The 144179-nt window shown below is 43.7% G+C and overlaps 3 protein-coding genes across 4 annotated transcripts in view; 2 read left to right on the forward strand and 1 right to left on the reverse strand.

Annotated features, from left to right (window-relative positions):
- Nucleotides 1-10914: 10914 nt before the first annotated feature.
- Nucleotides 10915-70127, reverse strand: dclk2a (doublecortin-like kinase 2a). Of its 2 annotated transcripts, none has more exons than XM_056280065.1 (17): nt 69247-70127; nt 61634-61971; nt 34306-34408; nt 31579-31683; nt 29932-29982; nt 25598-25692; nt 22999-23071; nt 21599-21707; nt 21009-21066; nt 19999-20118; nt 19683-19829; nt 19381-19514; nt 18843-18920; nt 18371-18467; nt 17778-17858; nt 17470-17583; nt 10915-13502 (listed from the first exon to the last, which is right to left on the reverse strand). In XM_056280065.1, exons 1-17 carry the CDS (start codon nt 69647-69649, stop codon nt 12639-12641), a joined length of 2970 nt encoding a protein of 989 aa, XP_056136040.1. In that variant the 5' UTR covers nt 69650-70127; the 3' UTR covers nt 10915-12638. The 2 variants fall into 2 exon arrangements, with proteins under 2 accessions (XP_056136040.1, XP_056136039.1); XM_056280064.1 differs by having other exon boundaries at nt 34279-34408.
- Nucleotides 70128-135210: 65083 nt separating this feature from the next.
- On the forward strand, nt 135211-139472 carry nr3c2 (nuclear receptor subfamily 3, group C, member 2). The gene is made up of 2 exons (XM_056279767.1): nt 135211-135629; nt 137642-139472. Exon 2 carries the CDS (start codon nt 137661-137663, stop codon nt 139470-139472), a length of 1812 nt encoding a protein of 603 aa, XP_056135742.1. The 5' UTR covers nt 135211-135629; nt 137642-137660.
- Nucleotides 139473-140915: 1443 nt separating this feature from the next.
- LOC130112428 (mineralocorticoid receptor-like) overlaps nt 140916-144179 on the forward strand; it is a 42866-nt gene continuing 39602 nt past the window's right edge. Inside the window, exon 1 of the mRNA XM_056279768.1 lies at nt 140916-140949. Within this exon, the coding sequence (XP_056135743.1) occupies nt 140916-140949 (34 nt within the window). The remainder of the gene's footprint in view (nt 140950-144179) is intronic.

Genomic DNA, 144179 nt, shown 5'->3' on the forward strand with positions numbered 1-144179 from the left:
TTATTTATTAATTTAGCTAATGTTGAAATGGAGGAAACGATGCCCTTCAGTGAAACTTATGCTGTGGTACAAACTAGACTGTCACTTCTTCTATTTTGATCATTTTTAAGATTTTCACATCCCAAAAAAAGAAAAAGTGCAGTGCACTTGCAATATTTACAGTACATGTATGTATTTATGAGGATGACATCATGTTGTCATCATCCTGTACGTTCTGTAATGCACATGTTTACCATTACTGTGAGTTCTTGTTTATCTGGCACACACACACACACACACACACACACACATACACACACACACATATATATAAAGCCTGTACTGATTTAATGGGAGTCTATTAACCATTGTAAAGGACACTGTGGGGATGAGTTCTATGTCCATGTGTGTGCACATGTGTGTGTGTTTGTGTAAGTGAATGCACGCCTGTGTGTGTGTGTGTGTGTGTGTGTGTGTGTGTGTGTGTGTGTGTGTGTGTGTGTCCGTCTCGCCTGAGCCAGCTTGGTGCAGTTATCAAAGTCTAGCTGGAGGAGCAGACACAGCAGTCACCAGGCCAGCCACTCACCACCACAATGTGATGCTCCATTGCCCCAAACCGCAGGAAGCCCTGCCAGACATGAGGCTGTGCTACACACACACACGCATGTGCGCAAACAGAATCGCACACTCTTGCACCCACCCACAAAATGCATACACAGAGAGTTTCCTTTATTCCTCTTCCAGCACAGTACTTTCAAGTTGAACCTCGCTGTCACTCTCTCTCTCTCTCTCTCTCTCACTCTCTCTCTCTCTTGGACACACACACACACACACACACACACACACACACACAAGCAAGCACATACATTCCTTTTTATGCATAATGCCCTCAGACATCTCACACACTTCATAATCTTGACACAGCTGACTCAGAGTCCTTGATATGCACATGTACACATTTACTGATCCAGAGTCAGTGCCCACTGCGTACACACAAGGTTGTTGTTACAGACAGCCATACCCCGATGACGGAGCCACGCTCACACATGGCTCAGGCACCACTGCCATCTGCTGGCCAAAGAATAGACGGGCTGTAGAGGGGGGAAGTGGGTTCAGTTTGACACGATTTGGTTATCGTGTCGTGTGTTCCATTCAATTGCGTTGCTCGTGTCCGGAGTGACAACAACGCCTCAGAAAACGCAGTTTATATGAAGTCTGACAAAGCGATGGGAATGTCCTGAAGACTGAGAGAGGTTGCAGATAAGGTACCTTGTTAGGGTAAGAGTGAAGGGGCTCTCCGCTAAATGAGCACACGCGCACACACACACACACACACACACACACACCCACACCCACACCCACACTTCCCGCCCATGTCCAGCTAAGTTATACCCTCCTCGGTGTCCTAACCCTAGTTATACGGCGGTATTAGATTGTGATCAGATGTGGCGCTAATGCAAACCAAATGACAGCGAGGCTTAGAAGGTTAAACGATACACCAATATATCATCTTTATTGATCTTCTGGAAGCAACAGCCAGCATCGTGCTTTAATCCGCGGCCTTGTAGGACACAAGTTAGCTCTCACACAACATTCCCCACGCCGGCCAGTTAGCTTCATTAAATGTCCACATCGCGGTTGGTTCGGACACACGTACTGGTACAGGGTCACGGATGGGACGGGCTTCCCGGACTTGAAGTCGCTAAACCGTTCAGTCTGAACTGACATCAAAAGGCCGTTCAGCTATTTTGTCCAAAACCCAAAAAAAAAGAAAAAAGATGGCCACTCAAATGTGCACGATAACACATCCAGGAAATTGGGATTATTATGAAAAAGAAAGAAGAGAACAAACCGGCGTCTGTGGTTTTCCCACAAATATTTACTGAGGAAATGAAAATCTTTTCTGTTTCAACTAGGCTCTTTTATAGCATAAGTAGAAACTGTTTATTTGTTATTTTATAACTTGATTATTAAAAATATAAGTACCGCTCAAAGACTAAACTGACAATATAAAAGCTGCTTTCGACTGTCACGAGCCACTATTGACGTGTGTATTACTGGGTGACGGCTGGATGTGTAAGGTTTATTATATTTTACCACAATTCGGATGGTTTAACACACGGCACGGCTGCTGATACTGCAGTACTGACACTGTGTGTACTGGTTGGGGTTGGAGAGGGCACTCTGCTTTGCACTCCTTGGTGGGTGAAGTCTCCTAAACGTCCCCCCAAGCTGGCGTTAAAAATATTTGAAGAGTAGAGTTGAATTTTACCAGTAGCCGTGGCTTTTGAAGGAAAGCTCAAGTGTGGCTCTTGCGAGTGACCTGTATTGGGTTTCAGCTCTGTGGCATAATTGAATTAAAGGGGGGGGGGACTATTTAACAAGCTGTGCAAAGTTCAGCCACTTCGGTGAGACGCTACACCGGCGTGTGCCGTGGTTATTTCCTCTTCCTCACGCCAGTTAGTGAAGTACAGTACACCGCACCGCGGCACACCGCATTGTCCTGCAGTAGACCAACACTTATTACCAGAATTTACAGTTCCCCCAGCCCTGCGGGCATCTGCTGTGTTGCTAAATTTCGGCCTCAAGAGTTCATTCGTGAGATGAACTTTGGCTTGTGGCGCTACCCCCCCCCCCCTTCAGCTGAACCTGACTCTCCACTGTAAAAGAAGGCCTCGGGTCACTGGACACACAACGCAGAGGTCAGCCCCCTACCCTAGCGCTGAACTCTTAATGAACTCAACACTCTGGATGAGGGGTGCAGCTTCACCGCCAAGCCACACACACACACACACACACACACACACACACACACACAACTCTGAAGGTCACCGGAGACCCACTGCTGTACGAGACAGTTGCTTTTACAAGTAGAAGCATGCATGCACGAACACACACATGCACATGCACACACGTGCACATGCACACACACTCACACACAGCCAGGGAGAGAAGGAAGAGCAAGTGCATGGAATAGGACTTATAAGGAGATGCAGATTTAAGAATACATTTTTAAAAAAAAGTGGGGGGGGGGTCCTCTTTCTACTATTAATAAACAAGCAGTTGTTTAAAATATGGGATTTGTGATGTTGGGCTATATGAATAAAATGAGTTGGCTTGGCGTCATGACAAAGGGGAGAGGAATAAAAGTGCAGGGAAGAAAGCTCGTGTGCGTGCGTGCGTGCACGTGTATGCGTGTATGTGACAGAAAGGGAGAAAAAAAAGAAGCGATGTTTGGTTTGGTCTTTCACCATGACAGCTCAGACCAAAACAACAGAATTGTAGACTGCGAATCTTGGACCGTATCTCTCTGCCTGCCCCCCCCCCTCTCTCTCTCGCCCCCCTCCCTCATGCTGTCGCTCTTTCTTTGGCCCGAAGACATCTGGATCCAGTGAAAGTGGTCAGGGAGAGAAGGGTTTAAAGAGAGGGAGCGGTTGCGAGTGACAAGTGCTAGAAGGAGAGAGTGAACGAGTGGGAGTGGGCCAAGTCTCCGTGCTGCACGTCTACGGGGGCAGGGGGCTGATAACAGTTAACCTATCACTGCCTTAGCAACCGGCTGGAGGAGATATGCATCCACGGAGTGGGGAAATAAAAAACAAATGAAGCCCCCTGAAGCCGATCAAATGCGCAGCCCCCCCCCCCCGACACGTGAGCTCTGCCGGTCCTCACTGTCATCGCTCTAATTTTGTATAAAGTCGGTTGTCAGACTACGTAAAAAACCTTGACGTTTGCTGTGCAACTTTCTGTCACCGTACGGAATCGTGTCCTGATTGAACTGCTTTAATCTCTTGGTTGCCAAAATTATTTCCCGTGAAGGAAATTAGCATTGATATCGCTAAACCCTGTACAGATTGGCTTAAATGAGAATATTTGTATTGGCTGCCCTCTTGTGGCCAAACAGTGGAACTACGTCTGTGATGCTGCTTAATGTAAAATGAGTTTGACTTTTTTTTTTTTTTTCCCACAGCCGAGTTTGTTACACCCCGGGCCATCCTGACTGGCCATGACTGTGAGGTGACATGTGCCAGTGTGTGCGCTGAGTTGGGACTGGTCATCAGCGGCTGCAAGGGTGAGTTGCGTATCTGTCAGGATGGATATACACGCCGCCGCATTTGTTCATACTAGCAAAGCACGAGAATTCGTCAACGACAGGATCCTTTTAAAAGTTGCCATAATGAGGTACTAAAAACCTTGTGCTCCCTGCCCTTTTCCCAGAGGGTCCTTGTTTGATCCATTCCATGAATGGGGACCTGCTGCGGACCCTGGAGGGTCCCGAGGGCTGCGTGCGTCCCCGTCTCATCCAGTCTTCCACTGAGGGTCACTGCATGATCTACTACGACAAGGGACAGTTCTGTCTCTTCAGTGTCAACGGCAAGCTGCTGGGACACATGGAGATGGACGACAATATCAAGGTAACAAAGCGTTTGCCCTGTGACCCGCGCTGTCGGGGCGGCGCAGGTAGCATGAAATCAACGCCGTCGGTACTGGCGCCCAACGTCCTGATCGCTCATAGATAACCGTGTCAAGAAATTTGTGGTCGCTGTCCACCCATGTGATGTTGCTCACTTGTATCCTAGTAACAACATTACTTCAGGTCAAGTGCGGTCTCATGCGAGCAGGGCGGTTTCTAAAGTTGGGAGAGACGTTATGAAAGGTGACAGGGTAAAAAGTGAGCAGGGCCAACAAAACCTCCCAGTGCCAAAAGGCCTGAAACACGGCACCGAAATAAAATAATGGCGGTGTAAAAGCGGTAAGACCTCAAAAAAAAAACGCCATGTGTGAAACTGTGTGTGCATGTGTGTGTGTGTGTGTGTGTGTCTGTGCAGCGTCATCTTAGCGGCCTTGCTGATTAAAGACTCGCTCATGGTTAGAGGGCTGACAAAGGTAGAGGTCAACGTGCCTGGGGGCACACCACGGCCTCCGATCCCTCCTTCTCTTTCACACACATCCACCAGAGGAAATGGACGCTTTGATCCAGGACCCTCATTGTCATAAGCCATTGATTTTTGCCGCGGTGCTGGAGAACATTCCAGAGACGCGGTCATTCTCGGACACCAGGCCCATTAAACACCTCCTAGTGCCTGAGCACACATTCCCACATTTCCTCCTTCGCGGCTTGGGTGACACAAGATGGTGGCTGCGGCCTCCGGTTTTCCTGTCCTCTGTTTCCGGCTGGGTCTGGGAAATGTAATCGAGCTCGAACAGACGTTCCCACACCTGCTTCCCATTTAGGAAGCTCTTCTGCCAGCCGGCACTCCCCTTTCAAAGCACAAAGCTAGCTATTAGAGGAGTGAGTTGGTACAGACGTCCACACCGCGGCATGATGGATACGGGTTGTGTGGACTAACATCAAAAACTCCCACACAAATCTCAAACTTGGAGTTTCATCCAAGGCATACCGAGATAAAAACAAGCTATTATGAGTCTGGCTTGCGGTTTATTTCCTAACTTAATATTTGCCACAAAATAATTTCATATTCGGCCTCCGCGTGTTTAGGCGACCACGTGTTTGATGACTTCCTGTGTTGACTGAGCAGTACGTACTATGGGTTCATGTCACATATCTCAGGGGGGTCGGCCACCCAAATCCGACAGTGAAATTACATTTGCAGACTGTTTTGTGTGTCTTCAAATTCATCCTGTTTCTGTCCACCTCAGTAAGTCCATCGATAAGCTATGGATGGTTCTGCGGAGGTAGTCCTGCACGCCATGACGCTCCCTCCATCACGCTTTATTCATGGAGATGTGTGTGTGTGTGTGTGTATGGTCCATGGATGTCCTTGTTTTTCTCTACACTTTAGCCCTTCTATCACTAGGAGGATTATATATTTTGATGTCATCTGCCCGTAAAACCTTCTCCCAGGGGTCCTGCAGTTTATCTTCTTTTTTTTCTCCAAATTCAAGTCTGGCTTTTCCACGTCTCGCAGTACAGCCCCTTTGTTTCTCTTTGGGAAGTTGTGAATCATAATACAACGTTGTTTTACTTGACATGTGCACCCCTCATCCTTTATAGATTTTTAATTTCCCCCAATTTTTTTCCCTTTTTCTTCCCCATTTTTATCTCATTCGCTATATAGTGTTGGACAACTTATTCACCACCTGTTTTTCTTTACCCCCCTTTTTTTTTTTGGCTTCCAGACTGTTGATTGGGCAACACCGATAGTCTCACCAAGACCTCCGGTGGTTATTTTCCTTCTCTTCATGGTAACACGTGTCTCTGTCATGGACGGTCTAAAGTAGGGTTACCTCTGGAGCCTCTGGTCTGTCGGTGGAAACGTGGAGACCACCGGACCTGCCGCGTCCCCGCCATTAAAGCTCTCACGTACACCAGAAGGGGCAAATAGAAACCCCCGAACAAGTAAAGCCCCATCCGAAGCCATTTGCCCCGCATGCCTACCAACGTCTATGAGGCAGGGCTCGAACCACCACGGTCTCATGACCCTAGTGTGGAAAAACACATATGCATGCACATACCTGCGCGTGATAGTAAATACTCTAGACTTCTCTCAAATTACTTTTTTTATTTTATCTGATATCCATGTTTCTTGAACGTGTGGGTTAAATTCGGCTAATCCTGATAATCTCGACGCTTTAAAGGGCTTTGTAGTTTTCTCAGGGTCCTTTCCAAACGACGTCAAAGCTCTCCCAATTGTGGGAACGATCCGGGCCATTCCGAGCCTTGTCATCTCCCCTCCGCCGCCGTAAATTCCTGTTGTGTCAGATGGCATTAGGAAAGTCCTAACATTCTGGAGCGAGGCTGAGGGAGACTTGGGCCCCCCCGCCGCCCCCCTACAGTCAGATGGTCTGACGTTTTACAGTATTTAGTGCACTTTTGTAGGCACCAGAATCAATCTTCGAAGCCCCGGGAGCCTCTGCACAGTATGACTCCAGGATAACTAAGTGTTTGTCCTGGCCCGTGGTATGCACTTAGAGAAAGACAGAGAGAGAGAGAGAGAGAGAGAGAGAGAGAGAGAGAGAGGGCAGGATGGGGGTTTGTGTGATGTATGTATGTGTGTGTGTGTGTGTATTTATATATTTTGGAGGTTAAATGACAGACTAACAGTCATCATCACAGTCTAATGACATAAGCCATGCTGAACAGATTGTAGTCCTTTAAACTCTAATATAACTTGGGTTGTGTAACCACTCGGGGATCTTTTTTTTTATTTTTTTACTACGTTGGCTGCATCGCTGTAAGAGGGGGGAATTAACGGCACCGTAAATTATATTTTTTTTACATTTACCAGGCACAGCACCCCCCCCCCAAAGAAGTAGGAATTATCAGCATTAAAGAGCATGTGGTTCTGCTGGAGTCATTTTTCAGCTATCCGAGCCTCTGCGGCCATCTTAGCTCCCACCGAGCCACCGGCCATCTTGTTTGACCGCCCGGTGACAGAGGGCTGATTTATAACGGCTGTCGGCAGCCTCCTACCTGGCTTGGCTGCCTCGTCTGCCAGCTCCGCAGGCCCGGGCCGGGTTTCAGCAAGGGTCACGGGGTCCTGTAGGACCTAGTTAGTGGGCCGGCGGTGCAACGCGCGATTCTGTAAGCCCGGGTAACGCCGAAACCGGCAAGTTTGTGAGTTCTGAGCAGTTTTAATTTTTACACCTGTTGAGAGAGCCGAGCCCCCCTCCCCCCCCCGTAGGCTTGTTCCCACGGTTTACGTCAGGCGGATTGATCGTGATTGGCGTAATTGCAGATTGTATCTATCATTACTGTCAGATTAAGTCTCGAGCGTTGAAACACAAGACCCAATTACCGAACACAGAACCTGGGCCCAGACCAGACATATCAAAACACGATGCCGCGCGCAGTCACGCTCCACTTCCCAGCCGTGCTGGACGGCGATCTAACACACGGCGTCGGAGCCGGATTGATTGTTTAGCCCCGGTGCCAGTGCGCGTGCATGCACGCACACGTTTATGCGCGCGTACTCGCGTGTGCCTGCACCCATGCACGCGTTTGCGTAGCGTTTCTAAACGACGGGAACGAGAAACAGAGCTCGCAGTTAAACGTGTAGCGCCTGTGTGATACACAACACAACCCTCACGTCTCCTCTTACTGTCAGATCCACTGCTCTCTCTCTCTTTTTAGGGCACTATTTATATTATAATGTTGCTCACAACGTCAAATAGTTCCTGAGAATTACTCTTTTTGTTGTTTTTTTTTCCAGCCTCGGCGATTAAACTGAAGTCCTTCCCATCTTCCAACCGAACCGAAAATAAACCTGATCCAACACATATGGCGTGGGATGATTGAAACGTCTCCGGATGAGCCGTTTCAAAGCGGCTGCAGCTAAAAAGATGGCCCGACTTCGGTGTCATAAAAACCGCCAAGTAGGGAGAGGAAAAAAAGCTCTAAATTAGGATCATTGGCCGCCCTTAAAACTCGCATTCTGCCTCGTCACTGCAGCAGCAGCCATGGTTACCCCTCTGATTGATGCCCCAGCATGTTTCAGTTTCGGCTTCCACTGTGTTACCGTGCGCATAACACACTGCAGCACATGGTTTGATTTGTGTCGGCCAGATGCCCGGGGGGACCCATTAAACTGTAACACTTCACAGGAAACGCAGATGAGACGAGTAAATCTCAGATCCTCGCGGTGGGGAGCCGTCGTTGTTGCTAGTCGGGGCCGGTGCACCGAAAGCCCCGTAAGGGGAGCGGCGCTGGACTGCGATCTGCGCTTGCGTCACCGCGGCCCGCGGTGAGTTTGAATTTACGACGCGAAGCGGCCTCGTTTACGCGCCGCCGCTGCGTGTGGGACCGCGTTGTGTAGCTTTGCTGTTGTTTTTTCCCGCCGACACGTCAGAAGGACAAACAGCAAGTCCAGACGGACGCCCTCCGGAGGCCGCGTAGCGAATCTGCTACACCTGCATAGTGGCACATGTGACTCGTCATGTGACCGGAAGCCGTTCGGATGAAAGCCGTCAGGAGGATTAGGAGTAATTCTTGTGTCCCCGTCTCCGCAGGCCATGCTTCTAAGTCGCGATGGCCAGTATCTACTGACAGGGGGCGACGGAGGCGTGGTGTCCGTCTGGCAGGTCCACGACCTCAAAAAGCTGTTCACCTACCCTGGCTGCGACGCGGGAATTCGCTCCATGGCCATGTCACATGACCAAAGGTAAACACACACACACACACAAAACAAATCTGGGTCCGCTTTAACCCATCGCAGGGGCGTGCAAAACCTCACCGTCCCCCCGTCCCCCCCCATCTCTCTCTCTCGCCCGGCCCCTTTAAAGGTGCGTTATAACCGGTATGGCCTCTGGGAGCATCGTGCTGTTCTACAACGACTTCAACAGATGGCATCACGAGTACCAGACGAGATACTGACGGCTTGAGCAGCCGCAGCCGAACCTGAGGAGGGAGATGCTCACGGTCAACAGACGCAAGCCGAGGCACCCGCACCACGCCGATCCTGTCGATGGCGCTATATCTGTTCATATCCTGATGTCATGAATGTATCTTAATGAAAGAAGGAAGAAGAAGAAGAAAAACAAATCCTGTTATATCGAAAGAATCGAACTATTTTTAAAAAAAAAAGGGCATTGATATATTTTGTAGATCCTAGAGAACTTTTTCTTATAATTTAAATCATAGGGTGGGGGGTTAAAAGCAAATCTATTTTTAGCTCTGAGAGTCTATTTTCATCTCCTCAGAAGGAAAATACGGATTTGTGTGGAGCTAGCTAGAAACTTATATATTGAAGTAAAAAAAAAAATCTAAATATTTGTGTACTTTAGGATGATTTTTGTTTTCCTTTCTATAGGTAAGAATACAAAGGGGGATTGATAAAAATGTTGGCATCAATTGTTAATGTGCATTTTTTTGTGGTTTTTTTTCTCTCCCTACTGCGGCCGCGTAGCAGATTAGATACGAGATGTTTTCGGCAAGTGATGCTGGAGTCCTTGTTAACCTCGCTAAAGGTTTCAGCCAAGAGGGAATATCTATGTGCTGTTTAACCGTAGCCTTCCACCGGTTGGAGAATCCATATCTGACATGTCCGTACCTCCGCGCTTGCTGAGATTGCCTTCACTTGCATGGCTCACAGCTCCAGAGTGACGTGTTAAGCTCTCACCGCACCCCCCACCCCCCCCGCATCCTAACAAATGGGTTTAAAGATGCGCTTGATGTGGAAAGCTCCGGTCATTAAGGAGGAGCTTTTCTTTTCCTGGAGAATGAGCCATTTCAAGATTATTTTTTTTTTGGGAAGTTTCCTTATTTCATTGTTCCATAATGACTGAATAAGCAAAACGTCTAAATGTGTTTCTTCTACTCACCTAGACAGGGATTTCTAGTCCGCGTCCCATGTTTGGGAAGGCGATGGAGGTGTGAGAGCTTAGCAAGATGGGGCACATCCGCACTTGTTTTGATTTCATGCAGAGCACATGACAGCCAGTGACTGCCCCGGCCGGCCTTGTAGGTTAGAGTCCTCTTTGAGCCTCCTGTGTCCAAAGCAGACTTACAGCAAAGCGAGACGTGGCATGAACAGAAGGGCTTGCTCCACGTCAGTCTGATTGTGGTAATTTGCTACTTAGGACAATAGAGTCGGTTCAGCTATGGTATTTAAAGAGGAAAAAAAAAGTACTGAAATACATTTCCCATGAGCCCCGAGTAAAATCCCCATCCTGATGTGGTTTTGAGGCAACATTCCATTAGTTTGATCTGAGCTTGATGTGGTTTTAGTCTCCGGTTAAATGACAACTACTGTACGTGTATGTATCTGACTCAATATTTTTGGCAATCAATTTGGAGTGTTTCTGATGTGTGCCGAGTTCTGACAATAAAAATGGAGTTTTATAACTTGACCCGGCCTCAGCGTAATGTCAACACACCATCCAGACTCAAGTCTTAAATGGTGCGGCACCCTCCGGTGGCCGCCCGCATGATCCGGCGTTACACACACACATCCAACACAAATATACATTTTTGCGTCTTTTATTTTCATATCTTTGGGGTACTTCTAACTCAAGATGTCGGGATGTTAAAAGCGATCTGTCTACCCAAAACCGGTTTCTCTAACTTGACATGGCTGATCCATTTAAAACCGTCTTTACATACAAATTCCCCAGTACAAACTGCGTTGACAAAGCTTTATGAAAGTCCACTTTGCCCATACATACATACATATATACAGAGGCTTCAGAACACACCAACCTTACTTTTTCTTCTTGCGTGTGCTTATGTGGGGAGAATGGGATTACTCCTGCAGCATCATGTCCTTAACAAGAGTAAAACGTGAACTAGAGCCATGTTGAATCTGCTGACCCACCAACAGTGGTGAGGATAAAACGGCGGGCTTTAAAACAAGTACATATGGACAGAAAAATCCCTTTATGCTTGTGATTATAAATTTGAAGAACTCAGCATTTTTACCCTACCCCCCCCCCACTAAGCTGGTTTTGATAAAGGCATCGCCAAGCTTTTGAGCAGCCCCTGCACCTTGAAATCACATTCGTCTGTATAAATCCCACAGATTATCGACCGTTTGTGGAGTATAACCGAGAAACGGCATTTTAGCTAATTTCATGCATCCTCTGTCATTGTCGACATGAACCGTACATATTTTTTTTTATATATCGGCACATTACAGATGTCAGTAGACGAGACCAGTTCGCATGAGCTGTTCCTGAAGCTCCGGTAAGCGTCAACAGTTTAAAATCATTCATGATTAACAGATTTATGAACAAACCGGCTCCCTTTCCTTTGGTTGTATCTTATTTGCAGCAATTACAACTACGGGGGGCGATGACGGGTCAACCAGAAGCGGGTTCAGGCAAGCGAAAACCCCGTCAAGTTTTAGTCGGATCAAGTTTTTTTTTTTATCCAACTTAATATCTACAGAGTGCACATCAAATGATAGGTGTGTGTGTGTGTACTTTAACTGCTCACAATACAGAGGGGGCCTAGGCTAAACTGCACAGTGGGGATATCTATCGCGTGGCCTCCTCTAAGGCGTATGTTGGTACTGGTTGTAAGGAGCTGCACTCGTCTCTAGGATTCAGCTTTCTACAGGCAAGCTAGGTTGGCAAATTCAGATTACTCCGTGTACTGGAATACTTAAACCACAAACGTACGATGGGTTTCTGTTTAAGCCAAAAAACAAAAACAAAAAAAACCCATCATTTACTGTAGGAAGAGGTGTTTTGTCTGTGGGTGTGGGCATGCAAATGAACACTTCTACAAAACAGAACCACAGGCAAACCTTACTGAGATAATAAATTAAGGAGAAAGCATTCACATCAAAATGAGTACAGTGTTGCATGGCCCTCTAGAGACAACCTCTCAAAAACACAGAAATATTGAGTTCATTCCCTTTGTCCAGACCTCGCATTAATAAATAAACATACCGTAAATACAACTGATCAAAAAAAAAAAAAAAAAGTCTTTTGTCCTCTGTCTCAGAAAATGAAATGTGATGAGTGAATGGAAGATGTGATACAGTAGCATTCACTGGGGCTCAGATTCAGCTGGTGGGGATGATGGAGGCTGAGCTGTGGTGTCTAAGCTGTTGGGCCCCTCTACACGTCACATGAGAAAAGTGGTTATCATAATGAGGGGACTATGGGATGTGGCTACAGCAGTAGATCAAAATAGCCTTGCGGCTAAGTAAGTGCCCCCACCCCCACTAATACCCTTGTAGCTGAAGTAACATCAGTGGTTAAAAGGAAGGTGAAAGTGGGGCTGATGGGCTGGTGGGCCTGGGAGGTGGTGAGGGAGGAGCAGCAAACACAGCTGGCTGGATGGGAGAGGAGAGAGTGGGGAAGGAGGGCACTGCTCTGATGGGAGAAGAGGGAGCAGAAGTGGCTTGTTTGGTTTGGGAGAGGGAGGTAAGGAGGATGCCAGATTTGTTCGGGGAGGAGGAGGCCGATTTTGGGAAGGAGGTCGAAGAACGGGGAGAGGGAATGGGTAAAGCCGGTTCGGAGGGAGAGGAAAGAAATGGAGAGACAGGTTCGGTGGGAGAAGAGGGGGATGGACAAGGGATGGGCGTGGTGGGAGCTGTGCGAGGTGTACAGGTGAAGAGAGCAGGAGGTACGGAGGGAGAGGGGGTTTCGGGCTGGGAGGCGTTGTGAGGAGGTGTTGGGCAGATGGATGGGCAGGCGGGGGATCTTATGGTATCTGATGGGGAGGGGGTGGATATAGATAGGACAGGAAACACTTGAGCGGAGGCCAAGGGAGATGGACTGAAATCCAGTTTAGTGGAGGAAACATCATTTACATTCAGGGACTGAGGACAAGGAGGATTAGAGGTGGGCTCGGCGTCAGGAGCAACAGTTTCCGGGCTCTCGGGGGCCTCGAGGCAAGCAGTCTCAGTGAGCGACTCCACCTTGGTAGGTTCCAGTAGATTGGTGGGTGATGGCTGGTCGGTTGGAGAAGCTGGCCCGGTCGTGGTTGGAGGGGCTGGTTCAGCCAGAAGGGCAGAAGGGATTTTATCGCCAGCCAGAACAGGTGGAGGCGGCACAGATTGAGGCCCCGCACAGCGACGGGTGGTGAGCTGGATGTCTTCCTTATCTAAAGCCGTGTTCTGGCAAGCGAAACGGACAGAACAGTTGGTGACACTCATTCTGCACAGCCAATAAATAAATAATCAATGAGGTTAGAACAACAAATATTGTGGGTCAATCTACAATGAGAGAAACGCTGGAGTTATCAGGACTACGAGTTGCTATTCTACGTTTACTTCAAACCCTCTTAACCAAATAAACTGGGTGGACATTGTTTTTGCACACCGTTAACTGATCTTCTCTTTTCGTCCTATTTTAGCTCATACTGAGTGCTGTGAATGAGGGACAAAGATGATGAGACAAGCCAATGGACGCTGACATAAATAACTGCATGATAAGCCACATAGCATACGCTTCACACAGTAGACTGACCCAACTGGGGGGGGGGGGGTTAAACGAGGTTGTGGGTGCTATACTACCAATGTGCAGGGGAAGGGAAAATGAGAACGACCCAACATTTGCTTTACAAGATGGTAAGCAGGGAGATTTTTTTTGTTGTTGATAAAGTCACATGATGGGGGTAGTTGAGGTGGAAGTCAGTGTCATTTCTCATTTGCCCTTGTGTCTGTGGAAGTGGCAGACGGAGGCGTAGCGTTGAGTGTTAGTACATACCATTGCCTTGGAGCTAATTCAGAGGGTGGTAATGCACGCGTGTTGGAGGGGAGGGGAGAAAATGCAAAAAAGGGACAGAGACTAGTCTTACTTACAGCTTCACACACACACACACACTCGAAATAAAGTTAACACAAAAAAAGCATGATGAACAGCGGACAGATATTGTTCCAGCCCAGCCGTTCCAATGAGGCACCAGTGTTCAAGAGCATAACATCCCTCGGTATTTGAAAAGGACTGAGCTGGGACAAATCCACTGTGTACTGTGACCATCCGGGGACTATTTTAGCAGCGACACCCGTCTGTGGATCCTACATCCACATACTGGTCATTCAGTTACAGTGGGAGGGGTGTAGTGAGCTGCGCTCATCATGACCAAGGCAACAGAGCATCTTCAGTTTGCATCCATCTACGTCAATTGTCACCAAACCCGACATAATTTAGCACAACGGCATTTCTCTCTTTGATCCACTAGGTGGTGGTAGAATATAACACATGGGAAAAACCACCCAGGGGTAATGTAACTCTAAGCACTACTGTTATGGATACGCTGGATAAAGTACCGCTGCATTAATGAGGTATCAATAGTTTAAAGGCTAGTCTGGAAGAGGCCGCTAATAACGGCGGTTTGGTGACTTGACCAAGAGGGAACCAAATGAAACTGATCCAAGCGTGAGCATCGGCCCTACACAGTAGACAAGCCCAATAGCACCCCCAAAAAAACCCTGCAAGGTTGTAAACACGGCTGATTTTCTTACATCCCAACGTTGATCAGTGAAGTGGAGTGAAATGCGAGTGAGAGATGGGCAGAATACGGAGCAGGAAAGACGGCGAGGAGGGAGCGAGAGGAGCCGTTATAAAATGGGTTAAAGCCCAAAAGGTTGCTTGGCAGATTATTGCTGTAGAGAGTTAGGTAGCTCCACATCGGCCTGATATTATGAGCAGATATTGCAGCTGCTAACTTGGGGAAGAGATGCTGAGAAATTGTAAGAAACAGGAGCGAAGGAAGTTGGAGTAGCTGGAGAGGAAGTGTGAGCAACAGTTAGAATAAAGGAGGACAATAAACAAGGCACAGGGTACGAAAGAGAGAGGGGGGGTGGGATATGAAGCGTGTACCCGGCACAGCTCCGGGCGTCCCCTGGGGTCCTGGGTCGAGTGTGAGGGTGGGGTGAGGAGGAGGGAGAAGGAAGAGGAGGAGGAGGGGCCAAAGCCAGGGCCTGCTTTTACACCTCAAACTGTCAAATAAGATTTACAACAAAATGAGGCTCCTCGTGGCGAGGGTAATCTAATAACATTTCAAATACCACATCAGTATCGACGATCAGAGGAACCCCAGCCGACCCCCTCGCCTAAGGGGCCGTCTGGTTTTTTTTGCCTCTGTGGAGTGAGTCTACCGAGATTTGCTCGTCTCGAGGCTCTTTTTTGTGATGTTGCCCCGTAGGCTGATAATGTGCACTCGCCTTACCGCCTGACAACATGTCATGTTTTGGTTACAGCTAAGGCGTCGGTGTTTTTCTTTAAAGTTAGACTGAAATCAGTAAAGCGATTTAAGTTTTCATATCTAAAAACCTTGAAGGTGGCAAATTAACACATTCAGCAATCAGCAACAATTCTTTATTTGTAGATGATTAATATTATGGGGGGGGTTATAACTTTATCCATAACTGTTATCATCTCATGAACTGAGGGGGAGTGGTTTGATCCTCATTAATATTCACGACCTGGCCTTTGAGTGACAAGCCAGGGTTGGCAGTGAGTGTGAGCAGGGTTTTGTATTTTGATGATTTCATCTGATAGGAGGTACGTAAAGGAGCTCTTCATCCCACCATCCAGTATCCAAGCCGCTTATCCCGATTGGGGTCGCAGGATGCTTGGAGCCTATCCCAGCAGTCATTGGGCAGCAGGCGGGGAGACACCCTGGACAGGCCGCCAGTCCATCACAGGGCCGACACACACATTCACACCTAGGGACATTTTAGTACAGCCGATTCACCTGACCTACATGTCTTTGGACTGTGGGAGGAAACCGGAGCGCCCGGAGGAAACCCACACAGACACGGGGAGAACATGCAAACTCCACACAGAGGACGACCTGGGATGACCCACCAAAGTTTGGACAACCCCAAAGTTCAAACCCAGGACCTTCTTGCTGTGAGGCGACCATGCTAACCACTGCACCACCGTGCCGCCTAAAGGAGTTGTTAATAAGAAAAATGGAGAAACTGAATTCTGCCTTTTATACTGATATATTTATTTCTCAGTAGAAAGAGATGGTGCAAAATGCATGACGATTAAACGATTATGTAACGTTGGAAAATATCAGTCTTTCAATTTTGGTCCTACTTAAATAGTTCTACCTTGACCAACCGGTACCTATTGCACACCTATCCATCCTGGGAGAGGGATCCCTACTCTGATGCTCTTCCTGAGGTTTCTTCTTCCATTTCCTGAAAATTTTCTGCAGAGTTTTTCCTCATCCCAATCAAGGGTCTACAGATAGAGGGTGTTGTCCACTGTTGTTTATTGTATCTACCCTTGTTTTGTAAGTACAAATCCCTCAGAGACCGCTATACAAATAAACGTAACTTGACAACACCACTGACAGACAAGAGAGACAGACACACAGGAAGGCACTGAACAGGGTGGGCTAGGTTTTGGGGGAGGGTGACTGGATATGACAAAGAGATAGAGCAGGAAGGGAGTCCCACCCCACCAACAGGAAGTGATGTGAGAAAGGCTTGAGAAGTAGACAGGATGGGAGGATGGGGCCGTGTGTGCATGTAGTCCTCAGACCAGCAGGAGATGGAGCAAACAATGAATACACGAGAATGAATTCCAACAGATGGGAGAGCCTTCCAGCCCATTTGCCAAGGCCAGCCGTTTCTTTAATTTCAGCTGTATAATCCTGACTGACGTGATTACAGCAGATAAGTAGTTTATAACTTGTCTGTCTTGTTTGATCGTCTCTAATGTCCTCTTGGATGAACATTTCATGAACTTGTGTAGGCCAGGAGGCCAGATTTTGGCCTGCTGAGCAAGTGGGAGTGGGATTTATCCAAGTGAATCCAACGAATTTCAATCTTCCATATTTGGGTCAAATATCATTTTACTTCCAAGCAGTGGAAAAACACTTGATATCTGGAGAACGTCCTTACATATTCAACCCACTGCAGACATCCGTCCAATCTTTTTTACTACTAATACCATGTCAGCCAACCAGTACTTGAGATCTGAGAAGTTATTGCTGGTCAACAATCTTATGAAAACCATAAGATTACACATCCAAATATACTGCAGACACTAACAAAGCTGTCTAAAACTACTACATTAAAGGATATGATACACAACTCTTTTTTTTAATTTATTTGTCCTTACCATAATGACTGACACCCCAGCTGTGGTGTTGTTATCCTTTGGCGTTGTGTTAAAGTGCGTCTTCAGTTTACCTGTAACCTCCGTCTTCATGTTGTTCTCCATAGCTGCACCCTCCTATACACACACAAAACAGTCATGTGCATAATGGCTTATCACCTACAGATACACAATGTGCACGGCACGTCACTGAAAACAAAATCAAACACTGATTGCTGGCAAACACTCAACACACAATCTCACTAACATTTTGCACTTGCACACACACACGCACGCTCAGAGACACATGTGAGTCAGGTGCTGTAAGTTACCGTGACCCAAGGGTGGGAGAGGACATCCTGTGCCGTGGAACGAGCCTCAACGTTGACCTGCAACATCTTGCCAATCAGCTCCTGGAACAATATGCACAGCCAATAAGGATGACATCATAGATGATCACGTGTCGGAGTCCTGACAAAGTTACTTACCACTCACCCCCCCCCCCCATTTCACATCTATCGAGGGGAATGTGGCTAATACTTGGCATCCTTATTGTGGGTAATGTTAACATCAAAGAGGCACTGTAATTTATCCGCGCGCGCGTGCACACACACACACACACACACCCTGCCCTAATTCTACACCTATACACCAAAGCAGCTGGAGATGCTGCTTTCAGAGCAAGTAGTTTCAAACCCTGATAGACGAATGCCCTTATTTAAAGCCACAGTAATTAAGCACGAGCGATTTAAACGGGGTTTGGTCTGGCATGGTAATTGGGGGCTGTCTTTGAAATACATGACACTAATATAGAGGGTTGGGGTGGTTCTGCACCCATCACTACAGGATAGTTTTAGCAGTGTGAGGTCACATGGTCATGTGACTGTGCATATGTGTGTTGAAGGAGGGTGCTTGTGGTCACAACCTTGACTGAATCAGTGATGTTGTCCCAGTAAGGGCTGGGGAAGTCCAGCCTCCCCAGTAAGATCTGGTCAAACAGGTCCTCCTGAAGGTTGCTCTCACTGCAGAGACAGAAAACTTCCATTACAGCTCCCTTAGAGCAATCTGCATTGCAGTAGGTGAGTACGACCAGACCTGAATATATTAAATTATACAACCTTGCATGGCAAAAACTGCCCTACACTTTCATTTTGACAGTACGATTTAAGACCACATAGCACATTCAGTGTCACAGGCATCCACATGCTTGGGCTGTTACAGCACAAGATTCAGGCCTACTCATCAGGCCTTATAACTGCACTTATAACTTGTGATTGATTGCAAATTGTCATCTTTGTATTGGAAATGGTTGCAGCATAACAGTACTGCACATCACGCAGAACGGATAGATAATGTGGCTGGAATCGGTTCAATTCTACGCTGTGACCTGGCTGTACCTTCTAAAGGGAGGGAAACCACACAGAAGAATGTAAGTAATAACACCAGCTGCCCAGATATCCACCTTCAGACCATACCTGCGAAAACACGGAAGGATAGAGGAAGATATAGTAAGATAAAAAGTTTATCGTAGCTAAATTAACAAGTTAAATTTCCACCAGTGTAACATCTCAAACTCTTTTACGCATGTGAAATACGTTAACTGTCAAAAAATAACTCCTATCGATCTCGTTTTACATTTCATTGCTACGCAGCACACGTCACTCTGTACTACATGTATGCAACTCAACCTCTGCTGGGGCATAAAGAAACCTGCTAAACTAGCATACTGAACTCCCCGATTTTTGGATGATAAAGATAAAATGCATGGTTTAAATCCATTCCAAATTACTAAAATGTTTTGACAACAGTGATTTAATTTTAAAGCAACTTGAGGATCAGTGCCAATGCAAATTTTCTGCAGAACCACTTCTGCCTTCAGTCGCACACCATGGTGTAGAAAGAACAGCAGAAAAAAAAGAAAGAAAAAAAACTCACCCAGACTCGGCAATGATTTCAGGAGCTACATATGTGGGGGTCCCACAAACGGTGTACAAGGGCCCCTCCACCACAGTGGCCAGGCCGAAGTCTCCTAACTTGAGTGACTTGGTGCCATCAGGGTACTCAAACACCTAAAGGGCCAATAGACACACACATACATAATTCTGTGCCAGTTTAATGTTCGTCAAACTTTCGGGCTTCTGTCCCAAGTCTCTGTCAGTCAGTCTGTGTGTGTGTGTGTGTGTGTGTGTGTGTGTGTGTGTGTGTGTGTGTGTGTGTGTGTGTGTGTGTGTGTTTACCAGCAGATTCTCTGGTTTGATGTCTCTGTGGACAATGTTCATACTGTGCAGGTACTTGAGGGCCCCAGCCAGGTTATACACCATGGCGCTGGCATCTCTCTCTGTGTATTTGGCGGAGGAGGTGATGGCATCAAATAAATCCCCTCCCTGTGACAAAATCAACACCTTTATCAATTAGCTGGTTAATTGCTGTATCACGTCTTGCAGAAAGAAAAAAAAAACATCTGATAGAAGGACAGATGGAGGACGAGCTGCCGAAGCCAGTTCCCTGCTTTGGGTGTGTATCGGGTCGGGTATGACTAAAACTGGTTTGTACCTTGACCAGCTCCATGACCAGGTAGAGTTCAGAGGAAGTGTCCACCTCCTCAATCAACATGATGATGTTGGGGTGCTTGACTTTCCGCAGCACTGCCACCTCATTCTCTATCAGGTGCTCCTAGACAGACAGACAGAGATACACATATGTGCGCACGCACACACAAACAGACCAAAGTTATTCACAAGCAGGAGTGATAGTAGCATGCTTACATTATAGTGAACATACACATACAGGGAAGTTGCACATGTTAATAAAAGAGATGGGCGTCCAGGTAGCGTAGCGGTCTATTCCGTTGCCTACCAACACGGGGATCGCCGGTTGGAATCCCCGTGTTACCTCCAGCTTGGTTGGGCATCCCTACAGACACAATTGGCCGTGTCTGCGGGTGGGAAGCCGGATGTGGGTATGTGTCCTGGTCACTGCACTAGTGCCTCCTCTGGTCGGTCGAGGCACCTGTTCGGGGAAGGGGGTGGGGAAATAGCGTGATCCTCCCGCGTGCTACGTCCCCCCTGGTGAAACTCCTCCCTGTCAGGTGAAAAGAAGCAGCCGGTGGCTCCACATGTATCAGAAGAGTCATGTATCGGAGGAGGTAGTCTGTAGCCCTTCCCGGATCAGCAGGGACCGGGACGATTCGGAAGAATGGGGTAATTGGCCAAGTACAATTGGGGAGAAAAAGGAGGAAATAAAATCCCAAAAAATAAAAGACAACACCTGCTGATTGCATTTGAACTGGTATAAGGTGCCTTTGTCTTGGTGTTTGTCATCGTCTTAGAAAATGTGTGCTGGTACAAATAATTTGAGGGGGCCAATGAATAAAACATCACAAGTCTAATCTAATTCCCCAGGATAAGAGGCTCAGATAAAACACACACTGTGTTGTGCTTGGGTGTTAATAATGCACAGTGGAAAACTAGGACTCACGGGAACCGAGGACCCAGTGAGTTTGCCTTGAGAGAGGGAGGAAGAGAGGGGAACAGAGACAAAGACAGACATATGCATACACACACCTTTCCACTGCACTTGGCCTTGTCAATGATCTTCAGTGCATACTCTTTCCCAGTGGACCTGAACAGAATTGATGCAAGTTGTAAAAATTTATATGCATACACAATGCAATACATACACAAACACTTTAAATGTACCTTGAGCATTACGCTAAGGTTCTTTTATATTTTCTACCATAGCACCCCCCCCCCCATCTTCTTCACACAGTAAGTTTGTAGACTCACAACTGCAGAAGGAGAGACCATTAAAATGCACAGGGCCTTATCATCAGAGCACTTCCTCATCTCTTCACAGACGGAGTGCTGACTCAAGAGAGTAAAAGGCTAATTAAGTGAACACACAGGACCTAATCCACCAGAAACTCCTCTGTGTGTTTGTCTAGATGTCTGACGCATTCTAAACATATGTCATTATGCCTTAAAAACCTTCAATAAGCAATTAACATGTCACATATGACTTAAAGCTGTGCTCAAATAGCAGTAATGAAGATGACTTTTTACTGACGGGGAAAACGCTAACACTGTAGATACCCAACACTGACAAAATACCAGTTGTCTAACAATCACCAACTACTTTGAGGTATTCCACCTACCTCTCCACGCATTCTTTAACCACAGCAAAGTTGCCATCTCCGATGACCTTGCCAACCTTGTACTTGTCCAGGATGGTGGAGGCAGGCAGACAGCGGTTGCCGTTGACTACTAAGAAAAAGCATGGATTACAACAGGAAATGTAGCTTTGCTGGGTTTTAAACACAATTTGGAGAAACGTTAGATCTACATTGGCTTTCACCTTTACCCTCCACCATTGTCTACAAAACAGGCTTGCTTACCAAACTAGTGTACTTCGTAATACACGAGTGCACACTTATGTACACTTATATGTCTACATCTCTACACTAACATCTTGTGGTGAATTAACAATTTGGAGCTGCAGCAAATTTTATCTATTTATTTTGGACCCCCTCCCCCTTTTCTCCCCAATTGTATCTGGCCAATTACCCCACTCTTCTGAGCTGTCCCAATCGCCGCTCCGCCCCCTCTGCCAATCCGGGGAGGGCTGCAGACTACCACATGCCTCCTCCGATACATGTGGAGTTGTCAGCCGCTTCTTTTCCCCTGACAGTGAGGAGTTTCGCCAGGGGGACGTAGCGCGTGGGAGGATCACGCTATTCCCCCCAGTTACCCCTCCCCCCGAACAGGCGCCCCGACCGACCAGAGGAGGTGCTAGTGCAGCGACCAGGACACATACCCACATCCGGCTTCCCATCTGCAGACACGGCCAATTGTGTCTGTAGGGACGCCCGACCAAGCCAGAGGTAACAGGGGGATTCGAATCGGGATCCTCATATTGGTAGACAACGGAATAGACCGCTACGCTACCCGGACGCCCCAGCAAAAAAAATTTTAAATCATTTTTAACTTTTGATCATTGTTTTGGCAGCAAGTATCTTGCCATCCTAAGACCTATCTTTCCATTCGTTCAAACCGTGTGTGTGTGTGGGGGGGGCTGGGGGGGGGGGGCTGGGACAGAAGCTGACATAATGGTTGTCAAACGCACACAGTAGTCCAACAGAGTCCACGTTTCACTGCCTGTGATGTGTCGATATAGCATGACTGGAGGCACGCTATCCAGCACTAGTTAGTATGCTCTCAGTTGTCAAAGTAGTGAGACACATTATTATGCCTTCACACACAGCTTAAGGGAATTTAGTTCAAATCTCTGTTCATGCAGCACTGGGGTATTTGACACTTATCCTTCACATGGTGCCCCGACCATTTCCCCCCACATGGAGGGATTCTGCTTCTGATGCTGCTACAGCAATTACTGTTATGTGCCCCTCTGTGTCTGGAGATGGGACGCAGGGAAAAAATGTTAGAAGTGGCAGTCAGCATCATGGCCAGGGGTGTTTGAATCCATCCCATGCTGTGCTGTGTGCTGGCAGACAGGGTGAGTGAGGAGAAAAGAGAAGAGAAGAGAAGAACAGCGTACCCTCTGTCTGCTCCTGGTGGTTACTGGATGAGCCATTGACATTGGGGGCAGAAATGTGATGGGAAGGAAGGATCTGGAGAAGTAAAAAAAAAAAAAAAAAAGATAAACACAGAGTCCAAAACAAAAACTGCAGAAAAGTTACCATGGTAACCCATGGCAAGAGGAAGTAAAGAATGCTTGACCATAAACAAATGCTGAGGGAGATAAATGGTAAGGCATTGTTTGACTATCACTGTCTCCTATTTAACAGATAAACACATGATAGATCACCTAATTAAAGTTAAAACAATTTAAAGGAAATGACTCTAAAATAAAATAAATAATCCTTTTGTAACAAAAATGTGGGAGAAAAGCTGCAGATTTTTTAGACTGTGGAGCATACTATATATATATATATACATATACATATGTGTGTGTGTATATATATATATGTATATATACACACACACACACACACACACACTAACAGTATAATAATTATTCTAATAAAGACAAAGTTCCTTGTGGACACAGCTCTAACTGAATGAAATGGGAATTTATAGTGCTGTACAACTCGTGACCTGGACTTTAAGGTGTCGCTTCAAAAAGTCCGAGGTGTTAAGAGCTTTTGCAGTAGATCTCCTCCTCCAAAGTCACTTATCAGCCGTCCACATAAAAGCATTACACCTACAGGTGAATGAATCATTTGTGAAGAGAGTCTTTCCTGCAGACACAGCATCGGCCATTTCAAAGTGTTTCGGCTATATTTGGAAATGTGGCAGATTTACTTTAAGATCCTGATTTACCACAGTATAGACCATAAGGTACTTTCCATGTACCTCTAACTCAGGGGGATCTATTATTTAGTCTGAAGGAGGGGCCGCCTCAAGTAGACCATGTGAATGGGTTTTGTTCATTTTCATCTGAACTTTTTTTCCCTCAATAAATCAGTATTTTTTATGGTTTCACTTGACCTGACCACTTGCTTCACTATGCTAGCTAGAAATCTTTTTCTAGATGACTACAAAGAATAACATTAGCTTCACCTATTTTCTACCAGATTGAGGACGATCCCCATTACATGAAATAGGAAAAACTATTTAGTCTTGGATATTTTAGATTCTAAGATTTAGATTCAATGATTTATTTTAGTGCCATTTATATATATATATATATATATTCTGATGAAGTAAGGTAGGAGGATAAACCTCTAGCCAGAGACTTAGTGTGAGGAACAGTATCTCTCTGAAGGAGGTTTGTCAGCTTGCCAGAACAGTTAAAAACTATGTACTTTGGGGACCAACAAGCAGCTTACAGAAGGCTCCAGTCAATAAATCCGATCACCATCTAAAACTCTACCTAAAATACATCACTGACCTTAAACATGAACTACGTCATACATGCCTGTCAGTGATTTGTCCAAATTTTTCTTGTACAATATTAACACAGTAGAGGTGATTCATCATTTAAAGCTACACTATGCCAGTTTGGTGCAGTAGTGGTGCTCGTTTTCTGTGAGAGTTACTTCTTCGGTGTTTTCAATATATATTGTGAGGATGCAGTGGCATACAGTAACAAAGGCTTGACGCTGTACTTCTTGTGTCTACTACCATGTATAAATCTATTCAAAACTACGGGAAGACTGGGTGTCTGGGTGGCGTGATGGTCTATTCCGTTGCGTACCAATACAGGCATCGCCGGTTTGAATCCCCGTGTTACCTCCAGCTTGGTCGGGCGTCCCTACAGACACACTTGGCCGTGTCTGCAGGTGGGAAGCTGGATGTTGGTATGTGTCTTGGTTGCTGCACTAACACCTCCTCTGGTCAGTCAGTGCGCCTGTTAAGGGAGGAGGGGGAACTGGGGGGAACAGCATCATCCTCCCACGCGCCATGTCCCCCTGGTGAAACTCCTCACTGTCAGGTGAAAAGAAGCGGCTGGCGACTCCACATGTATCGGAGGAGGCATGTGGTAGTCTGCAGCCCTCTCTGGATCGGCAGAGGGAGTGGAGCAGCAACCGGGACGGCTCGGAACAGTGGGGTAATTGGCCGGACACAATTCGGGAGAAAAGGGGGGGAAAAATCCTAAAAAAAAGAAACTACTGAAGACACATGGGTGCCTGTTCCTCCTTTGTGTGCAAGAGCCCTCTTTGTTACTGACAATATTGCAAGATCAGATATGTGATATGCAAGGAGACAGCAAGAAGGCTGGTCACACTAGACCACCTGATGCACCTGCAGCAAGACTACTCGGTATACTGAATGCCCAGTGGGTACATTTTTGTTGTGTATAAACTCATGCATAAACTCAACTTAATACATGGCAGTAGACAAAAAATAAGACTTTTTAGCATACAGCAAATTTGCATTTGTTGTACGCTACCAAAGATGTACTGCTCACAGCCAACAAGTACCCCTGCCTTGCAGAACTTGCACAGTGTAGCTTTAATGGTAACAAGGTCGATGTCATCCATTTTTACTAAATGGCTAACCCTAACCATTCACCTCGTGAATAACAACACTTATATTTAAGTAAATACATACATGTATAAAACAGCAGTTATCTTACTGGTGTGTGTGTGTGTGGTCATTTTGTGTTTATGTACATGTATTGTCTGACTCACCTTGAAACTGCGTGTAGTGTGGGGGCTGGTAGGAGAGGGGGTGGATGACTTGGTGGACTTGGGGGTTGAGATCTGGCTACTGGGGCCGCCGTTTACTACAGAGTGGAAACATCAACAGAGGACGATCAGAAAGGAAGACAGGAAGGAAAGAATCTTTCATACTTATCAGGTCTGATAAGCACGAACTACAACGCATGGCCAAAAGTATACAGACACCACTTCTAATTAGTGGGTTTGGCTAATTTCAGCCACATCCACTGCTAACAGGCAAATAAAATCCAGCATTCAGCCATGCAACCTCAATAGATAAACATCGACAGTAGAATGGATTGTACTGAAGAGCTAAGTGACTTTCAATGTGGCACTGTTGTAGGACGCCCATAGTTTTGTGAAGTGGAAACATCTAGGAGCAACAATGGCTCAGCTGTGAAGCAATAGGCCATACAAGCTCACGGAACAGGCCCGCCAAGTGCTGAAGCGTGCAGAGTGTAAATATCATCTGCACTCAGTTGCAACACTCACTACCGAGCTCCAAACTGCCCCTGGAAGCAAAGTCAGCACAAGAACTGTTTGTCTGGAGCTTCATGAAATGGGTTTCCATGGCCAAGCAGCCACTCACAAGCCTAAGGTCACCATGCACAATGCCAAGCGTCAGATGGAGTGGTGTAAAGTACACCGCCATTGGACTCTGGAGCAGTGGAAACACTTTTCTGCAGTGATGAATCACTCTCAACTATCTGGCAGTCTCATGGACCAATCTGGGTTTAGCAGATGCCAGGAGAACGCTACCTGCCTGAATGCATAGTGCCAACTATCAAGTTTATTGGAGGAGGAATAATGGTCTGGGGCTGTTTTTCAAGGTTTGGGCTAGGCGCTTTAGTTCCAGTGAAGGGAAACCTTAATGCTACAGCATACAATGACATTCTAAAGGATTGAGTGCTTCCAACTTTGTGACAACAGTTTAAAGAAGGCCCTTCCCAGTTTCAGCATGACAATGCCCCCGTGCACAAAGTGAAGTCCATAAATACATGGTTTGCCAAGTTTGATATGGATGAACTTGACTGGCCTGCACAGAACCCTGACCTCAACCCCATTCAACACCTTTGGGATGAACTGGAATTCCGCCAGGCCTTCTCCCCAACATCAGAGCCCGACTTCACTAATGCTCCTGTGGCTAAATGGGAGCGAATCCCCGTAGTCATGTTCCAAAATCTAGTGGAAAGCCTCCCCAGAAGAGTAGAGGCTGTTACAACAGGAAAGGAGGGGGATCAACTCCATATTAATGCCCATGGCTTTGAAATGAGATGTTCAACAAGCACATATGGATGTGATGTTTGGGTGGCCACATACTTTTGGCCATATACGTAGTGTAGGTGCTGAGTGGGTGAGGTAGACAATGATAGATTTAGTAATAAAACATTAAAAATGCTCTTAATGACTACATTCAATCCTAACAAAATATTGCAATTATACAGTTCAGCTTTCCGGACAGATTGAGAACACAATTCACCACACTGACTTAATAATCAATATTCCTCTTATGTATTGTTAATATAGTTAAACATTTACAAAACTACATCACAATTGACATCTATGTAACTACCACAATGAATACACAATCAGTTACAAAATACTTCAGGATGTGCATGAATGGAAAGAATTTCAGCTTTTTTTGGGGGGATTTTCCCCCTTTTTCTCCCCAGTTGTATCTGGCCAATTACCCCACTCTTCCGAGCCATCCCGGTCGTTGCTTCACCCCCTCTGCCAATCCAGGGAGGGCTGCAGACTACCACATGCCTCCTCCAATACATGTGGAGTCGCCAGCTACTTCTTCTCACCTAACAGTGAGGAGTTTCACCAGGGGGACGTAGTGCGTGGGAGGATCACGCAATTCCCCCCAGTTCCCCCTCCCTCCTGAACAGGCGCCCTGACCAACCAGAGGAGATGCCATTGCAGTGACCAGGACACATACCCACAGCCGGCTTCCGACCCGCAGACACGGCCAATCGTGTCAGTAGGGACACCCGACCAAGCTGGAGGTAACACGGGGATTCGAACCGGTGATCCCTGTGTGCGTTGGTAGACAACGGAATAGACCACTACGCTACCCAGACGCCCAGAATTTCAGCTTTTTAAGATATAATTTTCAGACTGTCAGCTACATTCTTCTCTGGTTCAACAAACAAAGTTAAAATAGAGCCTATAGTAGGTACATTTTACATGTGAGTAAATTGGTGATAATACGTGCCGTTGGTGTGGATTGGCATGTATGTAATTGGTGAATTGGCACATGCCAATAGCTTCTCTTCAAACACAACAGAAAGACTAGATAGGATTACTGTGAAAGGCCTTTGAAAATACCAGTGGAATCACATGTATGACATATACAGAGTACAAATATAGTGCAACCCACGACAGCCCACTGAGCTCTGCAGGCGGAGGACAGGGAGTAGAGCCTCCATAGCGCGAATGATTCATCCTCTCACCAAAAGACCATTTCTGATCCTCTCTCTTGGTTTCTGTGGTGAGTACTAGGTAACAACATCTCACATACTAACAGTTGGTCTACCTATCTGCATACACCAATCTGAGCTTATGAAAAACATTTTACACCTCCTACAGGCCGCGTTGTCACCCAATCTTCATGACTTGATGATTGTTTTGAGTACTCCACATCTACTTAGTGTGTGTGTATACCTATGAGAGCAGAATTTAGCTAAAGTGAGCTGGAACAAATGAGTGTAACTAATTCAGTTACTGGCTTTGAGTCTGAAGGCTTTGTGGCAGTCTGAATTTCTGTTAGATGGACCCATGCAGGACAAGTCAGCACCCGCGATTGGGTCTTGGCCAAGCAGAGACTGAGAGGTAGGGACGAGGGAGAGAGAAAAGAGGGCAGAGTGAGATTTTAAATGAGTGAATGTGCACACATGCTGAATTGATGACTGTTTTTAGAAAAAGAGGGAGAGACAGACAGACAGTAACCGATGGAGACATGAGAAAGAGGCAACAAAGAACGTATGAAAGAAAATTCAGCTGTGTGGCTAGGATGCTCAGTGTGAGATCACAAAGTATTTTTAAGACTAAATGAGGCCAGTGCCCTTCCCAGCTGCAACCCAGAATGAAAGGGTGAAATTTTCTCTGGTTTTAGCCCAAGAACAAGACCAAACACGATCCAGTTCAGCCACAGGATCCTTCTTCAAACAGGCTAACACCTTTAAGGCTGTGAGCACATTGGAAATGTTTTTGGCAGAAGGGTGCCTTTTCTAATTGTTTCCCACGGATTTGAATCATTTTGCTCACTGTTTACTTGCCCTGGGCGCCTCGCATTTAATGCTCTCAACACGACTTGCGTTTTTTCGAGAAACACCCTGAGCACAAAGTTGAAAAAAGCTCAGCTGTGAACAGAAAACACCTTGCTTCACGGCGGCTTTTTCTCTGCTTTCCAATCTAGAGAGTAAAAGGGTTCGACTGAACTTTTCACAACTAGGGCGGCACGGTGGTGCAGTGGTTAGCGCGGTTGCCTCACAGCAATAAGGTCCTGGGTTCAAGCCCCAGGGTAGTCCAACCTAGGGGGTCATCCCAGGGCATCCTCTATATGGAGTTTGCATGTTCTCCCTGTGTCTGTGTGGGCTTCCTCCGGGTGCCCTAGTTTCCTCCCACAGTCCAAAGCCATGTAGGTCAGGTGAATCGGTACTAAACTGTCCCTAGGTGTGTGTGTGTGTGTGTGTGTGTGTGTGTGTGTGTGTGTGTGTGTGTGTGTTGGCCCTGTGATGGCCTGGCGGCCTGTCCAGGGTGTCTCCCCATCTGCCACCCAATGACTGCTGGGATAGGCTCTAACATCCCCTTGACCTTAAGAGCAGGATAAGTGCTTTGGATAATGAATGGCTGGATGGATGGATGTTCACAACTAAGAAGACCTCAGACCGACTGCTGTGTCTGTCAATCGCTTGACTGACCAAAGAGCTAAAGCAAGTGCTCTCCACCTCTCCGTGTTTTAGAGAAATAAATATGTTGTTTAACAATAGTGATGCAATAATGATAAGTTGGATGGATAAGAGTTATGTAAGCTAATTTGCTCATCTCTAACTACTGGCACACCAGTGATTGACAGGCAACCCTGTGGCTGCCTGGCGACATCAAATGCCTCTCACTGCCGAAAACGTGTCCAATGTTATTTGGAATGGTACAAGCGTGCATCGCGTTAATACGCGCCCCATGTGATCACATCAAGTCCCTTGGGTCAATTTTCCTCATCTGATCATCATAACGACTGGTGAGACTGCTGCTATGATTGGGTGATGTCAGATGAGGTGGGTGGCGTTGGAAAGGCTCACCTGGGGATTTGACTGGAGATTGGCTGGTAGAGTAGTGGAGGGGTCGTCTGCCTGTTGAGAAAGGGAAGCAGAGAACGACGAGAAAAAGCATTATGAGGGCAGAGCAAGTTCACCTCGGAGAACAAATTACTGGCTTTAATCACATTCCCGCATTCTTGGAAAACCTATTGAATTTCAGATTTAGTCCTGACACTTGAGAACTACTGTACTACTCCAAACATGCCAGAGACGATCTTCTCTGGTGGTTAAATCTGACATGATGACAGCGGAGGACTACAGTAGCTGCTAGAAATAATTTCAGTGTCTGAACCCTCAACACAAAATGCTTAGTTTTACAAGTCACTACTGTCAGACTGGTGATGAGACAGTTTTGGATGATGTCAGATTAATGAGCTGATGAACAAAAAATGCCATGACTCACCATGAAAACTAGAAATTTACAGCGTTACACTGGCATTGAATAAATAGAGGAGCTTTTGCACAGGATGTGATGTGCTAGCGGTATGTATTTGCTCTGGTGCCTCAGCTCATTTTTTGTAGCATTTCAATGACATTTGCCACCCATTTTGCACAATTCATAATGCATTTACTTGGCTTTCCAGTTCACTTTTTTCTTGGCAGGATACTTGGTCAGTGACTGTCCAGTTCTCCATAAATACAAGAGAATCTATTAAAACAACAATCCTAGAGAAGTTATATGACACTGATCAATGGCATATTTAATGCAATAGTTTACTCATGAATACAGTTACTACTGGGTAGGACTTTGCCAGGAGAGATGATATAGGACATAACGTTTTACATATCCAATACAGTAGCCAAATGCAGAAGAATAGTTTGACAAAGGAAGTTGCTGTGGTTAACAAGCAGATATAGCAGGACAAGCTCATAGAAAAAACTTTTACTATAGATAGAACAACATAAACCGCTAAAACCAATGTTCAATAATGTGGCTTTATTTGGGAAGGTGCTGATACAGTAGCACTGGCAACCTCTGGGGTATGGAGTCATCAAACACACCCGCAAAGACCAATAACACCATAGGTGTCAACAAGTTAAATAATAGCTTCAAAATCTCTGATGCTAAGAATTTTGTCATTTAGTTTTACAGGGCCTTTTTGAAAACAAGAATTTCCTGGTTCTTCCTATTATTCATCAAGATAAATTTCTAGGGTATGGGGCATCCAGGCAGTGTGGCGCTCTATTCCGTTGTCTACCAACACAGGGATTGCTGGTTTGAATCCCTGCGTTACCTCCAGCTTGGACAGGCGTCCCTACAGACATGATTAGCCGCGTCTGCGGGTCGGAAGCCGGATGTTGGTATGTATCCTGGTTGCTGCATTAGCGCCTCCTCTGGTCGGTCGGGGGCGCCTGTTCAGGGGGGGGAGGGGGAACCGGGGGGAATAGCGTGATCCTTCCATGTGCTATGTCCCCCTGGTGAAACTCCTCACCGTCAGGTGAAAAGAAGCAGCTGGCAACTCCACATGTATCGGAGGAGGCATGTGGTAGTCTGCAGCCCTCCCCGGCTCAGCGGGGGGGATGGAGCAGCGACCGGGATGGCTCGGAAGAGTGGGGTGATTGGCCGGATACAACTGGGGAGAAAAAGAGAGGGAGATAAATTTCTAGGGTGTAAGTTTTGTGTCATACCTGCACTGGGGGACTTGCAGCGTCGTTGAGGTCCAGGGCTCTTGTTACCTCCCACCCTGGTAGGAGTTGCAGATCGGCTGTACGATGTCTTCAGCACTCGGCATTCTGTGGAGGAAAAAAAAAGCAAACTATGGACCAACACCGCACACACCAACCTTCAATAAACTTTTTAACGCTGTAATCATGTTTGTAAGTAAAGTGGTTACAAAAGGCCAATTATCTAGCTTGTTTATATGCAGCTCTTGCACACTAAATATGGGTTATGCATTCATCATTTTAGTATGCATTATTCAGCCTTTGAAGAATTAAAACAAATTTTGCATTTGCCTTTTTCCTAATGAGCACACCATCTAAGTTGATATCATTTGTATACACCCAAAATCCATGAAAAATTCAAAAGCGTCAGTAGTTATGGTGTCGGTAGTTATGGTGTGCGCTGCTCATCTGACAGCAGAGCCGTTTTAGTGGAGGTACGCCGAGTTTGCTCAGCGAGAGCAGATGTTGCTGTAATGAGGTTTGCGGTAAAACTGTCAGGGTTCCTGGCATGCTTGTGTTAATGATGGTGTACTGTAATGACAACGGTATCATGAGAAATTAAAAAGGCATGTCTCAAATTAAATGTCTCTCATTTGCGACATATCACCAGATAGTTATTTTGTTGATTGATTATTAAGTAGCTCACTTCTGATGATCCATCTCCATGATGGCATACATATGATGTGAGAGCGAGCCAAATCCTTCCCTCTGAACATCCTCCGAAGTGTTCCTCAGAAGTTTTAAAGAAGACGGACACGGTTTACCACCAATCATGTGTCTGCAATCTGAGGACCCTTTTCTACAAAGGAGAAGCTCTTGAGCTCGAAAAAGAGCCAAAGTGGTTGCTTTCTAAAACTTGCCGTTTTGTTTACTACCATTTTGATAGCACGTTGTGACACTATTAAGTGTACGGACTGGGTGGGTTATTAGTATGACATTTCACCGACATATCTAAGAGTAATTTTTTTTCTTTATTGCAAAAATACGATCGTCAGGTGTGACCAGGTGGGCCACATAAAATCTCTGCTAGTCATTTCTGTATATTTAACTGTTATTTATTTGAATACTCTTTCATCCATCCATCCATTATCCAAACCACTTATCCTAATTAGGGTCGAGGGATGCTGGAGCCTATCCCAGTAGTCATTGTGCGGCAGGCGGGGAGACACCCTCGACAGGCCGCCAGTTCATCACAGGGCCGACACACATTCACGCCTAGGGACAATTTAGTATGGCTGATTCACCTGACCTACATGTCTTTGGACTGTGGGAGGAAACCGGAGCATCCGGAGGAAACCCACGTGGACATGGGGAGAACATGCAAACTCCACACAGGGGATGACCCCCCCAAGGTTGGACTACCCCGGGGTACGAACCCAGGACCTTCTTACTGTGAGGCGACCGTGCTAACCACAGCGCCACCGTGCTGCATGGGTATCTATACGACTGTTTCCCCATTGTCGGTTCCCTCTACCCGAATCACTCTTTCATGTACATGTCTATATGCTTTTGTGCAATGCTTATTAAGGAGTCCATGAGACTATGCATTCTAACTGGAATGGTTGTTCAATGAATGGCACGGACCCATACCATTAATACCGCGCATGGAGAAGTTTCTACACCTTTGAAAAAGAAACTACTCTGTTCTTGCCACTTTTCTCTCAGAGACCTAATTCCTAAAAGTGGAACGTAGGAGTAGAAGTGGGACAAAAGCTTCAAACAACCCCTGACTGCAGTCAGTACACACTCTCTCATTTGGATCGTTCAATGGTTAACACAAGTGAGCACTTGTTTAATATTCCCTGATCACTAGCCAAACTGACAAAATGAAAACACATCACACATTAGGAAAAGTTCAGAATGTTACTAAGATTAACCTCTTTTCCCCTCCCCATGAGGTTATCCAGCCTAGGCTAGAAATACCACACAGCTATGACAGCGGACCTGCTGGTTTAAGGAGGTCATATCCTGTCTGCATTTTTCTATCATCAGTCATCAATAGAGTTCCCGATTCATTTTCTACTGATTATGCACTTCTATTCATTCTATCTTTTTGTTTATCAATTTTTTTTTAAACAGAGATCAATGAGATACTTAACATTAGATATGGTGAGAGTTAGGGTTCGAACAACATAAACACACATGCTCACAAAAATGCACACCATCTGCATAACAACAAGGATGTTAATGGAAACTCCTTGAAAAGGAATGTCAATTACTGTACACAACACCGGAGCAACCACTTTCCTCACTTGAAGGCAGGATATGTGTGCTGAATGGAGTAGCACCAGGGATTTCCTGTATATGTTGGACCCCATGCAACCAAAAGACATCCAAGTGTTAAAGTTTAAGCACTGGATATGAAAATCATCCCTGTATGGGGACTGATCAATGAAAACGTAAACTGTAAGATTATGAAAATGTCAACTTTACATATAAAACACACACACAGACAACACACATACACACACTGCCATCCTGCCTTCAACTTCCGAAAGGAAAAAGGGTGTTCCGATCCCAACTGGGAGAGGAGAATAGAGAGGAAGGACACCCGGAGTAACAAACACACACACACACACACACACACACACACACACACACACACACACACACACACACACACACACAAGACAGATGTTAAGAGTTAGTCTTAGTCAAGCCTACCAGTCATAAAGGCTGTGGAAGCCTTACCACTGTGATCCAACACAAAGTCGTCCTGAGCGTAGCGGTACTTCTCAGGGCCGCACGCTATGAACACGTCATCCTCCCCAAAGAAATCCTGCAGACAGGTAACCTGTGAATGTACAGCAAGAGGGAGAGTTTAAGAAGAAGAGAAAGAAAAGAAGAGGAGCGCCAGTTACGATAAAATGTTTTCAACGTCAAAACTTAACATTTGACATCTTTCAACTTCAAACCACTTCTGATGTTTAAGATTAGAATGTTGTTTTATGTTAACCCATTGTAGAATATCAGGGGCCGTACCAGCCATAATTCATCCTGGCCCTCTCACATACATATATTTTCATTCTTACACCCACACATTTTTATTCTATTTATATATTTCAACTCTCACATTCAATATATTTTCACTCACACATTCATACATTTTCACTGTTATATATGTATGTGTTTGAGAGTGAAAATATGTGAAAGGAGAATGTATGTATATGAGAGGGCCAGAATGAATTATGGCTTGTACAGTCCCTCACAGTAGAAGGTGATAAATGACACAGTATCAGTACAGGTGATTTCCCTTTGGGTCACACTGGGTGGGAGCATCATTTGGATGGCTTAATTGTAGATATAATAACTCCATGCGCATCTGTCCAAACCACGATTTCTCAAATGACGCACTCGCAACTGACGGACAGTGGCGAGTGATCGAGTTTGTGTCACAATCAACTGCATTGCAGACTGGTTTTGCCCTGAAACACGGGAGTCTGTGTGCCTTTACAAATTTAATGTAATTGAAACAGAAAAAAATAATTATTCTGCTATACCCGCAAGCAAAAAAAAAAAAACCAGAGTCAGTCATTTTACTAAACATGTTTTAGCAGTGCACATGCGTCTGGTAATTCACGCTGGGAAATAATTGCCTCACCGCGTGCAAACGGCTCCCTGAAAGCAGGCCAATTAAAATCAGCCTGTGTGGCTGAGGTTAAGGCTGTGTCTGGGACAGGGTTGGCTATGTGAGGGTGAAGGAGAGAAGTGTGAGTATTTGTGCATGCATGTGTGTACGTGCATGCATGCGTGTGTGTGTGTGAGCGCACAACTCAGGAGTCAAAACATCCTGCTATTTATTCGTAATTACTGAAAAGTCAATGCGGAGTCATGTAAGAAAATAACTTTCCTTTCTTAAGCCAGCTTCAAATCTTTTTCTTAAATCAACCACCAGCTACCACTTGGGAGAGGGGGGGGGGCGCTCTCTTGAGCTACAGTGAAGTGCACACACCCACACTCTCTTTATCCCTTTGTTGTTGTTCTGGATCAGGAGGTGGACAACCGCTGAGGAAGGAGGGATATTAGAGCCCTTCATCATCCCAGCGCCATACAAACTTGTGTACGTGCATGCACGTGTGCGTGCACAACACCCACACACACCACAGAATGTGTAAGGGGAGTGAAAGAGAGGAGGGGGGGAGAGATGGCTGAAGACTGGTGGGCAGATGGAACCTCTAGGAGACAGGGAGCTGACACAAGGGGAGTGTGTGTGTGTGTTAGAGAGAGAGAGAGAGCGGGCGAGAGCGCGCGAGAGAGAGCGAGAGAGAGCGAGAGAGAGAGAGAGAGAGAGAGAGAGAGAGAGAGAGAGAGAGAGAGCAGAAGAACCAGGGATCCTAGGCATTAACACAGATGGAGAACGTGCAGCTACAGAGCCATCCCTAAGTGCTGTGTATCAGAGGATGGATGACGGGAAAGGAAATGAAAAAATAGAAGGGAGAAAGGAAAGAGTTGAAGGGTTGATGACCTAATGAGAGAAGAACTCAAATAGTGTGTTTACTAGCATGATGCTAAATACATAATAAACAAAGCCTAAGTGCATTTACCACAACTGATTCATTGGCGACAAGCTCAACAACAAGGGTAATTTAGGGCCTAAACATTTCTTCTCAACCTTTTAAAAGAGCTCTTCACCTAACTTGAGAACAAACACATGACAATATAATCCTCTGCACTCTTGCAGTGATATGAAATTCTCGCCCTTTATGTATATATGCAGAGGCGCATGCTTGCAAGCCGGGTCAGATTATGGAAGAAGATCTTACGGCATAGCTGGGATGGAGAGCATTCCTTAGCTAAGCTCAAGCTATGCAGCTTGAGCAGCCGATGGTCACACACTGTCCTGAGTTTAAGAAACCCTCCATCTTTTACAATAGGATATTCTGGATATTATGAAATATACTCCGTGGATTTCTGGTCTCGTGAAAGTGAGAATACCAAATTATATGAGTTGTACCACATCATCGATGTCCTTAACAAACTTAACAAGACATCTTGAGAAGCCCATCTGTAACCTTGCTCTGTATTAGCATCAGATTCAGTTTTACTTGGCCAAGTATGTGTAGTCCTACACATACAAGGAATTTGAATCCGGTTCCTCCATTGCTCTCCGTGTACTTACACAATAGACATACAGCTAAAACAAAGACAACAAGGTAAACATAAACATTTAACTATGTACAGACAGGGATGTATATAAAAAGTACATTATCCATCCATCCATCCATTATTCAAACCACTTATCCTGCTCTCAGGGTCGCGGGGATACTGGAGCCTATCCCAGCAGTCAATGGGCGGCAGGCGAGGAGACACCCTGGACAGGCCGCCAGACCATCACAGGGCCGACACATAAAAAGTATATTATGAAAAAGAAAAAGCAACAATGACTTTGCAAGAGGAAGACAATTGTGCAGAGTCATGATTCTTCTTTCACTTTCCATCATGATTCTAGTAAAGTTTGACTGACCAATGCTCTTTATGTCATTCTAAGAATGATGTAACTGGGTAAATAGATATCCTCTGCACAGCGCATACAGTACAGTTGCAATGGTAATACTATAAACTACAGTCCTAAAACGGTGCTGTAAAAAGCCCAGTATTTTTCCATCCATCACAATGGACCCTGTGTGTGTGCGTGTGTGTGTGTGTGTGTGTGTGTGTGTGTGTGTGTGTGTGTGTGTGTGTGTGTTAAGCTCTGCGGTCCTGAGTCTGAGGACGATGTGTGAAAGGAGTTCTGGGACTGCTGAGGTGAGCACTGTCCCCTGGCATCTGAAACACCGGCCAGCCATGATGACATCAGCAGACACAGGGCCGTGGTGACAGCTGCGGCAAGGGCCCTTCACCAAAAGCGATACAGCTTAACAGCCACAAAGCCGCGCCTCACATTTTCGGGGTCACACCTAACAAAAGGACTGCAAGTATTTTGACACGAATCACCTCAAAATGATTTGAATCCTTTTTGGAACTCGTGTCCACATAGAAGCAGAATCATTTGCGCTGTAGCCACGATAGCTATTGCCCCAGGATCCATTTGTCCCGTTGTCCCCTAGGAAATGCACACACTTTATGAGGTAAAAAGGACAGGAGTCCAGAGGATGTTACCGTTGACAGAAGGGCCCCTGACTTAAAGAGACTCGCATACAAAGAAATGTACACATGTACACACAGACACATACATATGCCAGCATACACACACACGGACACCTTTTCAGCTGGTCTGTTGGGGTACTAGGGAGAGGAAGAGATGGAACAAGGGAGGGAAAAGGAGGTATGGTGTTCAGATAATTCTATTTATTATTACATGGATATAATGAATACTCTATTCTGATTAGTCGATTAAAGCATTCTGTGGTCGATTTTTTCTGAACAGCGGACCATTGTCAAGTCTGTTGTTAAGCTGCAGTCTCGTTACCCTTCCTGTTCCATTCCAAATATAGGCACTTCATGAAGCCTCTGTAGACTAATGCTGGTGGGCTAAATGTACAGAGAGAAGTCCAGAATGTCCACCCAGCCATTATCCAAACCACTTATCCTGCTCTCAGGGTTGCGGGGATGCTGGAACCCATCCCAGCAGTCAATGGGCGGCAGTGGTGGATTGCTCCCTCCGGGTTGGGGATGAGTTGTTGCCTCAAGTGAGGGAATTCAAGTATCTCGAGGTCTTGTTCACGAGTGAGGGCAGGATGGAGCGGGAAACTGACAGGCGGATTGGTGCAGCATCAGCACTAATGCGGACGTTGTACCAGACCATTGTGGTGAAGAGGAAGCTGAGCCGGAAGGCAAAGCTCTCAATTTACCAGTCAATCTTCGTTCCAAACTTCACCTCTGGTGATGAGCTTTGGGTAGTGACCAAAAGGGTGAGATTGCGGATACAAGCGGCTGAAATTAGTTACCTCCGTAGGATGTCTGGGCTCAGCCTTAGAGATAGGGTGAGGAGCTCGGACATTCGGAGGGCGCTCGGAGTAGAGCTGCTGCTCCTTCACATCGAAAGGAGCCAGTTGAGGTGGTTCGGGCATCTGATTAGGATGCCTCCTGGGTGCCTTCCTTTGGAGGTTTACCGGGCACGGCCAACTGGGAGGAGACCCCGGGGTAAACCCAGAACTAGCTGGAGGGACTACATGTCCAATCTGGCCTGGGAATGTCTTGGGATCCCCCAGGAGGAGCTGGAGGGCGTTGCTTGGGAGAGGGATGTCCGGAGTGCCCTACTTAGCTTGCTGCCACCGAAACCCGACCCCGGAGAAGCGGCTCATGATGAATGAATTCTCCTGACCTGTATGTCTTTGGACTGTGGGAGGAAACGGGAGCACTCAGAGGAAACCCACGCAGAGACGAGAAGAACATGTAAACTCCACACATAGGACGACCCGGGATGACATGACCCCCCCCCCCCCCCCCCAAGGTTGGACTATCCCGGGGCTCGAACCCAGGACCTTCTTGCTGTGAGTCGACCGCGCTAACCACTGCATCACTGTGCCAGAGTCCAGAATATTGTGGGCAAAATCAAATGATTGTTTCCTGTCAATTTATTGACTTCCTTCATAAGGTAAAGCTGTGTGCTAAGCAGGATAAGAACAGAGGAAGTAGTGACCCTACTGACACTTCAAACATTTTAAAAATGCAGCCATTTAGAATATACAGGACAATGAGGATTTTTTTTAAAGCCCCTTCTTTATTCTTATGAAAGCTCGTGTAGTTTGTTGAGCAAGGGAATATCACTTGAACAATACAGTGAGAAAGAAACTAGATCAATTTATCAAATGAAGTTGATTTTAAAGCACCTAACATAAAAAAAGGATGAAGGCCACATGCAGACACTGAAATTAAGTTCTTCAAGAACATGAGCTGTGACAGGAAACACTTACAAAATGGGCTCTTTAAACATTGTTTGAGTATAAAAGAGAAAAAACTGATTATGTTCATACACTTTGCCCATGTGCTAACAAGTGGAAAACCTATGCAGCAGGTGGATGTAGACTTCAGACTCCTATCAGTACACAAAATTAAAGGAGGGATGTGCATGTCAGGCTGCATTGTCTCTCTCCCTCTTTTGCTCCCCGTCATCTACTGAGACAGCCAATGGCACGCTTATCTGCCGGGTGGTCATAACGGGGCTCGTCTCCACCAGTCGGTGCGGCGGCCTGTTTAGGAGGACTTGTAATTGTCCCGAGTGTTTGTCCTAAGGGTGCAAGGGAGCATAGTGGCTTCCTCCAACTAAAGTTTGCCCTTCAGGATGACAGTTTTCCCCCCTCTCAACTGAATGACATTCTCTTTCTCTCACTGGCTGTCTATGTCTGCCCGGTGGTGCTTGCTGTACTTTCTGCACCGTTAAGCCCGGCAACAGGGAAAATACGGGTCAAGGACTTTTTTTAAAAAGTGTCTGTGCATGCATCTGTGTGCATTCAAGTGTGTATACACTTCTCAAAAAATAAAATCACCATGGACCTTTCCTCATCAAGACAATGACCGCTCAGAAGAGCATTTTGGAATTTGAAATAAACTGCAGACAAAGTAAGAAAGGAGACACAACCAGGTCACTACGAAACATGAAAATATTCAGAACACTTTGACCAAGGTCCAATTACTCCTACACCATCCTTTCAACTATTTTTCACAGAACAATGAGTTTAAGCATAAAAATACGCTACTATTCTAATGACAGGATTAGACACCATAACCAAAAGGACAAGTTCTCTGGCCTCTGCTTGAGATTTTGATACGCAGGCATCAAAAAAGTTAATCAGCATCTCTCTCACCCAGAAATATATTGACTATATCAAGCAAGCAAGTGCACAGGAAGAACAGGAAGACATTTTTTAGGTCACAAACTACTTCTTATGTGATTCAGGGCTGTTCCCAAAATGGATGCTCCACACCAGCATGCCCTGATTAACGGCAGCACATTGACACGGTGTCAGAAAGTAAACTGCAGACAGACAAGAGAAGGCTCTTCGTCTGATGGCTGACAGGCCAATTTTTGTAATCATGGGGTAACCTCCATTCATCCTCCCCAAAACCCTTCACTGCCGTAACGTCACAACTCATTTAGCTCATAGTAATGAGATGGAAAGGGTTGGTTGGAGTCCTCTAGATGGGTGGAGACAGAAGGAGAGAGGAAAAGAGAGAGATCTTTACCTCTTGCCTGAGGCAAGGTCATACAAGTCCACAAGAGCTCTTGTACCTGCGCGAGAAAGAGTCCTTCGTAGTAAAACTGATTATGAATTCCTAACACGGAAGCTCATATTCAAATATTCAGTAAGTAATGGAGAAAAAAATGCTAATTTTTGAACAGTGAAAATGAATGATCAACATTTTTTCCCCCAGGAAATACAGATAACTACAACCGATCACGGAGCTGATTCTTGGGCTAACTAGAATGCCGATGGTAGAAAAGCCGGCTCACACAGATATACTAGACTTGACTACGGGTTAATTCCTTTGGATTAGAGCTGCAAATCTCGGCTTTATGTCTGCCCACTGAGACGAGGCATGGCACGAAAATAAGCTGAGGGAAATCTAAGCCCATTATTAGCTCACTACTTTGCATTAGTTGCATAGGTGATTAGCTACTAAATACCGAGTGCTTTTAAGACATTAAAGTACTCGATCTCCTGAACAGTCGCTTTTACATTTGCAGCACATGAAGAAGCTGGGCGAAAATAAACGTACTGACAGAGACACGCCAATAAATCTTCACATATTAATGTTCTAGCTGACATTACTTTTAAGTACGCATCTGCACATGACCAAAAACTGAAAAGGAAACGGTCTCTGGGGCATAAAAAAAAAATGCAGACCATGGCATCACACATAATTCACAAGGGACATTTCATAGACAGTAGGAAAAGTACATCTTTCACCTCAAGTCAAACAGGAATTCTGAATGTCAGTTGATGCTCTTGGTTTGCAAACCAATTTGAGTCTACTCCATGGCAGCCTTGTCTCACACCAGCCTGTGCCTGGTGGGCCTATCACTCTCTCTCACGCTCTCATTCTCTCTCTCTCTCGCTCTTTAGGAAAGAAGAGAAAAAAAGATGTCGTGTTCGTTGCATGCATGCAGTGTGAATGCAAAAATACACACACATACACTGCATGTACATGCTCTCAACATGAATGACACACACACACACACACACAAGTAGAAAAAAACTGGTTGGTAAACTTTGCTTCAAGTCTACTTAAACGTACTACCTCAGACTACTCATCCATCCATCCATCCATCCATTATCCAAGCCACTTATCCGAATTCGGGTCACGGGATGGCAGAGCCTATCCCAGCAATCATTGGGCAGCAGGTGGGTAGACACCCTGGACAGGCCGCCAGTCCATCACAGGGCCGGTCCATCACAGGGCCGGCACACACGCACGCACGCACGCACGCACGCACGCACGCACGCACACACACACACACACACACACACACACACACACACACACACACACACACACACACACACACACACGCACGCACACAAACACATTCACACCTCGGAACAATTTAGTACGGCCGATTCACCTGACCAACATGTCTTTAGACTGTGGGAGGAAACTGGAGCACCCGGAGGGAACCCACGCAGACACGGGGAGAACATGCAAACTCCACACAGAGGACAACCTGGGATGACCCCCAAGGTTGGACTACCCTGGGGTTCGAACCCAGGACCTTCTTACTGTGAGGGGACCGCGCTAACCACTGTGCCACCCCAAACTACTCATTTAGAAATTAATTAAAACTGCTCAGATCTCCCAACAGCACCCACCCCACAGGGTTTAAGCAGGATTTGCCCATTTCTCTCCCAAAGTTCCAAGGACAACAAATGAACCATTTTGCTTGATCCATTGGCTAAATTTATCAAATTAAACTGCACTTATTCAAGTAATGCTCTATTGTGAATTTCAACAAGCGCCCCCCCCCCCCAAAAAAATCTCAAGGCTTTGTCACTACAAAGACTGTTATCTATGTATGTGGCCTTTCATGTTGGTACTACGCTTAAAAAAAAAAAAGGTCCACTCAGATAAATATCAGCATGCTCTTCAGCCAAGAGTTGTGGTCCAGGGGGAGAGGAACACTTTCTAATGTGCAAATAAATCTCTTACGTCAGTAAACGATGATGTGTTACAAATGTCAGGGTTACTTAAATGTAAGGCCCATCTTTCCTCTTGCAGAATTAGACATCACATCAGACCCCCCATATTCGCTGAGGCAATCTCCGCTTGCTTGATTAAACTGAAGCAGACAATACTGCGTAGACAGGAATTTGAATGCCGTCTCACCGTATCACGACGTCAACTTTCCCGATGGGGCTGGAAAACGTCAACCCCTCAGCCCGAGTCCTGCTGAGACGAATGGATGAGGGCCAGGGCCAGACGAACAAAACAAAAACAAAGCGAGTAGCTGAGATCACACAATAGACCCCCCCCCTCCCCCGCCTATGGCCAGGCCTCCACACGTTTTGAACAGCTTCCAACCCCCGACACCCGCTCACTCTGCGCCCTGCTCGCTCTGTCCTCTTCCTACATTTTGTTTTACTGTTTTGATGTTGGTGCGTCATGTGAAAAAGCCTAACTAAAAACAACAAATAAGCAGGTTTCTTTTACAACTGAGGTTTTTGTATTGCACACGCAGTCTTGGGGAGAAGGCTGGCAGGGAGGTGGGCTTGTTTGCCATCTGCTGAGGGCAGTGAAAGGGGCTTTGGATTCACAGTTTCCATATGGGCACACAAAACGGGAAAACTAAACTCACAGCTTCAAGGAAATTGCTTGGTCTTTGTGTGTTGACTTGCATTGATTCACTGCTACATTTTCATTCTAGCCCCACTTGATTTCATTTACACAGCTTCTCTCTGGACAAAATACTAATCGTGCTATGGGATATAGCACATTGTACAGCACGTTGTGGATCACATGGTTGAGTAGTGAGTCCTAAGAAACGATGACAGCACTGAAACTAATCAGGAATATTACTGAACGGATGCCATGATCAACACACTGTTGTCAGATGGCGCTGTATGCTAATCATCATGACCATCTTGTGTTGCTAAGCACAGAACAATAGATTTTCATGCAATTTCCATGGCTGTTGACCTAAATGGGGGTGTTTAATCTAGACTTGGCCCTAAAACAAGCTCATGTTTGGCAGTTGGGGGGGGGGTTCGCTTTTGTGCCCTGGCCTTTAGCTTCAAGGGAGGATGAGTCTTATTAGTTGAACTCTAACTTTTGGTATTGTGCACTGTCCTGCCAGAAAAATATGCAACTATCAAATATCTCTAATCTGTTCTATAATTTTGATAAGAGATTTAAGGGAACAGAATTCAGGTTACTCACCAAATATAAACCTCTTACTGTTGGCACAACACTGCAGAACAGTCTGTCCTAGCTAATGCATTTAAGACCTGGGCCGAGTATTGAGGTCAGGGGGGTATCGTCATTAGAAGTGCATCATGTGAGACGATGCCACAATTTATCAAGTCTCACGCTACCCCCCGCCTTCTACACACACGCCCCCATCCAACTCCCTTACCACACCCCAAACCGCATCCCTTCACCTAAATCTCTCCTCCTCTTTCTGTCTGTCCTCTCTCTCATTATCTCTCTCTCCATTTCACCCCCTCTTGCACATGAACCTACACAGTCACTAAATTATTCCTTGCTCTCATTTTCTTTCTTTCTCTCTCTAATACACAGACTACACCCCTCTTACCACCCCCAAAAAAAATCAGTTCTCCTATTAGACACAAAAGCTCTGGGAGGGGAAGCATGTTAACAAAGAGCACTGTTTTAGGTCCTACTGATCCATGTCATCTCATTAAGACAGTTCAGGATAGAGGCCTGAAGGAGCCATATTTCATCAACATCCCATGCCTGCCTCCTCAGGTCAATTTTTCTGACACAACACCCACCCACCCCCAACACTAATCGCTATCCATATTATTTCATAACAAATTGCCTTGAATATAGTTGAGTGGACTACATCAATAATTAGAAAAGCAATTTACCTTGAATCCCCCTTAAATGTAATACAAATGACCCGAAAACAGATCATATGTAACCTTGAGATGGTCTAAAATAAGTAGCGACCTGACAAATGTCGGCAAAACTACATGGGTAATGTGAAAAGTACTTCCATGATACATTTCAATAATGTCTGTTAAGTCTGTTGTAATTCTGCTAAGCAACATAATGCAGAGATGGCTTCTGAGTCAAGACATTCTGCATGCATCATCTATGTCACAAAGCATTCTGCATGCATGATCTATATCACAAGACATTCTGCATGCATGATCTATATCACCACAATTGCTTATGAGAAAATTCATAAAATCCATCCATTATCCAAACCGCTTATCCAGCTGTCAGGGTCGGAGACACTCTGGACAGGCCGCCGCCGCCTCTCTCTCTCTCTCTCTCTCTCTCTCTCTCTCTCTCTCTCTCTCTCTCTCTCTCTCTCCTCTCTCTCTCTCTCTCTCTCTCTCTCTCTCTCTCTCTCTCTCTCTCTCTCTCTCTCTCTCTCTCTCTCTCTCTCTCTCTCTCTCTCTCTCTCTCTCTCTCTCTCTCTCTCTCTCTCTCTCTCTCTCTCTCTCTCTCTCTCTCTCTCTCTCTCTCTCTCTCTCACACACACACACACACACAAAATTTGGTACAGTCAATTCACCAGACCTACATGTCTTTGGACTGTGGGAGGAAACCAGAGCACCCAGAGGAAACCAACACAGACAAGGAGAGAACATATAAATAATAATAATAACGAAAATAACTGATCCATTCTAAGAAATTCATTGTTTGCAACAAAGCAATCAAACAATATTCCATTTATATGGAATATTGTGATGGCCTGACAGCCTGTCCAGGGTGTCTCAACGCCTGCCACCCTGTGACTGCTGGGACAGGCTCCAACATCCCTGCGACCCTGACAGCAGGATAAGCGGTTTGGATAATGGATGAATGGATAATAATAATAACAATAATAAATAATTCATAAAATTACTGAATTAAAAATTGCAGACTGTAAGGAACTGTCATTAGTCTTTGGAAAAGTATCACAGCACCCCCCTCCCCCTCCCCTGCCTGTTCCTACCCACACCATGGTGCAAGATTATTTGTGTCTAGACACATTCTGCCTCTATCTGCAGGAATCCTGTGGTCCATGGCTGTCCTTCATCAGCTTTTATTAGTTACACTTTGGCTATGCACAGGCATCAATGCATTGGCCACTAATCATTCTGACACAACTGAGAGGGATCAGAAACAAAGGTTGGCCAGCTAGTATTAAAAAAAGAAAAGAAAAAGGAATTGCATGATTAGTTGTTTTCTGACCCATTTGCCACCTATTTTAAAACTGCTTTGGTCTCGCCCCTCCTTAAAAACACCGACACTAGACCCTACAGCTCTTAACAACTACAAACTCATCTCCAAACTCCCATTTCTTTCCAAAGTAATTGAAAAAGTTGTATTACATCAGCTGATTGCTCATCTCAGTAGTAACAATCTCTGAAAATTTTCAATCAGGTTTCCACGCCCTTCCCAGCACAGAAACTGCCCTCTTGAAAGTCAGCAATGACCTCCTGTTGATGGCTGATTCAGGTAACTGCTCAATCGTGGTTCTCCTGAACTTGAGCTCTGCCTTTGACATCATTGATCATTCTGTCCTCTTAAACTGTCTGGAAGACCATGTAAGCATCTCCTGTGCTGCCATTAAGTTGTTCTTTTCCGGACAGCTTTAAGCATATCATTGTTCACTCATTGCTGAAGAAACCTGATTTAGATCCCCTGTCCCTAAGTAACTACAGGCCAATCTCCAAATTGTCATTTCTATCTGAGGTTCTGGAAAGAGTAATTTCCTCTAAGTTGATTTCTTTTATGAACACTAATACTGTTTTTAATAGTTTCCAGTCTGGTTTTAGAGCACTTCATAGTGCCGAGACAGCTCTAGTTAAGGTCACAAATGACCTACTGCTGACTGCAGACAGAAGCGACTGCTCGATTTTAGTTCTTTAAGACTTAAGTGCTGGCTTTGACACGGTCGATCACATCATCCTCTTGCATCGCTTAGAGACTTGGTTGGCATTATGGGCTCGGCTCTTAGCTTATTATGCTCTTATCTCACCAACAAAACTTTTTATGTTGTTCTGGGTAACTCGACTTCCTCAGCGGCTCAGTTGAGTTGTGGTGTCCCTCAAGGCTCAGTTCTTGACCCCCTTTCTCTTTCTATATACATGCTGCCCTTGGCCAGGTATTCAAAATCACAATGTTCTCTACCATTTTTATGCTGATGACACTCAGCATAACTCAATTCAATTTATTGTCATTAAAAAACAATGTGCAGGCACATGTTAAAAATCAAATAAGGGCTGCCACTAAAACCCACAGTTCCTAGCACCCTAGAAAATCTCACAACTTGCCTCTCTGACATTAAATCCTGGATGTCAAAAGTTTCTCAAATGTAATGATGATAAGTCTGAGGTCATTTCGTTCGGTCCCAAAAAATTCCATCAGCCCTTTTGTTACTAATCTTGGTGGTCTGTCAGGTAGTCTTAAACAGGCTGCTAGGAAACTTGGGGTAATATTCAATACTAACCTCAATTTGATAATCAAATAAAACATGTTGTTCAGTCATGCTTTTTCCAGCTCAAGCTAATCTCCAAAATTAGGTTATTTTTATCAACTGCCAATTTGCAAAAGTTGTACATGTTTTTATCTATTCTCGGCTTGACTATTGTGATGCACTTTATTCTGGTATCAACCAGGGCTCCCTCCACTGTCTGCAGTTGGTACAAATTGCTGCTGCTCGACTCATTATCGGAACAAGAGGCATGACCATATCACTCCTGTGCTTGCCTCCTACACTGGCTGACTGTTATATTTCGTATTGATTATAACATTTTACTGCTCATTTTTAAGGCTTTAAATGGTCTTGCTCCTTCATACAATTGTTATTTATTGAGTTGGTATATGCCCCTCGACCATTAGATCTGCAGATGGAGCCTGCTGTTATCCCCAGGTCTCGGTTTGTTACAAAGGGTCATCAGGCTTTTGCTGTTAGAGCCCCCACACTGTGGAACTCTCTTCCTGTTGAACTAAGACAAATCAAGTCTCTAGCTTCTTTTAAATCTGGTCTTAAAACTTTTTTAATGAAAACTTTTACAAATGTCTGATATTTGTTTTTATTTATACTGTTTTTATTTTTACTCTCACTTATTTAGTCTTACTCTTTTTTTGCCTTGTCTGGTTTTTTTTGTGAAGCACTTTATTACATTATTTTAGGAAAGTGCTATATAAATAAAATTATTATTATTATTTAACTGATAGACACTTCCGTTATCATAAGTGATTCTGTGTCATGCCCAGCTCCTACCCACTATGGCGTCACCCAGGGCTCAATTTTAGGTTCCATCCTTTTCTCCTTTTACATGTTCCGTCTGAGTCACATCATATGCAACCTTAACAGTCAGTTCTCTTTTCTATGCAGACGACATGCAACTTACCTGCAAATCAAACCTGATGATGAAACCAGCCTAAAACCCTTCATATTGCTTAGCAGACATTAACGTTGGATGTCAGACAACTTTCTCTAGCTCAATGACACAAATCTGAGGTCATCCTCTTTGCCTCCCCCCACGTTAAGGCTCAGATTGATAACGACTTCCTTGGTCACTGGCTTCCAATTTAAAGCCCTCTGCCAGAAATCTTGGCATAATATTTGAACCTGACCTTAAACTAGACCTCCATGTAAAAAAAAGTGTCCATCCTGTTTTTATAAATTTCAGGAATATCGCCAAAATAATATCGTTGGTCATTTACTGATCTGGAGAAGTCTGTTCACACCTTATGTCATCATGCCTCAACTACTGCAACTCCCTGTATACATGTCTCTCCAGAAGTCTCCGATTGCCTTCAACTCATACAAAATGTTGCAGCTTGGCTCTTAACTGGTTCCAAAAATGTGACCACATTACACCCATTTTAGCTTCTTTACATTGGCTACCCTGTCTTTTAGGATTGATTTTAAAATACTTTTCATCACTTTTAAGGCCCTGACTGGCTTGACACCTCCTTACATCTCTGAGCTGCTCTCCTTATCTCCTAACTAACACTTTGTCCTTTTTTCCTCCATGTCTTATTATTTTACTATATTTTATGTATGTACAGCATTTTGTAACTCTGCTTTGAAAAGTGCTATAGAAATAAAGTTATTAATATTTGTTCAGGGCAAATGAAATTGCACAAATGTGTCATATTGTAGGTATATACATCTGATATGTAGGCTATTCCAAATATCACTTGAAATCTATAATTTATTATGAAAGTCAAATCCATCTCACCATTTGAAAAATGTAATTCAAGTAAACAAAAAAGGACAGTATATCTGAGCTTTTTGAATTCAACCTCATGAACTGAATAATTACGTCTAATTATGGATTCCTCTCCCATTCCAGCACTTCCTGTATTTACTGAAAAGGCCTGTTTAGAGAGCTTTGAGGAAGAGCCATTTAAACCTTTCAGTGCAGCATCCTAAATAGACCTCGTCTGTGTCCAACTCTTCTCTACATAATGAACTGTCAATCTGATAACGTCACTTCATGAAATAAATGGGCTGTGAATGCGCAAAGCATTTAGGGTCTGCCATCGATGGTCTATGTTCACTATGAGAGGTAGACCCTCAAGAGTGGCAAAAATGACAATACGGGCAATTTCACAATATATTTGAACATTTTTGATGTTATATAACATTATTTATTTTTGTGTTAATATGGGGATGTTAACAGTGGAGAAAAATAATTCAGCACAAAACCGATCAAGCTGAAGATCAATCGTAAAGAATACATGAAATTGCTTATTAAATGTGCCATGGCCAGTTCAGAGTCAACCATATGATGAACTCATGCCAAGCAATGTCATTAGTTACCTCTCCAAGGACTGCTTATTCCAGATAAAGACAAAAAACAAAAAAATACAATACATTTACGCAGACATGATTAGCAGGGTTCAGTTAGACGGATCAGAAAACAAGGATGAGTAACTGTTTACATTTGGATAGACAGACACTGTCAGAGTATGTTATAGTCCATAGTCTGATGTAGTCCATGAGGTCTGATGTATTTTGTTCAATTAAACTACACTATGTGAAAGGATCTGCTCCCAGTGCAACGGTATGAAGAGTAAACTCTACAGTTCTGAAAGCCTGATGATAGTCACTAACAATCTGGTCTAATAGGTTAAAACATAACAGCTGCTATAGCAAGAAAACGTTTGTGAAAGATTTATATTTGAATGTTTCATATCAACAGTTCGACATTTTTCACTTTCCCTGCATGCCTACCGAGTCTTGTGTTGCCCCTTAAATTGTGTTCTGTGTGATCAACTTACAAAGTCAACTTCCACGTACTTGCAAACTTTCAAAAGAAACAAAACTGGATTCTGAATGACAGCAGTGTTAGACATTAGTGTTCCCCACATCATTTCTGATTTTGTAATGGTGTAGTGAGAAAGGCTTTTTGACTGGCTTTGCATTTGTCCAGTATTAGATTTCAGTGGAGTTTTCTTGAGTGAGAAAATGTTTTGACTTTCATGTGGCATCCTAAGCTAGGCAAGCTAGTCATTTGTGCACATTTATATTCTGTCCAAAATGTAAGCAAACAGGCCTAAAGGGCAAATAGTGGCTATTTCATCCAGACACAGGCGTCTACTCAATAGAACAGTAGGTCTCTGAAATTTGATTACTCTAAAAGTCCTTTATGTGGACTCCATTTTATATCCTATACATGGTACATATCATGTACACTATAAGGAATAATTTGATCCTGACCAGAATCGGTTGTCAGCTGTTCTGCACAGTAGGAATAATGAGAAGGGAAAGGGAGGGGGAAGGGCAGAGGTATGAGGAGAATGACTGGATGGCAAAGAACAGGCATTAGCTGACTAAGCTGAAGCTGGGGCTCCACGCCTGGGGAAGATGTTTTGTGTTGTATATTATGCCTTTCTTTTATCGCTCAATCCCCTTTTCTAGCACTTGCTCTGTGCTATCATTTCCTCAACTGCACTCAAAAAGCAGTTATGATGTGGTTAGGAGTCATCATGCCCATCATGCCATCTGGCAGTCTGCAATATCATACTGTGACCATCTGATGGATGTTAGATTTAATGTATACAGAATATTTTATTAGCCTAGATTTAAACCTGCTGACATGTGTATATATGTATGAATGACTGAATGTACATTTGTATGTGTATCTGTGTGGTTGAGTATGTGTATATTTCTCGCTTACATTTCTTATTCCACAGGGGTATAACATTACAGTTTCCGCAAATGAACCGCCAAAGTCAACAAAAGATGCAAATTAACAATGTTGACTGCGTTTCATTTTTAGTATGAATATTTAAATATTCATTTACCATATGCATAATATCTAAAAAGAAATCGGCGAAAATCAGTACGACTCCAAATCAGAACTCTTGTTGAGTACTCCAGTACGGTGATTGGAGAATCTGTTCCCACCATCGTATTCCCTTATTCCTCATCCCCTTAGCACCTTCGCTTCAGTGTCAGTCCCACTTTAGCATCCCTGTCACTTTGTTAATCTAACAAAAAGGGGGGTTAGGAGGCTAACTGTACTCTGAACTTATGAATAAATGAGGCATTATGGAGATTTTGTCTCAAACGATGCAGCCGATCCCACTGGCCCTGATAACCACGTTCTTCAATTAACATTCAGTCGGAAAAGCAGCTATGCAATTGAGGATGGAGAGCAGACAGAGCTGTATTGTGAAAGGACACTCACTCACGCAATCAAATCTATGGACAGGCAAAGACACACACACACACGCGCACACACACACACACACACACACACACACACACACACACACACACACACACACACACACACACACACATGCACCTGACAGCTGCAGTTAAAACCCTCCCTTCCAGCTCATAGGTCTAATTATCCGGTGGTGGCCAGGGCCCCAGTGGGGGACTCTGAATGCATGTTTGTGTGTGTGTGACTGTGTGTGCGCATCAGTCAGAGGGGGTGGCAGCGCCTCCACACAGGGTGGCTGTGACTTGTGATTTGATTGTGAGGGAGCAGATGGCAGGCTGCTGCTGGAAGGCGTTTTTTTTTTTTAAAGTGTTTGTATGCGTCTGTGTGTGCACGTGTGTGTTATCAGCACCGTTAAGCCTCGAAAGTGAGGCTTTTTATAGTGTGTCACCAGAGCTCTGGTGTTGAATTTTACCTGAAGTGCTTAGTGTTAAATGTTCTGCAGCATTTTATTGTATATAGTTAACACGAGGCACAAGCATTAAACTCAAGATGTCCACAGTTTTGGAAAATTTAACACACAGTACCACGTGAAGTGACTCTTAAGAGTATATACATGACACACAAGCGACGGAGTTGCACTCACTGGGATAACTAATGAGTCAAGCAAGAACTTTTAACTTTCCCTCCTGCCTCAATACAACACTTGACTTTTGAAAAAGTACATTTCAAATTTGATTGCGATGATGATGATGATGATGATGATGATGATGATGATGATGATGGATTACATTTATATAGCGCTTTACCTTGATACCCACAGATGCCCATTTAAAAGATTTTTCTTCATGGATATTTGCTCAAATAAGCAAAGAAATGTCAGTAATTGTTCAACTACTTGAAATTCATCATTTAATTCACTGATATCTGTAGAGAAAAAGATGTGAATTGCAGCTGCATAATAGTAGTCTGTCTATTTAACATCTGGCCCACTGGTGATGAACCATTTCCCTGTTTAACATAAATGAAGCAGTTAACCCCAACTGCTGGCCAGTTTAAGTTTTAATAGAAAGATGTGGGTCCAAATGAAATTACAGGCCTCTGCTCGGCCTGCATAAAGTCACTTGGACCAAGAAGCAAAAATACTGAATTCAGTCTGTATACCGTTAGCATTGGCCTATGGCTAAGACCGTTTCGGCATCGATAACATCCATCCATCCATTATCCAAACCACTTATCCTGCTCTCAGGGTCATGGGGCATTGCTAACAATAAAATTAAATTTGGTAAGCTTAAGTAACATGGTTATGATCACGCAATGACAACAACACTGGTGGGTAGGCTATTTGTATGCATCTCTAGAAGTGACACACTGTTTATTGACACGTTTCCCCTTACTTCCTCATGTACTGACACTGCACAATTCCAAGCACGACACGGGGAGTCAGATGTTGCTCATCTAGCCACGAGTATGGCACCGGCCACGCTGTGAAAAGAGGCTTACCCTGCAAGAGAGGCTACATCACAGAGGTAGACACACAGGTCAGATTGGCTAAACTTGTCTGGTCTGGGAATGTGATGCTCCTCTTTCCCCATCAGGCAGATTAGGACAGGGGGAAAGTGAAATGGTCCAACTACTATATACTTCCCCAATCATTCTAACAATAAAATTAAGTTGGTATTCTGAAAGAAAGAAAAGATTCTAGGAATACTGGATATGACAGATGCAGGTATGTGAAGCATCATACTGTAAGTCATCTCAGTATATCTAGGGTATTATTATGAAAAAGGGGAAAATACTGCTGTAAAATTGAGAAAGTACACGATCAATGATATTATATGTAACTGCAGTGACATTGTTTAGGAAAGTATATGGACAGTGGTCTAGTCTAAAAGGGTCAAGTCACAACCTTAATGACTTAAACCTTTAAATTTGATTCCAATTAATTTCAGAGACTGTCCTTTTGAAGCCACGAGTCCAGAGAAAACACGTTATGTTCTCCATGTTTATACTGACGGATACAACAAAATGAATTAATACAGCCACTCTTATTTATGAGTTTGTTTCAGTTGTGACAGGGCAGTTGCATTGGTAGATGAAGGTAACTGGAATAGCCAATTTTCTGAAAATGAAATTCTCGAGCGTCCAGGTAGTGTGGCGGTCTATTCCGTTGCCTACAAACACGAGGCTCGCCGCTTCAAATCCCCGTGTTACCTCCGACTTGGTTGGGCGTCCCTACAGACACAACTGGCCATATCGGAGGAGGCATGTGGTAGTCTGCAGCCCTCCCCGGACCGGCAGAGGGGGCGGAGCAGTGACCGGGACGGCTTGGAAGAGTGGGACAATTGGCCAGGTACAATTGGGGAGAAAAGGGGGGGGGGGATTTCTCTATTGTTTTCCCGATACTCAAGTCTACTATGTAGATGATAGCATTTGACTGGCATACCGTTTTGCTGGTTCCTGTCTTGGCAGAAATTTGGCCCAGACCTTTTTGCTGACACCAAGGACACATTATTGGATTATAGCCTCATAAACAGGTCAACATCAACTTCCAAGATTGAGCAGCTTTTAAATGGGAACTATTGATTTCATCTAAAAGGCATTGATGTACTGTAGTGGTGGAAAACATCTGATGAAACCCTGCAGGATACCAGATAAAGCTATAGCTGTTCTACGTGACACGAAGATCTCCATTTCTGTCAGTTATGTATGTTAAATTTTAATACTGGCGAAATCGCTAAATAGAGGAGGACTTCTGTTGCTCTCCCTGAGGTTTCTTCCTATTTTTTTGTCCCTGTTAAAGGTTTTTTTTGTTTGTTTTTTTAGGGCAATGTTCCTTATCCAATGCGAGGGTCTAAGGACAGGATGTCGTGTTGCTGTAAAGCCTTTTGAGGCAAATTTGTAATTTGTGATATTGGGCTATACAAATAAACTGGAAACTTGACTTGACTTCAAAAACTGTAGATGTTTTTGTGGAGCAGATCCATGTATGTAAGAATGTGGCATGCTGTAGTAGACAACAGAAGCCATTCATTAAAAAAAAGTAAAAAAGTATGCTGTGTTGATAATTGTAGAGGAGTTCAACATGAACAACTCTGTGGTGAACAGTACCATAAACACCAATCAGCCAAAACATTAAAACCACTGACAGGTAAGTGAATAACATTGATTATCTCATTACAACGGCACCTGTCAAGGGTTGGGATATATTAGGCAGCAAGTGAACAGTCAGTTCTTGAAGTTGATGTGTCGGGATGTCTGGGTGGTGTAGCGGACTATTCCGTTGCCTACCAACGAATCCCCGTGTTACCTCCGGCTCAGTCAAGCGTCCCTACAGACACAATTGGCCGTGTCTGGGGGTGGGAAGTCGGATGTGGGTGTGTGTGTGTGTGTGTGTGTGTGTGTCCTGGTCGCTGCACTAGCACCTCCTCTGGTCGGTCAGGGTGCCTTTTCGGGGTGGAGGGGGAACTGGGGGGAATAGTGTGATCCTCCCATGCGCTACGTCCCCCTGGTGAAACTCCTCACTGTCAGGTGAAAAGAAGCGGCTGGTGACTCCATATGTATCGGAGGAGACGTGGTAGTCTGCAGCACTCCCTGGATCAGCATTTCCTATGAACAGTTTCTATGATCTTTCCGCTGTCTTCACTATCCGCTGTAGGAATTTGCAGTTGGAGGCCTTGCATTTCCCATGCCAGACAGTGATAAAGCTAGTCAGGATGCTCTCTATGGTGCCTCTGTAGAATTTGAGGAGGATGGGTGGGGTGAGACTCACCTTCTTCAGATGCCACAGGACGTGAAGATGCTGCCGAGTCTTCTTGGAGAGCGCAGTGAAATGTGAGGGCCAGGAGAGGTCCTCTGTGATGTGAACTCCAAGGAACTTAACACTGCTGACTCTCTCCATGTCCATACCATTGACGGTTAGAGGGGTATGGTGGGCGCTGGTCTTTCTAAAGTCAATAATAACCTCCTTAGTTTTTTCTATATTTAGGGGGGGGGTTGTTGTTTTTGCACCTTGTCGCCAGTTGATCCACCTCCGCTCTCTGTATGATGATTCATCGTTGCTGCTGATAAGACCTACCACTGTAGTATCCTCAGCAAACTTTATAATAAGGTTGGAGGTGGATGAAGCTGTGCAGTCGTGAGTCAGCAGGGTGAACAAGAGCGGACTGAGCACACAGCCCTGTGGAGCGCTGGTGCTCAGTGTGATGGTCCTGGAGGTGATCTTGCCAATTTGCACTGACTGTGGCCTCTCCATCACATCCCACAGATGCTGATCGAGCATCTGTGGGATGTGATGGAAGAACAAGTCCCATCATGGAGGCCCCACCCCACAATTTACAGGACTTAAAGGATCTGCCATTAATGTCTTGGTAACAGATACCAGAGGACACCTTCAGAGGTCTTGTGCAGTCCATGCCTCGATGGGTCAGAGCTGTTTTGGCAGCACGAAGAGGACCTACACATTAGGCAGGTGGTTTATATTTTGGCTGATCAGTGTATATGAACATTTTTCCAAATGTGTGGTGGCAATATATTAAAAAAAAACTACACAACACATCAACTGAAAATATAGATGAGGAAATTATGATCTGGCAGTGAAACTGCTGTGAAAAATTCTGAACGATTCTGCATCTTATCTTTGAATGACCAGGGGATTTATCATGCAATCAACAAAGGTGTTATGTTGGTGGTTGGATTGGATGTCATGCATTTTTAAAGACTAAAAGAACATTAGGAATCCCTGAAAGCTCAAGATCTGATGTTATGCAGTTTGGGTTTTCTTTCCACCAAGTTACCCCTACTAGAATATTCAGGAGTTTTTATAGGAAAGACCAAATCAGGAAGGCAGAGAGTAAATTACAAACAGTGAGAAAACATGAGCTCTACAACGATCTCTACAGAATTTCTAAACACAAACTTAATTTTATAGCTAATATTTTTGGGAAAGAGAAAAATGTAGGCACACATATTGCATTTAATGGCAGGCACACCTTAACTGTTAAACTTCTTTAGGAAGACAACTTGAACTTGTGGCAGCTTGCATAAGTGCAAAGCATGTATAAATGTGAACAAAAAGACTAACCACACATGTAAAAATCCAGATGACTTAACATTCTTAAAATTTTGTATGGGACAACCATTCTACGGGCATTACTTAAAGCCTCAATCTGTAATGTATTTGACCATATGAAATTGGGGTGTATTACATAGAAAATACATGAGTTTGAGCTATAGATTGAAAATATCAAAAATAAGCATTTTGTCTTTCTCAGCTGATTATAATTGATAACATGGGCCTGTTTTACTCCATAGTTTACAAACAGTAGTGATGTAAGCAACCCTTTTACAGCATCACAAAACATTAAAAATTTGGATAGTTGTTTAGTGTTAATCCTTCTATTAAAAGACAAATAATTTGGGACTGATGGTAGGTTCCAATCCTGTGTTTCGGTAGGGAGGATACCCTTTTGTTTATTAATGAATTCAGGATTGTACCTTTAATGATTTGGTATTAGCATATGCATGCTAGCTTGCAGGTGCTTTTTACATTGCACTGAGAAATTAAAGGCAACGCAGGGCAACTGGGAAAGGGGCTCTGGTTTGTGATGGGTCCCTGCAAAATTACAGAGATAGATGTGACATTCAGGCATATCTGGTGAACTGATTTTGATTGTCTGATATTTTCTCAACTTTCTTTTTTCTCTCTACTACCATTTCACTATGAAACAGGATTCACTATAGTCTTTGTGGCCATTGTACATCAGGAAGAGTGTGTTTGCTACAGTGCGAATGCTTTATTTTGCAGCAAGCTACATGTCAGAGCTTAACAGTAGTTTAATGGGATGACAAGCTGTTCTATAGAACTGTTAAAATAATATATTAGAAAAATGGAAATAGAGGTACACCATGGCTTTTTGTCTGCCAGATATGGGTCTGAGTTCGTACTCACCATCTAATGAGAACCTTAAAGGTGTGCAACTATGAGCACTACACATTCAACATTGATGTTTTGACCAATAATGACATTTTCTATTTTACATGGCTTGTCTAGCAATCATGCCTTCAAAGTAATTTGCCATCTTTAGCGTGCAACACATGCATCCAAGCCATTTCCTTTTAATTGATAATTATTTAAAACTAAGCAAAACTATGTGTTAAAAATGCAAAGATCATTTCAAAGTGCATATTTTGAGGGGTTTTTTGTTCTCTCCCCTTTTTTCCCTCCCCAATTGTTCTTGGCCAATTACCCCACTCTTCAGAGCCATCCCAGTCGCTGCTCCACCCCCTCTACTGACCCGGGGAGGGTTGCAGACTACCACATGCCTCCTCCGCTTCTTTTCACCTGACAGTGAGGAGTTTCGCCAGGGGGACGTAGCGCATGGGAGGATCACGTTATTCCCCCCAGTTCCTCCTCCCCCCGGAACAGGCGCCCCAACCGACCAGAGGAGGTGCTAGTGCAGCGACCAGGACACTTATCCACATCCGGCTTCCCACCTGCAGACACGGCCAATTGTGTCTGTAGGGACGCCCGACCAAGCCGGAGGTAACGCGGGGATTCAAACCGGTGGGCCCTGTGTTGGTAAGCAACGGAACAGACCACCACGCCACCCGGATGCCCAGGGTTAATTAGTTTCTATGTTTACTTTGTTACAACTGGAACTAAAAATGTAAATTAGCAAGTAAAACGTCACAGCAGAGCAGTGGTTGAGGGTTTAGGGAACCTGTATAAGACCATAACTGTAAACAGTGACAGCTCTAGGATTTTTTTGACTGTAGTAGTTATGGGGTGGCTTGATAATTTGGAGGGGTGGCTAAGGGAGAAGCTAATACAAAACTAACATATTTTACACTGCTGCAAAAACAACCAAGGGGCTCTTTCTTTTTCTTCATAGCATAGCGACAAGTTATACGTGCATTTATTTACAAGCCGTGGCTCAAAAGACTATCCAGGGCTCGAGAGTGCGACCAAAATTTTTAAGAGTGCGACTGAAAAAAATTATAGGTCGCACTGGTGCACCCGATGCTGCTCGGGTGAATACTGAAATCTCTTTCGCAAGCGCAGCATCTCTCTGTGTTCTCCTGATGGTATCGTGGTCTAAACCAATAAGCGACAGAGCTCGGGCGGGTCCTTGCCTCTGATTGGCTGTGGTCCTTTTCACTGCTCTAAGTAGTGTCAGTTCAAAAACTGCAAGCGACCTGAACAGGCTGAGCGCCAGAGAACTTGAACGGGAAAATAATAGCCTATAGGTCTACGCGACAAAACGAGTGAAAATGAAGAGGGGTAGAGCCATTGAAAGTTTTTTCATTAAAAAAACAAAACCTACTCCTTCAACCAGCCCTACTGTCACTTTTATTTGGAAATGTTTAAATGTTTTAAATGTTCAATTTAAGCTCAGCGTAGCACTTTAAACACTTTATTTTTCTTTATATATTCTTCATATATATATATATACATATATATATACATATATTGTGTTTAAAATAAAGACAAGCTTTTTCTACACCTTATCGTTTTAAAAAATCATTCACATTATATGACAGAAGAGCGATAAAAAGGAGACCTTTTGGTGTTAAAGGCAACGCAATGAAAAATGTGGGTGCACCTAAATTTTGTGCTGGTGCACCTAAAAAAAAAAGTTAGGCGCACCAATGCAACCAATGCAAAAAGTTAGTGTAGAGCCCTGCTATCGTAGGTGAAAGCAGTGGTTCTCACGAGAATGTCTGTTTGAATGTCTCTAAACCACTGAACTTGAAGACTAGGTTTGTTTTGAAAGCCAGGGGGGAAAGGAAGATCTGCAGTAAGTAATCCTTTAAATTTCAATCTTTTCCTCACACAGATCTGTTGTATGGCTTCAGAAGACTTGGATTGTGCAACACAAACCATATGGAGTACTTTTATGGTACTTTTTTGCCGTTTTTGGAACTCTACTGAAATGACCACTGCCCCTGCAATTGTTTGGAAGAAAGCCGCTCCAACATTTCGGTTGATAATTCCTTCAGTGTTGTATGGAATCAAAACACTAATCTGTGTTTCTACTGGCACGAGGATAAATTGATAATGATGGAATTTTCATTTTGGGGGTGAGCCATCCCTTTAAGTCGTTTTCCACACCATTGCCACTGTTCAATATGTCACAAATCACGAGACCAAATGGAAGGTACCCTGTCTCACAACGGACTGTTGTACACGATGCCATACTTCACTCATTACTCTGTGCATACAGTAATGACTGCCTTGTGGCGGAGAAAGTAAAAGCATGGGAATGTGGCACTTGGAATAAAGTATACATACACCAAAAGGAGAACTTAACTCGCATTAGCCCACTTTTTGTCTTTCTAGTTTAAAATTGAATGTTGGCTTTAAGTTAACTTCAGTTTCTTCTAATTCAGCCTAATTACTTACACCCAGTACCAGTTTCATTATGATGTACATTCTGGAGATAGCTAAGAGATTTCTAGGAGTGGCTCTCGTTACCGCAAACCATCCCCCCTTACCGCCTATATGACTGTAAATGGAAATTTATGTTACACCAAAGATAAATTGAAGGGGTAAATAGACCATAGATTTCAGGGGTGAATTCAGCATGACTTATGTGTGTGTGTGTGTATATATATATATATATATATACTCTGACCAATGTAAACATTTTCCTGGCAAATACATGTTATACAATATAGCCATCAAGGCTGTGTGTGATAATGGCTATAGTTTAAGTGCAACTTGTCATCCAGTTACTAAGGCAAAGCATTTTCTGTCTTTGGGTGGGGAAACAAAAGAGATTAAGGGTCATTATTTTGAGTCATTTTTTCTGGCTTGTGCTGACCATGAAGATTCCAGTCAGTTCACTGGAAAAACACATCATCTGTCTTGTATGTCACACTGGGTTTTAGTGCTCAGTCGTCAACTCCTAGGCATTTGAAAAGAAAGGATTCCTCTTTTCTCACTTTCCCTATTTACAGTGCTCATGCTGAGCATTAACATCTATTGGCAGACACTGCAAAAAAACAAAATCAAACAAAAAAAAACAAAAAAAAACAACACACAGCTTAACTTACTCGTAGTAGTAAACAAATGGTCCAAACCAGGTTGAAGGTCAGTGACTGGAACATTTTGGTAATATTATTACTGATCAGTTAACTGTGACAAAAACTAAACTCTTGAGAGACTTGATATACAAGTATCTGCTCCACCCAGATAAGTAACCATTAGCATTAATATAGTCAATTAGAGATGCAAAAGGCACCATGTGTTCATAATCACCTCATCTCATGACACCAGGGGTCTGAGATGAGAATTCCAGACAGGAACATTACATCACTCAATATGTGTCCCAAATGTCCCAGATTGATAGGGTTGTGGCACTGAGGGTCAGGCATGAATGACTTTATGAGGATGGGTCAGGTAGGGGAGAAAATATAGTCATGGATATGGCCTCAGGACCTACTTCTAAAATGTATTCATTAGTGTCTAGTTGAAATAAGTGGGGTGTGTAATTGTGTTGGGGTGATTAAGCAGGATGTAATTACCTATAATGCTGACACAGCTGAAGCTTTTAGATCATAGTGGTTCTTAGAGACAAGACATTTGGGCTGGGAAGCTCAGCTTAGCAGTTCCATCTGGCTCTCATGTGCATATTTTACCTTCCCTGCTTCCTAACGTACGACCGGGACGTATCAAGGTCATCAGTTTTGGTTGCTTTGAAAGGCCTGCCTAACCCAACCTTTAATGGGGTTGCAGATCTCATGCAGTGAGTCTCATGTAATGGGGTTCTCACAGGCCTCATGCCACACTACTCTGTTTATAATGCTGACCTGAATGAGGAAAAAACATAAAATGTAAATAGTGCTAAGTCTTAAAGAGCGGTGGGCAATCTCATCCAGAAAGGGCCACTGTGGGTACAAGCCTTTGGTCTAACCAAGCAGTTACACATCTGATTCTGCTTATAACCAGTATAGTCTTTGCTGAGGACCTTGATTAGTAGACTCAGGTGTGTAACTACTAACGAAAACCTGCACCCACACAGGCCGTCTCTGGATAAGATTGGCAAGAAATCCCCCATAAAGCTTTCATCAGTTTTGCAAGTGATTTCGAAGCTGGGGCTTGAATCAAATATCCATACAACAACCATTTTGGAACTACAGCTAGTCAGCCTTTGCTCATGCACTCCTACAATCTCTAGTTGCACTGTGGGGATACAAAACATTGCATGGGGCATCCATGTATCAAATACATTTTGTGCAACTGAAAAAACATGCAGTAGTCCCACACTTACTTGCTTCCCCTCCAGGGTGTACAGCCTCTTCACAGCCCCGGAGTCCAACTTGATGGCATCAGTAATATCAGTGAGAACCTGCTCAAAGGAGTGAGCCGTTTTCTTGTTGAGCAGTATACGCACAGCCTTGCGTGGCTTTACGCCACTGCGGATGACCGTGACCAGCTTGGGTTTGATAAAGTCCTTAGACTCGCGCAGTAGCTCGCTCTTCAGCGTGCTGAGCGACGAGAGCGAACGTGAGGTTGTCGTCTTGCTGCCAACTGACCAGTTTGGGTTCATGTTCCTGGTGTAGTCCACACGGCGGAAGGGTTCATTAGAGGCACACACATAGCTCTCACCTGGGGGGGGAGAGAGAAAGAGGGAAAAAGCAAAAAATTATGGTTACAACTGGATCTATATCAACTTGAAAAAAAAATCTTAAACACCAACATTTATAGAGCGATATGCTGATATAATGCATTAAAAAGGAGACAGGTAGTGTGTTAGGTCTGCAAAATAATGCATTTACATGGCAGTAAGCCCATCAGATGTACACTTAAAAACAATGAGTTAACATTTTTCGGTGGAACGAGAAGGGGCATCGAGAGGCCAGGCCAGAGTATCCCTGCCCCTCTCTTTCTGTAGGCCATTCAACGGCTGCATTGGCCACAATCCAGAGCAAAATATTTTGTTTTGGCCTTTTTTTTTTTGCTGGCATTCCACTCTAGCAGTTAACAAGCAAGCGTTTTCCGCACAAAGTCAAACTATGGCGGCTTTGCATGTAAATGGGTAACAAACATTTGGTTTTGATAGCAGTGTTTTGGATTACAGTGTTGTACGATTAACTCAAGAATGAGAAAAACGTTCTCTCCACCTTGTACTCATTTAAAAAAAAAAAAGAAAATGGAAAAATCCAGCGTCTTTCTCTCCAAGTCATCGTATAAAGCACTTCACATTAACACTACCATGCTATATGACTGCTTCATTGTGCCCCAGTGAGAATGATAAAGAGAATTTAACAAGGCCACACTACAAAGAAGAGTTTTTCATCCAAGGATTTACAAAATGATTTATAGCCTGGCGAAAATCATATGCTAACACTGAGACAAAGTTTTATGCAAAAATGTCTTGGCAAAAAGGATACTACGGTGCATTACTTCAATACCTGCACAGTATAATCTGCAAAATTGAAGATATTAATTAATTAGGCCTACATATCGTCAGTGTTTTGTCTTGCTTAAATGCGTTTCTACCAGTAAGGACTACATTATAGCTACAGCTTAAGATTGCTTTGCAAATGTTACATTGACTGGTTCTGCTTCTATGCAAAGCAGAGTTGCTCAGTCCTGAGACTGGTCAGTGAGCCAAAACCCATGCTTATTCATGGCCATCACACAATCCCACAATCAACAAAAAATTACCAGTCTACTTCCAGAGTTTTCCATGCGGACTGGTGATAGATAACGTGGTTTATATATGTAGAGGATTAAAGTTGACTCTACAGTGGCAACCTTTGGTTATCAGATGTGTGCCAATACAAAAGATTGAAGCGACAATGAACGACAGCCTTATGAGACGACGGGTCCCACGATGCCGAGCTTTATTAAGCTAGCAATTAACCAAAGGCTAATTAACAAGCTAGGACACAGCTGGAGGGACCTTATGGCAGAAAACTGTGACAAAATATAACTGGGGCTGTCATCAATTCAGGAACATTAACAAAATAGTGAGGCGTTCTCAGATGAGGACTGATGACAAGTCTATTCCCTTGATGCTTAGGGACCTCATGTGTTAAATCCCTGAGCGTGGTTTTGAGAGCCTCTGACCCCCTTCATGGTTCTCAGGTGGAAGACAGCTGAGATCACCTCCAACAAGCTCTTCTGTAACCAGTCCAGTCGTTTGCTACAATGCTTTCACAGTGGCCACTGAGCTTCCACTAAGTTAAAACACACACCGCCAATCACAAGTTAAATCACACAGCAAAAGTGGTGATATTTTGTCAGCATTTAAAAATCGATCACTTCATTGCCACCAAAGAGATGACTTGACCCCATGGGACTCATACTACACAGCACACAGTTTGCCTTCTAATCTGAATTAATATTCTACATTTAATGAAAGCTAGGAAGGCTAGCATGTGATCAGCTGTTTATTAAATAGTTTTTAGCGCTTAAGCGAGACACTAAATGATTTGAATTATTACATTGAATTATTATTAAACTGATAGTTAATAAAATTCATTGAATTAATAGCACTAGTATATATTTTGGAACACAGACTTCACAAGGAATCATTGGTCCAAATAGCAATGACAAACCGTTCACCTTACAGATTAGTTTGTTATTGTCCGAGTTAAGCCCCGTTTAGAATTAAGCATTTGGTGCATCCCAACGGGCCGACACGATCAACTAAAACACTTTTTCTGAACTCCATTTTAGGCAGAGCACAGCAGTTCCAGTTGTCCGGTCAACCAGTAATCCCATCAGCCATAGGAGGCTCAAATGTGAATGGTGTTCTATTGGGTTTCCATGCAAAAGGGCCCCAGTAGCGCTCAAATCAATGGAAGCAGACTGCTGAGTGGTGCAGTAATGTTCCCTCTCCCTGCCCATTAGATGGCTGAGTAAACAAAGACAAGAAAATGGTCCTTGGACTACTTGAATCTCAAGCCAGAGGTGCTTTAGTTGAGACGGCATAGCCTGCATGACTCAATTTATGCATGTCTTGGAAGAGGAGGATAAGAGTTCAAACTGAGTTATTGTTTCAGTGAAACAAAAACTCAATTTATGTATTATGTAGCTATGGTGAACACATAGCTATGTTATACACAAACCAAGTTATTGTTTCAGTGAAACAAAGCTTCTGTAGTAACTCTGGTTTTAGACCTCGCTTTATAGTGTGACAATGATAGAGCTTGTTCTTTACTCATAACAAGGAATGTAAAACATTTTTTAAGTCTGTTGAAGTAAAACATGGACTCATTCTGAAGAAAATAGGGCTAGTAAGAATGTAAAAGAGATCTCCTTTTTAAGTTTAATAAGTTGCATTAACTATGTTTGATGGTGATTATACTAAAAGGACTGCAGCAGGGAATGTTCTGTGCAGTAGCAAATGCCACCCCCCGAACAACTTTTGCTCACTTTGACAAACTACTGATGTTATGTGGCTCATCAGGCTCTGGCCTAAATCTTCCTCAGCATCTCTGGGGATTGGGCAGAGAAAATGAGTGTGGTGCAGAGTCTCAAGTTTTGGGGGATTGTGAGATGAAAATAGCTGAGTATGAGAGACAGGGTTTACTGCGGTCAGAACAGAGTGGATCTTGAGCTAAGTGGTCACACCATAACCTTACATGTTAAAAAGCGGATTGCTTGAAGGTCACAGAGTAGACAGTTCACTCCGGGGCTAACAAAACAGATTAATTTATTACCGAGATGCTACTGTCACTGTATGTCACGTAACACAGCGGGGAAAATTAAACATAGGATTTTGAATTCTGCTGATTTTTAGAGCAAACAAACCCACCGATTACCCCTCAAAAACACCAGCTATGAGAGTCATGATTGTCAGTGGTGACAATCATTTCCAACATTACTTGTACTGTGTAATTAGATAAATTTAGACAAAGAATTTTTGATATTTATTCTACACTAAATAGAAACACTGCCAAGGGTGTAGGTTTGATTTGGAAAGTGGTGGCGACATAGATTTGGTAGGGGGTCCTCCCACAGAAAATTTAGGAATTTTTCATTGCATTTCCTGCAATTCCACACAATATATTATGTCTACATAGTACTTATTTGAACACAAAAAGTGAAAAATTATCAGTACAATCGCATTTTATCTTTTATACAGTTAAATTCACAATATAACTTGTGTTGATACAAACATGCACATCACTTGCTCTTTGAGGTAAAATTACAGCTCATTGTGCAAATTCTTACCTGTTCACTCCTCTTTTCTTTCCCTGCCTGGCCTGGGCTTTCTCTCTTTCTTTTTCTGTCTCTCTCTGATATCTGTATTAACAACAAAACTAAATGAAAAATGAATGGAACTCCTAATTTGCTATAAAGGTTATGAAAATGAAGGGAACATCTGATTCGCAGTACAACACTAAATAAATCAACTCACCAAGCATGTGCTTGCTGGCAAATGTTATTTGCTGATAGATGTAAAGCATGTGAGCTAAATCAGCCTTTTACTACACACATAGACTTTATGTCTCTCTTGACCTCCTTGATGCGAATCCAGACTGCTGAATTAAGTGGAAATATTGCAGGAGGTTCAATCACAAAATAATTTTAATGTTAAACTACAGTAACCCTGTAGCCACAACTAGCAATCCTGCAAGAATTAACTAATCCTCAGGAATCAGGGACACTTCGTCATTTCACTTCATGCATTTGTGCACATGAAATGAAACAAAATGCCATTTCCCCCCAGCAGTACAACACAAACAAAAACACATCCAAAACTACTAGAACACATATACCCAAACTAACACAAAAAATATACCCAAACTAAACAAAAATATACTCAAACTAAGCATAACAACAACAACAACAAAAATCACTGTCCAAGGGAACCACCGGTCAGCATGGGCTGGCGGCTAGCAGTTAGCTTAGCCCGCCCCGCTTTCGCGTCCTGTCAGAACGCCCTCGGCGTTTTCCCCTCGGGCGCAGCTCCAGGCAGGGGCCGTGGTCCCCGGGTCCACCGCACCAAGCTCTCCCAGCCGATCCAGCGCTCCCAGTCAGACACCCTCGACACACCTCCCCGCACTCCTCACTACGACATCAAAAACACCACAGTCAACGCCAGGTGAGGCCGCAAGACCTCCCTCGGTGTTATCGGAACTGCCGGTCTGCATGGGCTCGCAGTTAGCTTAGCCTGCCCCGCTCTCCCAGCCATCAAACGAAGACAAAACTTAAGACACAGACATTGACAAAGACTCCTGTTGTTTGCCCAACAAGTATAATGCCAACATGAGAAAAACAATAACAGTTAGTGTAACCTATTTTTCTGGACTTGCCTGTTAGTGATTTTAAGTTCCTGTTATAAGCTGTTGCCAGAGTATATGCCTTGAGCTCTTATTTTGAAGGCTGAAGAGAGAGCGGAAGTGCTGTACGCAGCGTCGTGGCTGTGGAGTGTGTGTGTGTGTGTGTGTATACATACACACAGGGTGTTGTGATGCGTCTAGTGCAGCAGTGTGTAGTTGGAGGGAAGGTGCATGTGTTCTTCCAACCCGCTTGTGTCCTTCCTGCCCTTAGCTTGCTGCCGCTGGCTAGCCTTTGTGGCGAATAGGGAAGCATCCTAGCGTGTAAGCCTTCCCTTGCCAGTACATAGCCTCTCTTTCACCAAGACTCCTGCCAGGCCTCCCCGTGGCCACACGTGGTAACTGGGGTCTTGCGGCCCCAGGCTAACTTGGCAGGGGATCTCGGAGCAGCAGTGGGCCCCAGAGATATGGTGTGCAGGCCCACCCTGGTGGACACGCCCTGGCACCTATCAACCACTGCCCCGCTGCCTTGTGGGTGAGTCTGGAAGACATAAGGCTAAGGGAGCTTACCCCAACAGAAAAGCAAGCTGTGGCGGCACGCTTCGAGGCGGTTTCCGAAAAACTGGATTTCCGGCAGCCCCCTGCAGTTGTGTGGAGGTGCCGGTCGTCTAGGGATCCCCCTTGCCATCGGAACCATCTCCTCTACAATCAAGTCATGTGGCGTTGGGAGAAGCGCACCCCCCATGCCACTTTAAAAACCATCTCTGCGCAGGTATCTTCTGCTATCTGAGTCCTCAAAGGACCCACAAATAGAAGAAGATGGTCATCATCGGGCACGATGGACAACCAGCAAGCAAGCAAGGCTGTGGAGTTCTGTTGGGGGGAGAATCCAAATAAAGTGGTCCTCGTGTGAAAGTGGAACCTCCGTATTTGTTATTTTATAGTTTCATACAGTATAGGCGACATCTACAAACCCTCGGTTACGTTGGTGGCAGCGGTGGGATCCGGAAGTGTGCAGATCCTCAGAAGTCTCTTCGGAGCGCGGAATTACAAAGCGCGAGGGCGCGCTTCCGGGGAGGGTGACGACTGTAAACTACTAATAAGACCCGTTAGCCGAGCGGTTAGCGATGTCGCCTTGTGGTGCAGTACACCCAGTATCGAATCCCGCACCAGGCAAGAAAATAAACGGTTAAATTAGTTAGCCAAGTCAAAAGTAATAGCGCAACATCACCCTACAGCACACCCTGTCGCCACATTTAGTGTGCTAGCTAACTACGTTATCTGTACATGTTAGCTAACTATACTAGCTGCTAGTGTAACGTAACTATTTTTGTTTATACAGCGCTAACCTTAGCAAGGCTATAACAATTCCTGGTCTGTAGTGAGTTAGCCAGCCCAGGACAGCTGTGTATTTCACATCACCGAACAATCGACGTGTTTAATTTGATACCAGTACCACGACGTTATAATCACAGAGGGCGAACGACAGCCCGGGTTGTGCTGCGCCGTAACCTCGGGCTCTCTCCTGCGCGCACTTCGCTGTTCCGGATGCAAACACGCTCCAGCCAGCAAACACATGCTGCGTGCAAAGGAGGCGGGAACAAAGCGAACAGACGCCAGTAGAAACTCTACTTCTCATCCAGTGGGGACATGAAGGAGTTAACCTCTGTAGAGCTGATGCACATTAGATTTGATTTAAACGCATACGCAATTAATATCAAATTAGTGGTGGGGACAGGTTTAGGCGATCAGAAAAGGGGTAGGGACATAGCCCCACCGCCCCTAGCATAAATTACGCCCATGATACACTGCGCAGATGGATAGGGGGAGGGAAAACTTTCATCTTCAGTGCCCCGTGGTAAGATCACCCTAAAAGGGCCATTTTAAGGGCAAATGAACCCTGCAACAACAGACGTGCCCTCACAGGCATGCATGCAATCACACGTGCCCACACAAACTCAGTGCACATAAACTCACCGCGCGCGCACACACATACACACGCACACAAACTGTGGTGACTGACGCTCATTAGGTTAGTCCAGCGTTTGACTCAAGTCCCATACACCTACTTGCCTGCTTGGAACACTTCTGCTCAGGCATGGCAGAGTGTCAAACCGTGATGTCAAAGCTGAAGTCCAAACTGCGCATGAGATATTGTGTTTGGACCTTAATATTCAATTATGTGATCAAGACCCTAATGATAAGACATTTTATTGTAGGACTTCCAGTACTCACTTTGATACCAAGGTAAATTAATTCTCAAATAGTCCTCAGTAGGTATCCCAATATGTATGCAAGCTATTCTGTGCTTCTGAATATTTGAATTGGTTATCATGGAGCTTCTGAACATTTCAGTTGGTTATTGTGGTAGCCTTAATAAGCCATCTGCATAAAGGGAAACCCCATGAGTCTACAGTAGCTCTGTACATCACAATATTCACGAACCTCGACTTTGTTGGATGAAACGTGTTCTCTTACAGAAGACTTGACTGTGTGTATTTGTCCATTTCAGCAGACTTTCCCCAAGCTGTTGTCACCTCTATTCCACCCGGTGATAATAATCTAATGGGATGTTTACAATCGACCCACCGGGAAGCTCGCCGCGACCCGAATTCACACGGCGACGAGTTTTAAATAAATTAGTTACCTTCGACCAGCTCTTCCAGACTGCCGATCTTTTTGCCTCCGTCCGACGTGTACAGCGTCCGCACCCCTTGGGGGAGGTTGACGTTGTCCGAAAGGGATCGGGTGAGCTCCATGAGCAAAGCATCCAGGGACCTGAAACGGTCGGGGGACACGGCATACACCAAGCCCTTGAAGTATTTGTCTCCATTGCGATAGAAGCGCACTTTTTTGGCTTTCTTCTCGGAGGTGAGGGACTGGAGTGTGCGCGCGCGGTAGAAGCTGCAGTGCGCGCTGTGGGCCGGGCTGGGCGTCAGTCCGTTACCCCTGGAGCCGGAGCAGGACCCGGCGCCGTTGGCCCGAGACGACCGGTGCGTCTTTTCGCGTTCCTCGAAATGTTCAAATTCAATACTTCTGCTCAGCGACATGTTTTAACTTTTCAAAAGTGCAAAACAAAACAAAAAAACACAAATCACTCAACTTAAACAGGCTTACTAAGACCGCGGTGTGACAACGCGTTGGTGATCAGAATTGAGAGGATACACGTGTGCCTTCCTCCTCCTCCTCCCTCTTCTCGCTGACAGAGGTAAAACGAAGACTCTTCTCACTCAAACTGCCGAAAAAAAACCCAAAATAAATATACAAATAAACCTTAACGCGATGGACGCAGTGCTCCAAGCGGTGGGAAACTCGAGTTTTCATCCGGTTACTAATGTCGCGAATGACAGACAGCTTTGCTTGAGAGGCAGTGCAGTCAAACCGTAGCGGAGCAACACAAGCAAAAAAAGTGGAAAAAAAACAAACAAACAAAAAAGAAAAGCAAAACTTCCAATCCGCCGCACAAGCCGCAAGTCCCCTTTCTTTTTCACATCCTCTCTCTCTCCCTCTCCCTCTCTCTCTCTCTCGCTCTCCGCGTCCCGTCTGTCTTCTGTGAGACTGCATGAGGAGCTGTCAAATCAATGGCATAGGAAGAGGGAATGCCTCACTCGCCTCAGGGTCCTAACGCGTCCGCGTTTCCAGGACCGGAACGAAACAAGAGACGTGCGTTACGTTCAGGACCATTCTGCCTCCATTACAACCAGGGGCGTTTCTAGGAGTTGTCAAGGTCTGGGGCTGAAGGGCGTAGGAGAGAGTTATATATTGGGGGGGGGGCAAAACCCTGTGGGGGGGGTCCGGGGGCATGCTCCCCTGGAATTATAAAAAAGAAAAAGAAAAAATGTTTTAAACTGCCCTTTTATAAGTTTTCAGCAAAGAAAAGCATGTTTCATGGCCATATGATAAGGCCTCCCCCGGAAGAGAGTATAGAACGGTGGCGACATGGCTCAGGAGGTAGAGCGGGTTGTCTAGTAATTGGAATGTCGCTGGTTCGATCCCCGGCTCCTGCGGAGAGCATGTCGAAGTGTCCTTGAGCAAGACGCTGAACCCTTAACTACTTCTGATGAGCAGGTTGGCACCTTGCATGGCAGCCATCACCATCAGTGTGTGAATGGGTGAATGTGAGACAGCCACTGTAAAGCGCTTTGAGTGGTCGGTAGACTAGAAAAGCTCTACATAAATGCAGTCAGTTTACCATTTAACAGTGCAAGAAAGCAATATGCAACAAAATACGCATTTAACCTGCCTGTAATGCATACTGTAAATGCTGTACAGCCTTGTAAGGTCAGGTTGCTGTACTGTATGCAATGTTTTCATTTCTCATATTAAGCTTAACTAGCTAGCAAAGTTACCCAACAGCTTAGTGGCACATTATGAAGTTACCAAACTACCAAAACACAGTACTCTGAAATGAACGCAAATGCTATATTACATTACATTACATTGCAGTCATTTAGCCGAGGCTTTCATCCAAAGCAACTTCCAATAAGTGCATCATTTAATGTAGGAAATCAGGAGAACTACTAGTCATCAGAGGTCATAAGTGCATCTTCTCTCTTAACAAGCATCTAAGAGCAAAACCAGTGCTAAAGTAAAAGCGCGAGAAAGATTTTTTTTAAAATGAGTGAATACAATAAGTGCTATGAGCAAGTAACAGGGTAGTATATATCAATGTTTTATATATATCTATATAAAACATTGTATTCACAATAAGGTTAATGTAACCCATTCCGTATTAACGTTATAGCATCCCCGCAACCCTGACAGCAGGATAAGTGGTTTGGATAATCGATGGATGGATGGATGGACCTTTAGAATGTATTTGTGTGTGACTATCACAATGTCTCTGCTAGCTAAAGTTAGCCTTCCCGCTCATTGTCTAGCATTGACAGGAGTTAGCAAAAATACATTTACTTAATTAAATACGTATGTTTCAACCTCAGGTTTCATCATAATGACACGTTTATCTTTTAAAAATGGTTAAGTACACTTTGTTTGTGAGGTCATTTACAAACCTGTGAGTGATGATGGCACCCCGACGTCGGCCATCACACCTCTGGAGCTTGTTCAGAAAGCTGCAGCTCGTCTGGTGTTCAACCACCCTAAGTTCTCCCACACAACTCCCCTTCTCATGTCCCTACACTGGCTCCCAGTAGCTGCTCGCATCCAGTTTAAGACTCTGGTGCTAGCCTACAGGGCAGTGAAAGGAACAGCTCCTTCCTATCTCTAGGCCATGGTCAAGCCCTACACCCCCGCCCGACCACTTCGCTCTGCTGCCTCAGGACGCCTGGTTGCCCCATCGCTCAGAGGCCCCTGCTGCCGATCGACCCGGTCGCGGCTCTGTTCTGTCCTGGCCCCACAGTGGTGGAATGAACTCCCCACTGATGTCAGGACAGTGGAGTCACTGCCCATCTTTCGGCGCAGGTTGAAAACTCACCTCTTCAAGAACTACTACCCTGTTACTTGCTCTTAGCACTTATTGTATTCACTCATGTAAAAAAAAAATCTCTTTCTTGCGCTTTTACTTTAGCACTGGTTTTGCTCTTAGATGCTTGTTTATAGCGAAGATGCACTTATGATCTCTGATGACTAGTAGTTGTTCTCCTGATTTCCTATGTTAAATGATGCACTTATTGTAAGTTGCTTTGGATAAAAGCATCTACTAAATGACTGTAATGTGATGTAATGTAATGATGATGAATACAGGAGGATCCATCGTTGCTGCCTTGAAAAGTTGTGAGTGCCACTGCCACGTCACTGCAGTCACGTCTCAGAGGCCGCCGCCTGTACCAAAGACATGGGGAGGAGAGGGGGGGTTGTTGTCGTTAATAACTAATACTTTTACATCTTGTGGGATGGGAATGACATGAATGCTGGCACAACAGGGAGTATATGTCCAATATTATGTATATATTTGTTGAGCACTTTCCCTACCGTTGAGTGTTTCTTTTAACAAAGTTATATATATATATATCTAGTAGTGTAGTAGTGGATGTTCTTGTTTACTGGGGGGGGACTTTTTCGGCCCCCCCCCCACACTGAGGGGGACTTGTCCCCTCTGCCCCCCCAGGATCCGACGCCCGTGGGGCAGGGTGTGATTTTTTTGGGGTGGTCCCTGTTGTTCTGCCTGGAACACTACGGCCTAAATTTCATTGCATTGTATGAATACTGCAAACATTACATCTTATTTGAAATTAAAATTTCAATAGTAATATTAAAACCATTGCTCTGGACAAAATGGAGATCTGCAGGGCAGCTGAGAATTCTCAAACCTATGGCATCAGTGTTTAATTGCTACCTCACTTTTTTATTCTGTTTTTACATTTTTATTTGACTGCCTTAATGTTTGGTACTTTGTGTTGTGCAAATAAAATAAACCAGAAGCCTGATGGCAGCAGATTGAATATACAACCATTTAGGGAATATCCGGTGTTTTGACCATCTTGCTTTTCTAGATAGCGAGATATAGTCAAATTATTCAACCCCTTAGCTTTTTCTCATTTTGTTCTTGTAACAACGAAAATGTTATAATCTATTTACATTTTTCCTCTCTGTCCACTAACACAAATTCAACATATTAATGAAGCAAAATATATATTTTTAATTTAATTTTGGAGTTTTTACTCCTTCCCCCATCCATAGTTGGTTTCCAACTCTGCCAATTTAAATTCAGTGTTTCAATGGACAACATTTTTCAGGTCATACCACAGATTTTCAATGGCATTTAAGTCTTAAGGGCTTTGGCTAGGCCATCACATAACGCTAACCTTCTTTTAATGAACAATTTCTTTATGGTTTCCGCTGTGTGCTTTGGATCATTGTCCAGCTGACAAGTTTACTTTTTTTTCCCGAAACACAGATTTCTTGCTGACTGAAACAGATTCTCCTCAAGGGATTGCCTGTATTCAGTTCCATCCATCATACCCTTGATGGCCACAAGCTTTCCTGTTCCTCCAGTTGAAAAGCACCCACAACACGATGCTGCCACCACCATTGCTGAAGGTAAGGACAGTGTTGGGCTGTGTTTGGTTTGTGTCAACCTAAGTGTTGTGGTTTTAGGCAACAGAGCTCAAATTTTTATCACATCATAAGGTCCAGATTTTGTTGCTTCTAGCAAACTCCAGAAATGACTTATTTTTGGCCCATCTCAGAAATGGCTTCCATGAGCATCGGCTCATGGGTACTGAAGTTTTTGACAAACCAAACATCCTAAAAAACGTTTCTCAGAAACAAAGATGAAACATTTATAATCAACGGCAGTGAAATAACCCCATAGTATTGCTTAATCATCCAGCAGATTCCCGTGTTGAGTATTATTTCGTAAGTTAAATTTCTAAAGGGGGAATGAATAGGGTATGTGATATTGTCGCCCCCTGGTGGTCATATTTCTTCTTCAACTAGAAATGGCTTGAAAGGAACAAACACACACACACACACACACACACACACACACACACACACATATATATAGTATATATATGGGCTACATTGCAATGTTAAAACAGCGACGGAACTAATATGTTCTTTAAACCTAACTTTACTGATTAACCTTTTTACAATAAGTTATGTGAGGGTGGTAGTAAAAAAAAACTATAACATGTCGCTTAGCTGTAATTAACAACAGCAATTAGCCTGCTAGCTCATCGCTGGAGCTGCATATCAAGAATTCGTGGTGGTTTCCAAACCCACCTTATTCATATAGTCCAATACTGTCACTCATTTTCTACTTTGGGAGAGCCGTAAAAGGTGCATCCATCTTAACGGCGCAGGCAGCCTGGTATGAAGCAGAGTGGCTGTATCTATAGCCCATTTGAAAAATTAAATATTAAGTTTTAATGTGGCGGCCTGTCCAGGGTGTCTTCCCGCCTGCCGCTCAATGACTGCTGGGATAGGCTCCAGCGTCTTGTGACCCAAATTCGGAAAAGCGGCTTGGATGGTGGATGGATGAATGGAAGTTTTAATGTTTTGCAAAAACTGAAAATTATTGATCAGTTGTTGTTTTTTTTTCTAAAATTTTATATTTTATTGTTGCGTTCGTCCAAAATAAATAAATAAACAAACTACGATCTTAATAACTTAGCTGTTATGAATTTGTCATAAGTTTTTGAAATGGTGGTCAATGGAGAAATGAATGAAGATTTCTTCTCCGGTACAAACACAACCACTATAGGGCGTAGGTTTTCACTTTCACTATGGGAACTAGCATCTCCATACACTTCTTCACCAGTAAAAATGAAAAGCGTAAATAATGCAAACAAAACATGGAAGGGGCCGACAAAAAGAAGTTTAAACGTAAACATCCCAAAATACATATTCTGTATCTCCGATGATGTCATGAAGATCATTTCCAAATATGTTTTCATTTTTCATTTGTTTTGAGCCTACGACTTTACTATAGCTTAGCTATTATTCATGTGGCGCGTACAAACTCTACAATTAATCAAATGGAAAAATTAGATAGTCAGTCCCTTATGTGCCTCGCCCGAGATAAATGCAAAATAAAATGTAAACACTCCTTAAAAAACTCCTTCATTGTTAAAAACATTGTGAATACTTGTGAATTAAGTAATTTCATGTTTTTATTTCTAATAAGATTATGTACACATCTACGTACTTTATTTCATTTTGACATAATAGAGAACTACTTGTATAGCAGTAGAAAAAAAACCTCATTTTGATCCAATTTGATTTTGCAACACAGCAAAACACGAAATGATACACTGAAAAATAATGCTTTCTAAAGATCGCCGTCGCAGCTAGGATGCGAATCCGGATCTCCCACACCACGGGCGACAATGTTAACCAGTTGACTACAGGGTCCGACCCATTAGCCAAGGGCTAGCGAGTCTATTTATCTGTGCACGTTACATTTGCAAAGGTGATGCACAGGTTGACGGACGAGATCAGGCAGGAGTCTCCGTGGACTATAATGTTCGCGGATGACATTGTGATCTGTAGTGAGAGTAGTGCGCAGGTTGAGGAGAGCCTGGAGAGGTGGAGGTATGCACTGGAGAGAAGAGGAATGAAAGTCAATAGGAGCAAGACAGAATATGCGTGAATGAGAGGGAGGACAGTGGAATGGTGAGGATGCAAGGAGTAGAGGGGATGAAGTTGTATGAGTTTAAATACTTGGGGTCAACTGTTCAAAGAAACGGGGAGTGCAGAAGAGAGGTAAAGAAGATAGTGCAGGCAGGGTGGAGTGGGTGGAGAGGAGTGTCTGTTGGATGAGAGGCGAAACGTCTTCACGGATATATACCAAGTCCAGTTGCACTTGATTCAACTCCTTTGGATAACCATGACCTGGATGAATGAGAACATTCACAGACATGCAGAGGAGTGTCAGGAGTGATTTGCGATAAAAGGGTACCAGCAAGACTTAAAGGGAGGATTTACAAGATGGTAGTGAGACCAGCTATGTTGTATGGTTTGGAGACAGTGGCACTGACGAAAAGACAGGAGGTGGAGCTGGAGGTGGCAGAGTTGAAGATGCTCAAGTTTCCATTGGGAGTGACGAAGGACAGGATTAGGAACGAGTACATTTGAGGAACAGCTCAGGTTGGACAATTTGGAAACAAAGCAAGAGAGGCAAGATTGAGATGGCCTGGACATGTGTGGAGGAGAGATGCTGGGTAAATTGGGAGAAGGATGCAGAATATGGAGCTGCCAGACAAGAGGAAAAGAGGAAGGCCAATGAGGAGGTTTATCGATGTGGTGAGGGAGGACATGCAGGTGGCTGGCTTGACAGAGGACAATGCAGAGGACAGGAAGAGATGGAAACAGATGATCCACTGTGGCGACCCCTAATGGGAGCAGCCAAAAGTAGTAGTAGACTTTCTAAAGACAGATAGACAGAGAGACAGACAGATAGATGGATGGATGGATGGATTCCTGGGAAACAAAAGCAGTATGTCTGTGTAGCAGAGAGTGCGAAGCTAGAGGTCTGCCAAGGTTAATGCTTTACAGTGAGTGTGGATTAATGTGCCTGAAACCAGTATCACCCTCCTACCATCCCCATCAAGTATTCACCTGCATCATGACTTGGCACAGCACCAAAGGACATCATCAGATGTAAAAGCCTCACTGTCCCTGTAATCTGTCAAAAACAGGGCAAACACAGGAGTACTGAGCAAATTGGGATTAATTAAACCAATTTTAAACTATACTAACATAATTCCTGAAGACATGAATGGAAAGAAACATAATTATAAGGAACCATTCTTTGGCCTGACATTTCCAGGAGCCATTCTCTAAGAAGTCAGCTGCCTTATGCAAATATTTGGGAAATCTAGTAGTGACTTCCTGTTAAAATGTCCTTAGTTATAAGATCACTTAACATAATCCTGTGCTTTCAATTCCACTGAAAACCAATATCAATGTTGACATCACCCTAGAAGCATGCCGTCGAACAAGAGTAAAAAAGATTACTTTTAATAATTTTATTGACTCATTTATTCATTTATTTTGAGTCAGTTACTCATTCAGTTTTTAGATGTGAAGTAACTAATGAAATTGGAAAGGGACTTAGGGGGTGCACAAAATTGAATCAAGTCAATTTTATTTGTATAGTCCAATATCACAAATTACAAATTTGTCTCAAGGGGCTTTACAGCAACACAACATCCTGTCCTTAGACCCTCGCATTGGATAAGGAACTCCCTAAAAGAACCCTTTAACAGGGAATACAAATAGGAAGAAACCTTAGGGAGAGCAACAGCGGAGGGAGCTCTCTCCCAAGACAATTATTAGTAATAAAAGTGTTTATATATAATCAAGGTTCAGGTCACATGACTAAATTGCCATCACCATAACTTTACTAGTAGACTGATCAGCACTCTTGCCCTAAGGATCACAGATATGGTCCTATATTGCTCCAGTTATAAAAATCCCCCATTATGAGTCTGCTGCAGCCCTTTAGGGACCATAGCAAAGGCAAATTATTATGTAAGAGGCAGTGAAGGAGAGGGCAGTTTTGGTCCTAGATAAAGTGTGTTGTGGAAGGGTTGGATGGGGGTGGAGTGTTTGGTGGGAGATTTGTGTGTGTGTGTGTGTGTGTGTGGTGGGGTGGGGGTTGCCAATAGCCCATGCCCCTCAGCAGGCCTGTGCACACCCCTGGTGCAGTGTGGTTGGATGTAATGTTTTGGCTTATCTTAGTATCCTGTGATAAGAACTGTGACTGAGCAAGCCATTTACTGTAGAAACCACACAAGACAAATAGGAAGTAGGAATACGATTAATAAATAGCAATACTATTCCACAGGCAGGAGAAATCCTGTAGAGATTGACAAAGCAGGATATCCAAAATCCCTCTCTTAAGAACGAGAGAGACAAGAAAATAAATTACAATCAGGTTGAAGATGAGGCCTATGCCTCCCCTAAATGCTGCTTTCGGTACTTTTGGTAAGCTTTTAATATATTGTACAATTATAGATTTTAGACATGTTCAAAAGAATACCCTCTTGAGACATTTATCTGAAAATTGCAAAACATCTGATCAAGGAAACAACCGATAGTATGCCACTACATGTGTTAAGCTTCATTGGCTATGGTGCAAATCTCTGGCTCTATGAATTCATTAGCCAAACTGACAGCAGCATTGACTAGCTTAGGAATGTCAATATACATATATTCTACTATATACTCCACAATACCTCCAGGCCAAATTCAACATTTGATGTATTTGACATGCTTTTGTGTTTGCATAAATGTTAAATGCATGCTGTAGATACTTATAACAAAAGCAAATAGATTGTTCTGTGTGTGACAATAAACAGATGAGTAGCATCAAGAGATTATTATATCAATTTCTCTCTTATCTGGTAGCATTTAAGTCTGTGTTTGTGTGTTTTGTTTGTATATGTTTGTGTGGTCTGTTGTGTGTCATTTTCAGTGAAGTCATTTAGCATGATGTTCCTGAAATTGGGTAAATGAGCTAATTTGGGGTTTCAGTGAGGTATATCACCGCGGATGATCCGCTGTGGCGACCCCTAACGGGAGCAGCCGAAAGTAGTAGTAGTAGTGAGGTATATCACCACAGTTGGTCATGTTGCACAGGTATGACATGGAAAAAAGGTGGATGTCGATTTTCTTCTAAACAGGAAACCCCTCCAAATAATAATAATAATCATCATCATCATTACATTTATATAGCGCTTTTCTAGACACCCATAGCACTTCAGATTGAAGGGGGCAACTCACTTCAACCACCACCAGTGTGTAGCACCCACCTGGATGATGCACGGCAGCGATTTTGCACCAGAACGCTCATCAGTTTGAGGTGGAGAGGGAGGAATCATTGAGCCAGTTACATAGAGGAACAATTGGGTAGCCAGATGGAGAGAGCCAGGTTGGAAATTTTGCCGGGACACCGGGGGACCCCCTACTCTTTGCGATAAGCGCCATGGGATTTTTAATGGCCATATGAGTTAGGACCTCAGTTTAACGTCTCATCTGAAAGACGGCATCTCCTACAGCACAGTGTCCCCGTCACTGCACTGGGGTTATTGGGATTTGATATTTGTTGGTTTTATAAGGATCAGAGAGAAGACTGCCCCCTAGTGGCCCACCAACACCACTTCCAGCAGCAACTCATTTTACCTGGTGGTCTCCCATCCAAGTACTAGCCAAGCCCACACCTGCTTAGCTCCCGTCATTAGGCAGAGCCAAGGTACATGTTGGTTTGGCTGCCGGCAAATAGCAGTTTTACTATCTTCTGATATGTTTGGGTTTTGTTTTTGTTTCGTTGCTGGTGAAAAAGGAAATCTGTTCACGACAGCAAGTTTCTAAAAAGTAGCCATTCCCAAATTTAAGAATGCCACAGCCCAATTTGAAATCTAAAAATCCCTTTAATCCCAACTCTGGTGATCAACACACGAGACTAAGATGAAGTATTTCCCTTTATATTTTTATTTCCTAAACAGAACAATTATGTGCGTACAATTCTATGTTTAAATACATATTGTTACTCATAAATATTTTATGGAAATTTCAAACTTAATTAAAAAGTTGAAAATTAAATATTTGTTTTAAATGACCTCTGGCAGCCCACCTGCAGTACCGCCATGGCCCACCAGGGGACCGCGGCCCACACTTTGGGAATCATTGATTAATGTCGCTACCAGGTTGTCAATAGAGATCTTTTTAGGGGCTCCACTGCCCTCTTGTGTTTCTCATCAAACAATCCTTTTTTTTTCAGTACAATTTTGCAACTGCTCAAAATGAAAACCGTGTCTGAAATCCAAAATTGCGATTCGAATCACCAGCCAATAGAGATAACCAGACTGCAAATTACTTTCAGAAGAAATATTATTTATCCATCCATCCATCCATTATCTGAACTGCTTATCCTGCTCTCAGGGTTGCTGGAGCCTATTCCAGCAGTCATTGGGCAGCAGGTGGGGAGACACCCTGGACAGGCCGCCAGGCCATCACAGGGCCAATACACACACACACACACACACACACACACACACACACCCATTCATACCTAGGGACAATTTAGTACGGCCGATTCACCTGACCTACATGTCTTTGGACTGTGGGAGGAAACCGGAGCCCCCGGAGGAAACCCATGCAGACAGGGGGAGAACATGCAAACTCCACACAGAGGACGACCCGGGACGACCCCCAAGGTTGGACTACCCTGGGGCTCGAACCCAAGACCTTCTTGCTGTGAGGCGACCGTGCTAACCACTGCTTCACCGTGCCGCCTGGAAAAATTATTATAAAGAGTAAAATTTAATGAGATAAATGTGGGGAGTGAAAAATGGAGCAAAGAAATGGATCTTAATATGCAAATGACTGTTGATCAACTATGAGAAAAAGCCTTTTATAAGAGCCACACATATTAAATTGAGCAATGCAATTAAAAAGAATGAGACACTCCCAGGTGCAGTCTATAACAAAGAATCACAAAGAAAATAGAAACTGATTTAAAGTTAAATATCTAACAGAAACACATGTTAACGTGCCCTTAATGCTTTAGCACCGAGTTCATCAAAGCACAAAGGCCCTCTTTTTGTTAGAATCCATTAAGCACTAGGATTGCTTATTTCTCATGATCTGATCGGCAAAGACTAATACTTTGTGTGCTGATTTTTATCAGGCTCTTAAAAGGTTTCATGGCGGTCAAAACAGTGAAACTATTTAGTTTCCTTAATACTGGATTTAGTGAAAAGGGAATTCCTGCAAACCATGGTTGGGCGGGGTTGTCGAGGTAATAAGGTATCTCAAGAGATCAAAATAAGATTATGACAATAATCTGTTAAAATGTGCAAACAACAAAAGTCTTCTAAACCAGTAAATGTGAAAATAGCACATGCTCTTTCACCACATTGGCCATAATCTGATCCCATCAGTATGAAATTGCCTGTTTCTATGTGTGTCAGACCGATAGAGGGCTTTTAAAGACCCAAGACTGAGGTCTGGCCCGTCTCTCACTCATACAGCACACTTGCTGAAGGACCTTGAATTAGTACTTTTAAAGTACCACAGTTGAATATCAATGAAATCGACTTTGATTATGAATTACAAGTCATAGTTGGGGCAGCATGGTGGCCCAGTGGTTAGCACTGTTGCCTCACAGCAAGAAGGTCCTGGGTTCGAACCCCAGGCCGTCCCAAGTGCTTTCTGTGTGGAGTTGGCTTGTTCTCCCTGTGTCTGCTTGGGTTCCCTCCGGGCGCTCCGGTTTCCTCCCACCATCAAAAAGACATGCATGTTAGGGTTAATACTCCTGTCTGTGCCCCTGAGCAAGGCAATGGAAAGAAGAGCTGGAGTTGGTCCCTGGGTGCTGCACAGCGGTTGCCCATTGCTTCCGGTATGTTTGTGTGTTGAAACAGGTTAAACGCAGAGGATGAATTTCCCCACAGGGATTAATAAAGTACATCTATAGAGGACTCCATCTCAAACATACTTTCTTAATTTCATGCATATCCAATACGTTCACCTACAGCTTTATAAGAACAAGGATGGACCACTGGAGAACATTCATATGATGTCCTCAAAATTACATTTAATAAACTGTAAGCTCTATTGTTCCAGATCTCTGGTTCAAAGGGTAGCTATGGAGGAATTATTGACATCAGTCATCAGTCACTTTTAGATTTTGTCTGATACAGACACTTCTATGCAAACTATATGCATGTAACAATCAAGATAGGCCTGAAGGTAAGTAAGCAAGGAGGCAATGATGAGGAAAGAAAAAAAAAAGATAAATGGATTGACGGAAAGAAAGATAAGCAGATAAAAGACACAGGTAACATAACACAGGTGAAACTGCTCTTCTCCCTTTTTACCTTCTTTTCATGGTGCCGAACTAAATAGAATAGAATAGAATATTTGTCATTGTACATACATACAATTAATTCTCTGCATTTAACTCATCCTAGCTGTGTAGATAGGAGCAGTGGGCTGCCACACGTGCAGCGCCCGGGGACCAACTCCGGTTCTTCTTTCCATTGCCTTGGTCAGGGGATCAGACAGGAGTATTAACCCTAACATGCATGTCTTTTTGATGGTGGGAGGAAACCGGAGCGCCCGGAGGAAACCCACACAGACACGGGGAGAACATGCAAATTCCACACAGAAAGGACCCGGGACGGCCTGGGGTTCGAACCCAGGACCTTCTTGCTGTGAGGCAACAGTGCTAACCACTGGGCCACCGTGCCGCCCGCAGTGCAGTGTCTGGCAGCCGCTGATTTCCTCTTTTATCCTCACAAATCCAGTACCTGCTGTGTCATTCAGTACCTGCTATGTTATTCAGTACCTGCTAAGTTATTCAGTACCTGCTATGTCATTTCTTTTTAACCTGCAAGCGCCTGTCAGATGAGTTTTGCCCCATGCATATGATCAGTTATATAAGGCTGTTGATCATGTTTTTGTAAATAAAAAAAGGGTGAGAAGTCTCGAAGTTAGTAAAGTTGAGTGAATTGTGGGTTGACTTACAATGTGTCACGGCTGACAAGATGATAAGTCACCCTGTGTTTACAATCAATGGCATTTTTAAGACGACAATAAAAAATGAATGAGTGTAATCGAAAACAAACCCATTCCTTGTCCTGTTGAAATAAATGCCAAGTGTTGTGCAGTGATGAAAAGAAATGTCAAGGAATAATTCATGTCGCATCACTGTCTGCCACATGACTGGAATACCTTCACTACTCCCACTGCCCATACAACCAAAAACGGATCCTAGCTGCAGTGGCGCATACTCCTAGCCACAATCCAAACCTGACGCGGCGCCACATGCGCCACAACATGTAGGCCAGAAACGGCCCGGTTGGGAAATGTCTGCCACGAATCTAACGCTCCTTCGCCAATCAAGACATAGCAGGTCATCTCAGGTTATGTACCAGTTTGGCACCTGTGACTCTGAGTGACAGTGCTTCGCAACAATGACCCAGTTCTCTCACTTTCCATCAGAGCCCCGTGTTCTGGCGTTCCTGCCAGCTCATCTGACATGATGTCACTCGTGTTGAGTGGCCTGCTAGCCTTGTCTTTTCTCATGAATATTTTGTTTAAAGGATAGCTTGGAAAACATTGTATCATTCCTTCTTGTGAAGCTCGTGTGTAAAACCTGATACAACAGAATATATAATATAATATATTGCAATAGTATGTTAAAACAATGTATGATAGTATATAGAAAAGACTATTGAGGTATGAAAAACCCTTAGTCATAGTCATGCATTGAGATTCAGGATATTTCCCCCCAGTATTGTCTCCATCAATACCAAAATTAGGAAAGGCAGGTAAATGAACGTTTCCAAATGCACATTTTTGTTAGCTTGTATATTCTGTGTTTCAGAACCCTTCATGGTGCAAAAAAAACAAAAACAAAAAACCCCTCTAAATCTAGTATCAACAATAGAGCAAAAATGGACAAATATGTTTGAATCCTTCTTTTAAAGACCACTTTGTGAGTCTTTCCACAAGATGGAGATCTTGCACAAGCGAGTTACACGTACATCACAAGTCAAGCAGCTTTTGTCGTGGCTCGAGTGTGACTGTAACATTTGGTTCACATTGCAGCCTTGAAACATTTCTATTTACATTTTAGATATTTAGTTGACAATGTTATTTTGAGGCACTGGAATCAAGCCGTCGGACAGAGAGATTGAATCGGAGCCCTGACCCTCTCATTCCTTTGGAAGTGAGGATAATCATGAGGGGAAAGGTGCTGGGAAAAGACCTAGGGGAAGAGGTCCAAATGGAAATAAGAGCCGAGAAAGGATGTCAGGCAAATAAGAGTGACAAGAACAGGGCAGACACAGGAAAGGTGAGGAGAGGTATTTCTTCAGGCGATGAGTTTCGAGTCCACAATGGAGCACAGTCCGCTGTGCCTGAGAAAAGGAGAGGTCACTCCACCACTAGGGAGCAACAAAGGAAAGCAAGTCGAGTATGGACAGAATGATGATTGGCTTATCACAAGAAAAGGGGAGCTAAGTGGGTTGGCTGAAGCGATTGCAAATGACAAAAACAAAAACATTTGTTTGATTTGCAAAAACGACTCACAAGCATGCATAAGCACACAGACACAGATGCGCGCGCACACACACACACACACACACACACTCGTACAATCTCATCCAGCCCCTTTTATTTCAGCCCACTCACAGTTCCTCTGTCACGACACGCTTCCTTCGGCCTTGGCCTGACATGAATCACACCTCTCTCCTCTCGTTCCGTAGTACTTCCCACAGCAGAAAGATATGCCTGCGATCAGTGATATACTCTATATGAGCCCTGCACAGGAGGGAAGATATCCAGACATAAAGAGCAACCTCTATCTGTCAGTTCTGGCACTGGTTCATTACTAGTAGAGATGCCATCACACTGACTGGCCAGAACTAATTAAGGTTGACACCTGTCGGACCAAAGCACTGCTTGGGCCTGGACTCATCCGAGTTTCCTGCACCATAGATCTCCCTAGAGAAATCACTGGCTGTGCTCCACCACCATGGTGAGAAGATACATGTAGCCATCCATCAGTAGCATGACCACAAGCTAGCACTGGTCTGATAATTTTGTGCTCCTTCACGACATTACTGTATGGTTGCAACGTGAGTGGATAACAACGTTGCATTGGGAACAACAATGTGAGTTGATAACTGTACACACTGTACAGTTTAACAGTGTGAACTACTGTCATTTTGTACAACGTCCGTACAGCACACAAGCACAAGAGTGGATACTCCTGCCTCTGTCTTTCGGTGGCTGGAGTAATATAGACTCAAAACCTGCAGTTGCATGCCTGATATTTTTTCTTGTTGACTTTTTTAAAAAGACGGCAAAACTATTGAGACAGTTTATTTGTGTCCTCAGCCGTGCTTTAACAACCATCTATGCCAAAGTCAGATGTGGCACAGTTTTGCTGGCAACTGCAATATCAACAGATTTGGGGTGACATTCACAAGGATGTGTCAGAAATTAACATTGTGAGCAGTTGGCCCCATTGACGGTTGTCATTCACTGTGAATATCAAGCAGGATGTTGCTGAATAAATCTTTGCCATCTTATCGTGTGACAAACTGCTACAGACTCGAATGATGTCAGAGTCCATGTGTGCCTTCATGCTCCCGTGCATCTGATATTGAATCAAGCTATTAAACGGCTCCCTGTACATTATGTGGCACAGTGAACGATGCTTGATCGATGGATGAATCATTAAGTATGTCATCAGCTTTAACTAAACACCCCTTTTTTTTCCCAAAATTTCAAAATCCTAAACATGGTGAAAATGTATATGAACCTTATACCCAATTGACTAATGGCATCAATAGTGACACAGCTTTATCTGTGAACTGTGCAAAGCTAACATATCAATTCATTATTAAGACCCTTTTTAAAAAAATCGTCACTCTTTTCAAGCAGTTTGAACGAGGGCTTTTAAGTTTAAGATTATATTTTTTCTAAGATTTTAATTCATCGTTAAAGCCTTGATCTGATTTGAGGTCAGCGGTTTCAAGGCTTACTTGTTCACAACTCAGGTTTTGGAGATGGTGAACTGTATCTATGGTCAATTTCTAGGTCTGTATAGACCAATCAAGATTGATTGGTTTACTGCCCAAATACACACTGTGACCTTAATTGACCCGCCCTGTAAAATGTAAATACCCAGCGAACGATGATGTAGATTGTGATGTTGTATAAAAAAAGTATCTCATCGTTTAGGATACGGTAGCTCACTTTTCCCTTGCTGTAATTCACATAAATGGTCTCGCATCTGAACGAACCAACTCCTATTTTGATTTACTTACATACCAAGCAATCCCCTGGAGAATCACAGGCAAACCTTTTTTTTTCCTTCTGGGGAAGAACTGCTTCCATCTTATACTGGCCTTCAATCCTCTTGTGAACACGGTAAAGCACAGGAGAGGCAACCTCCTGTGGAGTTACTGTATTTAGCCATTCCAGGAAGTGCTCAGTAGATGGCACTGTTACCCAGGACCTGGCTTTGGGCCTCAGTACATTTAACAGACAATATCAATCTTCCTCCTCCTTCTCCAGAAAACTTAAAAAGCATTTTCCCCCCACAAAACTTCTCCCCCATGGAGCCGATTCTTAACCTAAGATGACCTTAAGCAATTTTCAAGTTCACTCAGACAGACTCAACTAGGCAAAGAAAAAGTTGTACCTCTCGAATCAGGTGATATATTTTCATCATTTTAAGTGTACTGAAATATGGGTTGGGATTGATATTTGGAAGGTGTGGTACCCTGGTGGAAGAACAGAGACCCCCGCCCACGCCAAGGCAGGGGAGATTTTGTTTGCTTTACTCTGGCAGACCTCAAGGTGACTCACCTGCACCTGATTCACTAAACAAGCCAGCTGGCTTTAAAAAAGAGGGGGAAAAAATCTCCAGCATTTTCTAACCTAAAACCTCCGATTGTTTGCAGTTAAACCGAGTAATAGATAGCAGAATCTTAAATTGATTGAGTATCGCACAACCTACCATCGGCCGACTGCTGCACACCAAGCTGCAACGTAGCCCTTTGGGGCAAATGCACTCGCCAAATGTTCATTAAATGTGCTCTTTTTTTGGCATATATCTCAGGAGATTGTGAGAGGAGTTCATCAACTTCGCCAGGTCATTTTTTCCAGGCTTAAGCCCCAAACGTTTTAAGTATAGCCCCGAATATAATTTTTAAATGTACGCCTATGTGAAGTTCGACCAAAAAAAAACGTAACGGTCGGCGCAGAGTGACGTCATACGCGTCATCTGTCGGCGACTCAAGCTTTCAGCCGGAAGAGGCAAGTGGAGGAGAAATGGCAAAGCGTAGAGGAAAAATAAAAGCAAATTAATCTTTTTTGGATTTTTCCCAAAGAGAAGGAAGGGTAAGAATTTAGTCTATGTAGTAACTTTTCAGTAATGTTTGAAATGTCCTGTCGATTTATGATATGAATCGGATTCGGCACCTACAATCATGATGAAGAAACAAATCATGATGAAGAGAAGTTCTCTTCATCACAATCGTAGGTAAGTGCCGTTGATTAGCTAGCGGGCCATACTCTGATCCCCACAGCGTACTTTTATTGTCCTTCTCGTAAATAAATCACCATAAAACGAACTAAAACAGCCATAACTCATTCATTTTACTATAGGCAAAAACAAAAGTTAACAATCGTATTGATTTAAAGCTAAAAAACAAAACAGTAAAAAAAAAAAAAACGACCCCCCCCCCCGTAAATTAAGCCATTGTTTGGGAGTATTGCGTTGATACTTCTACAGGTAGATTGTGTAATATAATTACGTGTTTTAAATTGACAAACATTAAAAGTATGTTGTGCTTTTAACAGTAAATTAAAAAAAAAGGTTAATAATGGGTTGGCTGTATTGTAGTCAAATGAAACCCATCACATTTCAGTAAAATACAGTACTTGGTACTATGATAAAGGCAACCATTGTGTTCAAAATATGGGGTAGGCCTATATGTTGCATTAGGTAGGCTATCTTATGAGTTTCATTTAAGCTGATGTCATGGTTTTGCAGAGGGTAGCAAAGAGAGACAGACACAGACAGCAGCAGATGATGGAGAGAGAGCAGCAGATGATGGCGAGAGAGGAGAGAGAGACAGCAGCAGATGATAGAGAAGAGAGCAGCAGATGATGGAGAGAGAGAAGACAGACAGCCTGCAGCAGATGATGGAGCGAGAGAAGAAAGAGAGACAGCAGCAGATGATGGAGAGAGAGAAGCGAGAGACAGCAGCAGATGATGGAGAGAGGGAAGCGAGAGACAGCAGCAGATGATGGAGAGGTGAACAGTGCAGCACTACACTGTGTGAACTGTATCCCGAAAATTGTGTGTGTGAAAATGTTTTATATTCCAATAAACTAATGTTAACATAAATATATTTAACGGTTTTTTTCTAGTCGGATACTGTAGCATATCAATAAATGTTTAATGATATCAATTGTAAAGCATTCTGCTTATAGTCAATACTAATACTAATTACTAACAGCTGCTAATATTTTTAACATAATTCGTAATTAATCTGGAACATAAACAACAGTTTTTTGAGGTACACATTTAAAATTTTCACTGATTAAGACATGTACATTGAATATAAATAAGGTGCCAGAGTGCATAAAAAGCATTAAAATAGAGCTTGTATATCAAAGGAATTTTTTTTTACAGGGGACAATCCCCCAGACCCCACTACAGAGGTCCAGACTAAGCCCAAAATGTCCTCAAATCCTAGAAACACCAATGGAGGAGTCTAAAGAGCCTGAGCCACGATATCAATCACAGAATTATATAGATATCAATCCATTTTTATCCTGGAATGGAAGTCTCGCTCTTTAATCCCTTAAGGAGTGAGATTTTGCAGAAAAACAGCAGAAGTGTGAGAGAGCTAGAGAGAAGTGCAAAAGAGTGATTGCAAAATAGGTCTGACACTGCACTGACTGACTGTACTGGGGTTGTCATTTCCTAATGGAAGGTGTTTTGGCACACTTCTTAAAACAGTATTAGCCTGTTGAAGCACACCTACACCCAACACTCTTATTTCACATGCACTCTTGGCTATGATATGATTACTGCTACTAGTTAATATAGTACAACTATGATATGATTACTGGGGGGGTGGCATGGCTCAGGAGCTAGAGCGGGTTGTGTAGTAATTGGAGGGTCGCTAGTTCGATCCCCAGCTCCTCCAGGGAGCTTGTCAAAGTGTCCTTGAGCAAGTCACTGAACCCCTAACTGCTCTTGATGAACAGGTTGGCGCTTTGCATGGCAGCCTCCATGATCAGTGTATGATGATGATGTGAATGTGAGGCATACGTTGTAAAGCGCGTTGAGTGGTCAGTAGACTATAAAAGCACTATATAAATGCAGTTACTGCCACTAGTTAATATATTGCAACTGTGATGTCATTACTATTTGCGCTACATGATGCCAGTTGGTAACACTCGAATTTTTCTACTAATTGCTAAATCTCTTGGTAAGTCGCTTTGGATAAATGCATCTGCCAAATGACTAAATGTTAATGTAAAAAGAGCTCTTTTGGTAGATGTTATTTACCAAGTGCTATTGCACCGAAGGATTACACTGCAGCTTGATGCACAGCAGTCAGCTGACGTGGGCTCAAACGATACTGAATCAGTTTGAGAGATTCTGCTTCCCATTGCTTGGTTTGATTCCTAAGATGGTAATATAAGGTTTAGGGCTAAAAAGCTTGGGGTCTGAAACACTAAAGGATGTTCTTGAGGTGTTAACTAATATCTTGGTGATGTTTGGGGTGGCAAACAGTAGTGGCAGGCATAAACTCTACACATAAAGTGCATCTGTTGAAACGCCCTACTGAGAACTACAGCAGCGATAAAGAATAGAATGTATGCTGGCAAATAACGATCAACAAGGGACGAGGAAACAGCCCCAGAGAAGTCCCGACCAAGCCAATGGGAAAAGGTGACTTGGAGTTGTTCCAGGTAGCATTTGAAGGAACCTTGCCCGGGAGATATGGCCACCTTCTGAGTGGGGAAGCATCTTTACCTACCTGGAGAAACTCAAGGAACCTGCATGAACCTAAGGCAATTAAGGCTGACAGCTTTCCAGCATTAAAAAGGCCACAGGGCAAATCCTCAGGTGAGAACTTCATCATGGCGACCACCAGCAAGAGAAACCACTTCTCCAAAATGGTGATGGCACCCAATTGTTCAACAGAGACCGTAGAGAGTCCCTGAAGCTTAATGAGACACAGTCTGAGAAGAGGTAAGGAAAATAGTAGAGATGTGAGTTATTGAAGAGTCACAAAGTGCCAGCTGAGACTGAAGGAGGCAAAACACCTGTGACGTGTCAGGCAAGGAAGTGTAAGGGGCCACAGCGAAAGAAAGTGGAGAGTATTTCCTGCTGCCCGAGACCTGTCGCCAAGAGAAAGGCAAAAATATTCTTGGGGTTAATGCGGTAAGTTTATCCTACGTTATGCTGCCCCATTGCATGATCTTACCCAAAACAGAAAACCACACAAGGTAAAATGGACCAAAGAAGTGAAAACAGCCTTCAAGACACTAAGAGACACACTCCGCGAAGCATCAGTTTTGTCTGCACCCGTCTTCCAGCAGCTCTTCACCTTGCAGAGGGTGCATCAGAGTCAGATCTAGAGGCAATACTGTTGCAGGTGAAAGACAGGGAGAAAAAGCCATAGACCGACTTCTTCTTTCAGCTTGTTTCCCATTTCTCAGGGGTTACCACAGTGGATTTTATAGTTTCCATCAGTACCTGTGAGGGCACAGCACCAGTGGCAGTCATTGTTAACCCGCGCCTTGACCGATCCGGTAGTGAGCCTTGACCGGTATGGTCAATCCATGATTTGGCAAAGTGTTACGTCGGCTGCCCTTCCTGACACAACCACTAACCCTATGGATGGGGGCACAGGTAAAGCACTGGATGCCATCCCAGTATTCACGAACTTGTGCCCATGCCTGTCGCCAATAGACCATAGGCCGATATCCACCCTAAATTGTTGAAACACAAAAACTGTGCCATTGTAGGAAGATGTTTAGCAGTTAAATGAGCAGTGTACAAACAAATATTATTTACTGGCCTGTGAAATTACATAGGTGACTGATCATGCATCTTTAAAATTGATGTACCTGAAGAAAGGGAGAGTAACCCGATGGTTCCTTGGACTACAAACCTTTTCTTTTAAAATGGAATACATAGCTGGGTGATACCACAGTGATGTGGATGCCCTATCCTGCAAAGACAAGGGTCTCTGGACAGTCACGCCCTGCACAAGCATGAAACTTGGGAGGGGATATGTGGTACCCTGCATAGCAGAACAGCAAATCTGCCCACAACAACGAGTGAGGGGCAGAGAATGGGAGGATAGATTTCTCCTTGCTTTCCTTTGGCAAACCTGGAGGTGACAAGCCTGCATCAGATTCGCTAAACAAGCCTGCTGGCTTTAAAAAGCATTGGCAGTCACTGTTGACCGAGGGAGAAGCGGTTGCAGTGAAAGTGGGCAAAAGAGATCTCCATGAGCTTGTTTAGTGTAATAAGAAAGTGATCATCATAAGACGTGTTGGAAAACGAACTCTTCACTGTGTAAGGACTGGATAGTTGGATTTGGGACGATACTGTATCTCCTGGTAACAGAATGAGAGGAAACAACTACACAACAGAATAAATGGCTACGGACTGGGATGACGGACAAATGAACGGATCGATGAAAAACACCCTCAATCCGTCACCTTCATCCCTCACTCCCTCCCCGCATTACACTTTGAGTTTCATGTTAACCTTGCTGTCGATCACTTATATTACAGAAAACCTGGCAATTCACAAGGCAAGGTCCACAGCAGAGACAGATGGCAGTGTTAAAAACATTATAAGGGGAAATGGACAAATTTAAGGAAGAATTCTACCTGATACAATATGCACATTTTTGCATATTGTAATTCTAAGCGTGTTAAAGTGACATGGATTTATGCCCATGAATATTATATTTGCACCATCTGTGACGAAGTATTTTAATTTTTACCATCCTAATATATAGGGATCTACTCAGACATAACGTTTCCACTTTTCAGCACGCTCGGCCACGGACGTTTAGGAAGAGACAACCAGTACCTTTTAGAAATCCACTGACACCACTGGTATTCAGGATTTCTTTTTCATCCGTCAAATTTGATAATTACAAACGGGCAAAACTTCTTGAAGGGTTTGACTGAAATAACATCACCTGGGTTGTATTCTGTTATTATTTGGAAATGTTTGAGTTATTGTATTTCACTAGTCTCGAGAAAAGCACGTGAGGAGTGCTGATAACAGATTCCAAGGACAGCCAGTTTTGATGGTCAGCCGTGCATCTGTACAGCTCTATTATAGGCATCCTCCAACTAGGTAATGGAAATGTTCTACCACAGCGAAACGAAACCAGGAGTGAAAAAGCCAAGGGGGGAAAACAACTAGTCTGTTAATATCACCACCAAATAATAGCGCCAATGTCTGTCAGACTTTCTCTGCAGCTACCATTACAATTTCAGCCACTAACTACATGCAGAGCAGCCTGCTGTTTGGATTTTGTCCTTCCCTTTCTTTGTACTGCTATAGGAAGACCCGACAGCAAGTCATTGGATGTTTGCTGCTTTGCCTGTACAGCGCCATCTTGCTCGTATCTTACAGTGGGAAATAACACAAAACGAGCAGTGCTGTCGTTCCTTGATTCGGCGTTTCACAGACGGAGGGAAGAAGTACCACAATGTTTCTTCAATGATGACAGCACAGTGTATGTAGTATGAGAGTAAATCCCAATTAACCCATGATGCTCGCCAGCATGCCTGCTGCTTTTGCCTTGACAAAAGGGCGAGTGAAATGTGGTTATTTACCTTCTGCACCTCAATGTTTTCTCGAATTACAGGGTGAAAGCATAACCATAGGTTCCAGCCGGTGGGTGCACATGGGACTAACTCCCTTGGATGTTACTGTACATCTGAAGCGAGAGGCAAGCTCAGCGGTTGCTAGGAAACGGATCCTCTGCCGGTATCCTCCATGAGCTCTGTAGCTAACTAAGATTTGTTATGTGACTCATTCCCTCCACTTAAGAGAGAAGAAAAGACCAAAGTGGATTAATATGAGAGTGATTTAATCAAGAAATAATTAACAGACCCTATAGGAGATGGTTGTGGTGGAGAATCACTCCCTGCGGGTGAACGTGAGTGTGAGCATCAATGCGTGGGTGTGAGTGTGCACTTGCGTTTGTGCATGTGTGCGTGCGTGCATTTGTGAGAACACACGTTTGTGTGTGTGCGTTCATGTGCATGTCCATGTCATACATACTTTTTTTTTCTAAGAAGCATTTACAAACACCGAATGCAGCAGAAAATCCCCCAATGTCGGGGTTTGCTTCTACGTAGGCTCATTATAGGACAGGGCCACAGCAAGAAAAATGTACACGTCATAATTGGGGTAATAGTTAATGTTTGGCACTACTGCAACTTTGATGGAATGAATTTAATCTGAAATTTGTGGTGTGTGTATGCGCATAAATGTACGTGTGTATGTGTATGGAACAGAGAGGCAAATCCAATTTCATTGGTATATTATTTTGCGTTCTCTCCGCTGACTTGTCAAATCAGTGGTTTATTTTGAGATGTTGGGACCTGAAGCTGCTGCCCTAATGATACAACACAATCATGTCATTCACTTTCTCTCATCAGCGCCATCCATCCGTTGTTCAGTCCATCCCATTTTTGCCTGGAGACCTTGAATGATTTAAAGATCCAGGGTCCGGTTAAAAATAGTCATTTACGGGCATCCAGGTAACGTAGTGGTCTATTCCGTTGCCTACAAAGACGGAGATCGCAGGTTCGAATCCCCGTTACCTATGGCTTGGTCGGGCGTCCCTACAGACACAATTGGCCGTGTCTTTGGGTGGGAAACCGGATGTGGGTATGTGGCTTGGTCAGGGCGCCTGTTCACGAGGGAGGGGGAACTGGGGGGGGGGCGCGATCCTCCCATGTCCTATGTCCCTCTGCTGGTGGAACTCCTCACTGTCAGGTGAAAAGCGGCTGGCGACTCCACATGTATCGGAGAAGGCATGTGGTAGTCTGCAGCCCTCCCTGGATAGGCAGAGGGGGTGGAGCAGCGACCGGGACGGCTCGGAAGAGTGGGGTAATTGGCCAGGTACAATTGGGGAGAAAACAAAATATTCACTTACCCAGTTTAAATGTGGTTTGACATAATCACAGAAGACGAAACGTCTTCACAGATATATACCAAGTCCAGTTGCACTTGATTCAACTCCTTTGGATAACCATGACCTGGATGAATGAGAACATTCACAGACAATCACAGAAGAAGTTTGCCATTACAGCAACGCAACCATTTGAAAATCCATCCATCCAGCCATCCATTATCTGAACCGCTTATCCTGCTCTCAGGGTCGCGGGGATGCTGGAGCCTATTCCAGCAGTCATTGGGCAGCAGGCGGGGAGACACCCTGGATAGGCCGCCAGGCCATCACACAGCCCCCCCCCCCCCCACACACACACACACACACATTCATACATAGGGAAAATTTAGTACGGCCAATTCACCTGACCTACATGTCTTTGGACTGTGGGAGGAAACCGGAGCCCCCAGAGGAAACCCACGCAGACACGGGGAGAACATGCAAACTCCACACAGAGAACGACCCGGGACGACCCACCAAGGTTGGACTACCCTGGATCTTCTTGCTGTGAGACGACCACGCTAACCACTACGCCACTGTGCTGCCCCATTTGAAAATGTTAACCACAAACATATAACACACATCAAAAACTAAAACACACGAAGCATGAAACTAATACCATAGTACAGAGGGATGGATGAAGAAAATCGGACATCATAATACTACAATTATAGCTCTTTACCCATTACTTTTGCTTACCTTAGGTAGCTCTTAGACTTTGTATACCACATTTATAAACTTTCTTCGGGCAATTTTCTAGCAATTTGGGTTTAAGGTTTGCACGTGAGGTGATAACGGGGGAGCGGCTGCAGATGTATCTTGGGCTAGGACACTGTTTTGGTGCCAGAGTTTGGCTGCAGTGGCACAGCTGCTCCCATTAAAGTTTTTGATACCCCCAATAAGAGCTCAGCGTTTTACTGTGATTAAATCCCCCAGTACTGTTTGCAGTAAAAGTCTGTCTGTCTGTACTCCCTGCCCCCCCCCCTCTCTCCACCACTATCTCTGCATGCCTCTCTCCTCATTCTCATTCTCTCCCACTACCCCCTCTAGTGAATTAGACTTAGAGAGACATGGGTCATTGAGTTTGAGTCTGTGTGGTCTGCACAACAAGCAAACTAAACCCTTCATAACTCTCCATGACTGAAGTATCACCGTATATAAGAATGGACGGTTTTCATGTTTGGTACTTTAGCATGTTAGCTTTGTTTTGTGTTTTTTAAATTCATTACAACTTGCTTATTTTAAGGTTAATTAAAATGACACATACAATATAGTAGGTCGGCCAACACACTCCTATGCGTCATTGTCTGACTGACTTTGTCTGCATGTTAAAAGTTGGAAAAGGTGAGCACAACATTATCTTAACATCATCTTTCGGCTCCTCGACAACATCTTCCAGTCATCTGATGCGTTCATAAAGAACAGTGTAAGATTGTCAAAAGTTTTCCGCTACATTATGTTTCAGAACACCACAACCACTTGACCCCAATTTTCAGCAGTCACATTATCCAAACCCACTCCCTTTTTATCGTCAGCGTTGTTATTATCATATGGAAGACTTCTTATAGTGGCCCGCATTTGTCCTTGTAGAAAGACCGATTGTTAACAAACTGCCCTAATTGTTTAATTAGGTTGGGGCCAGGGAGCTGTGACAGCTGCAGGATGATTCATGTTTGCTGTGCTTCCTGCAGCAGTAATGGGCGGCTGGCTTTTGGCCAGTGGGATAGCAGGTGGGGGTTGGGGTGGGGTGGTGGCGCAAGGAATGATGTGGCCTTTGGCAGGCGAGTTGGCATCGGTCATCCATGTCAGTGTAATGGACGAAAGACAGACTGCTGTCAGGTGACTTACCCCCCCCCCCCAACACAACTTACCCACAAGCATATGCACAACTTCTTCATTTTCTTTTTTTGCAGTGTGTGTGTGTTTGTGTGTGCGAAGGGGGGGGGGGTAGTAAAAGCAACAAAATGCATGGAAGTCCTGCCCTTTGAAGTGGTTCATGTAATATTTGCAATTGTTCATTTACTGCAAACATCCAAAATAATTGCGTTAAACTGCACAAAATTGTGGTGTCCTGTGCCCTCATTCATGCTGGGACATACAACATACACATATACTATGCAAAGTCCACAGTGCAGAAGTCTGTGTTTTCTTTTCCACGTCCATTTCATCATGCTATCACAGCTGCCTGTTTTTGGCAGCCATGTGTCTAAATGAGCCAGTAAAAGTAAAAGTCACATGCCTTCCCACAGCTTCACACGCAGGCGTGTGCGGCGCTTGTTGGACTAAATATTAATAGACTGATAGGAGTGCAGTGGTTTGAATATTTCAAATCAGAGAAGCTGTGCTAGATGACGACGAAGATGTAGTCCCAAGCCGTGTGTTGGGATCCATTAGTGCCGTGTCTATTTTTTTTAAATTTTTTTTTTTTTACTACAACCATCTTCAGAGCAGGAGTATCTAGGTAAGTACTATACATTATGATCTTGGCATTCTCTACAGAGCTTTCCTCACCGACAGTTGACACAGAGAACATTTTCCAGGGGTGACATTACCACGGGTGGTGCTGAACAGAATTTTGAGGTGTCGAAGCAGTCATTGCTGTGCTGTCCTCTCTCTAGTACTTTGTCTGTCCTTTGTTTCTAGTATACAGACAAGCAGGAGTGTCTTTATGGGAACAGGTGGCCTTTAATCGAATGACCATGTTTTGTTTTTTTTTTCCCTCCAAGATTTTTCTTGGCATTTTTGCCTTTATTCAATAAAGCCGATTGAAGTGGCAGACGGGAAACAAGGGAAGAGGGAGATGGGTACGACATGCAACAAAGGTCACTGGCTGGACTCGAACCAGGGACATTGTGGTTATGTGGCGTGCACCGTAACCGTTCGGCTACCAGAGTGTCAGTGAACGACCGTGTTATGGCATGAGTATTTCCACCGAGGGCTTGTAAACTTGTCCAACCCTGCTACAGTTGCAGGATGCAACAAAAGAGATGACGAGCTGAACTCCAGGCTAGCCTCTTCTGCTAACAAAAGGAGACTATTGAGTGAGTTGTTCCAAGTGAGACACCAGCACGTTCACGTAAGAGTTCATAGATGTTCCACATTGAAACCACAGGGGAAAAAAGTGCTGCAGCTAATCATAATGGTGCTAAGACACTCAATACTGTGTGTGGTCCTATGGTCCTTTTCACTTAAGAGAAATACAGCCATGGATCCTCTGTTTTCCTCAGTGCTAGAAATAACACGTAGGTTATGTACGCTGAAAACACTCACATGCCCATAATTGATAATACCATTGTTAATGTAGACTGGCCAATTGCCAAACTTTAGCCTGATCCAAACTATGTATAAGAAAATTTCAGCAGGAAAATTTTTTGGCATATCAATTTAATTTTTAGGTCTTTAATTAGTGGGCAACTTGTTTACTTTGATGGCAGTTTATGAGAAGTGCCTCCACTACACCTTAAGTAACATTTAACTGATGTTTACCTTGAGAAAAATATTGTGGTTTCCTTTCCACCTCTGATTTGAATCTGGACGTGAGCATTTTATTTTGACTAGCATTCACGCGAAAAGCTTGACCAGAAGTTCCACCATATTTATTTGTATATATCCACTGGCTGTGGGCTGCAATGTGGTGGATATAGTTTGGGTAAATGCAGACCTGCAGGTTGATCAGACAGCCAAAGAGCTATATTATTTAAAACTCCCCAGAGGCAGTGGAGCTATGCTGGTCTTATATATCTGGCTGTTTATTTACAGCCGTACTCTGACGCGCAGAGTGAAAACTGGTCTAGGGAAAATCTCGATATGTACAAATTGTGTGCGTGTGAGTGTGTGAGTTAGTATATATGTATGTGTATACCAAGAGATATTTGCTCCTTAAATAAAGTGCTGAAAATTGATTAATCATTTATCTTTATATTGTTTAAACAATTTACATTCTTGGTGGGAATGGAATGTGTTTATATTATTGTAGGCGGGTGGCACTTTTACCACTTGTTTACTTCTTGCACTAATTTTACATAACAGTTAAGCCTTGGCAATTGCAAAAGATCATCAGTTCCCCTCTGACACAATTCTACAAAAAAACACAGAAGATGAAGCAGTAGTTGCCCATGAACACAAGGATCCAGAAATGAAAAAGATTTGACAGAAGAGTCAGTGAGTGTGAGAGATAAAAAAGGCTATCTTTTGGTCTCCGAAGTATGACATGGGTTCAAAAAAAAAGAAGCTTATTAACACTGTAAATCCCCTTGACCTTTTCCAATTAAAAACCACACCAGAACGATGCAAAGCCAGGCAATTAACGGAGGGCAGCGGCTGACCCGCCCATTGTTTCATTAACAGCAAGCCTTGGATCTCAGCCTACATCGACAGCTGACATATGGGCTTTGGCAAACTGAAGGCTATGGGTCCTCAGCGTAACAGGTTTTCTCTGTACAATGATTATAGAGATGGCCTGTCATTGAGAGGAGTCAGTGCTAGAAAGGAGGGGAAAGAAATGCAATCTGTGAGTCAGGCAAGTAAAAATTGAGATGATTCATGATTTTTTTAACATGGCGCATACATAACTTCCATTCATAGAGAAACCGATTTTTTTTAACTTACTGATTATTGGCAGTTGAAATACCTAGAGTAATAATGATAGCTTATTAAATGAGCAAATATAGTCACATTAGCCTTGAAGTCAAGATCACCCAAGGCCATGTCCAGATGAAGTCCTTAGGGGGATGAGTCCAAGTCAAGTCCGTGACTGAGGCTCATCGGGTCCAAGTCAAGACCAAAACTTTAAGGTGGTGAGTCCAACTTGAGAACAGAATTTATGCAAAGACTAACACCAGAATATTGCAAATCCAATTTAACACCATGACTCTAACTTAAGTAGTCATACCATCATCATAAAAGTCCAAATTTCACTACAATGTAACATCCATTTAGCCTTTGTTTTTGCTCCACTATGGATGGAATGTTTCAGGTTCAAATTTTCCGATGTTTTGGAGACATAAATTAAAAATAAAAAAGATGAATTTGATTTCACTCTTTTGATCTCCTTAGGGGAAGTGTGATATTCACTCGAAAAAAAAACAAGATAAAAGTAGATTAGTCTTGTACTCCACCGGTGTTCTGTCGATATGTGCTACCTATAGAGAATCACTACTAAGTGGTTCTGCGCATGGTGGCAAGGTTAGGGTTAGAGTAATGATGTGTTATATTTGAACAGGGAAGTCGGAATTTCTGAGGTCATAGTCAGAAATGTAATGTGGAACACCCCCCTGAAGTCGAATTTCTGACTCGAAAGAAAGAAGAACCTCACCAATCCTGACCTCCAAATCCAAGATGGCTGCGCCACGCATCAATAGTGAAAGCTATTAGCACTTCTGTCTTACTTTTGTCTCTTTATGTCAGTTGTACACAACAGTACTATCCCACTTGGCCGACATGTTGCTATGGTGTTTGTATACGCAAAATACTGCAAAATGCGTGTAATGCGTTGTTATCCACTGGTATTGCTAACAGTGGCTAACCTGGCTAGAACTGGTTTTCCGACCTATTGTACTGGAACACGGTCAACTCAAGTGTGACGTCATTCCCAGCTCCGATTTCCAAGGTACATTGAATGCAGCATTTGCTATCGATCCACGCTACAGTAGCACTTTTTTGACAAGGCAGCATAAGTCGTCAGAACACTGGTCTTGAAAATTTGTCACGAGTCTGCACTATCCGATTCATTAAGCTGTGAAATCTGAGAAAGGACTGAGACCTTCAACATGTTGACTTGAGATCGAGTCCAGACTCAAGTACTACAACCCTACAGTCACTAACATGATTTTTATGGCGTAGTACCACGATAGAAAATTTAAAGCTGAAAAAGAAAACTCGAGTGAAATGCTTTAAGGCACAATCCATAATGACATGCCATCATGGCAATGGGGAGTACTGTGAAAATACAAGCACTCTGACAATAAAAAACATGACATATCTTGCCACTGAGTCAGGATTGTGAATTTGTTTGAGAATAGGAGATAAATAAAAACCTCAAAAGGAATTGAAATAGACACAACATTGGCTGGTTTTCTCATTCATATGTGATTAAGCAAACAATATTTACAAAATCTGACCAAAACAAAGACAGAAGTTGGGCGGACAGCTGCTGTGTGCAGCAATTATGCATTGCACCTTTTAAGCATTCCCTGGGGCCTTGTCCATAAGGGATTTCCGCTGACTTCAACCGCCCGTCCACTTGAGATGACTGTCCCTTACTCAGGATGGAGGCTCAACATTAACCTCATATTTTAGGGTATATCTCCATTCCTTTCTCCATTTCTCTTTCTGTTTATATCTCTTGATTGGGCCACCCTCCCTCTTGACAAGCTATCAGTTTGAGACCAATTGTTGACGATGACGGAGGATGGCATGACTTCTGTTACATAGTGTAATAATAAGAAGCAGAAGAAGAAGAAGAAGAAGAAATTAAACTTATATAGCATTTTTTTAAAAGTCGCTTAGTGTACCTTTAGGGCAAAACAACATCACACTTTATTTTTGTTATGATTGGAAAATTACGATACATTTTCTCATTTCTGATTGTTTTCTTCTTCTTTTTGTGTGAATCTGCAAGTGCTAGAAGCTGCTGTATACCCAAGTCAAATTCTTTGTGTGCGTAGGCACACTTGGCCAATAAAGCCTACTCTGATAAGAGTTGAATTTTGCTGATCCCACTTAAACCTGCAGTGCGGAAGTTTTTTCTCCCCCTTCTGGCAGTGAGAGTAATTACTTCTCTTCTTTCAGCGCCCTCCAACGAGGAAAAGCTACACCAATGGTTATCCGTGTTTGGCCTCGTCGTCGATGTCTTTCTTTTCTTTCTTTTATCCCCCCCCCCCCCAATTGTATCTGGCCAACTACCCCACCTTCTGACCATCCCGGTCGTTGCTCCACCCCCTCTGCCGATCCGGGGAGGGCTGCAGACTACCATGTCTCTTCCGATACATGGGGAGTTGCCAGCCGCTTCTTTTCACCTGACAGTGAGGAGTTTCGACAGGGGGACGTAGCGCGTGGGAGGATCACGCTACGGGAAGCTTTGTGGCAGGAAGCCATGAAATCAGGCATACGGATGCAAACGCTTTTGTCACACAAATTCTGGCAAAGCGCTCATTTCTGGTTTACGTAAAACGCATCCCTTCCGGTGCGCCGGCGCGAGAATGTTGCCACAGATTTTATTTCCTCCCCCGTTGTACTTGGCCAATACGCCCATTTCACGCCGTGGCCATCTTGCATTTAAAAAAACCAAGCGGTGGGAACTTAGCCACGCCCCTTCTTACTTCATTGAAAACACTGCTGGAAGTAACATGTCGTACTGCTGTGTACCATCCTGCAACTCCTATCAAAGAAGGGAAAGAGATAAATCCTTGACGTTTCAAAAATGTTTGCTCCTGTTTGTAGTCACATTGATGACTTAATAGCGGAAGAAGATGAAGAGGAACATGAAGAGGAACATGAGGGAGATAGGTGAGTTGTTACTGTCAGTACAATACAATTTTTTAAACATGTAGATTACTGCATTGTATAATATGTATATATATATATTCACTAATCTTTCAATAGTGGATAGCTCTGTTCTGACACATCATCTTGATAACAGGAAAATGTGTGGATTTACATTGCTTCCCACATGTATGACACATCCTCATGTGTCCAGTGAGGTTTGGGCGACTCTACCTGATCATGACTACGACATGAAGCCCCTTTCTGTGGAAGACCGGCTTGACGCAGTAAAGAAACGCATCGCCTTCCTGGAGGACGAAAATAAAAAACTGAAAAGTGAGCGTTTTGGTCTAGAACGCTTCCAGTGTGCGCCTAATCTGATCACACTGGTTTTAAGGATTACCACACCCTCAAAGCACTCTTCCTAGCTTTACAGCCTACTGCAGAATCCATGGTGCGATGGACTCAAATGCAAAGGAACAGCCATAACCTAGAACACATTTCTGTGTCTGGCTTCCATGCAGAGCATTTATCGCTGATTGATCAGTTTTTCCTATTCTTGTGCCGTGTGAGGCAGGGCTTTTTTGCTCTGGATTTATCTGTACGATTCAATGTGTCGCCGGCCACAGTCAGCAGGAACTGTACGACGTGGGCCGACTATTTGCTCTTTATGTTAGGGACCCTCCCAATATGGCCTAGTAGAGCAGCAGTAGACGAGCTAATGCCACCAGTATTCAGGGAATTCTACCCAAACACAAGAGTGATACTAGACTGCACAGAGATCCGCATCGAGACAGCTAGTTCGAAGGTTTTGAACACCATGACATACTCCCATTATAAAAGTAACACTACACTGAAATCCCTAATTGGGATCACTCCCTCAGGGTCAGTTAGCCTGGTAAGTAATCTATACACAGGATGTATTTCTGATAAGGAGATAACTAAGAGGTCAGGTGTTCTGGACCTCTTAGAGTCAGGTGATGAAGTCATGGCCGATAAGGGCTTCCTTATCAAAGACCTGCTCGATGAAATAGATGTAAAACTTGTCATCCCTGCATTTTTAGGCCCAAGTGGACAGTTTAGCTGTGATGAGCTCACAGACACACAGAGTATTGCTGGCTTGAGAATACACGTCGAACGGTCAATAAGACGCATAAAGGAGTACCACATTTTTGATGGAGTCATACCCCTTTCACTAAGTGGAACAGTCAACCAACTGTGGACTGTGTGTGCTCTCCTAACAAATTTTCAGGGACCACTGTTTTAAACCTTTGTTAAATTCAGCTGACAAGAAAATAGTGCACACAAACCTTAGATAGATTGAAACATATTTAACTTCATTTCAGTAGTCCCATTTTTTAGCCCACACCTTGAGATGAGCAATCACTATCTTAGTTTAGTAAACAATTGATGGTTTGAGTTGGTAGCGAGTTCCAGTTTACTACAACAGAATTACAGTTGACCGAACATATTTTAGTTTAAAATGAACCAACAGTTTTGTTAAAGGACAAAGAATGAAAATATTGTAGATGGGACAATCTAATGTATAAATATTGAATGTACAGTATAAAAATGAAATGTATCTTATTTTTTATTTTATTGTGATTAAACAGCTTCTTTGAATACAGCCCTGTGTGTATCGCTCCTCACTGGCACAGGAGAGGCAGAAAGTACTCGAAAAAGTAAAGATCCAGCTTAGTTTTCATATACTCCCATTCCCCATCCCTTGGGATCCGACGCCCGTTCTCTGTCCATTTTTCGATGTCATTTGTGGTAAATGACGGTAGGTGCTCGAGGTTGGAAGTCCAAACCATGTTTGCTGCTGGCCCCGGCTGCATTGATTTCCGATTGAGTAAGAAGGGGGCATGGCTAAGTTCCCACCACTTGGTTTTTTTTTTTAAATCCAAGATGGCCACGGCGTGAAATGGGCGTATTACCCTACTCTTCACAGATACCAGATTTAAACCATACACCCAATTGTGGAATTGAAGGTATGTTGTATTTAGAAATAAATAACTGTTTTATGAAAATTGGCTTGAGAAAGGAATATGGTCTGTAATGCACTTAATGGAAAATACATGAAACTTTATATCTGAGAATGTTTGTTAAAAATTTAATTTAAATGACCGAAAACAATATGATACCGTTATCAAAGCAGTCCCACACTCTATAATAGTGATATCTTATAACTCTTAACTACTGCTGGTACTGCTAACTAGCAGAGCAAAAACAAAAAAAAAACTGCTAACTGGCAGAGCACATGCTAACTAGCAAAGAGCATGTTTACCAAAACGATAAAAAAAGTTTCTAACATGACAGTCCTTTAGAAAATGTGTTTGATAATTATTTACATACGTTACTTACAGACAAAATAGTCTCCAAGGCAGAAGCGTATCGAACAACATTCAGCAACCACTGTCCGCTTGCCTGTCTGTGCCCAACTGCAGAAAGGCTAAGCTAGCGGAAGATACGGAGTGTAGCAACGCATTCCCACAAGCCCCTGCGCCATAGTCGTCCAAATAGTCCGCCCATAGTGTCCGCCAAACCGACCGGTTATTTAACTAATTTATTTACCTAATTTATTTAAATTACTAACTTCACTTTGAAGGTAGCACACGCGGGGAAATGTGTTATTATTTCTCATCACTGAGGTTAATGGATAAGTAGAACGCTACGGAACTGTGACGTAATAGAAGAATTTGAACTTGCAGAGGACCCCTGGGACTCCTCTCCCTTTCATTTATGTATTTAATTCATTTAATTTTCTTTACTTTTATTACCCCCCTCTTTTTTCTTTTATTTGTTTGTTGTATGTAGAATTTAAACTTGTCAATAAAAATATATACCAGATTTGAAACTGGTAATACTGCGAAATACAGAGATTTACCTGGTGGCGATAGGCTTAATCATCACTGTGAGGACTCGTTTGACAAGGGCTTGAATGTCATGGATACTCATTCATATGTAAACGTCCCATATTCTAGCATTACGTTAATAGAAAGATAACGGTACTATTTGTTAACACACACTCCCTTGTCACTCCACCTCACAATGTAATAACAGTATGTGCTAGTTAGGAATAAACAAAGCTTATTCTAGGCTTTTCATGAATTTCAGTATATCTTACTTGTTTTCACTGTATAGGGTTGAATCGTATTTGTATTATATGCCAAACACTCAGAAATTGAGGCACAGAAGAGGTGGGTACACTTCTGTGCGTATAGGTACATTACAGCAACAGAGGTACAATATTGTACTTTGAAGGATCAGATATGTATCTTTCCATAAGCTGAAAGGTAACAAAGGTACTTAAAAGACAATGAAGTGTCTTTACATGGGTGCATTATTGTCCTTCAGAAAGGTACTGCCCCAGCGACAAGCATTTGTACCCACTTAGGTACACACTGGTACTTGTTTTTCTTAGTGTGAATAAACAAAAAGTGCCAGCAACAATGTGACTCAACAGTTATTATAAGAAAACATTTGGAATGATACACTTCTAAATTCCTAACTACAGTTTGGTTAATCGTTTAATTTGTGTGGCGACAAGAACCTTAAGGTATTAGCTTTTCAGGTTATCCTCTCAAGTTATTTCACTAAAAAATCGTTATTATACAGCATTCTCTTTTTAGTTACTTTCTTTGTTAGCGCTGTTAGGGTTAAAAATGAAAATGTATCCAAATTCCTCTCCTTTTAACACATTTATGTGCCCAGCAGCTTGCTGGGGATAATGAAACATCAATTTCAATGGCTTCAAATGGTGTAAGCATTTACATTATTTCGAATTGGTTTAAGAGAGAGGGTGGGCTGTTACTGCCAACTGTCCTTTGGGGCTGAAAAGGCATTCACCAAAAACATCGCTTCAAATTCAAGACCATTAAATATATTTAGACATTCTTAAGTAAAAACTTGGAGTAGGATCAGATTATTGGCCCTGCTCTTGGAGAGGTGTGAGGTTTTAAATAGACGAAAATCTGCATGAATGCAGGAGTAAATATGTAAAGATGTTTGATTTTAGTTATTACCCGGTTTTGAAGCTCTGTCATAAACTATCAAAAATGAACAGACATGCTGATTGTGCTCTGGTGAATAAGCAATTGCCACAGTTGCTAGGAATCATGGGAAATTATCATAATAAGAAAGTAAGATTAAACTCAGCCCACTGCAAAAGAGAGGCTGGGACAGTGTTATAGTCCAAAAATTAAATACGAATCATTCTGTTATGCACAACTGAAAAGGTGCAATGGACTGGGGAGCAAGCACTTGAGCTACATTGCTTTCCTCAGTGCTTTGCAGAAACACATCTCACACTCATATAAATACGTAGTTACACTGCCGGTGAGAAGAATGGTAGCAGGTGTGTCAAAAGACATCCATCAATAACGACCGAGGCAATCGCAATTACTCAATAATTGTGTTAACACAAGACTTGGGAAGGGGCAAGGTAGACACAATAATGGACAAGGTACACCCAATGCTAAACACAACCAGTTGTAGTTACTGTGTGAGTACCTTGGTAATGCAAAAATAATTATGAATGAAAACAACAGAGATTAAAATCCTCATTCATGCCATTATGTGTCAGCGTGTGCAATTCAACAAATCAGAAAGCTTCCCTTTTTAGCATTTTTTAAAATAATGGTCACTGCCTCTGCAATTGAAGGCCTCTCTCATACCAAAGAAGTGTGACTCATAAAAGATGATGGTTAGCAGATAGGATGCTTTTCATCCTGTCTACGGGTTGTCCTTAGAAGTTATCATTCAGATTCTCAAGCAGTTGTGTAGATTTGGCCACAAATAGCAAAGAACAAGAGCACAGATGATGTATATTACATATGTTGGTTTACATATATTATGAGGCATTTGCCCTGCACACCCTGCTGTATCTAGGATTTGTACAAGAATCACACTTTACGTAATGATCACAGGAATGATCCCATGCAGGGCACAGCGTTTCAGTTGTGCACTATATGGAATTAACTGTTTTTCATTTTTGAATTATAATGTCACTGGTACCAGCAGAAAATTTTAAATGTGGCAGCCAAAGGAGGGCAGTAACATTTGGGAGGCTGCACTGAAATTGTCGTTAAAAATGTACAGAGTATATTCTTTGCTATAAAACTACAGCTTATGAATTTATGCTTTCAAGAGAAGATGTGATTTGGTAAATTAATACAAGTGACTGGGATATAACAGAATAAGAAGCCTATTTGAAATCATAAAAAAATTTGAAAATATTGTGCCCATGCCATCTTTGCTGTCTTCCTCATCACTACATGTTGCTAACAAAATTTAGAAAAAGAAAGAAAAACCTATGCTGCAGTATCAGAATATGTAAAAGTCCATATAAACATCTTCAGGGTTGGGCAACCTTTCGGATGTCCTATGCCACTGTACAAAGTTTAAAAAAAATCACTGACCCGAGTGCCAGTTCATTTTCATGATGGAAATTTATCTATATATTTATTTGCGGTTGCTGCTTGTCTCCCCGTCCCCGTCTAGATTTTTTTTTCTCTCTCTCTCTCTCTCTCTCTCTCTCTCTCTCTCTCTCTCTCTCTCTCTCTCTCTCTCTCTCTCTCTCTCTCTCTCTCTCTCTCTCTCTCTCTCACACACACACACACATACACACACACTTTATTATTTTTGCAAATGTATGAAAATTACTAGGGCACAAAAGAAAATTAATTCAGTCTTACCAATTTAGTGTGACCCTAGATCGTTGTTTACATCCACACTCTTGCCAAGAGCTACGCTGAACATGCATCTTTCAATGCAGGAGTTTGCTGGTGCCTTACGTTTTCAGCCATGTCTGTAATGCGCCTCTCTACAGTTCTCGCAGAAACGGGTATTTCTCTGATCCTGTTGATGATCATGTCTTTTATTTGATAACCCATCAAATATGACCTGCGAACTGCTGAGGAAAGCCTCCTTTATATACTCTCCATCAGAGAATGGCTTCCTGTGTTAAGCAATGCCCTGTACGACTTTATAGCTGCCCTCTGTATCCTGGTTTTTGGCGGCACATCAGGTTGTAAACACGCTGCTTTGCAGCGTCCCACACCGGCCCACATACCGCGTGGAATGATGGTACTTGGGCAGTTCGCTCCTGTTTGCCAGATCTGGGCCAGAACCAAGCCATAGCAATGCTGCATGTGCCATATATTTGCCAAAGGTGGCCCATATTTGTTTTGTGATATTTGGGCCATATTCACCATTTACCACACGGGCCACTTCAGGGTCACATCCAGATTACATGTTGCCGAGAGCACTGCATCTTTGCCGAAAAAGGCCACATTTGATTTGGCATATTTGGCCCATATTTGCTATTACACATGTGGGCCACTTCAGGCTCACATCCATTTTGTCAGGGCCAGAAGAAGGCCATCAGTGCCGCATCATTGCTTGAAGTGGCCCACACCCGGATGCTATCTGGGATTGTTTCAAAATGATGTTAAACACTTGAAGTCCGACACACACCATTTTCGCAGCAGGGCGCACACAACTCGATCCGTTCAAGAAATAAACCCGAATTCATTTGTCCAAGATGGCTGAAAGAGGCAAATATTGGACAACCTACTTTATTTTCTTCTGCCATCGTCAGTTGTTCTTGACATAAAGTAACAAAGAAAACTAGTTAGCTATGCTACGTTTTCACTACCACTGTAACGCTGCGCTTGTGGGCAGATCAGAGGAAGGGTGGAGGAGGGGGCTGATGGATCATGTCACTTGTGTGCGCTCTCTTGATGTCAAAAACAATGGTGTATTTTGGCATTATTTCAGTATTATTTTAATTAGAATTGTTTGTTTAGTTCACAAATAGGCTCTATCCATCCATCCATTTTCTGAACCACTTACCCTGCTCTCAGGGTCGCAGGGATGCTGGAGTCTATCCCAGCAGTCATTGGGCGGCAGGTGGGGAGACACCCTGGACAGGCCGTCAGACCATCACACAGGGCTGACATACACACACACACAATCACACCTAGGGACAATTTAGTAATGCTGATTCACCTGACCTTCATGTCTCTGGACTGTGGGAGGAAATCGGAGCCCCTGGAGGAAACCCATGCAGACACGGGGAGAACATGCAAACTCCACACAGAGGATGACCCCCAAGGTTGGACTACCCCAGGGCTGGAACTCAGGACCTTCTTGCTTTGAGGCGACCATGCTAACCACTGCACCACCGTGCTGCCTACCAACCTTGTGTGATGTTCATTTTATGGTCATAAACCATACCGTAACAGTTGGATCCATGAAGGACCGTCATTTGTGCTGTAAATAAATATCACAGAACATTGAATCAGTTCATCTGGACATGTTTATTGCGAGAAACATTTCATCACTGATGTAAGTGACCTCTTCAGTCTTGACTGACTAAAGGTATCCCTACCCTTATAAACAATACAGCGGCACAACGACCGAAACCAACAATCAGTTTCATATGCAAATTACCGTGACCATTAACTAGAGTTACAATGGCAACGTGTATTATTCACGGAAGATTTGGAATGGGAATGTTTGCAATCACGGCATTGTAAGATGACGACAGATGTACTCTTAGCCCCCCCCCCCCCTGCCTCGGTTCAGGGATGGTCGTTCCCTCTTCCCATAGATGGCCTCTGACTCACCGTTTAAACCAGCGTTCTTCCCTATCAAGGATGTGCACGTCCTCATCCTTGAAAGAGAGGCCACTGACCTGTAGATGGGTGTAGGCTGCGGCGTCCTGGCTTTACACATTAGCTCTGTAAAAAAAATACATTTACATTTGTACTCTAGATGGGCTCTGTTTGGATAAAACCGAGTTAGCTACAGATAGGTGTTGCAGATGTATGAGTAGAGAAGGCAAAAATCTGGTTTAAACCTCAGTTTTTTTTTTTAAACTTTAGACATGCTTGATGTATTTGACATAACACCTTTGCTGTCAAACTCTCAGCAATCATTCCCAAATTACTCTTCATGCAAATAAATTGGATTAACAAAATGGATGATAACGGTTAGGCACTCGCTCATTTAAATTTTGCACTACTGAGGGTTTTGCAGCTTGACAAGTCTTATTAACCTTGGTGCCATTCATTAACATTACATTATTTATATTGTATTTCTATATTGGGCTCCCTGTATCTCGAATCCTGCAACAATTACACAGTCATTAAGAATTAAGGTAAGCTTCGGTACATTCAGGAGTGGTTAAATAGATAAGCAACTGTTTCCAGGAATTAATGAATTAAAAGTAAGACCACCAATACTTACTCCTTTCCATGCCTGCCCCCAGAAATGGCTGGGCCCCTGAAAAGGTCCAGTGAATGCACCCCCCCACCCCCAAAACAAAAATCTGCTTTACTTATATTGACACGCGTGTGCTCTCTTTCTCTTACTAAACACATACACACACACACACACACACACACACACACACACACACACACACACACACACACACACACACACACAATAGAACTCTTTGACACACTCAAACACACCAAGGTCAACAAATATAGGCCACACATTTTTAGTAGAAAATGCAGTTTCTTACCTTATGGCTTCATCTTTGCCTCTTATACAGCCATCTTCCTTGTCTTACTGTATGCAAAGTCCTTTAAAATGTCTTTAATGTCCATCTGTTTAGCCAGTTCACACTCAATGGCAAGTATTGCCATTATTGCTTATATTTAGGATGAACATGATTATTGCTGGCCTCTATACACTATATCTATCTATCTATCTGTCTGTAGCTATCTATCTAGATATCCATCCAATTACCTTTCTGTCCGTCTGTCTGTCTGTCTGTCTGTCTGTCCGTCTGTCTCTGGATTTCAGTTTTGATTAATTGGTTGTTTATGGGTCAATTGATCAATTGTTTGATTGTGTAGATGAGTTTCACGTGATACAAAATTCAGTAGTTAATAAGTAAAGTTATCAGTCATGTAAGTAAGTTATTATTATTTGTTGTGTGATATGATGTGTGTCATGTATTATCATTCCTTCATGAGCTCATTTCAAGGCAACAGATTATGGACAAGGCAACAGATTATACACTTGCGAAAGGATAATTTCTGTTTTCTGGGTTTAGCCCCCCCCCCCTTGCAAAATGTTGACTATGAGGGGCTGAGTTGCTGGGTCACAGCCTGGTGTGACTGTTTAAGATGGTTGGGCCATTGCTGTAGCAGTCCCTAGATGCAAAGGGTAGCGAGTTCCTTGTTCCTTAAATAGCCTTCTAAATTGTTTAAACAGATAACTGGGAATCTGACTGCTGGGCTACTGCGTGCCCTGCCTCATGGGATATTGATGTAGGCCCAAACAGAGGCAGCTTTGCTGTGAGGAAATAGATCCTGTAGCCAGCATTGCACATCTCCCCTCATCGGTGCTTTTAAATCAGCCCCGCCTCCACTAAATCGCTTCATTTTAGTCAGAGCATGTCTCCATTTGCCACTGAATTAGGGCCATGAGGGGCCACTGTGAAGTATGTTGTTATCTAGTGAAGGAATATGTGGCTTTAAGTTGAAATCACATTCAGAATCAGATTTATGATTTCTAGATTGTGTCTTCATGATCCCAGGAAGTTACACTGTACGTGCAGAATTGGTTCAATAATATTCCACCCCGCTATGCTCTTCTTCACTAAACTCTCTCTCTGTTTTTCTTCCCCTCTGTCCTGGCTGGCAGGCTGTTGGTAGATAAATATCAGCTCCTTTGGCAGTTCTCGCCATGTGCATTTCCCCAGTGAACCTGTGGGCCCCCTTGATGAAAGCCATCCGTCACTGCTGCGGGATGACCTGTCTGCACTGACCACCACAGACCTCCAACCTGACCACTAGACTGTGAAGGGGATGTCTCTATAAGCACCTGCCCACCTCACCAAATCATGATTTAATGCCTTTAATTTACACCATCCCGAGGCCTTATCAAAAGGTTAGCTCAGGAGCACTATGACAAGTTTAGAATAGTCTTGCCGGGATACTGCAAGGACTGTTTCATTGGACTCGGGCTAATGTGGTCTGATTTTCTTTTTTTAATAACTCTGTTCTGGGGGGCTTAAAGCATGTTGGAATGAGGCTGAAGTTGAGTTGTATGGATGTTTTTTGTTCGTTTACGATTTTTCTTTCTTAAATTTTAAAATAGTGAAGGACATATAATGTAATGCTGAATTACAAAACACTCGAGACAAAAGGGATGACGGAGGCAAGAAAGACAGGAAGAAGAAGGGGAGGGGGGAATCACATGTGCTCAGCAAACAGGTCCATCATACATATCAGATGGTGGACATGTACAGCATTAGAGAGACTAAGGCAGTGTAGGTGGTATTTAGAGAACTACAGTGTGTTCCAACTGAACGCTGAGTACATGATAAATGGACTGCATTTATGTAGCGTTTTTGTTGTCCACCGACCACTCAAAGCGCTTTACAATGTATGCCTCACCCATCCACACACACATTCATACACTGATGGTGGAGGCTGGCCATGCAAGCCGCCCACCTGCTCATCAGGGGCAGTTAGGGGTTCAGCGTCCTCACTGTCAGGTGAAAAGAAGCGGTTGGCAACTCCACATGTATCGGAGGAGGCATGTGGTAGTCTGCAGGCCCCCCTCCCTGGATCGGCAAAAGGGGTGGAGCAGCGACTGGGACGGCTCGGAAAATAGGGTAATTGGCCTCGTACAATTGGGGAGAAACTCCAAAAAAGAAAAGCAACCAGGTCTATGAATGGGCGGTGTAGAGAACCGTCAAATGGTAAGACAGCAAAGAGGGCCGCTATATGGTTAAGGAGGAGGATGTAAGTACAGTTGATGGATAAGAGAGAGTCAAAAATGGATACTAGAACAACCGAGGCAGACTGGCAGGGCGATGAAGGCACCGGTCACAGTTGGGATCAATGTCAGGATAGATGGGAGCAAGTTTGCACACAGACCAGCACACCCTGTGGACAATCCTGTTGTATAGATATGTAATTCCTGCTGTAAGTTTGGGTTTGAAATTTAGTGCTGCGGCAAAGGAGTCCTCTGGTGAGCAGAATTTGTCACGTTGTGGTCGCCTTGGGGACAAGACAAGAGAGAACAATGCGAAGCTGTGTGAGATCAATGTGTGGTAAATTGAACATGTGCTGCGATGACAGTGTTGATGAAGACTGATGGGTCTATGGGAGAATGGAGACCGACAAGCTGCAAATAACACGGAGGAGTGGGAAGCTATTCCTATGAACATCTAGACTGCACAAATATTTAGAAACTACTGAGTATGAAACCACCCACAGGGGACGCGGGCTAAATCTAGCATTTAAGGCATTTGATGCAATTTGTCGTAATGTTTCATCACATGTTTGATATGTTTGAGGGCGATGGGATGGTTTATTAAGAACGCCTTGCTTGGCTCGAAGGGTGAAAATCAAATGGCATGCAGGATTTATCTGTTGTAGCTATCAGGGCTAATTTATGGCTGTCATCATTATCGCTCGGAGTAATGTCAAAGGAGGACATATGGAACAGTAAATCCTATTCCCAGGTCTGCCGTTACTAAAAATGTTCCACCTACACAGGCAATCAAAGAGGTAATTTATGTGTGTGGAGCTGGTCCGTGTTACTGAGGTTACACAAAAAAAAAAACCCAAAAAAAAAAAAAAACATGGATATGGAAAAGATTTTGAGAGGGATCCAATATGTACACTATTTACACATATTAAAACCGCTAATGTGCATCTCATACCATACATATCAATCAACATGCCCTGCACAGTACAAACACCAAACAGCGATAAAGATGGTGTTTCTCCCCCCCCCCCCCCCCCATCATGTGTTGATCCCCCCCCACCCCCCACCCACCCCAAACCAGCAAGCGAGCGCCTCGGTTCGTGACAGTCACACACCAGCCAAAATGGAGAAGTCACGCTCTCTGATAAGACAAACACTAGTAGTTTTCTTTTGGAGCTGGGAGTTTTATGGACCTGTTAAACGCTGTTTCTCGGCGTGACGCGACCCCAGTAAACTCCCCGCGCATATCACAACAGCATCCCCTGCAGAACAGTTGGGGTTTAACCATGTGATCAAAGTCAAAAGGCACTGCTGTCACACTTCCTTCGGTTGCAGCCTCTTTTCATGCCCCGCTTCTGCGCTCTGTCTGCTGCCTGCAGTCCGCAAACAGTAAGATGGCCGTGTTATTGACTGAGCCAATTCAGAAGCTGAATAAAGGGCCGTTTCCAGACACGATAAAGACTAGCCGCCTTTTCAACTCGTTAAAAAAAAAGCACGTTGCTCTTGGAATATACGACTTTTTCCACTTGTGTGTGTGATTAAGGCGGCATACAACAGAGGTCCAACGTTAACATCGCTTGTACTTATTCTCAAGTGGAGCCCAGTTGGGTGACACCGCCCCAACAATGAACACAGAAGCCAACTTTCACCCTCCTCAGTCTGCTTATGCTGATCAGGAAGTTTGTCAGAATGGAAACAACATGGCAGTTTTCAAAGAAACCTTCTCTTTATGTACTCTACTGTGCACATTCAAACCAATGAGAGACCAAGGTCATGTAAGAGCCACCCAAAGCCCTTTGGGGGATATATATATTGTAGCGAATTTGGGGGGGGGGGGGGGGAGGGGCAGCCCGGGAGCCGTCGCCACAGCCGGGACGCGAACCCGTATTTCCCACTCCGCAGGCGACAACGTTAACCAGTCGACTAAAGAGTCCGACTCGTCAGCCAGCAGCCAACGTGTCTACTTATCCATGCACGTTACTTTATATATATATATATATATATATATATATATATATATATATATATATATATATATATATATATATATATATACACACTACCGTTCAAAAGTTTGGGATCACATTGAAATGTCCATATTTTTGAAGGAAAAGCACTGTACTGTTCAATGAAGATAACTTTAAACTAGTTTTAACTTTAAAGAAATACACTCTATACATTGCTAATGTGGTAAATGACTATTCTAGCTGCAAATGTCTGGTTTTTGGTGCAATATCTACATAGGTGTATAGAGGCCCATTTCAAGCAACTATCACTCCAGTGTTCTAATGGTACGATGTGTTTGCTCATTGGCTCAGAAGGCTAATTGATGATTAGAAAACCCTTGTGCAATCATGTTCACACATCTGAAAACAGTTTAGCTCGTTACAGAAGCTACAAAACTGACCTTCCTTTGAGCAGATTGAGTTTCTGGAGCATCACATTTGTGGGGTCAATTAAACGCTCAAAATGGCCAGAAAAAGAGAACTTTCATCTGAAACTCGACAGTCTATTCTTGTTCTTAGAAATGAAGGCTATTCCATGCGAGAAATTGCTAAGAAATTGAAGATTTCCTACACCGGTGTGTACTACTCCCTTCAGAGGACAGCACAAACAGGCTCTAACCAGAGTAGAAAAAGAAGTGGGGGGCCGCGTTGCACAACTGAGCAAGAAGATAAGTACATTAGAGTCTCTAGTTTGAGAAACAGACGCCTCACAGGTCCCCAACTGGCATCTTCATTAAATAGTACCCGCAAAACACCAGTGTCAACATCTACAGTGAAGAGGCGGCTGCGGGATTCTGGGCTTCAGGGCAGAGTGGCAAAGAAAAAGCCATATCTGAGACTGACCAATAAAAGAAAAAGATTAAGATGGGCAAAAGAACACAGACATTGGACAGAGGAAGACTGGAAAAAAGTGTTGTGGACGGATGAATCCAAGTTTGAGGTGTTTGGATCACAAAGAAGAACGTTTGTGAGACGCAGAACAAATGAAAAGATGCTGGAAGAATGCCTGACGCCATCTGTTAAGCATGGTGGAGGTAATGTGATGGTCTGGGGTTGCTTTGGTGCTGGTAAGGTGGGAGATTTGTACAGGGTAAAAGGGATTCTGAATAAGGAAGGCTATCACTCCATTTTGCAACGCCATGCCATACCCAGTGGACAGCGCTTGATTGGAGCCAATTTCATCCTACAACAGGACAATGACCCTAAACACACCTCCAAATTGTGCAAGAACTATTTAGAGCAGAAGCAGGCAGCTGGTATTCTATCGGTAATGGAGTGGCCAGCGCAGTCACCAGATCTGAACCCCATTGAGCTGTTGTGGGAGCAGCTTGACCGTATGGTACGCAAGAAGTGCCCATCCAACCAATCCAACTTGTGGGAGCTGCTTCTGGAAGCGTGGGGTGCAATTTCTCCAGATTACCTCAACAAATTAACAGCTAGAATGCCAAAGGTCTGCAATGCTGTAATTGCTGCAAATGGAGGATTCTTTGACGAAAGCAAAGTTTGATGGAAAAAAAATCTTATTTCAAATACAAATCATTATTTCTAACCTTGTCAATGTCTTGACTCTATTTTCTATTCATTTCACAACATATGGTGGTGAATAAGTGTGACTTTTCATGGAAAACACAAAATTGTTTGGGTGATCCCAAACTTTTGAACGGTAGTGTATATATATATATATATAACATATTAACTGCCTCGTCATGCACATCACATGCACAATTTCCAGTGGGGAAAGGGGAGGTGCCTACATTCAAAAATTCAAAAACATGTGATCACTAACCGTCCAGTAGAGGGGGGGGGGTTGCATACAAGGTTAATGGTATTTGTTGCCTCACAGCAAGAAGGTCCTGGGTTGGAGCCCCGGGGTAGTCCAACCTTGGTGGGTCGTCCTCTGTGTGGAGTTTGCATGTTCTCCCCGTGTCTGTGTGGGTTTCCTCCGGGGGCTCTGGTTTCCTCCCACAGTCCAAAGACATGTAGGTCAGGTGACTCAGCATTACTAAATTGTCCCTGGGTATAGGTGTGTGTGTGTGTGTGTGTGTGTGTGTGTGTGTGTGTGTGTGTGTGTGTGTGTGTGTGTGTGTGTGTGTGTCAGCCCTGTGATGGCCTGGCAGCCTGTCTAGGGTGTCTCCCCGCCTGCCGCCCAATGACTGCTGGAATAGGCTCCAGCATCCCCGTGACCCTGAGAGCAGGATAAGCAGTTCAGATAATGGATGGATATATATATATATATCTATCTATATATCTATAGATAGATATATCCCAGAGGAGGAGCCGGACGGCGTTGCTGGGGAGAGGGACGTCTGGAGTGCCCTACTTAGCTTGCTGCCACCGCGACCCGACCCCGGGAAAGCGGCTGAAGATGAGATGAGATGATATATATATATACATACATATATCCATCCATTAGCTGAAGTTGGATGTCAATCATCAGCTTGACAGCTGATGACATATATATATGTGTGTGTGTGTGTGTGTGTGTGTGTGTGTGTGTGTGTGTGTCCACAGGATGTTGGAATGAAACCTTCGATGTAGAAAAACGAGTTCGACAATTCAGGAGCAAAGACCACTGATGAGTGCATTGAGCATGAAACAAGCCTGTTCTGCCATTTAACAACTTTGAGCTATTAAAATAAATAAATATATATATATGTATATATATATACATATATATATTCCAAGTTTTGCATGTTGTAATCCTCAGATAACATGACAATTGCAAACATGTGACAAACACTTCTTCACTGAGCCATCTCAAAAGAGTATTTGGATTTATTAGTCATTATCAAATTCGCCGTTGTCAAAATTTTCACATCAATTAGTGAAAAATTTCCAATACACCAAAAGTATGTAGAAGAGGCAAATGTAACAGTCGCCTGCAAAACAAAATGTGGATGTTTTGCTAGATGGCAAAAGGGGGAATTTCTTACACACCGCGGTCTTTGTTATTAGATGGACTGTTTCATCTCTGACTAAAGCAACAATAAATGTCAAATTCAATACTTGATTTCCACAAATTGAAAATTAGTGACACCTGTTATACAGCCATGGACAAAGCGATTGCTAAAATGGAGTAAGAAATCACAATATGTATTTTTTTTCTCCAAGTAGTAAGAGCTTATTCTGACATTTGAAACGAAACCCATCCATTGTAGAAAGTATAGTCAAAAAGATCAACATCTTGCGAGCTCAAACAAAGGAAAACAGTGAGAGCGAATGAAGCACTTGACGGAGTCGCCTCATTAAGATTTCTGTTATTCTAAGTGCTGTAATATTTATTTTACTATAAAAACCAGCCACTAGTAAGTATGGTATGTTCTCTGTGCTCGGGGAGGAAACGTGTTTGCCCATTAGAGACAACCCAGTTTAATCGGCTTTGATATCCACACCGTCAGAACACACACGTTCCAAATTTATCACCGGTGTGCTGTGGTTTTTATGTCTTCCTTGCTTTCTCCTGTTGTCTTAATGGTAATCATGAAAGTAAACACGATCCCTGGGAGATACAAGAAGCGCATCTTTGGCCCTTCACAAACACGGAGATAATGAGGTTTCAACAAAATAGGGGGGGGGGGGCATTTCAGAGAGGAGACTCCTCTGTGGCGCGTGAGGTTCCTATGTGTCATCGTGCACGCTGACGAACATCGACCCACACAGTAGAAGGTGCCGTCCGGCGCTCCAGGTCTTTCCCATAGATTGATGGGTTTTGTGAGCAGAGTTGAACTCTTTCATTGTGTTGTAGTGTTGTTGTTCTATGTTAAGTACACTGAGAGAGCCACGAAACCGGAGTCACATTCCATGTATGAGCAAATCTACATGGCCAATAAACATGATTCTGATTTTTTTTGGGGGGGGGGTTGGGGGGGTTCCCTCCCCCCTCCCTTTTCTCCCCAATTGTACTTGGCCAATTACCCCACTCTTCCGAGCCGTCCCGGTCGCTGCTCCACCCCCTCTGCCGAACCAGGAAAGGCTGCAGACTACCACATGCCTCCTCTGATACATGTGGAGAGTGGAGTCACCAGCCGCTTCTTTTCACCTGACAGTGAGGAGTTTTGCCAGGGGGACAGAGCACGTTGGAGGATCACGCTATTCCTCCGGTTCCCCCTCCCCCCCGAACAGGCGCCCTGACCAACCAGAGGAAGCGCTAGTGCAGCAACCAGGACACATACCCACATCCGGCTTCCCACCCACAGACACGGCCAATTGTGCCTGTAGGGATGCCCGACCAGGCCGGAGGTAACACTGGGATTCGAACTGCCGAGCTCCGTGTTGGTAGGCAACGGAATAGACCGCCACGCCACCCGGATGCACCCGACTTCTGTTTGTGCTTGCATTTTGATATGCTACAGGAAAATAGCGAAGATGCTAGCAAAGATGTGAGTTATCGGTGCTATAATAAAATTAAAACGGTATAGCCGCTGTAAAGGACAAGAACGAGGACAAAGTACGACCTCTAAAGAGACTCCATTATGGCCCTTTTTTCATTCTTTTTTTAAATCATCTTAATGAGTCTGAAGGCAAACAGTACAAAGTACAATTTAAAGACTGCTTTGATAGTAGTGTTTGAATGGGCAAAGACTTGTGAATCAAGTTTAGTCACATTATTTTTTTTATTTATGTGCGTGTCTATTGCTCTTAAGTACCAAGCAGGTGTCTGCTTTGGAATAAAAAGCTTTCTCTGTTGTGGAAGATTTAACCATATGGTGTCAGGATACCAACCTCTCTCTAAATGTCAGTAAGACAAAAGAAATCATTGTTGACTTTAGAAAGATCAGAGAAAATCACATTCCTATTTCCATCAATGGGTCATCTGTTGAACTTGTGGGCAGTTTTAGATTTCTCGGTTCACACATCACAGACACCCTCACATGGTCTCTCAACACCAATTGCATCTTGAAGAAGGCACAGTAGAGACTGTATTTTCTGAGGCGTCTCAAGGGTTTTGGGATGAATACCAAAACTCTTAAGTACTTTTATCGCAGTACCATCGAGAGTGTCTTGACAGGCTGTATCACAGTGTGGTTTGGCAACCTGACTGCTCAGGACTGCAGACTGCTGCAAAGGACTGTAAAGACAGCAGCAAAAAAAAAATCACTGGCATGGAACTACCACAACTTCATAATATTTACACCACTCGCTGCAAACGAGAAGCCCAAAACATCATTAAGGACACCAGCCATGTTCTGCTCTCGTTCCTTCCATCCAAAAAACTTTAGCGGAGCATCAAATCACACACCACCCGTCTCAGTAATGGTTTCTTCCCACAGGCAGTCAGGTTGCTGAAGAGCTGATACACCCATATACACCATACATTGTTGTGTTACCATGTACTTTTAAATATTGTGTATATAATGTATGACTCCATGTAGGTCTGTAGTGTCCTTGTGTTAAGGCAGAGAGAGCCAGAGCACAAGAACTTCATTGCATTCTAACTTCATATGACAAAGTTGAACTTGAAATTGAACTTGGTGGGACTTCTGTGCAGGACCCCATAGCCCATTATTTAATTCCCTCTCCACCATTACTTTCCGCACTGTTAGTTTTAGAGTAATATAGTACTTCTTTATCTGCTAAAGGCTTGTAACGGGCAAATGAGATCAGTCCTGGAAGAGAGTGTGCCTCCTCTGATGCTCCCCCCGAGGTTTGCTGGTGATCACCAAATCACACAAACTTGACTTTGCACGCACACCAGACACCTGCAGTAGTTTGATTTGTGATGGTCAACTTGTCAAATCTATTGCGCCTCAATTCTGTGCAGTCCGACGGACGACACCGACATTACTTCTACTGATTCGAGCATCGCCCCCACCACCACCATCCAGTACGCTCTGTGTACAGTACAATCACCCAATGAGAAGAGCTCACAACCTGAAAAGTTTCAAAGTCTTTATAACACTTTAACCCCTCTTCACTGGAAAAAAAAAACTGTGAAGAAAATGATCATCAAAACCAAACAAGTTTACACTTCGGCCAAGTAACACGAGTGCTGCAATTTCACACAGACCCCATTTTCACTCCCTAAGTAGCACCAGAAAAACAGCCAAGTTTCTCACCTTCCAGATGGAGGCAGTGCTATTGAAAAATGACTCGTCGTGGAAGTTGCATTTGAATGTCTGTGCTGCGATGTTCACAAGCAGGGCTCATCTGGGGTTTCTCCACTGGTGTAACTACTTTCAAACCTGCAGAATGCACAGGATATTGTTTCATGTATCAGTTTGCGACGTGATAATTATATTTCCCTGAGCATTGATTTCACTGAATATGTTGAACCTGACAACTTCAGAAGGCACCGCCGTGTAAACTCAAAGGTGGCGTCGATAGGTGGAGGGGAAAAATTAAAAACGGAAAGCGTGTGGAATGCCCAAATATGTTCACACAGCATTAAGCCAAGTGTTCTAAGACAAGTCTCTTCATCTCTTGCTAGGCAGTCCCAATCCTCCAGCCCCCCCTACACACACACACACACACACACACACGCACACGCCAACGTACATACAGCAGCAAATCGTGGCGATTTCTCTATATAGCGGCTCCTTCCTCAAATAGAAAATGTGCATCAAAACATGACAACACCGGTGGCTAGTCTCCGAGAGCAGCCTTACTCTCTTTGGCCTAGATTCTCCTAAATCCGCTCTGGAAGTGCCTGCATCCTTAACTGCACTGCCAGCCCGCCAGAGAGTGAGTGAGCAAGCCATCTGGCTGCACAGCACATCAAATCCCAATCTGTGTTAATTTGAGTGTTATGGGCCATTGTTTATTTTTGAAAATGAAAACACACTCTCTCCGTCTCTCCCTCTCTCTCTCTCATGCGCGCACACACACACACACACACACACACACACACACACACACACACACTTCACATGATTACTGCACCCATTATAGTTTGTTTTCTGTTAAGGTTCAACTAAAACATGGCATTTGCCAGACAGACATCAAGCCTTCTAGTCACTACTGAAAACAAGATGTTTTACGATCAGAGGAAAACCTGGGAAATTAAAGATTTATTAGTTACAACGCAAAACTCCTCAGTCAATTCCATGAGAAATAAGTGTACTGGACAAACTGGGCAATTTTTAGAAACAAGAATGGAAAACCATACAAGACATTCCTTATACAACATGACAACAGCATCCGAGCAAAGCTCTTCTTCACAGCTGGATCCTGCAAAGGGAATAATATCAAATTGAACAAAGGATATACTTGTTCTTTTTACTTATTTGTGTTGCCAGTAAATTACACATGGTACACCACAACACGCCGCCCACAGTTACCTTCCTATTATGCTCCCCTGACCCTCTACGGTAGCACCCTATGTGGGACAAATTTACAAATTTAGAGGACTCTCAACTGGAAATATGGAAGATTTGCTGATGCTGAGTCCTATCCTTAAACATGTTGCCTGCCTGCTGGAGATCCAGCTCATCTTGCAGCAGCATGAACAACAGACACTCCGACCAGATGGTTAAATGCAGGCAGAGCTGCTGCCACCAACTGCTTTGTTTTAGCCAGAGCTGGTCCCTGCCGAGTCCCACCCACCCACCTTCCATCTGATAAAGACGGTGGACAATCTCGTGATTTTCTTGGATATTGTTAAGGAGTAGGTGGAGATGTGTGGTTGGCCAGAGCGGGAATGATGCTGTGTGCCTCCTATCTTTTCTAGGAAGCCTTCCGACATGACAAACTCCTTCCTGGCTATGCCTGATGCTGGAGGAACATCGGTGCCAGCTCTGGAAGATCAGCCATGAGAAAGATGTCCATCCCGTCTCCTACAAGCAGCACCTCTTCAGCTCCTTCAGTTCCTCTGTGTCGTGAGTGTAGTCAAGGATTTCTACCTCTAACAAAAATGCCAAGCAGGCAGAAGAGCCATTTGGTACCATCTAGGAGAACCATCTGTTTCTCTGAATGACAACGGGATGAATGATATGTCACAAAACATCCTGCTTTGATGTACAAGTGTACAATAAAGATTTTCAATTGAATTGAATCCCAAGAGCCAGGCAGAAAAAAGCAAAACCGCCTACAGTGGCAGTGACTATGACTGAGTGGTTTCAGTGCTAATGTAGGATCTAAATCTTCTGAAAGCTGGGAGCAAGATGGTCCAATTTTGTCTGGCTATAGCAACAATGTAGAGAAAAGAGTCGGGACTGGATGTCTCAAAATCAGACAATTCTCATCAAACTAGAGAGTTGATCTGAGTCGGGGGGTTTTTTTTTCTCCTTTTGGATGGTCCAGTGGTGCAGTCCTACCCCTGTTGCTTGGCTGTACAGAAGACAAACATTTCTTAAGGAAACTTTAAAAAGGAGATTCTGGAAGGGGGCGGCACGGTGGCACAGTGGTTAGCGCGGTCGCATCACAGCAGAAAGGTCCTGGGTTCGAGCCCCGGGTAGTCCAACTTTGGTGGGTCATCCCGGGTCGTCCTCTGTGTGGAGTTTGCATGTTCTCCCCGTGTCTGCGTGGGTTTCCTCTGGGGGCTCTGGTTTCCTCCCACAGTCCAGACATATAAGTCAGGTGACTTGGCCATACTAAATTGTCCCCAGGTATGAATGTTTGTGTGTGTGTGTGTGTGTGTGTGTGTGTGTGTGTGTGTGTGTGTGTGTGTGTGTGTGTGTGTGTCGGCCCTGTGATGGCCTGGTGGCCTGTCCAGGGTGTCTCCCCACCTGCCGCCCAATGATTGCTGGAATAGGCTCCAGCATTCCCGCGACCCCGAGAACAGAATAAGCGGTTCAGCTAATGGATGGATTCTGCAAAGGGGAGTAAAGAAGAACCCCATAGAACTTGTCCTGTCCTGTCCTATTGTGCTAGTTTTGAAGGGTGATTGCACTGGTCCAGTGGTTCTTAATCCAGTTCTTGGGCACCACCTGTACTGCTGGTTTTCCATTCTACCAGGTAGTTCTTTACACTCGCTTGTTGTTTCAGTTATTCCTGCCTCCAATTTGGGAGGTTTTACAGCTGGAAAGCAAGTTGAATACTGCATTAAAGTTCCTGACTAGCAGCGTAATGAATGCGCTAAGGCAGTGTTGCTAGTTTAAGTATGATCAAATACAAACATACAAGCACTAAAAATGTACATTTCCTACAAAATGTTCCCAATTCTGATTGAAATGGTAAGTAACATATCTGTGCCGTCATCAGGCACTTGAGGCTGAGGGGAAGAGTCTCCTTAGACCAGGAGTACGCAATCCTATCCAGCTAAGGCCGGTTTGGGTATAGGCTTTTGTTCCACCCAAGCAGTTAAATACCTGAGTCTACTAATAAAGGTCCTTGATTGTGTCCAAAATTGCATACTAACATACTATTTAGTACACCGAAATAGTATGCAAGTGTTTTTAATATGTTCAAAAATAGTATGTGAAAAATACCAGGATGTCATGCTACATGCAGAAAAATTTTAGAGTCTCCAAACACTGGCCATTACGCTGGCATGAATATCCCACTATGCACTGCAATACTTCACAATAACAACCAACAAGGGCGAAGGGCCATACAAAACCCAACTGGCAGAATGGTGGAACATTTTAAATTTAAGTATTACTTTCCACTATGCTAAGCAAAAAGTGGTTAAAATCAGTTTATTTTTACATCAAAAAAAACAAAAAACAAAAACATATGGGTTGCCACACCAGTACAGTGTGTCGTCATTAACCTGCAAAGAGCTGAAAGAATGTGGTGCAGATCTATGATGAGGTAGTATGGCGTAACAGCCATTGTAGCTTTTACTCACAAATTTAATAGTACGCTGGAAGATAGTACACATATGTAATATGTAGCAAGTAGTATGTCATTTCGAACGCAACCTTTACTTGTTGATTAGTAGACTCAGGTGTGTAACTTCTTGGTTGGAACAAAAGCCTGCACTCACACCGGCCCTTTCTGGATAAGACTGCCCACTGCTGCCTTAGACATTCTTTCTGAAAACCATGTAATTTGACAAAGATACATGATCTGTTGTATGGCAGCATCACAACCCTAAACTCAACACTACACTGTAACCGTGGATATGAATTGGTAGTCCTTGCTGGTCATGTGGTTTACGAGACACAACCAAGCATGGGCAAAAAAACCCCGCTCGTGACAGAAAAGGGGGTGGGACAAGGCTGTTGGACGGGTTCACAAACTGCTGGCTTTGCTGGGCAATGCTCACTTTAAGTAGACACTCTTAAGGACAAACCTAGGGCTAATTTCCCTTGGCAACTGATAGATTTCCTACCAGCCAGAACCCAGCAAGAAAATGGCCTCCTTTACCCTATTTCAGTGGTGCCAAGTTGTCATGTTTCCATTTTCATTGCTCAAGGCACAAGAATGCTTAGGCTCATAGACAGGGCGCTACCTCCCCATATCTCAAATGCTGCTGCCTGTTCAGTTGAAATCATTGTTTATAATGAGAGCTGGCAGAGGAATTTGTGGCAATTGAAGGACGTCCTGAACTCCTTAAGGCAGGCAGAGCTTATGGAAAACCTGAGGAAATGGACAATATGAAGGAAGACGACTCAGTATCTGGGGTACTACTTAAGCAGGGCTTGTGTGCAAGCAGAGGTACAAGCAGAGGCCTGTGAAAGGAACAGGATGTGTGTGTGTGTGTGTGTGTGTGTGTGTTTGTTGTGGGTTTGTTTTTGTGCATTTGTGTGTGGGTGTGGGTGTCAGCTGAGAAAGGCTGTGTTGGCCTGTTACTTACAGCCTCAAAAGGGCACAGTTATCTATAAAACAAAGGGTCAGAGAATATTGATGGGAATATTGAACTGAACTTTGGGAATGCATGTTGTGATGCTTTTTTGTGTGGCCAATAAACTGCACTTGGTTCACCAGAAAGTACAACTCAATAGTGCTCATCCTGTGATGGTCCCCAGATGTGCTATGGACATCCATTTCCAGAATTCAGGGCACTCTCCCTCTTCACAATAGTAGGTGACTTTGAGTATCTGTCATTGTCACTCCTTAAAATGGATGGATGTCCGAGTCTGGTGTTGATTCATTATCAGCCACACATTAATGAGCCAATGGAACCTAGTTCTTGTCTAACTCATGATTTGTGAGTTGTACGAGCTCAATTAATGCAAAAGGTTTAACTTTACTTCGGCCCCACAAGTTTTTTTTTTAAAGTTATCTCTCTGCCTGTTTTCTTTGTCCTCCTCTGCCTTTCTCTCTCTCGCTCTCACACATACCCATGCACAGACATGACTCTCATTGGAGTACAACCTACCCTGACACATGGTGTGTTATGCAATGGGTGATGTCTAATTACCATTGACTTCACAGAGACTGTTAACCGCGAAATTAATCATGACACAGACGTCAACTTCTGATACTTCTCACCAAGCGCGCATAGTTGGCACCAAATGATATAATGAATAAACCAAACACACAAAGACATAGACAAGACATTGGCATGGATGACTTAATAGTAACTAGCCACCTGCAAAGTAATACATTTGTACCACACAACAAAGAGCGGTAGAAGGAAACAAAAAAAAAAGACCGCAAAGAATTGAGAAATAACAGTAGGCATTTTCATGCATCTGTAAGAAGCATGTTTTGATTTGCAGACGTTATTGCCTTGGGTTAAGATGTTGGAGGAATGTTTTTACAATCCAAAACATCACTGTAAAAAATAAATAACCTTTTTTTTTTTTGAAAGTCACACAGTGTGGGTGACTTTTTCTTTTCATCATGCTCTCCTATCATCTCCTAAGCACCTGTGAGGATTCAGTTTTAATGACTTTTGGGATTATGTTAAACATGACAATATTAATAATTTCTGACCAGCAATGGTATTTGGAATTTCTGTCTGTGCCAACGGACTAAATTATGTAAATAAATGGCCCACATACAATCTAAATGCATATGATTTGCACATAATGAATAGTTGTGAAAGTCTTTGCTTTGGAGAGGGTTAAAGTGCATTCTGGCAACGCAGTGGAAAGCACTTGCAGTGCAACATTTCTAAGTCATGCACGGCGGAAATAGCTGGTCCTCTGTCATATAGACCACCTCACTGTTATCTACTTATTAAAAAGAAGAAGAAGAAGCTTTTCAAAGACTCTAGAACCATAGCTAACCTATATCAAGCATAATCAATGTGACATGCAGCTCATCAGTGCACAGACTTCTGGAAGGAGCCTGGCTACTTACTGCTGGAGGTTTTGCACTCCCCAAGTGTGTAATGATCGCAAGTCAAGCATTTGGGGACGCGATACCGACAAATTGATTTGACAGACACGCTTTTGTTTAACAAGTGTTAAAACTAGGTTCAGATACTTTACGTCTCATAAAGCCGTGTTATTTTTAGGGGCATGTGATCGGCTTTGATCTTCAAAAGGCTTCAAGGCGTAATTTAACTGGAATTGTTCATTTGGAAAACACAAAGAATAGTTGTTTTCCACAGAGATGCTTTTTAGCCGAATGAAGCTCTGTACCGGATTTTTTTTTTTACAGCTGCAAAATAGTAAAAAAAATAAAATAAAATCCTGTATTTCTTTTAAATTGACGCAGATGTGTTCTACCATTTCCCCAAATGCTGTACAGTTAATCTACTGTATGTGCAAAGAATTGCTTCCAGTTGTGTATTCATTTCAAACCATTTCACCTTTTTACCACCGTTTTTCAATAGTCTCCCAAGCATTCCTCCCGCCTCGGGCTCAGGTGAGTCAGTCATTACACTTAGAAACGTTGCGGGGCGCATTAGAACTCATGTGTAGGGGGCAGAAACAAAAATACAACAACAAGAAAGAATAAAAGAAAGACTGAAAAGAAAGAGATCGAGAAAAGGGAGAGCAGGGGAGAGACAACGCTTACGGGGATCGCCTATCAGTTTTATGAAGCGCTGTTTTGAGAAGGGTGGAAACACTTTCAAAGCTGTGTAAGAAACACAACAAACTGTAAATCCACCTTTGGCCATACATTTACCCCCCCCCACACACACACACACACACTCCCAAAAATGCATTGGCAGGTACAAAATTTCAACAGACTGGAGGTGGCTCTTTTAATCCTCTTCCCTCCTGCTGTCTAGTCTCCTCCGTCTACTGGAGTGTTACATCATAGTCAGAGTGACCCATTTAGCCTGGCTATATCTCTGGCTACAGCACTGCTGATGGTTTGTCTATTGCACTTCTCTACACAAGCCCCCTTCTTTTCTGCAAGCCAGCCCAAGTAAGCAGCACTTAAATACGCCGCCACTAAGGTGTGTGTGTGTGTGTGTGTGTGTGTGTGTGTGTGTGTGTGTGTGTGTGTGTGTGTGTGTGTGTGTGTGTGTGTGTGCGTGCAGGCGTGTGTGTGTGGTGTGTGTGTGCATTTGTGCTTGTGCTTTTTGTTTTTGCATGTTTTCACCATGATCTCAGTCAAGCAGATGTTCTGTCTCGAAACACTTGCAAGTTGTGCTAAATGCCCTTTGTTTAGAGCGAAATTAGTGACTAAATTATAGCCTACTGAGAAAAATAAGCATTTTTGCCGAACAATAGCAATCTGCATTTGGAGGAACATCTGTTATCCATCCCCTGTAATATCTCTGCAATGATTTTACCGCGTTAAACCGACCACCACCAAACCACCAAGTTTCAACAAACCCTCCTCCCGCCGCCACCCAGAACAAAACCCAACAAAACTCAGCAAGCCTCGGTAGTTTCGTTGTCATTGCCGTCTTTGATATGAAGAAGAGACAAAATGCCAATCTCGACATCGTCTAAACGGTAACAACACAAAGAAGTAGGAGTTAAAGAACAGTTTCTTTCATGCCATAACTACATAGTGGACTAGGAAAATGAACAGCGCCATTCGGCATAAACCAGTTCAAATGTGTTTTTCTAGTGTTCCAGCTATCAAAACAGTACAACCAAACTGTTGTATAACTACGGAACATTTGACAGAGTCTAATATCATCATCCTCTATACTGCTGCTGTCTCAGCCTCTTGATACTAAAGGATGGGTGGAACTAGTACAGGAAGTCGCCAGATTACGAACGAGTTCCGTTTTTGAGTCTGTTCGTAAGTCGAATTTGTAAGTAAATTGGAACAGTTAAGTACAGTTCACATCTAGTGTCAAATAGTCAAATGTTCGTCTTAGTGTGGTGATACACAAATGAGGGTAGATCCACCAGGGCTGCTGCTCCTTTAAGGCGGACATTCAGAGTGCTGACGTAGGCACTGCAGAGGGTTTCCGGGGTGAGCCATGTTTGCGGCAGCCTAGCCGTTAGCTGGTTGCCAGGAGAGATTGTGCTGTATCGGTGTAGTTTTGTGTGGCGAGTAAACGGAATTTACTCTCCTCATTCCTGCACTCCCACAATAGTATATATTTCACCTAAAACATCATAAATAGGCGGCACGGTGGTGCAGTGGTTAGCACGGTCGCCTCACAGCAAGAAGGTGCAAGAAGGTGTGTGTGTGTGTGTGTGTGTGCTGACCCTGTGTGATGGCCTGGGGCCGGCCTGTCCAGGGTGTGTCCCCGCCTGCCACCCAATGACTGCTGGGATAGGCTCCAGCATCCCCGCGACCCTGAGGGCAGAATAAGCGGTTCGGATAATGGATGGACATCATAAATATAATAAATGTAACTACAGTACGGTACTTATAATTGAGAGAGAATGTGTGTATAAATATAAAAAACATTAAAGAAACATTTCTTAAACTGTTTAGACAGAAAAGAAAAGCTAATTAAAGGTTAACTTACTCTCGCTCCAATTGAGGTCTTGCATACCGGAAGGAGCCTTAATTAACTTAATAGGAATATTACGCTGATTTGGATCCTCCAAGCAAATTACCAATAGCCTTTGCATTTCGATAAATAAACCACTGCATAATTGTCGTTTTCATTGGGCCAGAGCCTTTTACATACTCCATTACTCTCCCCTTGTTTGTTGGCACTTCACCTCTCTCTGAATGCTTTATTATTTCCACTTTGGTTTCGATCGTGATCGTTTTCCTTTTCTTCGATGCATCCCCATCACTTGCATCAGATTTCCGCTTTGCAGCCATGATTACGAGGGTAAACACGCGAAAAACAACGGCGTGGCGTTGTTCTCCATCGGGCCTACGAACCGCCTAAAACGCGGTGTTTTGAGCGCCGCGCAAAATAGTCCTTCCATTCGTTAGTACGAACCATTGTGTGTAACTCGATTTTCTAAAATAATAGGGTTTACGGAGCTCAGCTCGTAAGTACGGGCATTCCTAAGTCGCGAGTTCGTAACCCGGGGACTACCTGCACCAGTATGCATGAGAAATATTAATTCAAAATCTAATCGACACAGATTCATAAAAAAAAAACACAAAAAAACAAAACAAAAAAACAACACCAACAAAAAACAACAAAACAAAACAAAACAAAAACACCCCCCGCCCCACATTTAGTTGTAATTTTGTCCAAGTCAGGCTGCAGCCTGTACGTAACGTTCCCATTGAATGTTTTTCTGAGCAGGCCAAGTGTAAACATGTTATTTAACGTGTTCTCATTCACCAGTGCTTTTGGTGAATGCACAAATCCCAGGTGGTACACACAGAGTACAATGAGGGACCCTCTATAGGGAAAGGGGACAATGCATATCATTAAGCATTTAGACTGAACATTTTTTTTTGTTTATTTTTGTTGCTATGCGTCACTATCCACCTCCGTGATACTGACCTCATGAAAGCAAACAATACATATAGAGGTGTCACATAATGATGTGAGGCACGCTATAAAGAAAGACTCTGGAGAGCACGGCATTCATTTTCCATCAGCGGTTTGAATTCAGAATTTGGAAAAACCTGTTTGATTATCAATCTCTGTCTCTATGGGGAAAATAAATAAATGTACCTTTACTTAAAATGTTACTAATGATATAGGTATGATGGATATGACTACAATATCTACAGTAATCATACATTTGATGGAATGTCCCATATATTACTCCATATATGAGAAGTGGTTTGTGGAGGGCTCCCTGATTATACTTTCAGCCAACCTTAGTTTCACCTAATACTCTCTCCTTCTCCTGTCCAGTATGATATAATGATTGGTTTTGCAGAATCAAAATAACATCACAACAAATAAATGGGTTGATTGTTAAGTGGTTAGGTTGGATGATGTTGCAGTCAATTGGCTGATTGTGAATAGTTAAGCCTAGGTTTGGTCTGAGAGAATTTGAACAGAAAGCGATGCATGAACGGATAAAAATATGCAATTGGGGGGGAAAAAACCCCACCGAAACAAACAAATGAATACACAACAATGAATCAAACTAAATATCCAATACTATTTGCTCTTGCTGTTGTATAACCTAAGGGCCATTTTGCTCAGTCTGCACTCACTAAACAGGGACCGTGGCTACCTAGTTCAGATGTCAAAACACAGCAGTCGCCATAGCAACCCTGGTAAAACACCAATCACACAGATTTCCAGGTTTGACCTTCATGGCCAAGAGTCTTACCGTTCATCTGCTAGGTTATTCAGTTTGTGCATTGTATATGTCAGCACATGATAAACATACTGCCGTGGACACGGAGTATAAGGCCAGGTTGCTCATCCAATATGGTCTTGGCAAAGCCAACAGAACTCAATTTCCAGTAAATTGTTTGTCATGTCAAATGAGCAGAACCCATCATTAGGGATGGCGAGTGTGCATTTGTTCGTGGGTGTGCTTTCCCCTCAGAAGAGATGCTGTTCATATAAATAGGCTGATGAAGCCTGTATCAATGGCTCTGGTGATATTACATATTGATTTATGGATATGAAATAGACTGTATACAGTATGCCTGTTCAACAACAAAGCATCCCTTTATGTCTCAATTTACTATCTTATTGGGCTTTTAAATGACAAAAAGTCCAAAGTTTGAAAATAAGTTCAGCCGTGGAGGTGTTCAGCGACTAAGATTTTCTTACTTTGCGTGATATATTTCTGACAGTGTTTTACAGATGACATAAAACACTAGCCACTTAAGTCGGAACAGGTTGTTAAAATGGAACATGATGCAGTTGAGAGAGGGTGATGATGGCAGAGGACCTTTAGCCCTGATTTACAACTAACACTGTAATTACCAGACATGATGGTGACTGGGTCTTCTGTTGCATCGAGGAGTATTCCGTTTCAGAGTTAATATGCTCCAATTCACCTTTCCTCATGAGGCATAACCTGTCACTCTCTGTCGTGTCAGGTGCCCTGTGCTTCTGGAGCTGTCTGTTGTGTGTCCAAACTGGAAAGGATGAATAGCTCCAATCATAGCATTCACTTCTCCAAAAAAATATTTCCTCATTCTCTGACTCTAAAACTGGCTATTTATAGTGCCAACGTATGAGGACTAGGGTCAGGCAGATATGATTAGTGTTGATTTGACTAAAAGATTTTTGTCCTTGAAAGCGTGGTACAACTCAATAGTCTACATTCACTTTCAACCACCGAGGGAACCAATTTTTACTGAATTCATTTCAGCCAAGCTCTGCTTGACTGTATGTCTATAAACTCCCCTGGCGTCATTGTTGTTAAAAAATAACCTTTGAGCAAACACAATTATAAATGCTCATGATGTAAGTTTCAATTTTTCAATAACACCCATATTACACTCATTTTTTTGGATAGACAAATGGGGCTGCATGCATGAACAGGTAAAGTTATGACTATCTACGCAGAGGGAGTGCATTTCTGCTTTTTTAAGCAGGTTACCATCATGGAGGATTAACAAGCAGAACAGCAAGGTTTGGTTGGTTTTGACTAACTGAGATGATGATGCAGCTCATTTAGACTAGATTGGTGAACTCAGGCTTTAATGTCCATGTACAACAAGACTTGAATGAAACTCGTCCGAATGAACACTCCAGAAATTATTTTTCTTATCGTGAGTTTTTGTTTGTTACGACATTATGAAGAAGAGCGCTTTCTTTCATCACATCACAAAGATACTTTATCCAATATAACAGTGGGCTGCTTACACTTAGCAAAGTAAGACCAGTTTATCTGTGGTAGTTTTTAGACAGCGTTGACTTACATCTCTACAACCATTTCATCCAAGGGTTACTGAACTTAAAACAATATTTTTCAAATAATAGAACATTTTTGCTTTTGGCACACATACCACGTGTTCATGAACAATAAGCCACCAATTTGGATGCAATCACATAAAAAGTTCCCTGAGTAAGAAAGAATAGCAAAGAAAATAAAACAAAGAAATTCAGGCCCCATTACTCATGTTGGAGTCTGCAGTGGCCCCATGTCAGGTACAAACTACACCAAAATGCAAGAACGCCTTCTATCTGTGCAGCATCTGTGACATTGCTTTGTCTTTGCACGTGTGTGTGTGTGTGTGTGTGCGTGTGCGTGTGTGCGTGTGTGTGTGTGTGTTAATCAGCGGCGGCTGGTAACTCAAAAAATTGGAGAGGACATGAGGAAAAGCAACCCATGGCGTCATGTTATTTTAGCTACTTATCTCTACTTTCTTATGGTCAATGAAACATTAAACAGTAAAACAAATGGCTTACAAGATTTCTTAAAAACAACATAATTAATTTCATTTGTATTTATATATTTATATTTTATTCTTATACTACTTTGTATTTTATATTTTATTCTTACATTACTTAAATTTATTTTCATTCACAAAACCCATGAAAATCTGTAATTATTAAAAACAAAAGCAAAAATGAAGTGTGTTGTGAATTTTGCCTGTAGGAGGGTTTCCACTCACTTTACGTGTTGGGGAGATTATCTTCATAGCTGCTGTGAGGCCCTTTTGTTGCACCCAGTCTTCCAAGAGCGAGAGAGAAGTAAAGGCTGGCTGTCCTCTTCGGGCTCTTGTAAGGTCGGAAGAAGTCTAGTCAGTAAAATATCAACACAAATGCAGCTTTGGCAGTTTGACCGTGATTAACAAAAGCACGGGGGGAAGAACTACACTGAGGTATGAATACTCCCCTTTTCTTCCGATCTTGCAAGGTCACCGGGCAGAGGGGCTGTTGTCACCGCTCGGTAAAAGAAAGGGGGAAACGGGGAAACGTAAATCTGGAGGAAAAAAAAAGAGGACATTCAGACTCTGTTGAAAAGGCCAACATAAAACGTAGCGTTGTGTTCGAAAGTAGTTCACAGTTTGTCCGTTATTATTTATTTTCTAATATACTGCTGTACGAATCTAGCTACCGCTTTACCGCCGGTTCGTCACAGTCACGCTCACGTACGACCCAAGATGAAATTCGGGAATTATCATTGGCCCAACGCGATGTCAATGTAGTATTCCGGTTGTTGATTGGTTACGCGTTTTGGCCAATAATAGATGACACAAGACAAGATTCTCCCCACGATATTGTCGATAACGCCCCTCCCTCAAATCGCTGATTGGGTATTCGCCAGCGCAGTCCGTTCCGCTGATTGGTTCACCGGGGTTCGCGCTCCCTTACTACCATGACTCACAGGCCGCTGGGGGTAACGGTTTATAACGGACATTAAGGGAGTCTTGGGGAGGTCAGACTTCCGCACAGTCATTTTCAGTTGGGTGCAGTTGGTGTTTTGACACGGGGAGACGACTTTTGTGACCTCGGGGTTTGAAATAGTATTATTGTCAGTATTTTAGTCTGTCAAATGTACGTGTATTCATTTTTTCTCGGAAGTGTATTTTCCTCTGAAACGTTAGGGAGGGTGGTCCTCCCTTTCCCCAGTGGACGAGCCTCCTCCTTGTGTGTGTGTGTATGCGTGAGTTAAAGTGTTCACGCACACACACACACGCACAAGTGAAGTTGACTTGACTTGACAAAAGTTGCCTCCGTTATGAAAACATAGCCTTGAAACACACACTTTTAACACTGTTTCTGCAATCTGTGATACCAATGTTGTTTTATTTTATATTCTGTGGCAGACTGAAGTTAATTTGCCACTTGATGATTTAGAACAGGAAACCTTGAATGTCAGTGATTATTTAGGATTATCGGAGCAGCTGTTTACATTCTGTCGTGGCAGCAATAAGAGAAGCTGAGCAGTATGTCGAGCAAAAATGCCAGCGACACGTTTGAGTTTCAGGCCCTGTCCAGGTTGTCTCCCCGCCCTCTGCCCGATACCAGCTGGGATAAGCTCAAACCTCCCATGACCCTGAATTGGATTAAACGACTTGCATAGTGGACGAAAGAGGGGACATGGGTACATAACTGTTTAAACACTATTTCAGTGTGAACAGAGCCAGACATCCGAATGAAAGTTGAAGGAAATAAAGCATGCTCAACAATAGGACAAGGTGGGACAAGTGGGAAAGGGGGGGGGTTGACCCGGGGGGGGGTGACCCACTCTCGAGATTTTGATTGTCAGGAGGACGGCTACAGAAATGTAGCACCACCTAGTGGAGGCAGTCTTTACAATACCATTGTATTAAATTAACCATAAAACTTGGAAAACACACACTCCGCTTCTCGTCTCCGACAGTTGCGACCCCACATCGACTCTGAGCTTCAGCATCAACGCTGCTGATGTTCGCGTGGCGTCTCCCGAATCAAAACGTAACCGATCTCGGTCCTGCTGCGGAACGCGCGTTTGCTCCAAATCACATTGGTGGCAAAATACGTGTTGTAAAGTTAAGAGACGACAACTGGGTACTGCAATGTATCAGCAGGCCGCTCTCTCTCTCTCTCTGTCTCTCTCTGTCTCTCTGTCTCTCTGTCTCTCTCTCTCTCTCTCTCTCTGTCTCTCTGTCTCTCTCTCTTTTTCCCTCTCTCTCTCTGGCTTGACAAATCGAAGAAGGGAGCGACGGGACTTCTGTACCACTATAAAGGCAAATTGCCCTATCTATCTATCTATCTATCTATCTATCTATCTATCTATCTATCTATCTATCTATCTATCTATCTATCCATCTATCTATCCGTCTATCCATCCATCCATCTATCTATCTATCTATCTATCTATCTATCTATCTATCTATCTATCTATCTATCTATCGCACACAACCATTCGGATATGCACACAATACCAAATATTTACACAGGACAAAGTTAGAATTCGTGCCACCGACGTGCGTTGTCAAGTTGGGCAGTGTTGTTCTTCCATTCGAGTGTGCCCCAACGTGGGCAAAGTTGTGCTGCGTTGCAACGCGCAAAGATAAAAAAAAAAATTCCCGTCATACAACCTACCTGCGCTCAGTTGCCCCCCCTCCTCCTCCTCCACCTCCTCCTCCGCCTCTCCCCTCCCGCCGCCACCTTCGGAGTTTTCGTTGCACTCGTTGCAGTAGGAGGGTCCATGTGCACAGAATGACGTCGCACTGACTGCAAGTCCGACCGAGTCCTCCGTTGTTTTTATTAGTCTCGTATCGGAGGGCGAGAATTACCGATCTGCACAAACGGTGGCCGCGGTTCTCGGACTCAGCCCGTTTTCCCCACCGCTGTCGTCCGACCCGTCGCCGCCCGCGCCTGCTGTCAAAACGGCGCTTTGGCTTGTTTGGGGATTACGAGCGGCGGACCACATACAGTAAGGCTACGCAGTTAGGACTTGTGTGCGCTCAGCTGTCAAACTGAAACTAGTGGATATACTGGACCCAACACACGCTGGACATATTTCCAGTGAGGATATTGTCGACAAGCCGTACTTATTGAGTGGCTTTCATGTCTTTCCCCCCCCCTCTCCTCTCCTCCCCTCCCCTGGATTATTGCTGCCCAGCAACCCAGCAGCCACCTGACAACTCTGAATGTCGTAATTAAGGTAAGGGCAAGGGAGCGGTAGCGTCGCGTGTTCGACTTGCCGGCGAGTCCCGCTGTGACAGCGGGCACAACAAAACAAGAGAAAAAGCGAACAAACTTCGCGTCAAAAGTAAATTGCCGGGCCTAAACCGCGTCTCTCACCTCCCCCCTCGCCCGTTTATTATGAAAGCACGCCGATTTAAACAGCGACGTCTTTCCACCCTCCTGACTTGTTCACAGTTAGAATGAAGTTGACTTGATTTTCGCGTCAGCCGCAACGGCGGTAGCGCCCGCCGTTACCGCCGACCTGTAGTGATTCGTGTGTTGGCGCCCGCTTTACGGCCAACTTCCTTAGGACCTTTTTATCCATCACCCTTTGGAAATCACATCTGGGCCGGGTTGCTATTTCACTTCCCGGCGGCTGTAATAGGCGGTTTTTTGGTCATCGCACTGAAGAAACGTTAACTAGCGGCGACAGACGGGCAATCGTCCCCCCCCCCCAAACAAGCCTGTCAACATCACCGAGGCTGCGCATCCGCAAATTGTGCAGAAATATTCAAAGCAAGAGTTGCACGCCAGGCAAGCGTCACAACAAACACTTTCACGGGCTGAACACTTAAGTCGGGTCGCGAATGATGACATATCCAGGTGTTAGCCTATCCCCTTTTCATCTGTTTTTTTTATAGGCTTGTGAAAGAAAGAAAAAAAAGAGAGAGAGAAAAAAAAGGTGCATGGATTATAGGCTGCGCGCGGTGGCACGGGAAGCCCGAATAACTTGTTCGGGCTACTCTGTAGCCGTCCACCATTCAAAGAGCGTATCTTGCCCTGGCGCATTTAAACCAGGCGTACGTACGCTGTCAAACAAAGTGGTGCGACGCCTCGCCGTCACGATATGGTTGGTTAAGTGGGGGGGGGGGCAGAAAGAAGAAAGGGAGGGGGAACCCAGTCGCTTTTTGCAAGCGGCACGGTTGCTAAAAGCGACATTTCAATTTGTGTCGCAGCTATCTAGTTGCTGCAAAAGTAATAACTATTGAGTGACAGTACTCGGACCAATCCATGAATGGCTTGACGAAGTTAGTGGCGGCATTCTGTCCGTCTGCCGTCCAATAGAGGCGCACGAGAGTTGGATATCCAAACAAAAGTCACAGCTACGTCACGCAGACGTTGTTAACCCTTACCATGCGTGTCCTTCTGCCTTATCCGTCATCCGACTGTATGTAGTGCATCTGCCCAGAAAAGTGACATGCCATAAGTGTCAAATTCTGTTTGTGTAAAAATCAGCTCAGTTATCTGTGTGCCCTCTTGAAAGGACGGCCATGTGTGTTAATTGCTCATTTAAATAGTTATAATGTAATATGATACAATAATATCACAATATATTATGTATACTACATTAATGCTATGTGTGAAGTTTATTGTTGATATTTACTTACTTATTTAGCCCAAGCTTTATAATGTCCATACAAGACCCCCCCCACTCAAATCCATAGCCCTTATCTATCTATCTATCTATCTATCTATCTATCTATCTATCTATCTATCTATCTATCTATCTATCTATCTATCTATCTATCTATCTATTTATTTTCCATGGTAGCTTTACTGGATTTGGCACACGTCTTAAATTAAAAGACAGGCCCAATTCTGATATCGGTTAATCTATGTGAGTATACATATAGATTAACAGATATCAGAGTATACATATACTATGTGAATATACATATAGATTAACAGATATCAGCATCATGTGACCAAGCAGTTACACACCTGATCCCACTAATCAACCAGTAGCGTCTTTGCTGAGGAACTTGATTAAGAGACACAGGTGTGTACTTGCTTGGTTGGAACAAAAACCTTCACCCACACTGGGCACTGGCCCTTTTTTGATACGATTGCCTAGCCCTGGTAGGCCAACCAGACAGCAAAGTGATAGCTATTACGGATGTAAAGGTAGCTCCTGGCTAGTGCATGAACTAGATGTTAATTTTATAACATTTAACGATCTTCTCTTTCCCCTTTTCTTTTATCTGCCAGGTGAATCAATGATCCAGCAATGGAGACCAAAAGATACCAAAGTTTCTTTGATGGAAATGATACGGAGAACAGATGGTCTCAGGTCCCAAGCACCATGGAGTATTGCTGCAGTACAGAGGAATCCAGCCTGGCTGGCAATGATATCCTGATGGACATAGTCAAGGTCAGCTGCCCTGCTGGAAGCCCAGCAGCTGACTTCAAAGACAACAACGCAAAGAAGCAGGAGCAGCACATGCTTCGAATAAGCCAGAACCAGCCTTTTGTTCGCCCTCTGTTTAACAACTCTCTCCATGGTCGCAAGCAGGAAATGGACTCTAAGGAGCTTTCCAAGACAGTTGCTGAGTCCATGGGCCTGTATATGAATGCTGCCAGGGATGCAGACTTTGGCTTTAGCCAGCATGGAGGCAGTTCTAGCCCTGGAAAGATGTACCCACTGTGTGGACGGCCACTTGAGGACAAACAGTGTGTGTCCACAAAGAACCCCAAGTTGAAGTCATTGGGATTTCAGCAGCCCGCCACCATTCCCAGAGAGCGCACTCCTGGAACCCCGGTTAGCTCAGCGTCTATTCTGGCCTCATCTCTTTCCTGCAGCCCTCAGACCTCCAGTTCTATCTCTAGCCCTGGGGGCAGCAACAATATAGTCTCATCCACCACCAGTCCCACCACATGCTTTGGGCCAGTTTGTTCGTCCATCAACAGCCCTGCCAATCAGACTTCCTCTGACCCGCCTCTTGCCCATATCCAACGCAGGAATTCAGCCACATGTAGCCCCGTGGAGTCCAGCACAGTTGGCTCGCCGCCCCTCACCAGCCCACTCAACATTATTAGGTCCCCCATGTCTAGCCCCCAGAGTATGAGCAGTGTAAAATCACCACCCTCCTGCAACACCACGTGTAACATTAGGTCATCTGTCTCGAGCCCTGCAGGTGGCAATAGCAACAACACCACCAACAACTGCAACACACTGAGGCCCTCCATTTCCAGTCCGTCCGCAGAAGGTGTAATGGCTGTCAGCAGCCCACAGAACCCCACATCTGCTGGTTTTCCAGTGCCCAGTCCTGCCAGTGGAATGGGTATGGTACAGAATGACAACAACAGCCCGAAGGCAACAGGTCTGACTCGAGACCAGGACTTTGAGAACTTTGATTTTCCTAAAGTAGAGATGGTGGACGGGGAAGTGTTTAATGTGGGGTTGGACCAGATGGGGATGGTCAAATACATTAAGAATGAGCCTGGAACTGACATCCGGAGCATGTGTCTAGGCAACTCCAAATGTAATGTGAGTAGCACGCCCTTTATTGCACAAATAAAGAGTGAGCCAAACAAAGATGAGGGATGCATGAATCAGCAGCCCTATGGTGAACAACCACCATCTCTAGGTTTCTTCCCTGCATCTGAGACTACCTATTTATCCCTGAGGAATAACATTGATGAATACAGTCTCTCTGGCATCTTAGGACCCCCTATTTCCTCCATGAATGGTAACTATGAGCCTGATGTGTTCTCCAACAATATCTTGTCCAAAGGGGTTAAGCAAGAGTCCAACGATGGCAGCTATTACCAAGAGAATAACAGCATGTCAACATCAGCTATTGTTGGAGTTAATTCCGGTGGACACTCGTTTCATTATCAGATTGGAGCACAAGGAACGATGTCTTTCACACGGCATGATGTTAGGGACCAGTCCAATCCTTTGTTGAATCTAATTTCACCTGTAGCAGCATTAATGGAGTCGTGGAAATCTCGGCCAGGCATGTCACAGGGGTCAATGTTGGCCAGAGGGGAAGGCTACCCAGGCCAGGGCTGCATCACAGACAGCATGTCAAGGTAAGAAGCCTGAATATCACTTGTGTGTTTAATGTGCATGTGAGTCAAAGGTTTGGTTAAGCAAACTGAGGTTTGCTCACTTGTGATGAAAGTTGTTGGTTAACCTCATATAAGGGAATCGTTTTCTTATTTCATTCCTGAATAATCAGGGTTTTGTGTAAATATATTTCAGAGGGTTTCTCCAGAGTACTGAATAGATGAATCAGGCTCCCAGTGCACAGGGGACTTGGGGTGTTTGCTTGAGGAAATGCAAATACCGTAACAGCAGCAGCAGGGCTTGGGACAGGCAGCGGGATGCTGGCTAGGGGGAACAGGAACTAAAGGACATTGCAACAGTGCTGGAGTCCCATGCAATCACAACACCGTCTTTACTGACACCACTCTTGTGTTTTACTGTAACACACGGAGGCAAAGTTTCCCTCTTATCATGGGACTGTGTAAGCACAACAACGAAATTTATCTGTTATCGGGAGGTCCAGCTAGGACCTTGTGTAATGCAAATATCTGTTTTTATGGGCCCAGGGCCATTAAAGGGTAGCATCATAAATTATGAATGATTGATCACATGCTTTTGTCACTAAACTGATGAAATAAACAGCTGCTTTTCTGAGAGTGGGCGCTCGTACGAAAATAAATGGACCAAAAAAAACAAACAAACAAAAAAATCTATAATAGCTGCCAATCTGGCAAACCTGGCATGGCCGTATCTGACATTTGACATAGCTGTTATGCTTCCAGCAGTGTGTCCTTGTTGCAATCCAAACCTAAAGGCACCAGATTACCATAAGCACGATAAATAAAAGTAAATATCACGGTCATAAACAAGACCATGAAAACACAGTTGTTGAAATGTAAGAATGTGAACCGGTTATATAATCTATCCTCTTCGCGGTGCAGCTCCCCTTCCACAGTAAATCAAAAGATAATGTCGGTGCACTTTATCTGCGGAGTTTGGGGGTGTGATGTGACTTCTTTGTTTTTTAAACGTCATTGTTCGTCTGTCGAGAGTGTTTAGAAAATGCACAGTCATCATTTTCACTATCGTTTTATACATGGTTGATTATGAAATCAGTTTATATGAGCTCATTTATTGAAGGACACACAAAATGAGCTATGAAATGCATCCTGCGTCCGGGTCATGACTTATAAACTTTGATAAGAGTTATGCTTGCATGTTTGATATAAGAGAAAATAGGGTAATATTTGAGTATTTGCCCAGATATGTGTTATCTTATTGCATATTCAACCTACAGTGATGCAACCATTTTAAACCAGCAAGTTGACTGAGCTGTAAATGTTTGGTGACGTTGCACAGAGCTTCAGTTTGAAAGTGTGTGATGGTGAAATCACCCAAATGGGTGATAAACCTGACCTTGGGAAAATGGCATTCTGGTATTTTAGGTCATTATTCATGCAGAATTGATGCTGCTTGATTGATACAAACGCAATGCGGATGCTGTCCATGTTGGCCATTGCCAAAGGTTTGACGTTTCCATTAATAACAGCGTTCTGCTTTAGAAAGAGTTAAAATGCACAATTTTTCCTTGTATTAAATGTCATACTTTGATTGGATTATGGAAAAAGCTTGTTATTGCCGTCTCTCAAATTTTTTGGCCCAGTTTGGGAAAAAAAGTCAAATTGATTTATGCCAGGTCATTATAACCAAAAAATATAATTAAATTTCCAAGCGGTGGCTTGAAGTCATTGCTCAGAAATCAATAATGTTCTGAGTATGAAAACTGTCCTATTGACATCTCTGTATTTATTTTGGCAGAAATGTAATGGGTCCATAACTGGTATACTTGTTTGTTCTACTTGTACTGAGCTGTGTGCCTGTAGTTATGCACATTTCCAGTATATTTAGTCATTTGTTTGTGTCTTTGTACGTGTTTACCCACCCCGTATCTGTTCATCAACACAGTTGTTTATATATTGTTGCACGCTATGTGTTAAAGTTGAAATATATACACTTGTTTACATGGGAAATATGTATGTGGTATAATGAGGGTTGCAGCACAGAGGGGGATGATGCCGCTTGTTATCTTGGAGGCGACCCATACGGCGGGAGCCAAAGTGCTGTTGACGGGATGACTGCCACCTTGGTCCTAATGAGATCCAGCTTAGCCCTAATGTCAGACAGGATGACAGTAAGAGGTGGGCCACATGGCAGCCAGCCAGCCAGCTAGCCAGCCAGCCAGTCAGCCAGCCAGTCAGCCAGCCAGACAAAAATACACACCGTACAGTACACAAACACCAAAAGGCATATGTGTACATAGTCACACACGCAGCTCTTTAGTCGAATCCAACTTTCCACTGAAGATGTTGCCTACATTGGATGTCCACTTACAGCAGCGCTATGGTATTGATTGACAGCTAAAGTTGGGCATAAACGTAGGCTTATTAGATCCTGCCTGTCGTCATCGCCTTAGTTTTGGCTCAGTAACACCCCAGTCGATACTTTCTGTTACCAAAAGGTCTATTGCACAAAGACTGTAGAGCTTTGGATTATTTCCATAGTGCCTGGGCCTATTTTTCATTGGCAAAAAAAAGTTACATAACCATTAAAAAGTAAGACTTAAACTCTTTGATCCACTGAAGCTTTGGATGATGGAGTGAGAAAAAAAATCCCTGGGCTCTCTTTTCTCACTTTGGTTCCTCTGTAAATGTTTTAATTAAAAATGGCTGCTCATCCCAGCTCTTAGGTTCACTTGCCGCAAAAGTTTTTTTTTTTTGATTCGGCTTCATGAGAAAAAAATGGTCCAACCCAGAATTATAACTTTTTACGGGTTAGTTCAGCTCAGACTTGATGCTTAGAGAAAACAGGCTTTCCGAATGGTGAGAGTAATTACATAGGGAGTTTTTTTTTTTGTTGCTTTTTTTTCCTCAACTTTTTTTGGTGTAAAGAAAATCAAAAAGAAATCAAAAAGAGAATTTTTATCTTATCAGTGCAAAGAAGATAAAAAGTTAATGCGTGTACTGTGGAATTCATTATAAAAGAAATTTGAGTTTTTAACAGAGCTCTATACATATTATTACACTGACTAAATGACATAGTTAATATGAAAATTATCAGAAAATGACCTACATCAGCGTTCTGGATTATGTTTGCTGGCTGCTCCAATCTCAAAATCTCTTCTCAGTCTATTTAGGGCATTTTGTGTTAGTTGTCAGAAGAGTGCTTTGCCGAACAGAATCCCTCTAAAACTTTTTTGAGCTATCTGACTAAATCGTTTTCTCTCTGTACAAATCGCACAAAGAAATCTAACCATCCACTATGTAGCTTTTCCGTATGTGCGGTATTTCTGTTTCCGGGGACGTTTTTTCCCCCCTGCTAATTGCAAAAAAAGAATCCTTAAGACTGACGTTTTCATTGTTTTTAGTGTAGAGCCAGTGCCTTTAGCTGTGTAATGAGGAAGCACTCGATTTAAGCAGGGATGCTTTGCACTGGACTCCAGCCAACTCTCAATGTTCTACAGAGGGATGAAAAGGCATACTCCTGAGAGAACACTAATAAAGTTTTAATTGTATGTTCCTCCACTAAATTAATGGATGGAAATGATTTGATTAATTCAGACACTGCTGGGTACTAATATCCAATTAAATCCCATCACTAGGCGTGTGCGGTGTACTGGGACCAGTGCATTGTGGGTTTCTGACTATAAAGTGGACAGCTGCTTATTTGAGGTTGTGAAAATGGGAGTTAGTGCAGGTTAAGGTGCTGGGGAATGGCCTGAGGGATGTTATGTCTCATTTATCTTCACCTGTTAAACAGGCTTGACTGTGTCCAGAAGCTGCCTTGCTACCGCCGGTGTTCGATGTGGAGCTTTGTAAATTGCGAACCAACAGTATCTTTTTATATCTGACATAAAGGAGCACTCGAATATAACTGGGACATGATCAGTTTATCGTTCCAGTCTCTCCTGAAGCATGCTAAACTGTGTGGTGTGCAAGTTTGTCATAACTTGTATCATGAATATCCACATCCACATACACTTCCCACCAAACCCAAGCAAAATATTGAGCTCAAAGTTAAAGGGAAACAATCGAGTCGGTTTTATTTGTACAGCCCAATATCACAAATTGCAATCACAATTTTCTTTCTTTTTAAAAGAAATAAAATTTCACCCCCTTTTCTCCCCAATTGTATCCAGTCAATTACCCTACTCTTCCGAGCCGTTCGGGTCGCTGCTCCAACCCCTCTGCTGATCCGGGGGGGGGGGGGGGGGGGCCTGCAGACTACCACGTGTCTCCTCCGATACATGTGGAGTCACCAGCCGCTTCTTTTCACCTGACAGTGAGGAGTTTCACCAGGGGAACGTAGCATGTGGGAGGATCACACTGTGCCCCCCCAGTTCCCCCTCCCCCCTGAACAGGCGCCCCAACTGACCAGAGGAGGCGCTAGTGCAGCAACCGGGACACATACCCCCACATCCGGCTTCCCACCCGCAGACACAGCCAATTGTGTCTGTTGGGACACCTGACCATGCTGGAGGTAACACGGGGATTCGAACCAGCGATTTCCGTGTTGGTAGGCAACGGAATAGACCACCACGCTACCCAGATGTCCAACAATCAGTACTTTCAAGATTATCTGTAGTATGTTTTAGGGATAAAGCTCCATTAGCAGCCATGATGCCGAGTCGTCTCCTGTGTCTCTGAAACACAGGCAAAAATTGTCCGCAAGTGACGTCACTGCTGGAGAAATAATTTC

This window comes from Lampris incognitus, chromosome 5 (assembly GCF_029633865.1).
Source record: "Lampris incognitus isolate fLamInc1 chromosome 5, fLamInc1.hap2, whole genome shotgun sequence".
Taxonomy (NCBI): Eukaryota; Metazoa; Chordata; class Actinopteri; order Lampriformes; family Lampridae; genus Lampris; species Lampris incognitus.

Coding starts and splice junctions, on each gene's coding strand:
- dclk2a (XM_056280064.1), bottom strand. CDS start 69,649: ATGTCGCTGAGCAGAAGTATTGAATTTGAACATTTCGAGGAACGCGAA. Junction 19,830..19,998: donor TGGTCATGGAGCTGGTCAAG/GTACAAACCAGT, acceptor ATTTTGTCACAG/GGAGGGGATTTATTTGATGC. Junction 18,468..18,842: donor GGTTTCCCTCCCTTTAGAAG/GTACAGCCAGGT, acceptor CTGTCTCTGCAG/TGAGAGCAACCTTCAGGAGG.
- nr3c2 (XM_056279767.1), top strand. CDS start 137,661: ATGGAGACCAAAAGATACCAAAGTTTCTTTGATGGAAATGATACGGAG.